Source organism: Cyanistes caeruleus, chromosome Z, assembly GCF_971803275.1.
Source record: "Cyanistes caeruleus chromosome Z, bCyaCae1.hap1.1, whole genome shotgun sequence".
Lineage (NCBI taxonomy): Eukaryota > Metazoa > Chordata > Aves > Passeriformes > Paridae > Cyanistes > Cyanistes caeruleus.
The window spans coordinates 21,962,312-22,083,836 of NC_141732.1; the positions used below are offsets into that span (position 1 = coordinate 21,962,312).

At 43.3% G+C, this 121,525-nt stretch overlaps 5 protein-coding genes, 2 long non-coding RNA genes and 1 pseudogene across 24 annotated transcripts in view; 5 read left to right on the top strand and 3 right to left on the bottom strand.

The window, feature by feature from the left end:
• LOC111941835 (uncharacterized) overlaps nt 1-1,215 on the top strand; it is a 20,229-nt gene extending 19,014 nt beyond the window's left edge. For all 4 annotated transcript variants that reach the window (XM_086868477.1, XM_086868478.1, XM_086868476.1 and 1 more), the window contains exons 32-33: nt 99-258; nt 789-1,215. In XM_086868477.1, the coding sequence (XP_086724603.1) occupies nt 99-258; nt 789-948 (320 nt within the window). In that variant the 3' untranslated portion in view covers nt 949-1,215. The remainder of the gene's footprint in view (nt 1-98; nt 259-788) is intronic.
• Nucleotides 1,216-22,395: 21,180 nt separating this feature from the next.
• LOC147648211 (uncharacterized) lies at nt 22,396-27,198 on the bottom strand (annotated as a pseudogene). The gene has a single exon (XR_015280705.1). The product of XR_015280705.1 is annotated as an uncharacterized LOC147648211 (transcript).
• Nucleotides 27,199-36,313: 9,115 nt separating this feature from the next.
• Nucleotides 36,314-41,939, top strand: LOC111941837 (serine/threonine-protein kinase PAK 3-like). Its single transcript, XM_086868482.1, has 9 exons — nt 36,314-36,436; nt 37,423-37,564; nt 37,965-38,028; nt 38,668-38,716; nt 39,027-39,139; nt 39,400-39,517; nt 40,629-40,825; nt 40,918-41,054; nt 41,312-41,939. Exons 2-7 carry the CDS (start codon nt 37,555-37,557, stop codon nt 40,719-40,721), a joined length of 447 nt encoding a protein of 148 aa, XP_086724608.1. The 5' UTR covers nt 36,314-36,436; nt 37,423-37,554; the 3' UTR covers nt 40,722-40,825; nt 40,918-41,054; nt 41,312-41,939.
• Nucleotides 41,940-48,650: 6,711 nt separating this feature from the next.
• Nucleotides 48,651-58,234, top strand: LOC111941294 (AT-rich interactive domain-containing protein 4B-like). Of its 11 annotated transcripts, none has more exons than XR_002869944.2 (8): nt 48,668-48,795; nt 48,935-49,259; nt 50,357-50,467; nt 51,220-51,309; nt 51,772-51,918; nt 53,973-54,099; nt 57,287-57,338; nt 58,041-58,234. XR_002869944.2 is itself a non-coding variant. In XM_086868480.1 (7 exons), the coding sequence occupies exons 1-7, from the start codon at nt 48,781-48,783 to the stop codon at nt 58,090-58,092; spliced, it is 780 nt and encodes a 259-aa protein (XP_086724606.1). In that variant the 5' UTR covers nt 48,651-48,780; the 3' UTR covers nt 58,093-58,234. The 11 variants fall into 11 exon arrangements, 4 of the variants coding, with proteins under 4 accessions (XP_086724606.1, XP_023800167.2, XP_023800168.2 ...); XR_015280700.1 differs by having other exon boundaries at nt 58,038-58,055; XM_086868480.1 differs by lacking the exon at nt 53,973-54,099 and having other exon boundaries at nt 48,651-48,795; nt 48,935-49,247.
• On the bottom strand, nt 50,278-63,355 carry LSM5 (LSM5 homolog, U6 small nuclear RNA and mRNA degradation associated). Of its 4 annotated transcripts, XR_015280706.1 has the most exons (7): nt 63,219-63,355; nt 62,706-62,801; nt 62,455-62,482; nt 61,748-61,820; nt 57,263-57,406; nt 51,849-51,892; nt 50,278-50,437 (listed from the first exon to the last, which is right to left on the bottom strand). XR_015280706.1 is itself a non-coding variant. In XM_086868483.1 (5 exons), the coding sequence occupies exons 1-5, from the start codon at nt 63,262-63,264 to the stop codon at nt 51,845-51,847; spliced, it is 291 nt and encodes a 96-aa protein (XP_086724609.1). In that variant the 5' UTR covers nt 63,265-63,355. The 4 variants fall into 4 exon arrangements, 2 of the variants coding, with proteins under 2 accessions (XP_086724609.1, XP_086724610.1); XR_015280707.1 differs by lacking the exons at nt 50,278-50,437; nt 51,849-51,892 and adding an exon at nt 53,572-54,363; XM_086868483.1 differs by lacking the exons at nt 50,278-50,437; nt 57,263-57,406 and having other exon boundaries at nt 51,845-51,892.
• Nucleotides 63,342-68,810, top strand: LOC147648212 (uncharacterized). Its single transcript, XR_015280708.1, has 2 exons — nt 63,342-64,190; nt 64,343-68,810. It is a non-coding gene; the product is annotated as an uncharacterized LOC147648212 (long non-coding RNA).
• A 4,886-nt stretch (nt 68,811-73,696) lies between these two features.
• Nucleotides 73,697-84,800, bottom strand: TMED7 (transmembrane p24 trafficking protein 7). The gene is made up of 3 exons (XM_086868486.1): nt 80,982-84,800; nt 78,482-78,727; nt 73,697-76,601 (listed from the first exon to the last, which is right to left on the bottom strand). Exons 1-3 carry the CDS (start codon nt 81,147-81,149, stop codon nt 76,365-76,367), a joined length of 651 nt encoding a protein of 216 aa, XP_086724612.1. The 5' UTR covers nt 81,150-84,800; the 3' UTR covers nt 73,697-76,364.
• Nucleotides 81,897-87,098, top strand: LOC147648213 (uncharacterized). The gene is made up of 2 exons (XR_015280709.1): nt 81,897-81,963; nt 84,794-87,098. It is a non-coding gene; the product is annotated as an uncharacterized LOC147648213 (long non-coding RNA).
• Nucleotides 87,099-121,525: the final 34,427 nt, after the last annotated feature.

Consider the following 121,525-nt stretch of genomic DNA (forward strand, 5'->3'; position numbering starts at 1 on the left):
GGCCCCAGCTCTGGGGGAAACAGAGAACGGCCGGGCCATACCCACCATGCTCAGCAGCGGAGCACGGCACAGGCTCACACTGCCCATTGCTTCCACAGATGCAAGCGGCACAACACGCGTTCCTGATTCCCAAAAGGGCATTGAAAGGGGTTTCTGTCAAGGAACACGCTGTTGGCTAGGGATAACAGTAGGCCTGCTTGCTATGGAGCTTATCTTCTTGTGCTGCTTTGGAATCTGCTATGTCTGCAAGAGAAAACGGTGAGTGTTTTGTTCATCTTTCGCTTAAACAGCTCCTTTGCAAGTCAATTGTAGACAGGAAACATTCTCAGTGAGGCTGCTGTGGACTTGTGGGTACTCAGTGGCTGTCCAAAGAACTCTGCTGAGAGTTCTGCTGCTGCCCAGGGCTTTCATTGGTCTCTTAACTGTGGGGCCTTGTTCTGGGGAGCCCACTCGGGCTGCAGCCAGAGCTGGCTGCCACTGAGGCCACCTGGCCAAGAGCAGCCCTAGGAGCAGCAGGCAGAGGGAAAGCAAGGTAGGGAGGAAGAAGAGAGGGGAAGAGATTGGCCTTGAAAGGCAGACACACTCTGGGGTCCGCTCCTGGCCAGGGACCCTGCCCAGAGCCATCCCCTGCCTGTTGGGGCCTTGAGGGGCAGCTGTCCAGCTGGGCCGAGGTGTGCCAGCAGCTGCAGCTGTGCTGGGGAGCCTTGGCAGCTCTGGGCCCTGCTGGGCAGGAGGGTCCCTGTGTGCCAGTGGCAGCTGGGGGCCTCAGCCGCCTCCTCTATCCACAGGAGCACTTCTGGAAAGCAGCTGAAGGACAGTGGCTGCACTACACACCCGGGCAGCTTGAACAGCTCCTCTTCAGTAATGAGGGCCTGGGCAGTTCTCTCAAGAGCTCTGAGAAGAGGACCCTGGAGCAGCCATTCGAGAGATGAAGGAATTTTCTTATAATCCTGTAGATCTTGTCCCCATGGGTATCCATAAGATGCCTTCAGTCCCACTTTTGATCTTCCTCTGCCCCGGCCTAGCCCATTCCTTAGTTTTTGTAGAGACCCCAGGACCAGCCCAGCACCCTCCAGCCCCAGCTGAGACCTACATGGCCCTTCCTCTGCCCCTGAGCCCCCTGGCCCTTCCCTCTAACCAGCACTGAAGGTGAGGCCATCTGCCAGTGTAGGTGATGGCCCCTTCATCTGTTCCAATAAAGAGATGGAGCTGTTACCCCAGTGTCCGCGTGGTACCGCCAGCAAAGCCCACACAACACCAGCCCTACCCAAGCTCCATGTCCAGGAGCAGCCGGGGCTGACCCCAGTGTGGGCAGGCAGGAGCCAGCGGCAGGGCCCCGAGGACTGGAGGAGCCCATGCTGAGCATCCCTGGCCTGAGGGCACATTTCCTTCAGTGGCATCACCTGGGCCTGGACCTCCTCCACTGGCATGCCCAGGAAAAGAGGGAACCATCAAGAGCATCTCCAGTGATGCAGTCTTACCAGCAATGTCAGCAGGAAAAACAAAGTTTCTCCCTAATTAACACACCCTTGATAGGTCCTAACTGGTGGGCCATCACCAATCCTACACGGTGCTGCACAGGCTCTGCTCCTCTGGGCAAGGGCCAGAAGGGAAAGGCCATGTAGCTGTGGGCCCCAATGGGGCTGATGAACAGCACTGGAGGCACAAGAACCCAGCTGCAACTACACTTGGATTTCCAGGTGAAAACACTCAGTGTAGCTGGACTGGGCTTCCCTCTACGGTATGTAGGAGTTTTGGAGTGCCCCATAACGTGCACGGGAGGCTGTGGTTCTTTGTGGGACACACAGTGATATTTTAGGTTCCCTCCAAGTTATGGAGGGCACTGGGGTTCCCTGTAAGTCATGCAAGGGATCTGGAATCCTGTGTGAGGCGTGCAGGGGGGTTGGGATGTTTCCCAAGGTGTGCAGGCTGATGGGGGTCTCTCCTGAGGTACGTGAGGGGGGATTTGCGTTCTTAGTGCAGTTGTGGAGAGGGCTGTGGGCTCCCATCAGCCTGCTGGTGCTTTGTGTCCCTCCTGCTGCACGCAGTGGGGCTGGAGTCTCTTCTGAGGCACGCAGGGGATGGGGTCCCTCCCGGGGTCCCTCCTGGGGCAGTCCGGCTCGGGGCTGCAGCGGCCCAGGGGCACCCAGGGCCAGCCGCTGTGCCGGGCTGGTGGTGCCGAGGGGTTGAGGTGCCGCTGCACGGGCACGGCTCAGGCGCTGCTGAGCAGCCCGAGACCAGGAACCACGGCCCACACTGCCTCCATCGGAGCTGGGAACACAGACAGCCCCGCCGGCAGAGCGGTGGCACCGGGCCCCAGCCAGCGCCGGGGCGAACGGAGCCGATGCCAGAGGAGCTGTGGGGCCCGCCCGGCTCTCCGGGCCTGTGGGCAGCCCGGGCGGGAGCGGCTCGCTCTGTGCCGCGCTCTCCCTACAGAACAGGGCTCCGAGTGAGCGCCCGGCTCCTGCCGCTGCCTCGGCAATGCTGAGGGGGACTCGGGGCCGCAACGGAACTCGCCAGGGAGAGAAACAGTTCATAGGAGACTTCTTTAGGCCTGTCTAAAGATGAACTGAGAAGCAACTTCAAATCCCAGGCTAAACAGTGTGTTTTAATGTGTGCTGATTCCTGGAAGACGCTTTGTTTGTAACTGCACATCAGGCCCGTGGTGCCGTTCCAGCGAGCACCAACAGCCAGGAAAGAGCTCTGCTGTTTGCAGCGCGGCTGGGACGAGGGAAATGAGTCCACATCCCTACACATGCCCGCTCTGCCTTCAGGGCTGCTATAAATGAGTAGCCGATTTGATGAATACAGAAGAATTTATTCTAGAATGAAAATACAATGGTAAACACCAGAATCAAAAGTCAGATCGGCGCTGAACCGGGCGAACAGCGTCGGGTGGGGCAGGGAGGGGCTTGCGAGCACCGCTTCACCGTGCTGCACAAACCGCCACTGTCCCAGGGGGATTTTATATGTTTTCAGGCCTTTCGGGGGTCCCCTGTAATACACCTCTTGCGGACAAATATTCCTGAGTGCGTATCATTATAATCTTATCGGACAGAGGTTTCCTGGAAATATGCGTCTTGCAGATGAACAGTCATGTTGGCCTTGGTGTATATCACTATAATCTCGTCAGAGGCGGTATCCTGGAAATATTCTGGGATTCTTATCAGACAAGGTTATAACTTCAGCACAAATTTATTCATGCTATGGATCACAGTATCCTCCTCCCTCACCCTTCTTAATTATTTTATGAATTTATGTGTTTTTAGAATATATTTTGATAAAGTTCTTCAATTTCATCATCCGTATTTACAAGACTTAACAACTACTTTTCTCTACTACTAATCAGCATATCAAATTAATTTTTCATAAGATTGGTTATTCTGCTATCTGATTCTTTTTATTTGGATGCTCCATTCTATATCAATGCAAGTGCCTATTGTATCCTGAGTTATGTTTTGACTGCATAGTAGCTTTATGCTACTTGTAAAATATTTTTTTCATGCTTTTTCATGTTATCTGTTAAAATTCATTTTAATCGTGTTTGAGCTTCAAATCTGGCCAGAGCTTCAGCACCTCTGCTCTTTCTATTTTCTTTCAATTCCATTTTTTTAGTTCTGTTGGCTGTTTTCTTGGATTGACCAGATTTCATTGTAGCTAAGTCAGGACCAATGGGCATTGCTGCTATTTGCATGCTTTGGACAACAGAACCGATTAGTGGGATAAAACATGGTATGAGACAAGGCAGAAGTAATAGCCCCATTCTTGAACATAATATTAAAAATCCTATTTTTTTCCACCAAGCTCCCCCTCCAAACAATTGATCCCACCAAGAAGCTTGAAGGATAGATTTCCATTTTTGAACTGCTACATGTGCCACTTTCTTAATTTCTGCTGCAAGGCTTCTTAAGCTTTCTCCATAGTCATCCATTTCTACCTAGCATTTGGATGGATTGAACTTTCTGCCGACTCCCCCTTCTTCTGCTAACAAGTAGTCTAAAGCCATTTGGTTTTGATACACGAATGCTCCCATTTGTGAGTGTTGTTTAGCTAACAACTCAAGAGCATCAGAAGCATGATTTGATATCATTTCTACTGCGGCTTGAAGTCCTATTAGTTGGTTTAATAGGTAAATTGGGGTCCAATATCCCCAGCTTCCATCTTGAGCCCACGTTGCTGGACCGTAGTAAGCTATTGTTCTTTCTGCAGGCCACTCATCTTCTCCCACTTCTGATTCCCTCCTGCTTTTGGAAACTCAAGATTCAGCTCTCTCTTTTCTCTGTCTAGGGTCTCATATAGGGGTGCTCCTAACAGCTTACTTGCAGACTTTGGCAGCACGAAAAAGGAGGGTCCAATCATTTTCAGAGCACAGGATCCTTTCCACCTGTACGGTAATTCACTGTACGCCTTTTCCCACACATCCAGTATATTCTGTTAGGTGCTTTCCCTTGGGCATTTACAGTTTCTGGTTTCTCCCAGTAATTCTTGAAGCCTTTTAAGGCTCGCTAAGGATTAGCTCCAGGGCTTTTGTGCCAACATCATTTGGTCATTCCATTCACTATTTGTCTTTTTCATTTGACTCCAATATCCAGTGGGGGGTTCTGGTTGTCAGACTCTGGTATTACTATTTGAATTTATTGTTAAAGTGAATATACAAGGAGTAAATCCCACTACTTTAGTAGGTCTTTTTCCTTCTCTGCTGATACAAACTCTTCCAATTATTTGGTGATGTAAAACCCACCCTTTGGGTCGTTTTAATGTTTTGGAAATTTGGTGTGATTCCATTTTAGAAGTTGCTCTGGAGCTAAGCTCTCCCCTTTCCCTGGCCATTTCTCAGCTGATTTAAGCCCTCCACAAATCCAAATATTAGGTAATCCTAATTCTGTAGCAATCTCTTGGTTTAGATCCACAAAAAAATTCATGTTTGAGGTGTGTACGTTCCAATTACTATGCTGCTGTTCTAACTGTACATATTGCTCATTTAATGCTTTTAGCTGTACTTGTCCTACTTTTTTTCTTTTCTGCCTCTGACTTCTATTTTTCTAATTCTTGAGCTATTTGTTTCAATTTGTGTTTTGGATCTACTCCTTCTCCATCCCTTTTATCCTCCGAACAGAAAATTTTGCTGTATCCTAAGCAAATTCTGTCATCATTACTGTCAAGAAGATTAGTTATTACGGGTTTGTTGCTGAGAGAAATTATTTTGCCATATTTCCGATTTTCTCCAACCCAATACGTCTTCCCTCACTTAGTGCACATTTTTAGTTGACTGTGATTATGGCATGTCCCACTAACTTGGGAATGTGCCATAAACATTGATTCCATGCTCCCTCAGATCCAGACCGAACAGTTACATTTGTTGTAGGTGAGAACAATAGGCTCTAACCCAGCAGCTTGTTTGTGTAATGCCTGGGTCAGTATTCTCTTACCCTCTGGCACAGATTGCACCTCTGACCACCAATTTTTAGGTGTCACTTTGGGTTACAGTCTTTTTTTGATCTGGCACATTTTATACCGAGTGTGGTTATGCTCACATTCTCCTAGTTTGTTGCCGGTTTAGCAGTCAGAGTGGGTGCGATATGCCAGGGTTTCTATGACCCTTTGTCTTGTCAGGATGTTTTTAAAACACTGCCCACAGTCTTGGGTTGAGCTTTGCTTCTCAACACTAGGGTAACTCTGGGAGAGCAGACTGATAGTTCTGTGCCTTATCAGACTCAGAACCACCAGGGTTCCCCACACAGGTACTCCTCTGCCTCTGCCTATGCCCACAGGGTTGCAGCCTGCAGCCAGGGAGCCCATCTTCTCAGCAGCAGGGGTATCCTTCAGGGCATCCATGGGTGGAACGAGCTGCATATTTTCTCTTAAAGGCATCCCACTCTGATATTTTGACTGCATCAGCATTACAGGGTACTTTGTTTGTTTGCTGACACTCAGTTATAAGCACAAGTGTGCTTTTGACGTCAGTTTACTTCTCACCCCTTCTTGATACAATCTATACCACTCTGGGGAATCTAATTCAAATATGCCCAAGTCAGTAGTGACCACTAATGAATTGCTGGTTATGGAGGGTTCTTCTAGCCAGCACGCTGGACAAAGCCCTTTTGGTTTAAACCCGCGCCTACAGTGTTAAACCCAACTTTCTTGACAATAATAGCACTTCAAATGAACAAAAGGATAACATTCACGCTCTGGTAGCAGACACGTTGTCTTGTCTTCATCAGTCATTAGTATATCGATTCAGCTTTCTCCTCAAACTTCCTGGAGGAGAAGTCACTTTCCATTCAGGTGTTCTCTCTTGGTGTTCAATCTTCTTTACTCGGGAATGACGTGTCCAGCCTTTTTCAGCCGTTTGTACTGCTGTGAATGTGGTTAAAAGCATAAGGAAAGGACCCTCCCAGCGAGGTGTGAGGGAGACTTCTTTCTGACTTTTGATTAACACTTCATCTCCTGCTTGTATTTTATGTATGGCAAACCCCAAAGGAGTGCTTTGCATTATTAACCCTTTTTTTCTCAGTTCCTGTAAATTCTTATTGAGGGCTTTTAAATAAGGCTGCATCTGGTTATCTTCCAGCCTTAGATGTCCTACTGGCATCACCTGCTCATATGGCATTCCATAAAGCATCTCAAAGGGTGACAGTCCCCTCTTGGAGTGTGGCATTGTTCGTATGTTTAACAGAGCTAAGGGGAGGCACTTAACCCATGACATTCTTGTCTCTAGCATCAATTTGGATAGCTGGGCTTTTCATGTTTGCTTCTTCCTTTCCACTCATCCAGAGCTCTGAGAGTGCCACGGGGTGTGGTATTCCCAGCGGATGCCTAAAGCATCTGCCAGTTGTTTAATGATTTTCCAGGTAAAGTGCCTCCCCTGGTCTCAATCAATATGATCTATTATGCCGTACTGTGGTATTATCTCTTCTAACAGTACTTTCCACACTGTTTGAGCGGTGGCTCTGGTACTAGGAAAGGCTTCTACCCAATGTGTTAATTGATCTGCTGTTACTAACAGATATTTATACCTCCCCACTTTGGGTAGTTCAGTAAAATCCATTTGGATTCTTTCAAACGGTCGATATGCTAAAGGGGGTGGCTTCCTAATGGAGTCTGCCACATCCTTGTCTTATTTATCTTCTGACATGTCATACACTCTAACACTTCTTGTTTTGCTAGCTCATAGATTCCTTTACACCCAGAAAACTTCAGAAACTGCTCGGCAAGTGCTTGTGCCCCTCAATGAGTCTGTTGATGGAACCTGCTCAAAACTTTCTTTGTAGAATCTCTAAAGAGCAACTCCCTTCCATCGAGAAGTTTCCATTTGCTTTCTTCCCACTCCCCCCCATCTTTTTCTATTCTTTGGTTTCTTTTGAAGTGGGACAGGAGGCATATTCCTGAAATTCATCTTTTTTAATTTCTGGAATATCTATTGCTAATAGTGCTGCCTTCTTAGTTTCTATACCTGCTGCATTATTGCCTCTAGTCCAAAATTGCATACCCATCTGTTGGCTCTTAACATGGACGACAGAAGTTGCTTCCAGTCCCCTAGTAGCTCCTAGGATTTGTTTTATCAATTAATCCCTGCCCTCAGGTAGTGGTAAAACCACTTTCTTCCCAATATTTTCCAAAGGTCAGGACTATGCCAAAGGCATATTTGGAGCCCGTAAAAATTGTCCCTTTCTTTTCTCTTAACCTCTTCAGTGCTTGTAAAACTGCATACAGTTTGCAAGCTTGTGCTGACCAACTAGCACTTAAGGGTCCTGATTCTAACACTTCTCCTGACATTCCATCTATTATTGCATATCCTGACTTTCTTTCCCCTTCTATGACTCTCCAGGACCAATCTACAAACCACTTTTCTCCTTCTAGTTCTTCCTCTTCTAAATCTGGTCACTGCTTCTTCACAGTTATGATTATATACCTCCAATGGTTCACCAAATAGGAACTGTGCTGGATTTAGGGTGGTAGTTATGCACAATTCCAGGTTAGATGAATGGATTAGTATAGCCTCATATTTTAAAAGCCTAGCATCTGTGAGCCATTTGTCTGCTTTCTGTTATAAAATGCTTCTTACATTGGGGGGTGTATATACTCTTAGTGAGGCTCCAAAGGTGATCTTTTTGGCCTCTTCTACTAATAGTGCCACTGCTACTATTGCTTGTAGGCAAGTGGGCCAGCCTCGGCTTACGGGGTCTAAAAGCTTTGACACATAGCCCAGAGGATTTTTAGTTCTGGCCCAGTCTTGCATTAATACTCCATGAGCAGTATGGTTGTGAACATCTACAGACAGCTGAAACTGCCTCTTTACATCAGGAAGGCTTAATACTGGAGCCGTTATAAGAGCTTCCTTTAATTCTCTAAATCCTCTTCCATCTTGCTCTGTCCATTTTACTCTCTCAGTAGTCAATTTCTCACATAAGAATTTTTCTTTCTCACTATACTTTTCAATCCATTGCCCGCAATACCCAAAAAGTCCTAAGAGTTGTCTAAGTTCTCTTTTTGTCCACGGGGGTGGTAGTGCAACAATTCCAGCTACTCTTTTTCAGGGTCTAATTTCTTTTTCCCCTTTTGTAATCCAGTGCCCTATGTGCTTTACTTCTGGTTCAGTAAACTCTAACTTCCATTTTGATACCTTTAATCCTTTCTTCCCTAAGAAATTGAACAATGCTATTGTGGTTTCCCTTAGTACTTCTTCCTTCTGACCAGCTATTAATAAGTCATCAACATATTTCAAAAGCTTGATTCCTTCTGTTGCCACAAACTGACTTAGTAGCTGCTCCAGTGCTTGTCCAGATAAACTGGGAGAATCGACAAACCCCCGGGGAAGCACTGTCCATCTAAGCTGTTGTTTTCTTTTTGTGTTGGGATCCTCCCATTGAAAAGCAAACTCATTCCGACAATTTTTTCTAATGGACAAGTCTGGAAGGCATCTTTTAGATCTATTACACTATGCCAGGTGTCTTCCAGAGAAATTTGGTTCACAAGGGTGTATGGGTTTGTAACCACTGGAAAGCATGTTTTTGTCCTTTGGTTGACTGCTCTCAGGTCTTGAACTAACCTATAGGTTCCGTCAGTTTTCCGTACTGTAAGATGGGAGTGTTGTGCCTCAACAAGAGTCCCCCTTTTTATTAATTCATCAGTTACAGGTTTGAACCCTTTTCTTCCTTCTGTCAAAATGGGATATTGTTTGACCCTAACTGGGTCTTCTGGCCCTGGAATTTCAATGGAAATAGGTTCTAACTTTTCAACTTCTCCCTGCACGTGCCTGACCTGAGGATTAATTTTACTCTCATCCTCTTGAGTTAGTTTGTACAGGCGTACTACGAGATTTTTTTCTTGTACTGTCAAGTTTATTCCCAGAGCTACAATCAGAACTCTTCCTTATAATCTGCCTCCTCAACTAGCAACATATTTCCTAATCAAATCTTTGCTTCTGACTTTATTTCTACATCTCTAATAACAGGGACCTTAAAGGGTTCTCCTTTTGCCCCTACTACTATCATGGTATCTTTACTGTTTATGCATCCTTTTGGCAATTTCTGGACAGTACTTTGTTCAGCCCACGTATCAATCAGAAAAGATACCTCCTCCTTATGGGGTCCTATTTTTCATTTTATCAAGGGCTCGCGTGGTGGTTTGGTGCCCAAACTAAAGAGCCCCTTTGTAGCGTCTGGTGTGGATGGTAAGGTGACGCTACCTTCCCAAAAGCACCTGCAGAGAGGTCAGAGTCTGGGCAGGCTGCAATCACACACTCACACACACTCACACACACACTCTGACACACCACGGATAGCTTCAGGTCGACAGAGAGGCAGGAAGGGTCTTTGTGTGGAGTTCCAGTGGGGTTCATTTCAAACACACACCAAAGGGGTCCAGGAACAAAGACAGGGAGTAATGGAGAGTCCAGGAATATATGTGGGATTGAGGGGGTGGATCTGAGGGTCAGGGTCCAATAGGAAGAGTGAAAAGTGGTGCATAGCAATGGGATTAAAGGGGCGGAGGATTGCACCAAACTGGGGCCAGCAGGGAAACAGGGAAGGGAGAACTTTCTAGGGAAGAGACATACAAGGTAAAAAGGGGAGGGACAGCCGTATATATATATATATATATTTATATATGGCACTATGGGAAAAGCCTTTGTTATAACTTTAAAACAGGGGAAAACCTTACACTGTGGAGGCGTCCTTCCACACCATAATCGCCTTTAGCTCCAGAGCCTCCACACCCCTCACCACCCCTAGTCTTCTTGAAAGGTCTTCTCATCTTGCCTTCTTTTTCTACAATTCTTTTTTAGATGTCCTTTCTTCTTGCAGTAATAGCATTTGGGACGTGTGTCCTGAGGGCTCTCTGATGTCCCTTTTTGTGGGACAGACTGCTTCTTATGGCTTCCCTGGTTCTCTACTGATCTTACAGGGCTTTGGGGCTGCTCTTGCTTTTGAACCTGTCTAACAGCTGCAACTAACACTTTTGCTTGAACCTTCTGTTTTATTTCCTCCCTCCTTACATACACTTTCTGTGCTTCTCTCAATAATTCCTGTAATCCCCTCTCTTGCCAGTTTTCCAACTTTTCAAGTTTCTTTCCTACATCTTCCCATGTTTTTGCTACAAATTGTGCTTTTAACAGTGCTTCTCCTATTGCAGAATTAGGGTCTACCCCCAAACATATTTGCAAGCTTTTCCATAACCATTCCAACCAATCTGTAGGAGATTTGTCTTTTTTCTGGCATTCTCTGAATACTTTGCTAATGTTCTGTCCTGTGGGAACAGCTTCTCAGACCCCTTGTATTGTCATATCTCTTAAATCTGTCATGTTTCAATGACCCCCTTCTGTCTGAGAATCCCACCCCGGTCTTTGCTTTGGCCACTTTTGATTTGCAGATATCCCTTGTGGATTTCTGCCCTCCCATTCTCGCTTTCCTGCCTGTCTTATCATTTCTCTCTCCTCAGCAGTAAACAATGTTCTTACATTCTGCATATCATTCCACGTGTATATCCTGGGTCCCAGAAACTGGACTGTAACTTTTCTTTAAAAACTCTTTTTTCTGTTTCTCTGTTTCTGCTGCATCTCTTCTGTATTTTTCTGTCTCTTCCTGGATTTCTCAGCCTCCTTTGGACTGAATTCTTTTGGGATTCTCCCTCATGGGGAGCCCTGCTTATCTCACTTCCTATGATTCGAAGAAAACTCCAGAGCTCGTTAGAGTCTTGTTTCTCGTGATTATTAAAAGGTCATCACAAAACTTAACAGATCTCTCCAGGCTGGGTGTACAAGGTTATATGTTTGTAATCTGGTACATTTCTTTCTTCTGATGGCACAACAAGGCCTTGTGGCACACTTCTTGTCTGATGCACAAAATGGGCCCGAAATACGCAGGTCTTTTATCTTTATTCCTATTTTTACCCAATTAACAATAGACACATATTTTATTTTTCTTAATGACCCAATGACCCATGACCTCTGTGCTGCACTGTGGCATTTTCTGTCCAATCCCTTACTACTACCCAAAAACCTCTAGGAAAAGAACACAAAGTGTTGTAGTATGTTTATTCAGTTCTGTTAAAATTGTTATTATTTCGTCTGTTTGGTATGTTCTCCCCCATTTACTGCTTTGGTTGGTTCCATTTGTCTGTTATGTAAACCCCTCCCAGTTTTCCTGAATGTTCCCCGTCAATCACCTTTACCCTGCCCCATCTCCCCATCCATCATCGTAAACCCCACCTCTCCTTCCAGCTCCTTCCATGTATATCATCCTTTCCTTGACTTGTTATTGGTTGTTATGTTATGTTCCCGCCTTCTTTGTATCCCCATTGGTCCCTGATATTGTAACCTCCTCCCCTTACCCCTCCTTCCATGAGCTGCCATTGGACCCTGGACTGTGCCCGCCCCTGAGATAAAACGCAGTGCAACAGAGGTGCTCAGGGCTCTCTTCGGTCTTGATTTCTCCCAGCTCGGAGCCTTGTGCCCATCCCCTCCCCGAATAAACCTGTTCCTGGGAAGTACAGCCAAGTGAGTCTCCTCCTTCCTTTTGCCACCACCCACGACGCCTGGTTTGGCAGAGCCCAGCAGGATTCGGTGCTCCAAAGGTTCTGCAGTGGGATCGCCTTCCCCCTGCAGTTCCCCACTCCTGGTGACTGCCCGTGCCGGAGTGGCACCGTAGAGCTAGCCCGGAGCTCTGGTGCAGCCAAGAGCAGCGTCAATGAAGAAGAAAGAAGAAAGAACAAGAGAGAACAGCCTAAATCCTCCATCTTGTCTCCTGTTCTCCAAACTAACTTTTTCACCCAGTGATTTAAGAAAACTTTCTAACACACTTACACTATTGTCTTTTTCTATCTAACTTTAATATTTGCATGTATCACCATGAAAACACGCTCACCAATTTCATGTTATATGAAATTCAGTGTTTTTCTGGATCTTATAACCAAGTATCAGAAACAAGGGTATACACTCCGGATCTCAGACTCCAACACGGGACTAGCCTGTCTGAAACCCCATGGGTTCATCCATCAGCTTACCCATCTCCTTTTTGAAGGCTTGCACATTCCCAGTGTTAAGGGGGATATTAACATACCTGATAACCCCCGGCTCTGTCAGTACCTTTCTTAATGGGAGAAGGCTACGTCCTTTTTCTTTATCCTTGTCACTCTTGTTATTCTCGCTATTAATTTTTTCTCTTACTTTTCTCCTTGTCCTCCTTGGAGAGGGAGAACAAATAAGCCCAGGGGTGGTCGTTGGTCTCGTGTTTTGTCCAGGCTGAGGTGGGGGTTGGGTCAGCTGAATGATTTGAAGCTGAGGTGCCAGATATGGGGGAGGAAGGTTATTAAGTGAATCCCAGGCCTCATCCTTGGTCTCAGCTGACTTTTTGATCTTAATGGTAAATAACCTAGCTGCTGATCTTATCCATATCTTTGCAAAGTCTCTCTCCTCCTGATCTGAGGGTTCTTTGCTATTTCCGTATGTATTTAGAGCTAGACAGACCCAGCCTTCGAAGGACCCAAACATGGGCCAGATCAAATGGCTTCTAATTTCTCCTCCCACACCCCCCCAGCTTTCATGCAACAATGAATCACCTTCTCTTTAGATTTCCCTGCTTTTGAGGGCCAGTCTTGCCAGTTTTTTAACAAAAACCCCAGTGGGCTATCGGGTGGAATTTCTGGGATTTCTCTCTTCCTTTCTCCTGAGGATGTTTCTTGGAATCCTCTTTGTGTTTTGCTTTTTTTCTGTCCCATTTTTTTAAATGTCTCAGTCTAATTCTCAATCCCTTCCCCCTCTCAATGCCCAGGTCCTGAGCAGGATTCTGAGAAAACAAAAAAACCCCCAACCAAAACCACGCTATTGGGTGGGGTTTGCAATCACTCTGCAATCACTTTAGGTACGCCTTATTCAGTCACACCTACTGATTTTCATTTTGACATGCTCAGTCAGTTCCGTTTCTGTTTTTGCCAATCTCCTCCAGCCACTGGGGATGTCTCGGTTTTAGAAGACAAGGGAGAGCAGGAGCCTCCCTTGGAATGAAAGAATGTAGACCCCCTCTCTCCGAATTATTATAATTCTGAAATCAAGGGACTTTCAGGCAGAGATCTGGGGATAGAAATAACAGTTCTTTACTAGTATAACCAGGCAAACAAACAACAGTAACTACAGTAATAGCAAGAAAACAGAACCAGGGGCCCCGTGACAGCTTTTCTCGGCTGAGACAGGAAGGGATGGAGGAGAGGCTTTGTTTCACAAACCCCCTCGGGCAGGCAGTCCCGGTGCTCCTGCAGGGCTCCGGGAACAGTCGGCAGGAACAGCAAGGATGAGCTGAGATCTTGGGCCGGTGGCTGACGTGTATCAGCAGCTCTGCGGCGGTACCTGGCACTGCCACATGTCCCAGCAGGACAGGGGGTGTGAGGCCACCAACAAAGAGGGAAGAAGGAGAAGCAGCAACAGCTCTGTTATAAATGCAACGGCAAATTAAAGATTAACAAAGATTAATTTATTATAAATTAATAAAGCAACAAACAGTGAGGAAAAAACCACAATAAATGGACAGCGCAGCGCTGGGTGGACAGGGTCTATACGCAAGGTATAGGTGTTCCCAAATCCACGTCTGAGGGTCCCCTGGCCTGGGTTTTTATAGGGATTTTATGTCCCCAGGCTAGAATTCCAACCAGTTTCCATTCACCAAATGTCCCTGATTGTCGGGTGAATGGATTTCCTGGCCTAGAACATTGAGTCAGTAAGTATCCGGGCAGAGTCTCCTCAAATGTAAAGTGAGTCTGTATGTATTTTAACATATTTCATCACAGCGGGATTGAGAGATCCGGGCTGGTGCCGATGGATATCTCAGAGGAGTAGTCTCTTCTTTGTCTTTCTTGATTGAGTTTCTGTAGTATGGGTTTGGCAGGTGTGGTGTTCGATTCTGGCAACGACCGTCCCTTTTGTCTTGCTTGATGGTCTCCGGCCGAAATCGGCCGGGCGTTGCCTTTCTCTGGAGGTAGACTTTTAGGCTGGTTCTTTTGTTTCTGTGATGGCCTGTGTCCTGTCTTTTCCTCCGAGTTGATGAGTCTGCTGAAACCTGTTATCTGGGGGGGGTTCTTTTGCAATTCGTGGTTTTTGGAAAAGGAATTCTATCTCGACCGGGAGGAGAATTCCTTATTCCATACTTACATTTAGTTATAATTATACATACTTTATTTAAACTTCTTATTCCGAATTTTTATTTACCCAATTCTTTATTACAGCTCCATCTGGGTGATGGCAAAATTCCCTTCTCTCCACCGCAACAGTTCCGTTCCCAAAGTGTCCTTCTCCGAAGCTGAAGAAAGCCCGCCAAAACTGTCCCCACCATCTTTTTTTCCTGCTCCCTTCCCCCCTCCCCCTCCCACCTGTCCCAGGCTCAGCCAAACTCTTTGTCTTTTGTCAAGCACCCACTAATTACCCGCAGTGAGGTCGACCCCGTAACTAATGGGTAAAAGTCTACGGGCAAGCCAGAACTAATAAAAAAAAGGACACCTAACCCCCAAAAGGGGACCATCTGGAGGAGTTTGATTGATAATGTTCTCTCTTTATATATTCTCTCCTTCTCTCTCCCCTGGACTTCATGGTCCTAGGCTAAAAAGGGCTTACCTGTCTCCCAAGTTCCGGGAAGTGTATCTTTCCTTTTTAACGCCCCTCACCTTGTGACCGATGCCCAAACTCCTTTCCCCTAAGTTTGGATTTTGTGTACACAATGAACCTCTTCAAAATCCCTTTTCCCTTTCACCGACCTAACCCCTCACAGGATACAGGACCTGTGGTTCATCAGGGGTCCATTCTCACTCTGTGACTATGTCACGTCTCATTCGTACGCTCAGTCACACCTACTCAAGCAGGGGTCTTCTGTTTCCCGCGTGGGTCTCTGTGCACGTAGAATTAGGGGTAGAATATACCACGGTTCTGAGGACCTCTCTTTGGATCCTCTGTGGGCCCCTGGGAGAACTGAGCTCGCTTCTCTCTTTTCCTTATGGCTTCTACTTTAATTCAATATTTGAGTGCAATGGGGTTGTTGGTGTCCCACACTGTCAAGCTGCTAAAATAGCGTGATACCCCACAATTGGAGAGAGAGAGTCACAAAACCCGAAGTTGCATCGCGTTGGCATCACCAATCTGTTCTGAATGAGTAGCCAATTTGATTAATAAAAAAGAGCTTATTCTATGATCAAAATACAGTTGTAAAAAGCCACAAGCAAAAGTCGGACCAGGAACCAGGCAGGACCAGCAATGGGGACCCCAGGGGCTGGGGGAGTCCAAGCTGAATGTGTCTGGCCTGAGGGTAGATTTCCTTCAGTGGCATCTCCTGGGCCTGGACCTCCTCCACTGGCGTGCCCAGGAAAAGAGGATCAAGAGCATCTCCAGGGACACAGCCTAACTGTGGACATGATTTTCTGAACGTGAGAGACATTCAAGCTCTCAGGGGCTGATTGTTGTCAAGGGAAAGTCTTTTGAGAAGTTTTTCTCTCTTAAGGACTGTTTGTGAAAATAAGGTTTGGTTTCCCAAAACAAGACACAGATGTTCTGAGAGTGTTCTTCTCTTGTCCCACTATTAGCATTCAGGAACACATAATCACAAAGTGATTATATGAAGATGCTTTAGTGATGTCGTGGTTTTAAACCAATAACTAAGAAAAGTACTTACTTTTTGCTGTGAGATATGGATTAGAACAAGAGCAAAACAGGCATACAACTTAAAAGGGAAAAAAAAGAAAGTTTACTGACAAACCACAATATTAAGAACACCAGAATAAACTTCCAGAAAAACCTTTCCATCCCCTATCTACCCACTATTCCCTTGTTCACATGACAACAGAGACAAAAACTCTGGAACTTTGATGGTTAAAACAGTCCCAATTCTTGCTAGTCTTTTCACCAGTCTTTATAGAGAAACAGAAGTTTCTTCCTGTTAATTTATGGAGTTTCTCACAAGAAAACTATTTTTGTTATAGTTTTCTATTGCCCTAATGTTAGCTGCTCAGAGCTGCTATTATTAGAGTTCACTCCTCCCATTTTCACATCACTCTGAAGTATGTATGGGCCATGAGTCTAGAGATAGCATTTTTAAGGATAAGTTATTCAAAGGCAAAAAAAGTCTTCTTCATCTGTTTCTGTGAGCTTCACCAGAAAACAGTTTTCTCATTGCCTCTCAAGGCTTCAAATCTCCCAACAGTTTTCTCATGGCCTCTCAAGGCTCTTAATCTCCCAGCACTTCACTATACTATAATTACTCTTTACTCAAATTTACACTTTGAACACTATTCCTCTCTAGATCCTGTATCATGAATTAAAGGAGTTCTTTTCAGGACTTCATTGTCCATCTCCATAGTTTTAACAGAAAGATATTTCAGCTTAATTAAAGCATCTTCTTAATTCTCTACCTTTCCTGAAACTTCTTTTCTTTCCTGTCACTGGTAGTTTATAAAGTCTCTTTTCATGTTGATCTCTCTCTCTCTCTCTCTGGATAAAAAGATTAATCCGCAAGTTTTATCTGGGTAATGAAAGAGTTAACATCTTGCCCAGGCTTTTGTAGATGATTCGGAGATCTCTGCCGAACAGGAGCTGGAGCCGTCTGCGATGGAAAGTTCCTCATGGCTGCTCTGGAACGTGTAGTCACTGCTCCAACCCGCTGCAAGTCCAGGGCCTCTCTCTTTCTTCACTGGGCAGTTTCTAGTGAATTAGTTACAGCAAAACCTGCAGCCGAGCCAGAGATCGGCTCGGCCCAGCCCGGGCCCGAGGAAAACCTTCCCCAGGCCCCGCCATCTCCCGGCCGGGAGACGGGGCAGGCCCGGCCCCATCCCCGCCCGGCCGCATGGCCTGGGCAGGGAATGGGAGGCCTGGAGCTCTGTCACCCTTCACAGCCAGAAAAAGAGAACCCAGAGAGCTCTGCTTTTACATTTTTAAGGTAGGGTTCACAAGTTGATCTCACTTTTCAATGGCCTAAACTGCTGTCAATTCCCAGCAATGACCGATAATTGGTCAGGAGAAAAGACTCCAAGCACTTCCCAGCAACTCCAACTCCCTTAAAGGTAAAGTAACTCCATGACAAGTGAAGAGCTCTGTGTGTTAGGGGTACACATACCCAAATCTGACGTGACTTGGTTTTGAGCTGAACATGTTTTTGCACTCTATGATTATATAACTGACATATTAGTTATTAAACTTACCTTGTGCTATTGTATGCATTGATTTTACGCAAGCATGTTACTGATTCCCAAAAGGGCACTGAAAGGGGTTTCTGTCAGGAATACTCTGTTGGCTAGGGATAACAGCAGGCCTGCTTTCTTTGGAGCTTATCTTCATGTTGTGCTGTTTTGGAATCTGGTAAAGGCATAGACAACCGTGGATGTGAAGGGAAGAGCTGGGAAAAGTACAGCATGTGCTGTACATCAAGGTACAAGCTTTCTGTGTATCAAGGTGTTTCAAACCATGTGGTTTTGGAACACAAATGATTCTGTCAGTGGTAGGAAATTTTTGCTTGGGGCTCTCACTACTTAGGGCTGTCACTGCTTGGGGCTGCAACGGTACATCATCTGAACCATGAAATCAAGAGGTGACTTCAGTGACTTCAAGGACTTCAAGAAACCACTTCAACCCCTTTTCTGCTTGCACTTCCAGTCAACTTCGGACTTCTTGCTCGGCCTTGCATTTCTTTTTACAAAGCTTCCTTCTTAGGCTACTTGTTGGCTAAAAACTATGAAAACAAGATCAGAAGGTTTAATTCTCTGAGCAGACGTTAGGCTTTTGAGAAGCAACCAAGAGGCCAGCCGGAAGAAGCACACTTGCTCTTAGTCATAGCCTTGGGGCCCAGAAGTGGTGTTTGCTTTGCTTTCTTGACATCCTTCTTCCTTCCCAGGCTTTTCCTTGGCCTAGGGAGTTGCAGATGAGTGCATTTGCTGAGCTCCCCTGGCAAGCCTGGAGCAATGCAGCACGCACTGAAAGGATTTCTTTGCCTGCTTTATGACTGAGGGCAATTTCCCAGGCTCCTCTTTTGCATCGGCTGGACACAAGATTGGGTTCCCAGGCACAACGTCAGCAGCAAAGGCAGAGCAGCTGCTATGGTGAGGTCAAGGGAGCGCTGCCACGTCACAGTGCTGTCAGCACGGCATTGTCCCGGTGCGCGCAAGGCCCGCTTGTTCCAGAGCAGCTCTTGCGCTTGTGAGCAAGGAGTTCTCAGCAGACAGCCTGCACCCCAAGAGGAGTCCCGCACAGCACTGCTAAAATGATCGGGCGAGTCTGTGCCGTGGTTTGCACTGTTTTTTCTGTGGCATATTCTGGCTACTACGTGACTAACTTGACGCGTAAGGAAAGCTCACTCCTGGGGGGAACATCTCCTTGCCTTGTGCTTCACTCTGCTCCTTATGCCCATGGAGGGAGCCGCTATATCTGGCAGCAAAATTGCCATTAAGATGCCAGCTTTACTTTGGTGAAGCTCCTGCCAGGGGCATCAGCTGCAAAGGGAGTGTCTGTCCCTGCTGCAGGGTGGAGAGTATTTGCAATGGAAGCTGCTGCGGCCACGCTCTCCCGTGGAGAGAGTGCGTGATAGCGCAGTCTGTCATTTCCTCAGCTTGCTGCTTCAAGCTGCAAATTGCAGACTCAAAGGAGAGATGCTCAGTAGTACCTGTAAAAACTCCGGGCTTCTCTCCAGGGCAGAGGGAAAGCGTCTTTTGCTCCAGCTCCTGCTGTGAGAAGCCTGGGCTGTGTGGCTTGAGCCTTTCTGGTGTGCCAAGAGAGCGATTCCCTTGGCCACCAAGCGCAAACTCCAAAGCAGTTAGGCTTTGCTGCTGAAGCCGGGAGCTGTTCCTGGGCTGCTCCAGCAGAGAGCTGCCACAGCCAAGGGGCCCTTTGGGACTGCTTGGCTGGGCTAGTGTCTTCAGCCAATGCATGGGAATCCCTGCATGCAATTGATGTGAAAAGCTGCTTGTGCTTCTGGGCAGAACAGAAGCTCTAGCTGTTAAAGAACAGCTGGCATTTCCATGCCTCTGTTTCTATTTCTCTCCTGGCAAAAGAGGCCCAAATGTAGACAGAGCCTAGCATGGTGTCCTTGTTGTTCACTTGCTTGCTTGCTTGCTTGCTGTGGGACAGAGCTCTTGCTCCCGATGGGAGGGATGTTGGGGAAGCAAAATGCTCTCTGTTGGGACTGACTTGTCTTGTGGGAGTTGCCAGCACAGGCGCTTCTCTGAGGGCCTCTGCTTCCTTTCCCCTTGCTGGCTGCAGGTCACTTCACCCACGCATGGAGATAAGCCTGTCCTTTGGTGAGCGAGTGGCAAAGGAGCCTCTGACCTTGCTGGCGTGTAAGAATTGTGCAGCGAGCTGCACAATTCAGGGGAGGCTGAAGGAAAGCCCAGCTGCCTGTTGGTGTCAGCGGGAGCAAAGGCAGCACTGGCTCTTTCCTAATTTTCCGGTGAAGAGCCTTTCAAGAGAGGAAAGCCAAGGGTGTGTCTTGGTTCTAGAAGACAGGTGTCTGTTAGGGAGAGCAGGAGCCTCCCTTGGAATGAAAGAATGTAGACCCCCTCCCTCCAAATTATTATAAATTTGAAATCAAGGGTGCTTTCAGGCAGAGATCTGGGGATAGGAGTAACAGTTCTCTTAAAAACGAGATTCACTTAATAAATTATAAAAAGAATTTAATATAAACAAAAGACAATTAGGAGACAAAAGAAATAAAGCAAAGGGTTAAAATGGCCGGGTGCCCTGGTGGGTTACCAGAAACACACCTGGTATCTCAGGAGTGTCCTTTTTATCCCATCCTTGCTGTGAGAGGTTAATGCATATTCAAGCATGTCCGCTCCCTGGTTCCACCTTCTTGGATCATGTTATTTTCTGCTGGTCAGCATAATTTTTGCTGGTTATCGTTATTCTAGCTGGTCAGCATTATTCCGGAGTTTTTGGTTTCCTTTCTGCTGCAGATGGTCACTTGTTGATAAGAGTCCAGGCCCCTTATACTTCCTCAGAGAGCAGATGGGCTTCGTATCTTTCCCCCTTGCCAACGTCCTGGTACCGGCTTTTTGGTAACTGTTTGCTCTCCATTTCCTGCTGCTGATAATAGCCTGTTTTCCACAGCTTGATCCTCCCATGGTCTTGCCTATTGGAGTTATCTTGCCTTCTCCAGATGAGACATATCCTTACCATTCAGAATTCCTATCTAAGCCTGTAACTTGCTAAGAGAAAAGAATATAGTGAAAGCATTGTTGTGAATTCATGTTGTAAATATTGGCTTTTCACAATTATTCTGATAAATACATTATATGCTTTCACTATATTCTTTTCTCTCTTAGCAAGTTATAGGCTTAGATAGGAATTCTGAATGGTAAAGATATGTCTCATCTGGAGAAGGCAAGATAACTCCAACAGACAAGACAATGGGAGGATCAAGCTGTGGAAAACAGGCTATTATCAGCAGCAGGAAATGGAGAGCAAACGGTTACCAAAAAGCCGGTACCAGGACGTTGGCAAGGGGGAAAGATACGAAGCCCATCTGCTCTCTGAGGAAGTATAAGGGGCCTGGACTCTTATGAACAAGTGACCATCTGCAGCAGAAAGGAAACCAAAAACTCCGGAATAATGCTGACCAGCTAGACCAGCAAAAATTATGCTGACCAGCAGAAAATAAAATTGAAAAAACATGATCCAAGAAGGTGGAACCAGGGAGGGGATATGCTTGAATATGCATTAACCTCTCGCAGCAAGGATGGGATAAAAAGGACACTCCTGAAATACCAGGTGTGCTCTTGGCAGCGCACCAAGGCACCCGGCCGTATCTCTTTGCTTTACTTTATGTCTCTTATTGTCTTTATTAAACATTTTTAAAATTTTACAGGAGTGAACTTCGTTTTTTACAGCATATAATATATTTATCAGAATAATTGTGAAAAGCCAATATTTACAACATGAATTCACAACAGTTCTTTACTAGTATAACCAGGCAAACAAACAAACAATAACTACAGCAATAACAAGAAAACAGAACCAGGGGCCCCGTGACAGCTTTTCTCGGCTGAGACAGGAAGGGATGGAGGAGAGGCTTTGTTTCACAAACCCCCTCGGGCAGGCAGTCCCGGTGCTCCTGCAGGGCTCCGAGGAACAGTCGGCAGGAACAGCAAGGATGAGCTGAGATCTTGGGCCGGTGGCTGACGTGTATCAGCAGCTCTGCGGTGGTGCCTGGCACTGCCACACGTCCCGGCAGGACAGGGGGTGTGAGGCCACCAACAAAGAGGGAAGAAGGAGAAGAAGCAGCAGCTCCGTCTGGGTGATGGCAAAATTCCCTTCTCTCCACCGCAGCAGCTCCGTGACCCAGCACACGAACGTCCTTCCCCGAAAACCGAAGAAGAACCAGCCCAAAAACTGTCCCCACCCTCCTTTTCTGCCCCCTTCCCCCCCTGGGCCCGGCCACTCATTGTCCTTTGTCGAGCACCCCTAAGTACCGGTAGTTAGGTTGTCCCAGCACATAATGGGTAAAATTCCCCGGGCAGGCCAGAAGGACAAAACAAAACAAAACAAAAAAAAAAAAAGGATACCTAACCCTCAACACTATCCACCCCAAATTTTTTCCCATACCAAAATGTTACATCAAATATTAAACCTTTAAATTATACACGAACACATACTACTTTAACTATATACATATTGTTATAAATGCAACGGCAAAATATGATTAATATAGACAGCGATTTATTATAAAACAATTTCAATCACAAACGGGAGAAAAAAAACACAATAAAATAGATCAGCGCAGCTCTGGGTGGACAGGGGTCTATACCCAGAGGTACAGATTTACCCAAATCCACACGGAGGGTAGAATGTCCAGGGTTTTTATAGGGGTTTTGTGCCCTGAGGCCACAACTCCGAGCAGTCACTGTTCAACAAAGCGTCTTGATAGTTGGTTGAATGGATTTCCTGGAACCGGCGAACTGAATCAATAGTGGGGCAGAGTCTCCTCATATGTAAAAAGGTCTTGGGTGTTCCTTGATTTCATCTTGGTTTGGGCCATCACAACGGAGTGGTTGGCTCCGGTGTTGGAGCCGAAGAATATCTCGGCTGGGCTTGTTTCTTTGTCCAGCCTGATGGCCCGTGTCCTGCTTATTCTTTTAGGTTGATGGGCGCCGGCTAGGATCGTTATCCCGGTGCTGGCTAGAATTGTTATCTCTAAAATGGATGTTTGCGGCTGGACCTAGGGAGGAATCCTTGGCCACACTATATTTTATATTCTCTCATGTTATTATAACTACAGATATATTTATTTAGGTCTTTACGAATTTTTATTCATAACTATATTTATTACAGTCCCCTGCCAAATACTTCATCACATTAAAAATTCATATTATTTTATTCAATCCTACAGAGGGAGGAGTGTGAGAATAACCACATTCACCTTCCTCCCAGTCTGATATTTTGCTTTCAGGATCTAACTCATCTTCATCTCTGGAGAAACAGAATACTTGGTCAAATTGTAAACATACCGGTCATCATCACTTTTTAACAAATCTAAAATTATTGGTTCATTACTAAAGGAGGCCTTTTCTTCGTGTTTTAAAATTTTACTTTCCTAATATAATTTTCCTTCTATAGTGCACGTTTTTAAGTTTGCTTTATTGTAACATATAGGATTGATTTTGTAATATGCTACAAAGGTGGATTGTCTTTTTCTTCTGATCTAGACGGTTTTATTACATTGACTACAAATTGAAATTTGAGGAATCCCTCCCACTTCTCTCTTGTACCTGAAGTGGGTAGTTTTGATCTTTTATCTTTCAGGAGTTTGAAACTGCCCATCCTTAAAACTTGCCCCTGAGCGGTAACACCAAACCTCCTCCTTTAATTTACAGATATTATACTGAGTGCCGTTGGAAAAACACATCCCCTTTTGCAGTTCTGGAGGACAGTCAATCTTTCGTCCGGTTTCTGTGGCAGTCTGACACTGCTCACACTTCCCCAGGGGACTCTCCCCCAGAGGTACCTCGGGACTCATTCCCTCGGCCAAGCACATGGCTAGGTTCAGGACTATCAGGATTCCCCACCATTGCATCGCTCTGCCTTGCCCTTCGCCCGTATAGGAACATACGGCGGGGATTACCATCTTCTCAGCAGCAGGGACTTTCTTCAGGGGCCCTTGTCCTTAAGGCGTACCTTCTTTTGAAAGTAGCCCACCGAGACGATTTAGTTGGGTCTGTCCTACACGGTACTTTAAACTTTAATTGTTTTTCGGCACTCGATTTCTAAAGCCTTGGCTTTGGAATCTAACGGCCTCTTTACCCTTTTTGGAACAATAGGAACCACTCAGGAGAGTTTAGTTCCAAGGACCCCGCCCGGGTGGCAAGTGTTAAGAAACGGCTAGTCTCCTCCTGTTCTTTCTCTAGACACTTTGTGCACAATCCTTTAGGTTTGTACCCTCTTAAACAGTGGGCTACCCAAATCTGTTTACAACAAGCACACTCGAAGTGGATAAATGGAAAACAATCACAATCAGGATTAATACAACTTATCTGGTCGTTACTTGTCATTTGTGATGACGCCGGAGTTTGATTTTCAGTTCTCCCGGAGGTGTGGTGACTTTCCACTTGGAGGAGTTGTAATCTGTTACTTTTTTTCACTCGAGGTGAGCGTGTCCAGCCCCTTTCTGCAGTCCGGACAGCTGTGTCTGTGGTCAGGAGGACGAGAAACTGTCCTTCCCAGTGAGGGTTGAGGGGGAGCTCCTTCTAAGCTTTGATCAGGACTTTATCCCCAGGCTGTATTTGGTGTATGGCAAATCCCAGTGTTGTGCTTTGGGTAATCAGTCCTTTTTTCCGCAGATTGGTTAACAAAGCCGCTCGTTTTGCCTCTTTGTCTGCCAGGTTGTTACCTCGGGTGTGGAACTGCCATCCCGTTTGGTGTCCTTTTACATGGACAACTGATATTTCTTTCAGTTTTCTGACAGCCTGTAGAATTTGTCGAATGATTTCCCCGTGGATTAACCCTTTTCCTTTTTTATTTATCAGACCTCTTTCTTCCCAAATTTTCCTAAAAGTATGTACTACTCCAAAAGCATACCGTGAATCTGTATAGATGATCCCCCTCTCTCTTTTCAATCCCTGGAGGGCTCTCAGGAGAGCATAAAGCTCGCAAGCTTGTGCAGACCATCTTGCTTTCAGGGGGCCTGATTCCACAATGTCTCCTGATATGCCATTCACTATAGCATATCCTGACTTTCTTTTTCCCTCAACAACTTTCGAGGATCCACTTTTCTCCTCCTTCTAACTCCTGATTTTCTAAATCTGGTCTAACTTTAGTTTGCAATTCTACAGTTTCAATGCAATCGTGTAATAGTTTTTCTGTTGGTTCCTCAATCAGGAACTGCGCCGGATTCTGCGCAGTAGTGGTTCTTAATTCTAAACCAGGCGAGCTGATTAAGATAGCTTCATATTTCAGAAACCTCGAATCGGTTAACCACTTTTCCGCTTTTTGTTGTAAGATATTTCTTACATCATGTGGGGTGTAGACTATCAAGGGAGCTCCGAAAGTTACCTTTTTTGCTTCCCCTACCAATAAAGCCACTGCCACAATTGCTTGCAAACAAGTAGGCCAACCCTGACTAACCGGCTCTAAAATTTTCGAGAGAAACCCTATGGGCTTTCTCTTTTCTGCCCACTCCTGGGTCAGAACTCCTTGTGCTGCTTGTCTATTCACATCCATGAATAACTGAAATTCTTTATTGGTATCCGGTAAAGTTAGTACGGGGGCAGTTATGAGGGCATCTTTTAATTTCTGAAAATTAAATTCATCTTGCTCAGTCCATTTCAACCTGTCAGTGTTTAATCTTTCATACAAAAATTTCACTCTTTCACTGAAACCTTCAATCCATTGTTTGCAATATCCCAAGAGCCCTAAAAATTGCCTAATTTGTCTTTTTGTTTTAGGTGCAGGGAGTGCAAGAATCCCGGCTACCCTCTCAGGGTCTAATTTCTTTTTTCCCTGAGATATCAAATGGCTAAGATATTTTATTTCGGGCTCCGTGAATTGCAGTTTGGATTTTGATACTTTCAACCCCTTTTGTCTCAAAAAGTTTAACAAAGCAATCGTGCTTCTCCTCACTTTTTCTTCAGTTGTTCCAGCTATCAATAGGTCATCAACATACTGCAGGAGCTTTGTCCTGCCCTCAGGAACAAATTGCGTTAGCAGTTATTCCAAAGCCTGCCCGAAAAGGTTCGGGGATTCCACAAAGCCCTGAGGGAAGACTGTCCACCTTAGTTGTTGTTTTCAGTTTGTGTCTGGGTCTTCCCACTGAAAGGCGAAATAATTTCTACTCTTTTCATCCAGAGGGCAAGTATAAAAAGCATTTTTTTAAATCGATTACACTGTACCATACATCTTCAGGTGAGAGCCTGTTCAGTAAAGTGTAAGGATTGGCCACCACCGGGAACCTGGTTCGGGTTCTAGCATTTATGGCTCTGAGGTCCTGAACCAATTGGAAACTGCCATCTGTTTTTCTTACAGCCAGGATGGGGGTGTTATGCTGAGACATACAGGGTTCCAGGGTACCCCCTTTAAGGAGGTCGTCAATTACTTGTTTCAATCCCCTTCTCCCTTCCATTGGGATGGGGTATTGTTTGATCCTTACAGGGTCTTCAGGGTCCTTGATTTCTATTTTAATAGGCTTGATATCTAATTTCCCTATTTCCCCTTTTGAGTGCCACACTCTAGGGTTAATTTCTTCTTCGTCTTTGGGAGTCAGTTTGAATATTTTTATTACTAATTCAGAGTTTTTAACAACGATATTAATTCTTAATGCAACAATCATGGCTCTTCTTAATAAATTATAATCTGCTTCTTCTACAAGCAATAAATTTCCTAAACAAATTTTATTTTCCAATTCTATTTCCACATTCTCTATTACAGATACTTTGAAAGGATCCCCCTTGGCTCCAATTACAAAAACCTTTCCCCTGCTTGTCACACACCCCTCTGGCAATTTTTGCAGAGTACTTCTCTCTGCTCTAGTGTCCACTAAAAAGCTTACCTCCTGCCGCTGGGGACTCACTTTTAATTTTATCAAGGGCTCCTTGGATGTTCTTGTCCCCAAATTAAAGAGCCCCTGACAGCTCTAATCTTCTTGAAAAATATTTTCATCTTTTATTCTTTGCATGCAGTCCCGCTGAATGTGTCTTACCTTCTTACAGTAGTAACATTCGGGAAGCTCTCTCCGCGGGGTAGGGGCTGCCTTGTGAGTGCCTTTCTATTTTCTAGGTAGTGTTTTAAACTTACCTTGTGTTTGTTCTTGCTTTTGGACTTCTTTGACCGCAGCTACCAAAACCTTAGCTGGCAGTCTCTGTTTTTCATCCTCCCTTCTCATATATACCTTTTGAGCTTCCCTCAGAAGCTCCTGGAGGCTTTTATCTTGCCACCCATCAATCTTTTCCAATTTCCTCTTAATGTCTTCCCAGGATTTGGCAACAAATTGTGTTTTTAGTAAGACCTCCCCCACGGGAGAGTTCGGGTCAGTTCCAGAGTAGATCTGAAAACTTCGCCGCAACCTCTCTACCCATTCCGTGGGCGATTCCTCCTTCTCTTGACATTCCCCGAACACTTTACTAATGTTTTGACCTCGGGGAACTGCCTCCTTTATTCTCTGAACAATCATGTTTCTTAAATCCATCATGCTCTGCTTGCCCTCCTTCGTCTGGGCATTCCAGCTCGGGCTCACGCTAGGCCATTTCTGGTCACCTGGTGTCCCCTGTGGACTGCGTCGGTCTCAGTCTCTGATACCAGCTTGCTTAATCATTTCTCTTTCCTCTTGATTAATAAGCGATCTCAGGATGGCCATAAGATCATCGTATGTGTAAATACTACTTCTTAAAAAGTCATCCAGCCTTTCAGCCACACCAAAGGATCATCTAACAATCGCCCCATCTCCTTTTTAAACGCTCGCACATCCCCGGAGTTAAGGGGAACATTCACAAATCTAATCACTCCCGGGGCTGTCGGTACTTCCCTGAGAGGGAACAACCAGTGCTCATTCTCACTACTCTCTCCCCCCTCCTTGCCCATCATTTTTTGCTTTCAAACGAGTTCTACTTGCAGGAGGAGAACTGAGGTTTGTGGGGGTTTTCCCTTTTGTTGATTGTGGGAACTCTGCCGCCACCCAGTTACTGGGAGAGATCCCCCCCGGTATATGGGAGGGTCCTGGTTGTGGCGGCCGGACCGGCAGGGATGGATAGAGCTGTCCCCAGCCTTGTGCCGGAGAAACCTCTGAAGAGACTCCTGTGGCTACAGTGTTTGCAGGCGGGGAAAGGGGAAGGGCTGCCGGCATCGCTGCCGGCACCGAGTCTCCCGCTTGAGACACAAGCATCTCAGTGGGTTGGTCTTGGGGGCCCGAAGGTGCTGAAGGCACCACTTGATCTGGGGAGGAAGGCTCAGCCGGTCCATGATACGGGGGAGGTAAGTGGTCGAGGGGTTCCCAGGATTCAGTTTTCGACTCACGTTTTTTCTTTTTGTTTCATTGGGAACAGCCCTACCCTGGCGCTTAACCAGAGCTTAGCATATTCCCTCTCCTCGGGGTCCGAGGGGTCCTTGTTCTCCACATAGGAGAACAACTTACTACACGTCTATTTTTCAAATGTGCCTAACACTGGCTAAGTAAGGTGATTTCTCAACTCCTGTCCTCCCCAAACTTCTGTAAAATAATGTATTAATTTTTCTTTCGATTTCCCTTTCCTCAGGGGACGATCTTCCCAGTGTTTTAACATCCACCCCAAGGGACTTTCCAGCGGGATGTCTAGTGATCCCTCCTCCGGATCGGAGGGATTTTTCCCTGTGCTCTTTCTTTGTAGCTTACTTTTTCTCTGCTCCATACTTCGCAAATATATAGTTTCTTACCTATCCTCGACTCTTCTGCGAGTCTGTTCCTAGTACTCTGCCCCATGTTTATTAAAAATGTCTTACCTTCTCTATGAGTCCTTTTTATTTCTGCGTTGTATCCGTTCCGCTTTTACCCGAGAAATCAGAGTTCGCTAATACTCACCTCTCAGCTAGCTGAGCTGGGGTCTCTTGTATTTAGCACTCCGATCCTCCTTTGGACCTTTTACCTAGGTCCGTTGGCTGAAAGGGTTTACCAATTCCCGAGCCAAACAGGACGTATTCTTCCCCTTTAGCCCCTTGTGATCAGTCCCCCAAGACGCCCTTTTGTCTCAGGTTTTTACAAGTGTGTAAGAGATAACTTTATCACAACAAATCGCTTCCTTCGCGGCCAGCCAATTCCCTCGCGGGACGATGGAAACGCGACCTTGAAGTCCGCACTCGCTCCGTGATCAGATCACGTCTCACACACTCGCCCGATCACCTTGCTCAACCAGCAGTACTTACAGCTATTTTCCTGCGTGGATGTCTTTGTGCACACAGACGTTTTACGAGCAAAGCAAGCCGCGGCTTCCTGAAGGCTCCGTGCCTTCCCGAGCTCTCTGTTCCGGATCCGTCTCCTTTTTATTGTGGTTTTATCTCAGTCTAAATTTAGTTTGGAAGTCGGAACGAGCTGCGGGGGTTCTCAACTCACCAGGCCGCTGAAATCAGCGGGGGTACCCATCCTGGGCAGTGAGATTCCCCGCAGATTCTCCGATCCGAGTCACGGCACCAAATCTGTTATAAATGCAACGGCAAAATATGATTAATATAGACAGCGATTTATTATAAAACAATTTCAATCACAAACGGGAGAAAAAAAACACAATAAAATAGATCAGCGCAGCGCTGGGTGGACAGGGGTCTATACCCAGAGGTACAGATTTACCCAAATCCACACGGAGGGTAGAATGTCCAGGGTTTTTATAGGGGTTTTGTGCCCTGAAGCCAAAACTCCGAGCAGTCACTGTTCAACAAAGCGTCTTGATAGTTGGTTGAATGGATTTCCTGGAACCGGCGAACTGAATCAATAGACAGTGGGGCAGAGTCTCCTCATATGTAAAAAGGTCTTGGGTGTTCCTTGATTTCATCTTGGTTTGGGCCATCACGACGGAGTGGTTGGCTCCGGTGTTGGAGCCGAAGAATATCTCGGCTGGGCTTGTTTCTTTGTCCAGCCTGATGGCCCGTGTCCTGCTTATTCTTTTAGGTTGATGGGCGCCGGCTAGGATCGTTATCCCGGTGCCGGCTAGAATTGTTATCTCTAAAATGGATGTTTGCGGCTGGACCTAGGGAGGAATCCTTGGCCACACTATATTTTATATTCTCTCATGTTATTATAACTACAGATATATTTATTTAGGTCTTTACGAATTTTTATTCATAACTATATTTATTACAATATGTATATGCAGATACAGATACAAGCACAGTGTCATGGGTAGTTCACCCTAAAACCAGGTCCCCTTGGGGTATGCACCGAGTCTCTCCATCTTTTTGCATCACCCACCAAGTGCAACCTGGTCCTTGAGCAAAGACAACCCCACGGATTGGACTGTCTTTGCTGGAGGCAGAATTAACCCAAACAGTTTTTCCCAGCATACCTCTTATATGTACCACTGGAACCTTATCTCCATCTGTCGCTCTAAAGGGCTCAGATTGGGCAGGGCCTGCTCGGTTAGTGGAACCTCAGGTGTTCACCAACCATGTGGCTTTTGCTAAATTAATTTCCCAGTTCTTGAAAGTTCCCCCACCCAGTGCCTTCAAGCTGGTTTTAAGCAAGCCATTGCACCGTTCAACTTTTCCAGCAGCAGGTGCATGGTAGGGGATATGGTACACCCACTCAGTGCCATGATCCCTAGCCCAGCTGTTTATAAGGTTATTCTTGAAATGAGTCTCATTGTCTGACTCAATCCTCTCAGGGGTACCATGCCTCCAAAGGACCTGCTTTTCAAGTCCCAGGATGGTGTTCCGGGCAGTGGCATGAGGCACAGGGTAGGTTTCCAACCATCCAGTGGTGGCTTCTACCATCGTGAGCACGTAGCGCTTGCCTTGGCGGGTTTGGGGCAGTGTGATGTAGTCAATCTGCCAGGCTTCCCCATATTTATATTTGGACCAACGCCCACCGTACCATAGCGGCTTCAACCGCTTGGCCTGCTTGATCGTGGCACACGTCTCACAGTCATGGATAACCTGAGAAATACTGTCCATGGTTACGTCCACCCCTCGGTCTCGTGCCCGCTTATAGGTGGCATCTCTCCCCTGATGGCCTGAGGCATCATGGGCCCATCGAGCTAGGAACAACTCTCCCTTGTGTTGCCAATCTAAGTCTATCTTTGACACCTCTATCTTTGCAGCCTGATCCACCTGCTCATTGTTTCGATGCTCTTTATTAGCCCTACTCTTGGGGACATGGGCATCTACATGACGGACCCTCACAGACAGTTTCTCTACCCTGGTGGCGACGTCTTTCCACTCATCAGCAGCCCAGATTGGCTTTCCTCTGTGTTGCCAGTTGGCCCTTTTCCACCTTTCCAGACATCCCCACAGAGCATTGGCTACCATCCATGAATCCGTGTAGAGGTAGAGGTAGAGCTTTGGCCACTTCTCTCTTTCAGCAATGTCCAGGGCCAGTTGAACAGCTTTGAGTTCAGCAAGTTGGCTTTATCCACCTTCTCCTTCAGTGGCCTCTGCGACCTGTCGTGTGGGGCTCCATACAGCTGCTTTCCACTTCCGGTTCATCTCTACGACGCGACAGGAACCATCAGTAAACAGAGCATAGCGTGTTTCTTCTGCTGGCAGTTGGTTGTACGGTGGAGCTTCTTCAGCCCGTGTCACTTGTTCCTGTTCCTCTTCATCAGTGAGACCAAAGTTTTCACCTTCTGGCCAGTTTGTAATTATCTCCAAAATCCCAGGGCGATTTGGGTTTCTAATACGGGCGCGCTGCGTGATGAGGGCGATCCACTTGCTCCATGTAGCGTCGGTGGCGTGGTGGGTAGCAGGAACCTTTCCTTTAAACATCCACCCCAGCACTGGCAGTCGGGGTGCCGGGAGGAGTTGTGCTTCTGTGCCAATCACTTCTGAGGTGGCTTGAACTCCTTCATAGGCAGCTAAGATTTCCTTCTCCGTGGGAGTGTAGTTGGCTTCAGACCCTCTGTAGCTTCGGCTCCAGAATCTCAGTGGTCGGCCTCGAGTCTCACCAGACACTTTCTGCCAAAGGCTTCAGGACAAGCCATTGTTCCCGGATGCAGAGTAGAGCACGTTCTTCACATCTGGTCCTGTTCTGACTGGGCCAAGGGCTACTGCATGGGCGATCTCCTGTTTGATCTGAGCAAAGGCTTGTTGTTGTTCAGGGCCCCAGTGGAAATCATTCTTTTTTCGGGTAACCAGGTAGAGAGGGCTCACGATCTGGCTGTACTCAGGAATGTGCATCCTCCAAAAACCTATGGCACCTAGGAAAGCTTGCGTTTCCTTCTTGCTAGTGGGTGGAGACATTACTGTGATCTTATTGATGACCTCAGTGGGAATCTGACGCCGTCCGTCTTGCCACTTTACTCCCAGGAACTGGATCTCTTGAGCAGGTCCTTTGACTTTGTTCTTCTTGATGGCAAAGCTGGCTTGTAGCAGAATCTGGATGATCTTTTCTCCTTTCTCAAATACTTCCACTGCTGTGTTCCCCCACACAATGATGTCATCAATGTACTGCAGATGTTCTGGAGCCTCACCCTTTTCCAGGGCAGCCTGGATCAGTCCATGGCAGATGGTGGGGCTGTGCTTCCACCCCTGGGGCAGTCGGTTCCAGGTGTACTGCACTCCCCTCCACGTGAAGGCAAACTGAGGCTTGCATTCTGCTGCCAGGGGAATGGAGAAAAATGCATTGGCAATATCAATTGTGGCGTACCACTTCACTGCCTTGGACTCCAGCTCGTACTGGAGCTCCAACATATTCGGCACAGCAGCGCTCAGAGGTGGAGTCACTTCATTCAATGCACGATAGTCCACAGTCAGTCTCCATTCTCTGTCAGACTTGCGCACAGGCCAGATGGGGCTGTTGAAGGGTGAGTGGGTTTTGCTGACCACCCCTTGGCTCTCCAGCTCTCGGATCATCTTGTGGATGGGGATCACAGCATCTCAATTTGTCCTATACTGCCGGCGGTGCACTGTCGAGGTGGCAATTGGTACTCGCTTTTCTTCCACTTTCAGGAGTCCTACTGCAGATGGGTTCTCTGATAGTCCAGGCAAGGTGTTCAATTGCTTAATGTCTTCTGCCTCCACAGCAGCTATTCCAAAAGCCCACCTGAGTCCCTTTGGATCTTTGTAATAGCCATTTCTAAGGAAGTCCATGCCCAGAATACACAGGGCCTTGGGGCCAGTCACAATGGGATGTTTCTGCCACTCCTTCCCAGTCAGGCTCACCTCAGCTTCCAACAGAGTCAATTGCTGCGGTCCCCCCGTCACTCCAGCAATGGAAACAGGTTCTGCCCCCACATGTCCTGATGGCATTAGGGTACACTGTGCACCAGTATCAACTAAAGCTTCGTATTTCTGTGGCTCTGATGTGCCAGGCCATCGGATCCACCCCGTCCAAAAGACCCGGTTTTCCCGTGCCTCTTCCTGGCTAGAGGCAGGGCCCCTCTAGCACTGGTCATCCTCTCCTCCTTGGGCATACATGCTAGAGGTTCCTTCAAGGGGATCATCCTCTTTTCTGTAATATCTGGCAGATTGGTCACGGGAGGTTGAGGCTACCTTCACTTTAGTGCAACCTTTCTGGTTACTGGTTCCCTGCCTGAGTTGACGCACTCGTGCTGCCAGGGCAGAAGTGGGTTTCCCATCCCACTTTCCCATGTCTTCCCCATGGTCACGTAGAAAGAACCACAGCTCAGTTCGTGAGGTGTACCCTCTCTCTCTAGCTGGGGGACGTGGGGCTTGGAGTTTTGGGCTTGTGACCCGCACTGGTGCCATATGGGAACCGCTCTTCCTCATCTCTTCCCTCATTTCCCTCATCTCCTCTTTGAGTTCCTTAATCACAGCAGAAATCTTAGCCTGATGTGGGCCATGGACCATACTGGCGAAATGTCTAAGCCTGGTGGTGACAGAACCCACCATCTCTCGGCTGTTATCAGCATTAATCGTTGCAATATAGGTGGTGTAGTCACGTGGCCCTAGATTTGCCAGACTCCACAACATCTGCCCAGTGCACCTGACTTTGTCGGGGTCATTATCATGCTGTCCACCCCTCCCAAAAAGGACCTCTAACATCGCCACTTCTCTCAGCTGTTGGATTTTTTCTTCAATGGTTTTCCAGCCTCTTCTACAATAGTGCTCTTCCATTCTCTCTCTGTGGACAAATCTCTCTCTTACACTCATCAAAAGCCGCTCCCAGAGGGAAAGGGGCCCTTGCTCCCTGACGAATATCTGATTCACACCTGAGTCCTGGGTCAAGGGTCCCACATTCCTTGCCTCACCACCATCCAGCTGCACGCCTGTACCCATAAGGTCCCAGACCCGAAGTAACCAGGTTGTATAAGGCTCAAGCCCCCACCTCACAATGTCTTTTTGTAACTTACGGAGACTGTCATATGTTGGAGACTCAGTGATGATTTCAACTTCTGGCTCCCCTGTGGGTTGTGTGGACCCTCCTTTCTTATCCTTATCAACAGGGTGTTGTGGTTTCATCTTAGACTTCCTCATTTCCACAGGAGCAACAGCTGCTGGCTGTGACTGCCCTTGTGGTTAAGCTGGAACCTGGACGGTTGTAACGTCTGTGGGTTCCACTGCAGCACCATCAGACTCTCTCTCTTTGAGGCAGGGGGAGGGTTTCCCAGCAGCTGAGGAAATGCATCCCTTTAGCATCTCACGTATCTCCTTGACCAGAACCCCCACCCACTCTGGATGGTTCATTTCTGAGGTGGGCTGTGGGGCAGGGGCAGGCTCTGGTGCAGCACCCCCTGTCTCTGGGGCTGTGCCAGGCTCTGGTGCAGCACCCCCTGTCTCTGGGGCTGTGCCAGGCTCTGGGGCAGCACCCCCTGTCTCTGGGGCTGTGCCAGGCTCTGGGGCAGCATTCCCTGTCTCTGGGGCTGTGCCAGGCTCTGGGGCAGCACTCCCTGTCTCTGGGGCTGTGCCAGGCTCTGGGGCAGCACTCCCTGTCTCTGGGGCTGTGCCAGGCTCTGGGGGCAGCACTCCCTGTCTCTGGGGCTGTGTGAGGCTCTGGGGCAGCACTCCCTGTTTCTGGAGCTGTGCCAGGCTCTGGGGTAGCACTCCCTGTCTCTGGGGCTGTGCCAGGCTCTGGGGCAGCATTCCCTGTCTCTGGGGCTGTGCCAGGCTCTGGGGCAGCACTCCCTGTTTCTGGGGCTGTGCCAGGCTCTGGGGCAGCACTCCCTGTCTCTTTCCCTTTGTCTCTGAAGGCTAAGTAGAACAGGCCTATCAGCAACACCAGCCACTGTATGATGTCATTAGCATTCAGAGAAGATTTTAACCCTTCGAAAACTGGCTGGGTAGGCCCAAGGAACTGGGTGAAAGGTTGGGAGAAAATTTCCCCAACTGTCTTTTTCTCCCAGTAGGTACCATTATTAAAGTAACCCAAAAACCATCCAGTTAGTGTGTGACAGCTCTGAATCCATGAGCCCGCCGTCCAGAGGACGTTAAACATCCATGAATTCCTCACCTTATCAATCCACAAAACAAGCTGGATAATAGCCACAGTAGCCTTAGTTATAGGACCCATATTTAGGTAAGGTACAGAAAATGGGAGAAATATAGATGTGACCACATGCCCCGCGACCCTGGGTAAGCTCAACTGCATGGTTCTACCTAACAAGGTTTCTAAATCCAGCACACAAAAGTTAGGTTATTTAAGAACTGTTATTCCTTTTATGCCCTTTTCTCTCAGTACCCCACGGATGGGCGCCAAAATCTGTCTTGGTTCTAGAAGACAGGTGTCTGTTAGGGAGAGCAGGAGCCTCCCTTGGGATGAAAGAATGTAGATCCCCTCTCTCCGAATTATTATAAATTTGAAATCAAGGGGGCTTTCAGGCAGAGATCTGGGGATAGGAGTAACAGTTCTTTACTAGTATAACCAGGCAAACAAACAAACAAACAAGCAATAACAAGAAGACAGAACCAGGGACTCCGTGACAGCTTTCTCGGCTGAGACAGGAAGGGATGGAGGAGAGGCTGTTTCACAAACCCCCTCGGGCAGGCAGTCCCGGTGCTCCTGCAGGTCTCTGAGGAACAGTCAGCTGGAACAGCAGGGATGAGCTGGGATCTTGGGCCGGTGGCTGACGTGTATCAGCAGCTCTGCGGCGGTGCCTGGCACTGCCACACGTCCCGGCAGGACAGGGGGTGTGAGGCCACCAACAAAGAGGGAAGGAGAAGCAGCAGCAGCTCCATCTGGGTGATGGCGAAATTCCCTTCTCTCCACCGCAGCAGCTCCGTGACCCAGCACACGAACGTCCTTCCCCGAAAACCGAAGAAGAACCAGCCCAAAAACTGTCCCCACCCTCCTTTTCTGCCCCCTTCCCCCTCTGGGCCCGGCCATTCATTGTCCTTTGTCGAGCATCCCTAAGTACCGGTAGTTAGGTTGTCCCAGCACATAATGGGTAAAAATTCCCCGGGCAGGCCAGAAGGACAAAACAAAACAAAACAAAACAAAACAAAACAAAACAAAACAAAACAAAACAAAAAAACAAAAAAAAAAAGGACACCTAACCCTCAACAGGGTGGCAGCCCAAAAGGTGCCTCACTGATTCTAGCCAGGATGGAAGATGAAATGCGCGGCAAGATGGAGGAGCACCCAATTCAGCCATCTCAGTAGGGTTTTGATGGCTCAGAATGCCACTTGTATCAAAGTCTAGCATTTCCCCTTAGTCCAGGTGCTTTAGGCAGCTCAAGAGCAAGCAGCTCCTGAAGGATTGGCTGCTGCCAGTGTGTCTCACTGCTGTCTGTCTGCAGGGCTCAACGGCAGGGTCGGCACCTCCTCTGGCTCCCTCTCTTGGTGAGGAAGAGGCTGAAGAGGAGCAAGACCACATCAAGCCCCCAGCTGCTGTCCCTCCACAGCCCAAACAGGCAGAGCCAGTAAGTGGCACCAGCGGTTGGCACTGCCTTTGGTGCAGGGCCAAGCTTCAAGTGGCACATCACCCAGGCCTTGGTGCTCATGGCTGAAGATGCTGGGGGCTTGCCACGACGTTCGTGTTGCTCCAGCCAAGCCGGGGACCCCTGCCTAATGGCTTCTGAGCTTTGACTTTTAAGCAGCACTTGGCTGGGATGCTGAGAGGCCCTGAGCATGTCTCTCAGGATCAGAGCAGGGGCAGTGTGAAACGATTGCCAGTGTAGAAGTGAGCCCCTTGGTGCCCGGTGTCAGTGCAGGCTGCCGCTGGTCAGCGGACAGAGCGGTCCAAAGACACACTTGACAGCCTTGAGGGATACTTGGGAGGCCCTGGCCCCTTGCAGGGAGCTGGCCCTCTGCGCGGTGTAAGGAGCTTCAGGCACAGCATAGGCTGTGCTTCAATTGCATGTGGTCAGAGCAGAGTGTGGTGAGGAGAATCCGCACCAACGCAGCTCCGCACTGTAAAGGCCGGCTGGGTGTCGGGAGGGCAGGAAGGCAGCTGCCAAGGGCTGCTCCCTAAAGCCTGAAATGCAGAGGGGAAATGAGTGAAACAGATGACAAGAGGGACATGCTGCGGGCATCTGATCAGACATCTGCACGCTAGCTCCTGGTTGATTTCATTGCCCAGGAGAAGGCAGGAGGAGCAAAGCACCAAGGCTCTGGGACCCTGCTCCCACCTCCTTCTGGCTCTTTGCAACTGTGTCAATACCATGTGGCAGCGGTCTAGCAGAAGAGCTGATAAAATGTAGCGTGGATCTCACCAAGACCTGCTGTACCAGAGCAGCCCTTGGCCTTTTCTCATTGCCTTGGAGTAGGGGACATCCAAAGCCCCCCAGCTGAAGAGGCCTGGCGCTGGCTGACAGCGCCTGCCTGAGGCCTTGCTTTTGCCGTGCGCTCTGCAGGGCATCTGGGCCTGCCAGCCAGCCTTCTGACGGGCCACCTTTTCTTGTCACAGCTGGACACACGCTCTGAAATCCAAGGTGCCGCTGGAGCAGCAGGGCCTGAGGCAGCCGGTGCTCCCACAGCTGCTGGCACTGGGTCCGGCAGCCTCGCCCAGCCGGCCAAGATGAGAGAGGAGTAGAGGCTGATGAGACTGAGTACGTCTGCTGTATTTCTGGGGGACTAGAGCAGAGCGCAAGTCGCGCGTCTTGGTGCAGGCTGGGCCACGAGTTCCTCCCGGGTCTCGTGTCTCAGAGGCCCTTAGGCCTCTCTGCACAACCTGCTGCTGTTCATCCAGGCAGCGAGAGAGTGCTCGGTGCGTTCCTGCTGCCTCTGAGGGCAGCTGGGATTGGCTTGCCTCTGCCTGGGCTGCCTTCTGCGGCAAAGACAGAAGCAGGGATTGCTTCTGCTTGAGCAGAAGGCTGGCACTTAGCAAGTGGCTAGGCCCCAGGGAGCTCTCAAGCTGCCGACTGGCAGAGGGGTGGTGGCATTTTGGATGGTCTGGGAAGCGGCGTCTCTGCTTGCGAGTGAGTGCCTTGCACTGCTTCTGTCTTTCAGGAAGCGTTGTGAGCCCGGGTGAGCCAGGGAGGAAATACACAGCCCTTGAAGAACTTGGACGAGGGTAAGCAGGACATCTGCTCCTTGTACAGCAGCGTAGGCCACGTCTTTCACTGGTGCCATATCCAGCGCCAAGTCAGGCAAACTCCAAACATGGTCCCCCTCTGGCTTTTCCTCTTGACACCTCTCAGGACTGCTGAGTCAAGAGCAAGCAGATGGCATCATCAGAGACAACTTGGTGCTGGCAGTGTCTTGCTTGTGGCAAGGAGCAAGAGCTGGAGGATCTCCTGGCCCTGCAAGCTTTATGGGCCACCAGAGCACCTTGCTGAACAAGAACTGCCAGATAACAGCTCTCAAAGACATTGTTTCCAAAGCTAGTCTTGTCCACTTTATACACCCAGCCACGCACCCACCCAGACACACAGGCTTAAGAGCCCCACTTTTTTGTGTGTTTGGTTCAGAAGCAAGTGCACATGTGCCTTGGAGATTTGCAGCAGCCCCTGGTCTTCATGTTGGACCCGAGTGTTCTCTTGGACAGCCTGCATGGCAAAGGGTGGCTGGGCTGATGTGCTCTTGGCTGAAGAGACTCTGCAACCAGGCTCTTTGGAAAGAGTGCAGCAGGCAGCCTGGGGAGATCTCCTGCCTAGGCTCTCTTTCAGTGCCAGGGACTAAAGAGTTTTTTCTGCTGCTCTTTTCTTTCTAGGGGCTTTGGAGCTGTTTATAGAGCCCTGGATGCCAGCACAGGGAAACAGGTAAAGATTCAGCAGCCCCCGCGGGTTTTGCAGCTCAAGAGCGCTTCCCCTGCTGCTGGAGACCGTGGCTGGAGCTTTGGCCGGCCGCTCCATCTCTGCAGCAGAGGCTGCTCGTCTGCAGCACAGACTGGGCTCAGTGTGCAGAATGCATTTGGGACAGGCTTTGGTGCTTCTCTGAAGCTTTGCTGTCCAGTAACAAGGCAGTTTGGCAGAGCTCGGCTGCGTGGTCGCACAAGCACTGGCTCCGTGTTCCTTGTGATCTGCTGCAAGGAGCGACTTGTCAAGTGAACAGTCTTCTATGTCCTTTTAGGTGGCCATCAAGAAAATGACGCTGCAAGAGGAGGATTCCGAGGAGCTGGCTGTCAATGAAATCCTGGCCATGAGGGACAACAGGAATCCCAATATTGTTACCTACTTAGACAGGTTGGGGCGTTGGCATGTCAGCGTTCCTTCAGATAGTGCAAGGCAGAAATGACCAACCCCTTTGGTCAGCGGCAGAAAGCGGAGCTGTTTGTGCTTTCTCTACTCATGTCCAGCACAGGGGAGGAGGTTTCACTTGGTGTGCAAGAATCTCTTCCGGCATATGTAGCTTGGAGAGCAGTGGCAAAAGCCTGGCTCAGGCCCTCGGGTGACTGAGCTGTACCCGTTGCTGTCTCTCCATGCCGTACTTTTTCTTCTTGCAGCTACCTGGTCGATGAGGATCTCTGGCTGGTGATGGAATTCATGGACAGAGGCACGCTGTTCGATGTACTCAGGGCAGCGTACCTGGAGGAAGAACAGATAGGCGCTGTCTGTCGGGAGGTGAGGGATGGCGCCTGTGCCGGCCCTGGCCTGCACAGGATGGTCCTTGCCAGCGGGTGGGGAAGAAGAGCAGAGGTTTCTTGCTCACTCCTTTGTTTTGGTGCTGCTGTCACGGCACCAGGAGAAGAGTGAGCATCTGAAGGGAACTGCCTGCCGTTGTCCCCGCACTTGCCCAGGCTCTCGTACTCCTACATGGCGTCTGTCCTCTGACGCTCGCGCTTGCTCCCTCGCTTGCTTTCACTTGTTTCCTCTTGGAACCTCTGCCTCTCCCCGTTTGCCTGGAGCGTGTCTGTCTGTCCTGCACCCCTTGCTGCTCCAAGGCAGCGTGCTGCTGGCAGAATTTCTAGCTGAAGGGATGAGCTTCAAAGGATAGCACTGCAGCCCAGATGGCACTGGATTCTGCAACAGCTCTATTGTGCTGCTTCCTCCTCTGCTGCCGCAGCTCTGCCAATAAAATCTTTGCCATGCCGCTGGCCAGCCAAAGGTCCCGCACTTTCTAACGAAGGCGGGAGGGGCTCTCTGAAGCTCAGATGCCTTTGCTTCAGAAGACAGAAAATACTTCTAAGGGTGCTGAAGCAGCAAGCTCTTCCTCTTGCCAACAGCATGATGCTGCACTTGCAAATTCCCTGAGAAAGGTGTCAATCTCCTCGAGCCCTTTCCTTTCTTGTGGCATGAAATTGGGTGGCCTGAACATTTCCCCTTGCCTTCCTCCTTTCTCTCTCAGTGCCTGCAAGGACTGCATTTCCTTCATTCCCGCTGAGTCATTCACAGAGACATCAAAAGTGGCAACATTCTTATGGGCACGGACGGATCGGTCAAATTGGGTGGGTATGGCTGGTCAGGCGCAGCGTAGCCAGCATGTGCTGTGGGGCTGCTTTTGGGGTGACTGCCAGTCGCCCAGAAGCGCTGCTTGGCCAGGGCAGGCATGCTGAGGGAGGTTCTGAAGTGAAGTTTCTTATTTCCCCGGCTGCAGCCGCGTGGAAGCAGAGCACCGCAGCTTTGCCAGCCAGGACAAAGATTGAGCATGGCCTCGTCAGGCTTGGAGTGGGCAATGCTCGTGGCTGGTTTGCCAGCGGTCGCTGTCCTTGACAGGCTTTGTCTTTCTCCTCAGCTGACTTTGGTCTCTGTGCTCGGCTCAGCCCTGAGTGCAGCAGGTGCGACTCCAGCGTCGGCACTCCCAGCTGGATGGCGCCAGAAGTCGTGAGAGGAGAAGCCTACGGCCCCAAAGTGGACATCTGATCCCTGGGGATCACGGGGCTGGAGATGGTGGAAGGGGAAGCTCCTTACCAGAGGGAGCCCAAGTTCAGGGTAAGGTGCAGCTTCCCAAGGGGGCTCTGTGTGGAGAGAGCTGTTGTGGCTAGGAAAGGAGCAGCTTGAGCGTCCCCTTGCCTTTCTCGTAGGTTTTGGACTGATCGAAAGGAACGGGCCCCCAAAACTGCAAAACCCCAGGCACCACTCGGCTCTCCTGCGCGACTTTCTGCGCTGCTGCCTGCAGGCAGACGAAGACAGGCGCTGGTCTGCCCAGGAGCTCCTGCAGGTAAGCAAAAGGGAAGTGGCAAGAAGCCCTGTGAGCTGAGGACAGCCGCATGAAGGGATGAAGGGGACTGTGGGCCACGTGGGCCTGGGTGAGCCAGGTGAGCGGCGCAGGAAGGTGCAGGGGCAGAGGGTGCTCTGGGTCCTCCTGGTGCATCTTTCTGGTAGCCCAGCAATCCTGCTGGAGTGCCAGAGGCTGAAGAGGAATCTGTGATCTTGGAAAGTAAGGCTCCCTTTCTTTTTTGTTTTTTCTCTGGGCAGCATCCGTTTGTGACCTCAGGCCAGCCCGCCTCCAGCCTGGCTGCTCTCATCGTCTCAGCCAAGCAAGTGCAGGAAGACTGGAGGGGAGAGGCTTGCGCCTGAGGAAGCCTTTGTGCCACGCCAGCTCCGAGGAGTGCAAAGGGGATGGATGGTGTTTAGGCAGAGAGTCAGCCATCCATTAAGTTTTTTAAGGAGGTGTTCACTTGATAGGAAGTTTATGTTCTATTAATTTTGTCCATTTAGGTGCTTTCAGTTTATACCTCTGTTTTATTTTTTTTTCTCAAATGCGTAATTTATAATTTTAGCGAAAATAGGGATTGACTTTTTAGGGCTATAGATTTTAGAAAACTTTGATAGTGGAGGATCGTTTCCCTTGGAATAGAGTGTTATTAATATAGGAATCTCTGAGCTTTGTTTTCTAGAAGTGGATGAAGTTTCATAGTTATATATAAACTGCGAGAGGAAAAGCTGCTATGCCGTGGAACTGGGTCATACCTGTGCCACAAGCAGTCAGCATGAAGAGATCACTTGGAGGACAGAATGATGAAGATGTAGAATTAGTTAGAGGATAGTTTGTTTCATAACTTTATTTCAACCGGCCTTGCAATAAAACTTTTTAATACCCAGATTGTTGGGAGACTCCCTTCCTTGCCATGCTGTAGCTGAGCTGGACAGTCCCTGTCAGAGGCCCAAAAAATAGGCTGAGGTTAAGAGCTTTGCTTACCTGAACTGGGAAATGGCCATGGGCTGGTGAGAGATACTCCCAGGTTATGTACATCAGGTAATGAGCTCACATTCAGGACAATACCACAGGAGGCAGATGTGCAGTCCTTCTTGGCAGCCTCTTGTCCTGAAGATGTGAGGGTGATCTGCAGGAATGACTATTTTGTTCCCACTCTCCTCTCAATGTCACCTGTGGGATGTAATGGCATTCTCATAGTGACATCCGGCCCGTCCACCCTGCTCCTCATTTCCTCCCTTTTCATCCCAGACACTCTCCAGGGACCCTCTGGGCCAACCTAATGCCCTAGAGGTGTGTGCTGCCACCAAGGCCTATGGCATAGTTCCCACTCTGCTGCATCCTTGGCTTCTTCCCACACCTGGGCCCAGCTGCTGTTGCCGGGTGTTGGATAGCACACAATGTGTCACACCTATCAGTGACCAGTTTGACAGAGGAGGTCATCAAACAGGTCCCCACTACTCACAGCCCACCCCCCAGCACTTTCCCCACCAAGCTGTGACTCCATTTTGTTGTAATGCAGTTAGGAAAAATGGTATGACCCAAAGAATGTACCCCCGAAAATGTAGACTTGTAAGTTCTTTCCCTTATCTAGTTCCCCAGTTCCCCTTATTGGTTGTGTAAATTCCCTCACACCCCTTACCCTTGCCTTGAAAAAGAGCTGTCTATTGATACCTCCCCCTCTTTCCCTCCTGCCATCTCACCCCAAAGGATCCCAAGAAATAAAACTGCAACTGCTATCTCAGCAAAGGGAAAGAGCCTCGTTTTTAGGGCCTCGTCTGGCAAGCTAAAACTACCTCCCCAGCCTCCCTGCCCACTGCGGGGTGGACAGTGGTAACAGAGGGGCTGGGGACACAGTTATAATAGCACCATTTTGACTCCATCTGCTGAGACACCCATAGCAAGGGACTGCTTATGGACTGGATGCTCCTTGAGTGGTGCCCACAGGCCAAATTTCCACACCTCCCTTAACCTCCTCTTACCTCTAAGGCTGTCTCAGCCTTCTAGACACAATTTTTCTTAATCTAATGGCTTTTTGTGCTTAACTTAATGTAAGCAGGGGTAAATGCTTTTGATTGTCTTTATTCTAGAATTAATAGAAATAAGTTGTAGTACTCCAATATTTTGGTATTTAAAATTTGAAGCAACTGAAAAAAGTAGAGAAGCTTTCTGTGTAGCTTTTAAGTTAATTTTCAAGTCTCTTTCCTCTTCATGCAGTTTCAATGTATCTGTTGATTGCCCTTGGCTGTCATCTTTTAAACTTCATCACTTGTCTATAGATCCATAAAAAAAGCTGTAAACCCAATGCCAATTCATGGTACTTTGTATTTTTCCTCTTCTGGAAAGGCTGAAGGCTTGTGATCTTCTTCTGTCAGCTAGACTTGGATTCCCATCCTGGCTCTGGCTCACAGCAGGATAAACATAATTTATTAACTGCTAATAAGATCTGCTAGCAAAGGTCACAGTTAGACCTAAGCATGATGTTTCTCTTCCTCCCCTGAATACACATCTTTGTGTCTAGGCCTGGTGATTTCCAGGAGCACCTAAGCCACTGCCAAAGAGAAAAGTCACACTATTGCTGGTTTTGGCATTGATTTTTTGTAGGATTTTGATCCGTATATACAGTGATTTACAAGAACTGTATCTTTGATATGAAGTGCCTTCAGGGATCATTTCTAAGCATAATGAGCAATGAAGTCCAGATACTAATGAGTCATGGTTGTTTTTGTAATTTCTCTCTCCTTGCCTCCTTTGGGCTGAATTCTCTATGGATAAAACTTTTCCTCTAGTCTCTCAGCCTCCTTTGGGCTGAATTCCTCTGGGATCCTCCCTCGTGGGGAGTTCCACTTATCTCAGTCCTTATGATTCGATGAAAACTCCCGAGCTCGTTAGAATCGTGTTTCTCATGTTTATTAACAGGTGATCACAAAACTTGACAGATCTCTCTAGGCTGGTTACAAGGTTAATTTTTGCAATTTGGCACATTTCTTTCTTCTGATGGTACAAACAAGGCCTTGTGGCACACTTCCTGTCTGATGCACAAAATGGCCCCGAACTACGCAGTTCTTTTATCTTTATTCCTATTTTTACCCAATTAACAATAGACACATATATTATTTTTCTTAATGACCCAATGACCCATCACCTCTGTGATGCACTGCGGCATTTTCTATCCAATCACCTACTATTACCCAAAAACCTCTAGGAGAAGAACATGAAGAAGAAAGAAGGGACAAGGGACAGCACCCTAAATCCTCCATCTTGTCTCCTGTTCTCTAAACTAACTTTTTCACCCAGTGATTTAAAAAACTTTCTAATCTACACACTTACATTTTTAGCTTTTTCTATCTAACTTCAACATTTGTTTTCATGTTTTACCATGAAAACATGCTCATGAATTTCATATTATATGAAATTCAGTGTTTTTCTAGATCTTATAACTAAGTATCAGAAACAAGGGCACACACTCTGTATTCCAGACTCCAACATCTGCCCCTCTCTTAAAAAAAAAAAAAAAAAAAAAAAATCAACCCAAAGCTTTTCTTTGATTACTTTTCAAGAAGGGCTGTTTTTCCTTCACTCATGCCCTATGCACTAACAACAGAACTGCTGCTCTGTTCCACAGAGCACTCTGCCTCCAGTTTTGAACATCAGTTAACTAACCACTCAAAGCTAGAGAAATAGATCTAGGTTGCTTACTTAATCAGTAGCTTAATTTGTCTAATTGCTCTAAAGTTTCTGCTGAAGCTACTTGAATTGAAAGCTGAGTTGTTACAGATCTCTATCTGAAATTTCTTGAGTCAAACTCTTCACAATCAGGTGTAACTAAGATTGATAGAAGGTTACACTAAGATGTTGCCTCTTTGTATAGAGCATGATTTGGATTAACATTCATTATCTCATCTTCATTCTGTTTTAACACAGAAAAATTGAATATTATACAAAAATCTGTTTTCACTGAGATAAGGTATACTTTCTTTTGAGTTAACTAAAAGAAGTGATGCAGGTGAAATTGCATCACAAAGTGATCAACAAAATGATACAGCTCAAGGGTGATACCTGATTCACCTTCATATTCAAGAATTTTATCCCTCGTGCAAGATTCTGAATTTTGACACAGTTCACACCATGCTTTAACAAATGAGGCTTTACAATATCGATTTTCCCACTGTTTCACATGAAACCCAAAGTTCATTGCTCTTGCATGTTGGATCCAAGTTGTTCAGCTGTCAACTGTGGTCTTGATACAGTTCACATCTGCATGCTCTTCTGCTCTTTGGGCTCTGTTTGTCTCTGCAGCTGATGAGTTTCCATGTTCTTCGCTAGGAAGTTACTTTTGCTTTGAACCTGTGAATACACAAACATACACATTCCTCCAAATTATTAATTGAAATAGATTTTTAATCTTCTTGCTTTTAAACTTTTGACCAGAACCAAAGAATTCTCTCTCCATGCAATTTTTTAACCTCCAACAATATAACAAACTGCTCACTCTGCTTTCTGAAGTAACACAAGCTTCCCGGTGTTCAGTTTTCCCTCACATTCCTCCCTCGTCCCCCCACATTCTCTGAAGGGACAGGGATAGGGGTACCACGCCGCTGGGGAATTTTTTGGGTTTCCTGCGCTTTCAGAAAGGGCAGTTCATCTCCCCACATTCCCGGGGCTCTTATCTCTTTAAACCTCATATTTATATTTTCCCCCATATCCTGGGTTTAAACAATCTCTCTTTAGAAATACTCAATCCCATTATCTAGACTGTATACAGTTTATCAGACCTGTTGGCTATCTTCAGATTACTGACCAGCAGAATCCAATGTTCCGAGTCCAGGGCCCTTGGAATTTCAGAATGTGATAGCAGATGTTTTTCTCCAGACAGATTTCTTTCAGGAACTGGTTTCTGTGATCCTGCAGGTGTTGATTGAAGCTTCTGTGAGTTTTTGTCTCCTCACACGGGGCACCATTTGTAATTTTCTCTCTCCTTGCCTCCTTTGGGCTGAATTCTCTATGGATAAAACTTTTCCTCTAGTCTCTCAGCCTCCTTTGGGCTGAATTCCTCTGGGATCCTCCCTCGTGGGGAGTTCCACTTATCTCAGTCCTTATGATTCGATGAAAACTCCCGAGCTCGTTAGAATCGTGTTTCTCATGTTTATTAACAGGTGATCACAAAACTTGACAGATCTCTCTAGGCTGGTTACAAGGTTAATTTTTGCAATCTGGTACATTTCTTTCTTCTGATGGTACAAACAAGGCCTTGTGGCACACTTCGTGTCTGATGCACAAAATGGCCCCGAAATACGCAGTTCTTTTATCTTTATTCCTATTTTTACCCAATTAACAGTAGACACGTATTTTATTTTTCTTAATGACCCAATGACCCATCACCTCCGTGATGCACTGCGGCGTTTTCTATCCAATCACTTACTATTACCCAAAAACATCTAGGAGAAGAACATGAAGAAGAAAGAAGGGACAAGGGACAGCACCCTAAATCCTCCATCTTGTCTCCTGTTCTCTAAACTAACTTTTTCACCCAGTGATTTAAAAAACTTTCTAATCTACACACTTACATTTTTAGCTTTTTCTATCTAACTTCAACATTTGTTTTCATGTTTTACCATGAAAACATGCTCATGAATTTCATATTATATGAAATTCAGTGTTTTTCTAGATCTTATAACTAAGTATCAGAAACAAGGGCACACACTCTGTATTCCAGACTCCAACATTTTAACTCTGTAACATTGTGGTACAATATCACAAAACATGTTATTTTTGAGTGCTTCAGGCATTCAAAACTTAGGCATATTCTTGTCAACACTTCTCTTTCTGCCCTTCAGAAAGCAGCATGTCCAAATACTAATTTCTTTCCCAGTTTGGTGAAGCTTTACCAATATACAAGTTTTGTACTTTATAGTCAGCCACTGAAATAAGAAAGGAACACATGCAATGAAATTTGAAGTTCTGAAGAGTAGTGTATGTTGGGGTGGGTAAAGGGGGAAGAAGAGAAATTATTTTAAAATAAATTAAATTAAGAACGGAGCCCTCATCTAATATTCCATTATTTGGATATGAGACTAACTCTCCTCCTTTCTTTGCTTACAGCCAAAAAAATAGTTTGATCCTTTCATGTTATGAGCTACACAGCAGAATACTGGAATTTTTCAGTGAATTTGCCAAGGCTTGCTACTTCCTTGAGGTGTCTTGTCTTCCTAAAAATGGGATACCTTTGCTAGGATAAATCTAGTAGCTGGAAAAGTACTCTTTCTTCCTTGCTTTTCATCTAGAAATTCTGTGGAGGATTTACAAGGCAATCTCTAAGAATGTACCTCTTTGCTTTTAGATTGAACAGGCCCAGCCTTAGATCATAAGATGCCTATTGTTATTATCTTGGTGCTTAGGGAGTAGTGTTTGATTTGTATCATTCAGATATAAAGTGGAAGCCTTGAACTGAAAAAGGATTTAAAAGTCTCTGTGCAAAGTAAGTGACTCGAAAGTTAGTGACTCCATGTGGGTTAGTCACCCCAAATTCCCACTTTGCAGACACTCAGGTTCAGAAGTGTTTTTTTATTACTTAGTCATATTTTATCTAGTTGTAAGAATTTATCTTATTGTTAAATTTTTACAGTATATTTACAAAGTAAATCTGCTAGAGATCCACATGAATTTTCATTTGGGTAGTGTGTTTTGCCTGTGACCCTACTGTTCAATGCTGACTGGAAAAACCGCACCTTTGCTCTTACCTGTCCGTGTAGAAAACCTTTTATCATCTGTGTTCCGAGAAAATGGAGAATTGAACCTTAGCTGAAACTTAGCAAATTGAAAAGTACACAAATGACTTCTTTATTGAAATCCAAATTCCATTTTATATGGCTCCTATTATATGGCTTTTCTTCTTTTCCCTAGTAATTTCTCTTACAAATGTCATAATTTGCTGCTAAAAGCCAAAAATGTATACGATTTACTTTTTTGTTTATGTATGATGGATAAAGGCAGACCAAGGGAAAGTACCAAAACTTAGAATAAAAGAAAATAAAGGTAGTTTCACTGCCTTTTTTGCTCTTGTTACCCCAACTTTGGCTTGGTACATTCTTAAGTATGGCCCATTCTGTTCCCTTTTGATTGACGTATGAATTCATGACAGGAAAAGTGACTTCCCAGCCTTTAAAAAATGAAAACTTTTCCCATAAAGATTTTGGGGTTTTCACTTTTTTCTTCTTTTTTTTTCTTTTTTTTTTCCTTTTTTTTTTTCTTTTTTCAATTAAATTAATAGAAAACAGATGAGAAGAATCCATTTCATCCATGTCGGAAGCCAACTTGATGGGGTGAAATCTGGGATATAGCTCTGCTGATTCTGGAGAGCAAACAGGACTCATGTGAATCCGTATAATTTTATTTCAGAGGAATTCTTTTTAAAAAAATTTTTTTTAAATTTTTTTTTTTTAACTGACATTGAGGCATAGGTTAGCTTCCTTCAGCAGTGGGCTGCAAGGAAGAATTTCCTTCTGCCACAGGAGTCAGTGCTCCTGCTGCCCCATGTTCTCGCCCTCCTTCCCTCTGGAACCTCAGTGCCAAGGAACAGCCCAACGGCCCAACGGCCACAAACTGCCCAACTGCCCAACGGCTGCCGGGCTGTGCCTGTCACCCCACGGCTTCTACAGCACCGGCTGTGCTTGCTTCACATTTGTTTTGGTGTTAGCAAAGGTTCTGTCTTCAGGAGAAAGCTCCCAGTATGGACTGTAGGAAGGTACTTGTAGTCTTTTAAATGAAGAGGAGAGCTTTCCTCTACACATCAAATGTTTAACATAATTGTAAGCGCTGTAATTTTAGGATTGCAATCTTGTAATTGCTCAAATGAGGAGGGTTTTTTGTATTCTTTCACCTAGAATAAAACTGACAGTGAGAAGGAAGAGGAGTTTTTAGCCCAAAATACTCCTTCAACTCCTGAGTCACCTTCCACTGTAGCTGAAGCAGAGTACAGTAACCATCAATCCGCTGTCACTGTCTCTGGGAGTTTGACACCAAATCAAGAAGAGATACAAAGCATCACAAGTGAAACAGATGGCACAGCAGAGATACAGAATACTGCAGGGCAGATGCAAGTTCTCAAATCTGAGCGAAATATTTCTTCGAAAGATTTTGATGCCAGTGTCACCTCCAGTAGTGGTAATCAATCAGAGCCAGAGCATGCTGAAAATGGTAAAGGAAAGGGTAAAAAGAGTTGTCTTCAACTTAAACAAGTCTCCTTTTACCATTGTGGATGAATCTTCATTCTGCTATAGTTTTGCTGCTGGGAAGTGAATTTTTGTAGGAAATAGTAGCCTACTGTCTAATGCATAGAAATGGTATAATCATGTAGTGAATAAAATACAACTGCCAGGTAGTTTCTTGACCTTTTGTTAGGAATTGTGATGGTTTCAATCAGGAAAAAAGTAAAAAAGAATGATGTTCATACTGGACCTGACAAGAAAGGCCCAAAACAAGTTGTAATACATTGTGTAAGAAATACTTATTGTAGCAAGATTAAAGCATTTTGAGTGCCCTGCTTACAAATAGAAGATGCTGTTTCTATTATTCTATAAAACTTGATTCTCTGTAAGCTATTTAATTTGAAGGAGGAAGCACCAGTTACTGCATGTTTGGGCAACCATTGCCCCTTGTGAAGTTAATGTTCTGAAAAATGGAAGTTAAGCTGATATCAAACATTGACCTTCTTAGCTGGGCTTCACATTCAGATGTGATTTTGAGATTCATCCTGAGACCACCAGAGAACAGAGGATAATAAACACAGCCAACAATTGTGCACATGATGTCAGTGTATTGCTGCCTGCTTTTTAACTGTTGACAGGGCTGCATCCAAAAGCTTTTTTGTGAATGTGACTGGGTCTTTTGCAGTTCATCAAAAATACAGCTGCTTTCACTGTGCTGCAGTGTCTAAAAAATTTTTAACTCTGAGGAAGGTAATATGTGTCTGACTATATTCCTGAAATGACAGAATTGTTTTTTTCATTGCAACAGACTTCAGTTAAACAATTAATTGAATTTTCTCAAAATGCCCTTAAAGTGTGTTACTATTATCATTCATCTGGAAGTGTTTTAAAGAATGCAACAAAACGTGTTTCCTTCAACAAAGGTGAGAGTTTGGAAGAGGTCAATGGGCAGGCCTCAACAAATGTATCTCTGTTGCTTTGTTAATCACAGATGTACATACTTGGAGAAAAAGCACACAGAACTGAAGGCTTTTTTATTTGTTGTTGTTGTTATTTCTGTTTCTTTCTACTTTTTGGGATATTTTTCCTCCTTTATAGTGTTTAGAGGCCAAAAAAATCTTCAAGATGCTCACGGAAGAGACAGCTCCTCCAAAAAGCAGAAAACAAGCCTCAAAACATCTGTGAACATGAAAAAGAAGAATAAAATTAGTAAGTACAGCAGCTCAATGTGAAATAAAATGTGTGAAAGTGCCATTTGTTTGAAAATAATATTTAAAAAGGTGAACAGGAGCTAGGATGTAATAATCAGTCTTGCAAAGTCTTTTAAAGACTATATAGCTCCGTAACTAGAAAGATGTAGATAATTTTGGCACCTACATGAACACATTACAGTGCCTCTTTGCCTTATTTTCTGATGCAGGCAATTTATTTATGGCTGTGATTCTAAAGCAGTAAGTGTACTGCTGTCGTGATCCAGTTGGAGATTAGAGTGGACTGTGGCTATACGAACCCTGAGCAGCTGGATCGTATTCAAGAATCTCCTTCCAGGAAGTGTGTCCCTACCCTACCTCCTTATGCTCATGCAAACACGCTTCCAGTTAAATGCTTGCCAGTTTTCGGGATGGATTGTGGAGCCACAGTCTGCTACTTTTATCAGCCTTCTAGGTCTGTAGGACTTTGGTTCCCATAAATCTGCAGAACAGATCCGAGTCTACGTGCACAACAACTAACTGGCCGGTGTTTCCAGTGCAAGGTTTCCCTTTCCCAGCATGCCAGAATTAGAGGGGCCCCATTACAGACCTGGTTTGTGGGCCTGTACCTGTGCACCTGTGGTGCAGAGAGCTGTGTACCAAGCTGCTACAACAGGATGGATTCTGTCATATTAGAGTGAGACAGCTCCTGGTAAGCTTTGGGTTGGGTGGGAAAGTTGCATTGTTTTGTAACAATCTACCTTCCCACAGGAAAATGTGGGCAAAGTGAAGAGAGGGAATCTGATCTAAAAGAACGCGACAATCGTTTGCCCAAAGGTTGCAAATGGAGTTTTCAGGAGTGTAAGTATCGTCTTTGAAACATGCCTCCTGTGGTCTTGCTATATACTATTGGAAGCCTATTGGAATTTTCTGGTTTTGAGGGTTTTACCCCTCTAAAATCACTCCATCCTCAGTTTGCTTAATTTTGTCATATATCCCAATAGTTCTTCCTTGTTGTTTTAGTCCTTGTTCTCTGCTTCTGTTCAGCCTCTTAGATTATTAATTTTTATTAATTTTTGAATCTCCCCCTTCCATTTTACCTTCTTGAACTAGGACTTGTTCAGTATTTCTTGTAAGAAGAGGTTTCACTATGTTTGTGTCAGTCAAGATAGTGATAATACACAGCACCTGCCGTTCCTCAGCTTTGCTGCCTGCTACATCAAAGCACATCACTAAGATTTGAGTACCTCCCCCTTCACTAAAATTCAGAAGGCTTGAGAAATGCTGCAGTGCAATAATTAAAATAAATTGTTTAAATTGCAGCTGACTTGCAAAATTTGAGTAGCACCGAGCGCATAACAATTCTCCAAGCAAAATTGCAGGAAATTCGGAAACGTTACCTGTCGTTGAAAGCTGAGTTGGCTGCCATTGACCGGACAAAGCGCTTAAAGAAAAAAAAAGAGCAGGAAAGTAAGTGCTAGGAACCAAAATCTGCTTTTAGAGGGCTAAATTGGATGTCATGTTACTAAGGTTTTAACAAGAGTTGGGTAATCTTTAGGGAGAATAGTGCTGTTAAGAGTGTGTTTATACTTGTTTGTTTTTTTCTGAAAACACTGGATACAGGTATTTTATGACCTTTAGAAATCCAGATCAGATATCCAATGATGATGTAAGGGGAAAAACAGAAACAAGGCAGTCAGTCTAGTTGATTCAGTTAAGGGAGAACTATTTTATACAGGAAAAAATAAACAGAAAATAAAATTTTCTAAACAGTGAACAAAGTGTGGTTATTAATAACTTCTAACTTTTTGTCAAGTTATAGATAGATTTCCTGTAGCATTACCTCTGTGCCTACTTAGTCCTTTCCACTTAGGATTAGGGATTGATTTCAAAAGTGTAAGGGAGACAATAAATAAAATGTCTCATTTTGCTGAAGCTGCCACATGTATTGCTGCAGGAAATGTTCTAGTGTGCCTTCTGTTGAAAGGATCGTTTTCTCTATATCTTGTTCATGCATGCATATAAGAATTCACTGAGCACAGGAAAAAGGACTCAAATCACAGTAAGATTTCATGGCTGCAGCCATTGCAAGGGAACTGCAGTGGCTACATGGTTGCCAGAGGAGGTACAGATTCAGTGGTGGGACAAGGTCCTACCTGTGCCCACTCCCAGAGGAAAAAAAGAGAACAGCTGACTTGCTGGTGGGTCAGGAATGAGCTCTGGTGTCCTCTGACAGGGCCCTTGACCTGCATGGTTGGTCAGCCAGGGCTCCAAGGGGCAGCAGTATCAAGAAAATAGTGAAAAGAGTCTTGCTTTTTTTTTTTTTTTTTTTTTTTTCCATTACTAGGTGTTAAATGCTGAAGTCAGTATATATGTCCTAACTTTAGCCAGGACAAGGTTAATCTTTAGTAGTAGCCTATTCCACACCACCTCACATCACTTCCAGGAGCAGGGGAATGGGATTCTGTTGGGGAGAGAAGGAGTTCTTCCGGTCAAGAAAATGTGGTGGAGGGAGCTGTCTAATATTTTCTATTATCTGGGGTTTTTTTCTGTGTGAATAGTTTCTTTTCTTATACCCTCTGACACTAGTACTGTTGCTGTTACATTTGGATTTGTATCTCATTGCTCTTTCAAGTAAGTTGTTCTTATCTTAACCAATGGTGTTTACCTCTCGTGCCTCCAATTCTCGTCTCCAGCATGCTGCAGCAAGATGGGGCAGCAAGAGAGAGCAGTGTGTAGTTTGGTAAAGTCTCACTGGGGGCACTGAACAGGGGAGCACATTCCTAAACCACAGCACCCTTATCTGTCTTCAGGGCTTGAAAGGTTGATATAATAACAGATCTGCCCCATGTGACCTGGAAACAATTTGATCTAAGCATTTGTTGTATTAGGTATAGAGTCACTGGTCACAATGCTGCTGGGTCTGCTCATGTGGATGCACTACCTAACCCCCTGGTGGGCTGACCCTGACTGGATGCCAGATACCCCCCAAAGCCTCATCCCCTCTGCAGCTAGACAAGGGAGAGAAAATGTAACAAAGGGTTCATGAGCTAAGGACCAGGAGAGATCGATTCTGGTGATCCTGAGATCACCAAATACTGTCACAGACACAACCAGCTAGAATTAGGGATATTAATCAAATTTATTACAAACAAAATCAGAGAATGATAACAAGAAATAAAATAAAAAACACCTTCCCCTCACTTCTCCCTCCTTCCCAGCTCTACGTCCTCTCCTCCAGGGAGACAGGGGATGGACAGTCAGTTCATTGTGTGTTTCTGCTGCTGCTCAGGAAGAGGAATCCTTCTCCTACTCCAGCATGGAGTTCCTCCCACAGGAGACAGTTCTCTATGAACTTCTCCAATGTGAGTCTATCCCATGAGCAACAGTTCTTCACAAACTGCTGCAACAGGGATCACTCTTCCACAGTGTTCTTCAAGAAATGACTGCTCCAGCATGGGTCCCCCCAAAGGGTGATAAGTCCTACCGGAAACCTGCACCAGCATGGGCTCTTCTCTCCATAGGTCCACAGGACCCTGCTTCAGGACATCCCCGTTTCGGGACAGAAGCCTTCTTCAGGACATGACTCCCATGAATTCATAGCCTCTTCTCAGCATTCACCCCAGAGTTGCTCTCCTCCACAGACTGCAGGTGGATCTCAGCTCCCCTTCTCCTTCCCCACTAACCTTGGTGTCTGCAGAGTTGTTCGTCTCAAATACTCTGCTCTTCTCTGGCCACAGTTACATCCGTGCAATAATTTTTTTTTCCTTTCTTCTTAAAATTCTCTGTTGTCACAGAGGCATTACCATCATTTCTGATTGGCCCAGCCTTGGCAGTGACTCTGCCAGACAGTGAGTGAGGAAGGTTCCAGCAGGCTCTCACAGAAGACATTCCTGTAGCCGCCAGCACCAATACCTGGCCAACAGAAACTCAGTATGTTTCTATACATGCACTGTGTGCCCATCATGATTCTCTTTTTCAGAGCATGGAGAGGGATCAGGATTGCTCTGTTGCACTGTGTGGTATCATGACATGATAATACCAGGGCTCATTTTGGATGTGTATTCAGTTTTGACCTCCAACCTTAACTAAGGTGCTACCCTTGGGAGTCCAATTAAAAGTATCCAGTCTATGGGGAGAAAAGAGGAGGATGATTTTCCCCAGCCTTTCACCCCCTTCCCCCCGCTCAGACCTATTATAACAGCTTTTAAGAATTTTGAATTCCTTTTAGATGTTAAGGAAAGCATGTTCCTGTTGCTAGGTCTGCCAGTGCAGTGCACACCATATTTAGAGCCAACAGAGATTTCTAGAGTTATTCAGAGATCTGCCCTGAAGCAGGATAGTAATGAGTGGTATGGAACGTAGGATATGAGCCAGGAGGACTGCTCCAATGGTTTTGCAGTTCACCCATCAACAACTACAGGAACCTGTTAAAATGATGAAATGTGTCAAAGAAAAATGCTGTAGTAGCTCCAGAGAGGCATGAACTTACGCAACATGTTCTGTCCTGGCTACTGTTTACTGGACGCTGCTCAATAGTAGACATCACCTCCAGGGGAGGAGAAAGAAAGCAGACCAACAGGCACCATGGCCACTCAAACTGCTGCTGAGCCAGAGGAACAACCCCTGACAGTAGCAGTCATGCCCACAGAGAAAAAGAAATCCAGCATGTAGTCAGTTCATTTCATGAGGGATGAAGTGGAAGCAGAGCCCTCAAAACAGAAGAGGCAGGGCCTGAGTACACCTGGAACCAGATGCCCCAGGGGTGGAAACAGCCACATTATTTGCCACTGGCTGATCCAGACTAGAAAATGGAGAGGCTGCAGAACGCTTGCAGTACATCAATGATATTGTATGGGGCAATGCAGCAAAGGAAGTTTTCGAGGAAGAGGAGAAAATAACCAAGATCCACCTGAAGGCCAGTTTTGCCATAAAGCAAAACAAACTCAAAGGACCTGCCCAGGAAATTCAGCTTTTAGAAGCAAAATGCCAAGTGGGATGTCATCAGATTCCAGTGGATGTGGTCAACAAACAAGCAGCTATGTCCCCACCAACCAGCAAGAAGCAAGCACAGATTTTCCTAGACACTGTGGGTTTCTGGAGGATACATGTTACAGATTATGGTCAGATTGTATACCCTCTCTTTATCATGTGATGTGGAAGAAGAATATTTTCATGTGGGGTCCTGAACAACAATAAGATTTTTAATTAACTGAACAGGAGATCTTCATGCAGTAACCTTTGGGCTGGTCAGGATAGGAGCACGTGTGAAAAATTTGCTTTATAGCACAGATGGGCACAATGGTCCTTCCTGGAGTCTGGCAAAAAATACCCAGGAAGACTTCAGGATGACCAGTGGGGTTCCAGACTCAGAGATACAAGAGATCAAATGCCTGTTACACCCCACCTGAAAAAGAGATTCTGACAGCTTATGGAGGATTTTGAGCTGCTTTGGAAGTGATGGGCACCAAAGCACAGCTCCTGCTGGCACTGCTGGTGCTGGGTTAGATGTTCAAAGGGAAAGTCCTTCCCACACATCAGGCCACTGATGCTACCTGGAGTAAGTGAGTCGTGCTGATCACATAGTGAGCTCAAATAGGAAATACCAATCACCCAGGGATCTTAGAAATCAAGGAAGTCAAACATTTTGGACAATCATCAGAGGAGGATGACGAAAAGGTGACATGCTGAGGAGGTCCCACCATATAGTCAGCTACCAGAAAGAGGAAAGTCACGTGCCCTCATCATTGACTGTTCCTGCCATATCATGGGGATAAATAAAATATGGGAAGCTGCTATATGGAGTACTACATGGTGAGCTGCATAAGCTATTCAGGGCAAGGTGGATTAAATCAATATGCGGAGCTGAAAGCCATCCAGATGGCTTTAGATATTACTAAACAAGAGAAATGGCCAGCACCCTATCTGTACACTCTGTATGCTCCGTAAGGGGTGGCTGGATCAATGGAAAAAGATCAACTAGCAGCACAGAGGTAAACCCATCTGAGCTGCTGTAGTCTGACAAGACACCACTGCCTGGATAGAAAAGCTGGCTGTAAAAGCACATCATGTGGATCCACCCATACCCAGGACTTGGGTGACTGAAGAACATCACAACAATGGACAGGTGGATTGGACTGCCAAGATTAAAACTTGGATCTGGTCTGGCAAAAAAGGAGTGAATTATTTCTGGCTCATTGGCCCTATGATGCTTCAAGTCACCAGGGAAGAGATGCAACAATATAGATGGGCTTGTGACTTGACCATGGAGTGGACTTAAGCATGGGCACTATTTCCCAGATTATTCTTAACTTTGAAACATGCACTGCAATAAAGCAGGGCAAGTAAAGCCTCTGTAGCACGGGGAACAGTGGTCAAAATATGGGGAGGCTTGGCTAGTTAGACTGCAGTCCCACAAACCTGCCAAGGCAAGTGCTATGTGCTGACAGTGGTGGAACCAACCAATGGATGGCTGGAGATGTGCCCTATGCCCCAACACCATCTTGGACCTTGAAAAGAAAGCCCTGTGGTAACATGGAACCCCAGAAAGAGCTGAGTCAGACAATAGCATTAGTTTCAAAAATAGTTTCCTGGGCCAGAGAGCACAGTATTGAGTAGGTATCCTATTCCTTACCATGCATTAGCCTCTGGCAAATTTGAACAGTACACTGGACTGTCAAAAACTGCACAGAGTTTGGGAGAGTCTCAGTGGGGGTACTGAACCAGGGAGTAACATTCCTAAATCATGACAATATAGCAATGCATGGAATGAATGGAAAAACATTTTAACTGCTTATTTATAAATCCTTATAACCTGTGTTTTCCTCTTCCTGTGCAGGGGCTGCTGCCATGTCAAGTTCTTCACCAAACGGAATGCCAGGAGAATGCAGGTGACAGCAGGACTGGCCAAATCACTTTGCACTTAATGGCTGCTGAAGGCCAATCTTTTTAATCAGTACTGAAAACAGAATATGAAGATCCATTAAAAGAAGCATGCTAAACCAACCAACCACCCAACAAAAGACTGAATAATGTTTACAGGTTTGAATTAGATTTAAAAAGGTTACTCTGGGTTTTGAGAACCCATTAATTGGAATAAAACTACAGTACATTGCCATTTTTTCTATAAAACATCTATTTTAAAATTTTGATTAAATACATTATAAAAAAAGAAAGAAAACAGCTAACAAATTCTATTAAGTATTGATGTATGAAGATCATATTCAATCTGCTTGAAGTATTTCTTCATAATGGATTAAACAGGTATATTTTTGTGTTTTCTTGTAACTGTTTTCCTATTAGCGCAACAAATACTTAATTCTTATTTTGAGCTTCTAGAAGAAGGCTTCAAGAGAATGTGAGCTTATAAAAGCTTATAGAAAATAGCCATGAAATATATATTAGGTTCTGCAGAAAATGGAGAGTTATGAAATATATTGCACAAATGTAAGTAAGGACCTCTGAAATAAAATGGCATAGTTTTTTTTTTCTAACAGTTTAATTAACCAACCCTAGTGACTTCAAGAAAATGACATCAAGCTGCAGCATCTGTTGATAAGTGATTAATTCAAATCCATTCTCTCTTTCAGCAGAAAGCAAAAGTGTGGCCCAGCTTTAATGCAGCACCAGTCAAAACAAAGCTGAATTTTGATTCCTGTTCACTATAGCAGTTTGAAAATGTCAAAGCAAGCTCCTGAAAATATTTGCTGACTCTTTGTATTGACTGCCTCAAGGTCAGATTCATTGGAGTTGAAACTGGAATAAATCTTCTAGTGTTCTCTGCTTACATTTTGTCTGACTGTAGTTCAGTTGACCAAAATAATGTTACAACTGCAAAACATTGCTGATGAGACTGCTAAATTACAATTATATGCTTTGGAAGCACTGACTGTGTTAAGAATTTGCAGTGACCTGGGACTGACAGGACTCATTTTAATAATTTCAATGAGGTTACTCAGAGGATATTTATACCCAAACCAAAATGAGCAAGCATACTGAAAGACTAGGCAGAAGGGAACTTTCTCCATCCTAAGGCAGACAGCCAGTTAGTAGAACTAAAGATCACTGCAACCAGTACTATCCTGAAGAAAAACAGAAAGCTAAACAAACATAAATCTGAATAGAACCAGCACTGTGCATGGCCTAACCACAAAATTATTTTAACCTGACAACTATCTTGCTCTAAACTTAAAGCCTCATTCAATTTTCCATCTTTTTTAAGCTTAAGGTTATTATTTTAAATGACCTACAAGTGGTGGCACCCTGAATAGCATACTGGAGAATGCTAGTATCCACAGCAGGACAGTGTAGTATAATTAAGCACTTGGATTTCTATGGAAAGAAGAACAAAAACCACTACTTACTTAATGAATGGATAAACTTACTAGCTGCACTTCCAAAGCAACAGGCTACAGGATAATGAATGCAAAGCAAACCAGACCCACTGGGAATACATTATATTCTCAGCTGAGAGTGAAAAAATGTTTCATCTTTAAAAGGATTGTGTTTACACACACAGTCTTCAGAGGAATCTCTGCAGACCCCTGAGTCAAGAACTGTCTTCAGAAAACTTAAGTCTTAGCACTCCTTCTGCAGTGAGTGGAACAAAACACAGCCAATCAAGCAAGAACTGAGGCAGTATCAAGTTGTTTGGGTTTTTTCAAGGCAACAAATTCCTGAGAGAACAAGATGTTTGTGCTGTCAAAGTAAAAGCTGCTTTCGAGTCAAGATCTACTCTTCTCTCAGAAGCATGACTGTTTTCAAAACACTGAGTGAAGTAGAAATCAAGTGCCTATACTGGAACAAAACCAAAATTTTATTTAACAATATCTCAACACAGTAGTGCTGCCCTGACTAGAAATCTTTGAATTTCTTGTGAAAAGACTCGTTATTTCTAGGAAAGTAAGGCAATCACACACAGATGATGCTTCAATCAAATCTAAGTTTCAAAAAATGTACATTTTCAAAATATATGTATTAAACAAAGCTGGAGGAAGAAATGGAGACAGAAAGGAAAAAAAACACATTCAGGGAGTAAATAGTATAGATTGGCAGGACACAACCTGAACACTGCAATCACAGATGATGTATTCAGAACACATGAGCCAGTAGCTGCACACTCCCTGTAGAGAGGAGGGACTCCCTCTCCCTTTTAACAAACAGCAAGAGGTTCTCACTGCTTTGTGAGCTCACACCCAGCTAGCAGAAGGCAGCTCTTCTGTCAGATTAAGCAAGGCAGAAAGATCAGCATAGCAGCTTCCTTGCAGAATCTTGCTCTTGAGCCCCTTTCTTCTCGTGATGGGAAGGCAAAGCACATCCTGTCCACGTGAGCCCATGCTGCACCCTGCTTGTCTACAGTGACAGCAGGCACCTGTGATTCCTCTCCAAAGACACTGACAAATATAAGCCAGGGGAGAGGTGTACTATGGAAGCATAAGCTGCACTGGGAGCATGGCATCAGAACAAAACAGCAATTCCTTACATAAATTACCCTACAATAGTAACTTGCAGCATCTGTCACACTCTTATATCACAGAACAGATGAAGACAGAAACTCGTGTTTACTCTAAAATGGGTGTTCCAAACGGTGCAAGCAGCCACAGACAGCCACAGACACAATTTGAGTATACACAGCATCATCAAGTGGTGGAAGCAGAGTCACCACTGACACCAGCGAGTTTTAACACCAGCCTTGGGGATTTTTACCCCCAGAACATGAAATAGGTTTGGTCTGTCCTTACTTGCCAAATGCCATTACAGGGTCTCTGCTGTAAGGAAGCCCAGCAAAATGGTCCACAAGAGTTGAACCTGAAGGCCACCAGAACCAAAGGCTGCTGAGCATCAAAGAGATGCACCCAGTCTGAAGGGCTTTCAGAACTAAGCCACATGGTTTCAAGTGACACAGCCTTTGAACAAAGCATCCAGCTCAGTATCTGCCTGTATGCCAAAGCACAGCAACATCCTGGCTCATGACTTGTGTCTTATATAGACTTGGGCCAGAAACAAATGCAACAGATGTAGGAAAAATGAAGACTGATGGCAACTGAAACACAACTGTCATTTTTCTACTCTTTCAAGTAGTTATAAAATTATCTAACTTGTGCACTTACATAACAGAACACAGTAACCAACAAAGAAGAAGCCTTTTATTCAGAAGAGGTTTACATGTCTTTACAAAAAAGTAATGATTTCAACTTAAAAAGTCAACGTTACCACCAGCCCCTTTCTTAAAGAGTTGTCTTTTGTAAAATGTCAAGTATGTAAGCAAAGCAAACGAATGATCCACACCCAAACACACTTCCACCCCAAAATCTGTATTTAGATTTTGCATATATATACACGTATGAATATCGTGTCTTCATACTTCAGGTCCTTCTCCTCCAGGAACCAGCTATGAAGGAGTAAGAGATTTTTGCATTAGTGCAATGGAGTTCAGCTTTACAAACCCATGCATGACAGCTATTGCTTTACAACAAACATTTTAGGACATGGACCACAAAAGTGGCTAGACCACAAAGGACTCTCCCAACAGAGGAAGTTATTGCCAGAGACACACAAACCAAAAAGGCAGCAGGGAGTAAATCAGCATAACATCTCCTTGTGAAGGAAGCAAAGAACCAAAGAGAAAAAGAAATACAAAAGGAAAAGCGTAAGGGAAAAAAAAAAGGATTAACTACTCCTTTTACTGATATCTTCGTCCTAATCAGCTGAATATTTCTGAAGAGAAAGAGCTTCACTGGATTCGGGATCAAAATAAGAAAAAGTCTAAAGCATGGAATTCCTGATGTGGGAAGACATGTCTACAAAAGAAATGTGAGACCTAATGCAGAAATGTATCTATGTCTTGCTGAAAAACCAGGCTCTTCTTCAAGGGCAACACACCACCAGCTTGACTGGATGGCAGGAATTTCACCCCATGCAAGGATTCAGAACATATGCTGTCCTCTCAACATGCAGAACAATAGCCAAAGCAGAAAAAGGCTAACCAATGAACACAGGATGGCACCTGCTCAGGCACACATTGCAGAGGTGCAAGATAGGTAAAACAACACAATGGAGACAATTTCTCATTCATACACAGCCAACTTAGACACAAATCTTCCTACTTGGGCCTTTCTACGAAATTAGGAATGCCCTTGTGTTGGAAGGCCAGGCTTTGTGGCCAGCTATGCAGACAAGCTACTTGAAACTTCCTGATGCAACAAAACTGTGAGGAAAGCTCAGCTTAAAGGAGTTGAATACAATCACCAATCGATTTACAGGCACAGAAAGTCAACACATGCAGCCTTTGATGACTCACCATAGTTATGTTATTTCCATTGAGCAGAATCTGGTCCAGCTTTGTGATTCTTCTGCCCTCAGGTGTGATCTCACTGAAGGAGCATTAGAAACAGTAAGTAAGAACACAGAACCAGGGAATAAAGACTCCAGTTTTGTCCAGTTTTTTGTTAGTTGAAGAACCAACAGAAATCTCTGTATTAAGGTGACCATTGCTGGAACTAACACATAAATCAGCCACACTGCAGCATGATCCTGATAAATGGAGCACCTAGGTACAGAAAGCTAAGTGGCATCTAAAAAGGTCTCTTCTGCTCAGTACATGGAGATGTATATTCACCCTCTAAAGCTGGGCAATTTCTTGAATATGACATATCAACATCAACATGTTATGACAAAGTCAAAATATTTGTTACCTTGTTGAATTGTTGCCTAAGTCTTAAAGAAGTGTAAAAACAAATTAAGTCCTGGAACTTTTGCCACACAACCCATGCAAAATTAAGACTACAAATAGGATTCCCATACAAGCATAAACCATACTGTATGGCATGGCCATCCTGAACAGATCACCTTCTACAGTTTTTTTTCCTACAGTTAAGTCCAAGGTTAAACTAGTCAGCTGGCAAGTATTCAAAAAATGTAAAAACATTTTGCTAGCAGACCTTACACACTATTTTGCCTCAGTAAACCAAACATTAAATAGCAACAAAAGGCAGAAAACATACTTACAATTCCGTAACGTCTTCCAGCACCATATCTGAAAATCCAGTATCAAGGAAAATAAAGCCCAGATTTTAAAACAAGAGTATTTAATGCTATTTTAATTTTATACCAGAAAGTGATTTTACCTATAAGTTGAAAACATAAAAATACAACAAGATTCATAGAAAAGGGTTCTATTCAGTGAACTCAAAACTCTCAACAGCTATAAATTACTTAGAGCATAAAGCAGACTGCTTTACACTTCCATCAAAGGATACTGACAAAGTCATCAAATCCTAGAAGTGTCCCGACAATTTCTTTGTCGCTCTTCATCACGATGTGAATGCGTGAACCGATGCACTTGTCCACAAGTTCTGTAGATAAACAGAAAAGCATACATTCTACAAAGCAAGTCTTTCCTGCTTTACAGTTTCGTTGCGTTTATTCACAGAGAGACACATTCCATAGACTCTTAAGCACTCCCCCTCCGTTCTCCCACACAAACTAGCCCGCCCCCGACACCCTTACCCCCACCGGCCTCCCTCAGACACTCGCACAGCCCCACACCCCACCTCAGCCCCCAGACCCCCATCCCTTTTCCCCTGGCCCCAGAGCCGACATCCTCCCGGGCCGCGCGCGGGCCGCGCCGCCTGACGCCAGCCGCCCTCGCGCTTCCCGCCAGGCGCCGGCGCGGCCCGGCCCACAGAGGGGCGCGCAGCCGCCGCAGCCCCCGGAGAGGGACCCCGGGCCGGGCCCCGAGTATGGGGCCCTGGGAGCACCCCCATCGTTACCGAGCGGCAGGAGCTGGGACGGGTTAGATACCGCGCTGGCCGCCATGTCGGCACCGGACCTGGCCAATGGCCGCCGCCACCGCCCACAGCCGGGAAGGGCCGGGCCGGCGGCCGCCCCGCCCCGGCCCGCCCCGAGCCCCGAGCGGCGGCTGTACCGATGTGCCCCCGTGTCGGAGCAGCGCCCCGTGTGGGTGCGCTGGAGCGGCTCAGCTGTTGCAGCATCACGGAAGCAGTCAAGTTGGAAAAGATCTCTGAGATCACCGAGACCAACCTGTGAACGAATCCCACCATGTCAACCAAAACGTTGCAATGAGTGCCACATCCCGTCTTTCCTTAAACAACTCCTGGGACACTGACTTAGCCACCTCTTTGGGCAGCTTTTCTATGAAGAAATTCCGTCTAATGTCCAACGTAAGCCTCCCCAGCACAGCCTGAAGCTGTTCTCTCATCCTGCCACTTGCTACCTGGGACGAAGAGACCAACCCCTGCCTGTCTACAACCTGCTTTCGGCCAGTTGTAGAGAGTGATAAGTCCCCCAAGTTTCCTCTTCCTGACACTAAACAACCCCAGTTTCCTCAGCAGCTCCTCAGAGGATTTGAGCTCCAGACCTTTCATCAGCTCTGTTGACCTTCTCTGGACTCACTCCAGCACCTCAATATCCTTGCAGAGAGGGGCCTGTTGCCAGATGAAGAATTGTTTGCACCTGGTGGGTTAATACAATGCTTATTCTTTAAAAAACATTGACCTGTGGAATTGCACAATGCTTATTCTGCAGGAAGAAAAATTGGAAAGCAACCAGCCCAGTTGTGCCAACTTTGCCAGTTCACTAGGGTGTCACCTATGACCACCAAGGATCACCAAAGAGACCCCCAGGAAAGAAGAGCACATGGAGAGAGGGGAGGGAGCATATGTTAATGACTTCAGAGAAATTATTCTCATATCTATGTTTCTTCTAGGAAAACCTATCAACATGTAAGTAAAATACAGTATATTTCTCTGTACTCAGCATGGATGAGATTTTGGATGAGATATCCCGTCAAGCATCCAGCTGAAGAAGGAATGCTGGCTTCTTAATGCTACATTTATGTTAAGGAGTTTTTATTTTTTCTGATTTTTGGTAACAGGCCCACAGCTGCACACAGGACTCGAGGTGTGGCCTCACCAGTGCTGAGCACAGGGGGACAATGCCTGGTACTGCTGGCCCTGCTGTTTTATGTGCAGATTGTCATTCCCCACATTTGTCCACTGACTCACTAGAGGTGGCTGTGTGGAAGGTTTTCGAAGCCTTTCAGTAACTTCATCCCACCACCATTTCCAGCTGGCTTCATCTGTGCCCAGTGGCCACTGAGAGCAGAGAAAACCCTCTGGGCCTCCTGGGTGTGGGGAGTGATGCCTTGGGGCCAGTTATAATACTGCCCCAAGAGCTGCCCATGGGGGTTGCCCATGGCACTACCCAGCATCACAGAAGCCCCCTGCTCAGAGAAGGAGGTGCTCACTGGAACTGTGGACACTGGGCTCACTGGTACTCATCCTCTCTCCACCTGCTCCTGTCCTGCTGGGCACAGGCACTGGATGGCATCACAGGAGTTGTGAATCACAGTGGGAATGGGCCATGAAGGCCCAGGCAGCATTCCTGTGGGAGCAGAAGAGCACTTAGTGGACATGATGAGCATTCTGCTGCCACTGTGGGAAGCACGAGGGCATTGGCTAGAGCTTTGCAGAGGAGAGGGAGGGCACTGACTTATTCCTTGCCATGTCAACAAGGTAACACACTGAATCCAACTGATCCTTCATATCCCAGCTCTTGAGATAGCCACTGTTCTTTGAAGAATTTATGACCCTGGAGCATCTCATCTAGGTGTTGCACAAAGCCTGCTGCCTTTGTCCCCAGCAGCTGGCTGTTATTTAATTTCCCAAACACAGATACCCAGGTCTAGTAACGCAATTTTCTGACAGCATCAAGTTGCACCTTGCTGTTCTTTGTGCCCTTTGATCCTCCAAGGTGCACTGCAATCCTTGCTCTCTTACCTAGGAAACTTGGATAGCCTGGGGAGGGCATAAGTTTCAGAGGACTGCTACTGCCCTGCAACTCTTCTGAAGGTGTCTGCATTTCTCTGAGCTGCTGCCATTTGGAGAGCTCTCCAACTGAGAAAACAAATACCTTCTCTGCACAAGCAGCAGATTCTTGTCCCATAGCCACTGGTAGAAAACTGTCCCCTGTGAAGTAGTCCCAACTCCTACAATGCTGACCTTTGGGGGATCTCTGCCTTCCTGAATGCCTAAGTGTGCCATCTGGGGAAAGCTTGTGTGGTCTGAGCTTGTGTAGTTCTCCTAATTTACCTTCTGTTGTCCTCTCCCTTCAGCTCCGCACCTTAGCTCGTGTGAACAGCCACAGCATTTTCCCTGTTTGTGGTTCCCAGTGCTGCTCAATTACTGTCCTTTACTTCTATCTGGGTCTGGGAAAGATCTGGCCTTGCAGCTGCTACACTTTCTATACTTACCTGTGTTCTTCATCTGCCCAGCCACTCTGCGCGGAACTGCCAGACTGACCTATTCGCTGTCCTTCTCTGCTGTCTAGAATGACACTAAAGGCTTTCTCTTTAGGCTACTGACATGCAAACACATCATCTTTTGAGTTCCAAATGCAGCACAAGAATCTTCACAACAGAAGTCTTTAAGCCCTTCCACAGGGCAGGCAAAACTACAGCAAGGGCACGGTAGTTTTGAAACCCGCAAACCAATTTCTATGTATCCACTTACTCTGAGGGGAAAGGGCAAGGGAACACATGTGGAACTCAAAGTCAGAGCTACATAAAAGCTATGGAATCCTGTCTTTACTCCATTTACTCTGGAGCACAGAAAGTATTATTTATTGGTCTAGAAAGTGTAGAGATGTGCTCAAAGTACCCAGCTACTCAGCTTCAGGAGTTTGCTGTCATGCTGTGTTGTCTCAAAGACCTGGATGCATGAGCCATCTAGCAACAGTTTTTGTCCTTAAGAGTTTCTCAATGTTGACAGAAAAATTATCAGATCACTCTTTGCAACCACTTGCTGTCCTGCAATACAAATACTAGAGACCAAAGATTGGATGTTTCTTTCACAACAAACCTACAAGCAGTTTTTGGAAATGAAGATGTGAAGGAAAATCCTGACAGCCAGTCAGCCAAATCAGCCAAACTGGAAGGTCGACATACTGAAAATAAATCTTCTAAATCAATGGGTTTTTTTGAGGAGCTGGAATTAATGACCAGCCGCCTGCTCTGCCTTAAGGCATCCCTGGGGTGCAGCACTACCCTCAGACAGGTTGTCCAGTGCTGTCTTCTGTCCTTTAGATGGTGTTTCAGCCTCTACAACTACAGCTCAAGGCTAGAGCTAGACACTCTGCAACAGTTTTGAACCATCATCAATAACCACAGCCTAAAAGATACTCCACATTCCTGCAGGCACTGGCAAAGTGCTGGGAAGCAAACTGCTGCACATCCCTTCTCCCTTTTCCCTGGCCTCCATGTGCCTTCACTCCCACTTCCCAGTGATTTAATCCATGATACCAGCCATGCAGGCCTGGGTGGTTTGAAAGCATAAACAAGAATAAGACTGAGGGTAATTAAGTTTCACAAAATGGGTAGGAAGGTTGCCGTGCTGTCCTGGAATTTGGAAGTTGAGATGGAATTGAGACAGTCTTGCTCCATAGCCTGACTCAAGTATTGCCTTGGAGTTATTTCCACAGGCTTAATGAGGAGCTTGAGACAGAAGGATTTGCCCTCCTCAGATCCACTGCCTAGTCTGCAGAATGGGAAAAAAGAACTTTTCTTGCTCCAAATCCACATAAAAGGATCTGCAGTATATCATATGGAGAGGAAATACCCATTCAAATGCACCTGTTTCTTCTGCTCATCTTGTACCGCTATCTGGGTGTCCACATCACTTGGCTGATTCAAAGATTATGAAGGGCTCTGAGGGATAGCCACAAAAAGTTTGAAAGTATGGAGGTGCCAGTCTGTGTGCAGAGCTGTGCTGGGTTTGTTATTTCCAGCACAGTGTCTGTGATCTAACTGAGCAAATTTGGGTGTGCAATGGCTCTGGGTCTTTCAGAATTTCATTCTTTCAGCTTTATTTTCCATCACTGACCTTTGCTTCAGATCTGCTAAAGGTTTTCCAGTGGACTACTGTCTGGGGAATCTTCATTGAGACTTGTGAGCTTGTATATTAATGACAGGCCATTTGCTTGCTATTGAGTCCTGAAGGCTGTAGTGGCTGGATGTTCTTTGAGTTCTTCTTGCATAAATGCTCATTTCATGGCTGATGCATCTGAAGGAGGTATGATTTAATGATCCAAATGGTTCCTTTTTTTATCCTGCCACATTCCTGTGCATTCAATGGAAGTGGATGGTTCCGTGTGTCATGAAATGCGCAGATCTCTTGAGGAGGGAGTAGTGCCCCAGGAGGAGAAGGCACATCCAGCTGGCTTAAGTGCCAGGCTAGCCCCACTCTCCCAGAGCTTTTGTTACGACTTCAGAGCTACTTTCAGTCTAAGCTTATTGGGGATTTAGGCTGATCAGTATCCACCACAGGTATAACAAAGATGACCGGGTTTATCATTATTATCACTATTTGAATGTGCTAAAAGCCCATCAGAGCTTTCCCTTTCCAAACATCCAAAGGCAGTGAGAATGTAAAGTAACAGTTGGTATTCACCAAGCAGGGATCTCCTGTTTGGTCTGTCAGTAAATGGAAATGACAGGCAGAAATATAGTTTCTGCAGTGATTTCACATATTGAAACATTACAGCAAGACACTACAAGATTGTCATTTCTGAATATCTTGCAATGCAGAACCTTCACCCAGGGACACTGTTTTTCTTCATGCATTAGTAAAGTAGATGACTTACCAATGCAGCTATTAACATTTCCTGCCCTAAATCAGTCATCCTTCCCTGCATGTAGTTTTACCTGTATGACTGCCACAAGTTCAATATTTCTATTTAACTTTTGATACTTAATGGGATTCTTTTACCATGAGCTGATGTCAGGATTTATGGTGAGAAAGTTCAGTCCTACAGAGATGAGCTGAAGGTAGGCAGCAACATTTGTGTCTTGGCATTAATGAAGTGTATTAATGTACACTTGCATACAAGTGCCATTTGTCCTATTTCTTTATTGCTATGCATTCAGTGTACTTCCAAGAAAGTGCTTCAGTAAAATCACTGCTTCCAATCAAGAGCTCAGAAGCAATCCTAGTTTATAGCAGTCCTGCTTCCACACAAAGTCATGAGAAAATATTATGAGAGGAAATAGATATCCTGAGCCCAGCCCTACAGGGTGATACGGATTCCCAGGGCACCCACAAGTGTTTTCCCCTGCTGTTGATTGCACTGCTTGCAGGACTCTGAACTGCCAGCAGCTCAACTTTCAACTCTTGGGGTTTTAGGGTAAAAGTAAGAGGAAGTTTTTGGGTTTGAGTATTCTTGCAGGAAAGTATAGTAACCTGGAGGAAAGAAGTGTTTCAGAAATCTTGTCATGTGCTGTGTTCCAGTGTATTGTAAATCATAACCATCTTTAACTGAAATTAAACTGCAGTATTTACACCAAGAAATGTCATATATTTTACCTAAAAGCATTATGTTCCAATGCTTTTTCAAGATCTTAGTTGAATTTTGAAATTCAAGTGATTTTGTTCTAAGGTGAGACTTGCAAGAGGGTGAAAATTCCATTTGCTACACAATTCCATGTAATGAAGTGTAACTCCCTAGTGGCTTGACCTAAGGATTTGTGCAAGTCATGAAATAAGGGCTCATTTTCTGCTCTGTGAATTTTTCGATTCTGGTGGCTTTTGTTCCAGAGGAGATCAAGTGTAGTGTGGTAACAAGTGAGGTCTTTAATGTCTTAGGCATCTCTGTGAGTGAAACGGACACGCAGAACGCGTGGGCAGTTGACTGTCTTAAGTCAGTTCACAACAAGCACTGACACAGAAATGCAGAGTAACTGTGGGTTTGTATCAGTGCATTAAAAAAAAAAAAAAAAAGCTGGTTTTAGGCAAGGCAGAGTATTTCACAGGTGACAGCACCTCCTGGTTGTTACCATTCTGTATTCTTCCCATTCCCTCCGGTCTCTGTTTTGGAAGACAGGTGTCTGCTAGGGAGGGCAGAAGCCTCCCCTGGAATGAAAATGTAGACCACCTCCCTCCGAATTATTATAATTCTGAAATCAAGGGGCTCTCAGGCAGAGGATGGTGAGATCTTGGGCCGGTGGCTGACGTGTATCAGCAGCTCTGCGGCGGTACCTGGCACTGCCACATGTCCCGGCAGGACAGGGGGTGTGAGGCCACCAACAAAGAGGGAAGAAGGAGAAGCAGCAACAGCTCCGTCTGGGTGATGGCAAAATTCCTTTCTCCACACCACAACAGCTCCGCTCCCAAAATGTCTTTCTCCGAAGCTGAAGAAAGCCTGCCAAACTGTCCCCACCCTCCTTTTTTCCTGCTCCCTTCCTGCCCTGGGCCCAGCCAAACTCTGTGTTTTCTCCAGCACCCACCAAGTACCCACAGTCAAGTTTCCCCGCAACTAATGGGTAAAAATTCCACAGGCGAGCCAGAACTAAAAGGAGGACACCTAACCCCCAACACCCCATTTGTAGCAACCACCCGTTCTTCCAACTTTCCACCACCCTGCCCACTGTGGCCAAACCCTCCTTCTCTTACAAAGCACACAGTCAAAGCTATATGCTGTTATACCCTTTGGCACATGTTCTTTCTAAGTTTCCTCAGGGTAATTTTCATTGAATTCCTCATTATGTATGTTATGGGTGGATGGTGAGGTTATTGGCTCTCACAAATGATTTTGTGTGTTAAAGAGGTTTAAAGTTCTTTCAATATTCCTGAATACTGTTATATGAATATTGTTGAACAGTTGTTGTAGTTTGGCTTTGGTCCCCTTTTTGTTCTCCCTTCAGTCCTCTCTTCTCCCATCCCCGTTGCCACCAGACAGCTCTGGTCAGTGTAGTCAGAGACATGGGACGTGCCCCCTGCGGGACTCAGCCAGGGACGGGTGAAGCGTGCCACTGGGGACCTTGGCATGCCAACACCTCACCTCCAGCCACCTCTGAGGAGCTCTCCATCAATGGACAATGGAGGAGGGTCAACTGGCAGGCTTCAGGAGAGTATATGTAAGGAAAATAGATACCCTCCATATTTTATATATATATATATATATATATATATATAGTATTATATTATATATGTTATATATTCCCTCCATATTATATATATATCCATATATATACCCAAGTATATAAGGAAAATACTAAAATATGTATTACTGCTCATAAATATTCATGTGTATCTGATGTAATTCCCAGGTGTTTAAAAGGCAGAGCTGCCATTTTGTGAACGAGTCCCTGGCACTGAGCCATGCTCCCAGCACTGCCCCTTGTGCTTTGTGTATTTTTATTTAGTTCTCAAAAAAACTTTTATAACTCATTCCTGCTTGAGCACTTGATAACGTGTGTGCCAGTATGTATTAGGAAGAGTTGATTGTGGTGTGGTTTCCAGCTGCTATTTGCAGATTATGCTGTGAACCTGTACTGGGGGCAGCAGCCACCAAAGGCCACCAACATACCTGGAGAGGGAGCACCTCTTGTCCATAGGGAGCAATCTAGGCACTTCTTAATCCTCACAAACCCAGCACATGGGCTTCTTTCTCCACTTTGTCCCATCTGTCCTCTCCCTTTTTTCTATCCTTTTATTACTCCCTAACTCCTCCTCCTCCTTTCCTTTCTCTTTTCTGCCCATCTTACTCTCTCTTTCTGGCCCTGTTGAGTTACTTTCTTAAGTTACTTTCACTAACACCTAGTGGTACTGTGTTCTCCAAACACCAGAGCAAAGGACAGTGCTGTGCCAAAAAAGCTCGTCTCATATCACTGTTAGCCTTCCCAACCCCTTTATTCTCATGTTTGATTTTTTTCCAGGAAGAAGATGCTTCTCTTTGGCTTTTCATATCCTGCATATAAAATATATCAATATACTTTATTTTTTGCTTGTTTATAAAAATATTCATTTACAGCTAAGGCTGAATAAATCGGCTGTCCTTGGTGCCAGGAAAATCCCTGTACATAAATTTAGGAAACAATGTGCAAGATATGCACAGAAACCATCCCTAACAAAATGGTTCTTGCTAAAGCTGGGAATACTCCATCAAGCAGAGGCCTCTCAAATATGCAACTGGTAACAGACCATGCACTGTCACACGTGTCTGCAGGAGGTTACTGCATCCTGCTTGTGAAAACTCACCAAAAAATACATTCAGCTATGGAATGTGCACCTGAACAGTGCAGGCTGTTGAAGGGATGCGATCCTGCTGTACTCCCTCTCACATGCTGTATTCTGAGTCTCTCACAATGAGATTCAGATCACGAAAAGGTGGAAGTTCTGTTCATTGGCCTCTACTGATAACCAAACACACAATGATCAGCAGTGAAATTAAGGAACTTGGTGTTCCTGTCAGGATTAGTTTCTGTACTCCAGTAAAACCACAGTTCAGGTGACTCATTTAAGGACTTTTCATCCTGGAACAGGAGGCTGGCAACAAAACTACAGCATAACCCATGCCACTCCCTTTCCTGTTAGTTCACCAGCAAAACAGCTTGTAATAAGAAACATAAAACATGGACACACAAGGCAGTCCTTGTTTAAAAATGTGTTTAAACATTAAAATGCTTAAAAATGTGTTGCACACAACAGATGCTTACCAGGCGTCTCACACATGTATGCTGGTTCTCGTCAGCAGGTGAGGGAGAAGTTATGAGTGAGTCAAATCAATCTGCTTTAGAACAATAGAAGTGTTGCAAAGTAAAACCACCTTATGTTTACATAACATCTTGCCTTGTGGAGTGCAACACGAACTTTTTAATACAAATAATGAACCTTTTGAGAGCTGTTACTGATGCCTTAAGAGGCTACCTGGAAGAGAAGCTGGACAGAGTTAAAGGAATAAAATAGATATTAATTAAAAGGCCTTCAAAGGATGCACCTTGGGCAGTACAAGAGCCCAGCCTGGGCTCTGCCCAAGATAGACCCAAATGGAGGCAAGGCAGATGACCAGTCACAAGTTTTCACACTTTTATAAGTTTTGGTCCATTTACATATTTGGGTTAATTCCCCAATTACAGCTTCAGGTTATAAAGTCCCATCATCCCAGACTGATCTCCTCAATTTGCTGTTGTTTATACTTTCTGGGCCTGAAGCTGCAACAGTGTCCTTGGTTCTCAGGCTGGAAAAGGATTGTTTTGTCTGGCTACCCTGTGAAGGGAACTTGCTAACACTTTATATAAAGCTCAGAGTCACACACTAAGGCAGTACAGAATCTGAAAAATATGAAAGCTAAAACTTCAGGCATCGTTACTGTGAAGAGTTTTTATTAAGCTAATCTGAATTACCACTTTTCTTCACTTCAACTTGATTGAAATCAGTAGCACCCTGTGTGCACATAGCACAACCTTGCTTTTCTGGAACTTCATTCTACAAGTCAAGGGAAAGCATGTGAAAGACTTTTCATCCATCTAATTTAGGGCCCGAATTAAACTCTTAGTTTCATCTCACCCCTGAAGGAGGTGGTTATGGTATCACTGCTGCCCTTGTGCACTCTGGTAGCCTGGCAGTTCAGGAATTGTTTAAATTTGTGGTAGTCCAGAGCACATTTCTACTCCCTCCTTGATAGAAACCTTCGTCATCATCATACATGTCACTTGATCCACTGACTCATCTTTTCACTTTGTCTAATTTTTTTTTTTTTGGTAGGACTTTCAGCAGAAAAGCACTTCAGACCACAAGTTACTTTAAAATCCTGGGTGCCATGCACCTAAAAAAAGCCCCAGACAACTACTTGGCCCTAACAGTAACTTGAAAGAGAACTTACCCATACTTCTAGATAAAAACTTTACTTAATCTAACTGTTGTACAAATAGTCTTGAAATTTTTTGATTATATAGCAACTGACTTAGCAAGAAGACTAATTCTGAAAGGTGGCCACACAAAACAGTGATGTCTACTATATGTTCTTTAAACTTAAACAACACAATATAAAGTACCTCAAATCACACATTCAGTTACTACTTATCTGAAGTTCTTATCTTGTAATTGGACAATGCTAACTGAGGCACCTTTCCAGCTCCCCCCATAATTTTGTATCTACAGAATTAATGTGAAAAGATGAAGTAGTTCCCAAATAACTCCTGGCATCTGCAATTAAATGCTTTGAATTCTACTTCAACATGAAGAGATTTATGAATATGACTGCCTGCATTACAGATGTACTGAGCAAAGTGCCAGTAACCACAATACCTTGCTTAGTATAGCTGAAGGCAGGATGTCAGGAGGCAGTTTAACTGTAAGATATTAAAACACAAGCTGACTATTCAAACGATGATTCAAAGCTTTTTTATAGAATCATGTTCCCCAATCCCATATGCAAACAAAACAATCAGACCACATTCATATATTAATTTTTTTATTTTCCCATACAATATTCACAGGGTCTGCTTTTTGTCTTATTCAAACTAAATTTTCCCTCCCCCCATGCCCTCAAACTAAAGAACCAACATTTCAGGACACAAAAAGAAGTCTTGTAAACATTAAACATCCAACGCATAGCTGAAACCCAGAGCATGTAGCAATTAAAAACACAGTTATATCCCCTTTAACGCAGGGTGTTTTCTTGTGTATCACACCATTAACCAAACTGTTCATACACTGAAAAGGTGCAGCTTCAACCAAAGGTCACAATGCACTGCTTCACCCACTGCGTGTTAGCATGTGTTTTATTATATCCTATTCGGTCAGTTAAAAACTATATACAGCTACGTTTAAATGTGTGTTTGTGCCATGTTTTTAACAACACAAAAATAAAGGCATTTTTAAGCTGTTGCTGCATATTATGCAGCAGGATGCCAGAGCACTGGTTCAGACACCTAACTTTAATGGAAAAGTCAAGTCCACTAAACCTCTGTAGTGGGAGTAATATTGAATGGAACAGTCCACTTCACACATTCAAACATTATGAAAGAATAAAGAGACATGTATGCAATAGCTGATCATCATCAGTTTCATAGCACTATTTACCAATTTTGCCAGCACACAGAACAAATCAGTGGAAAAAAACCCCAACACAATTTAAGCCTTAAAACAAATGCCTTTGTTGTGATTAAAGCTATATAACTAATATTCAAACTCCAGAAATAATGAACACTAGCAAAAGGAAATCATGTTTTTGTTTGACACTTGCACCCAAATTGTACCTCTTGCTTCATTATTGTGTGCAATGCAGCACAAAATTACTAGACATCAGTTGCTGAAACACAAGAAGGAAGCACAGAGGTTCAACCAAGAATGTTGTGTGCAGGCACAGATTTGTATCACAAAACAAGTGCAGACTTTTGTTTTCTCCTGTTAGTGGGTCTAACTATTTCTGAGGAACCCGCAACCCAAAACAGTACTGCAGTATTCAAAATTCAGTACAGGACAGCAAAACTTTACATCTTGAATTTTACTTAAAAGGTTTTTAATACCTCCATGACCTTCTGAACAATCTCTGAGCTGTCTGATGTTTTCCTTCAGTTTCCAAAAGAGCAGTCATTCAGTTCCAAACAGAGTAGGGGCATTTTTATATTTTTCAACCAAGACATGATTTTAAAATCAGGTCATCTTAGATCAATTCTTCAGACTGCTCAAGTGTCACCTGAACATGTAATTTCAAATTTTTGCTAGAAATACTACAGGCAGATAATAAGGGTGTAGCACTCTTTCTTTACTTGCCAAGAACTTGTATAAGAAGCATCTTTTCATTTAGCTAATAATACAAATTCTTCAGTATAGCTCATTTTGTGTGCATTTAAGAATTGGTCAGCCTACTTTTTTTTTTTTTTTCCCCCAAAGCCATCTGAAGGAGTTTAGCATTACTATGACCAGCTCAGTTCAAGCTATGGGCATGTACATACATTTACTACTTTCCACAGCCAAATAAAACAGAATTTTACAATACATAAGCTACTAAAGTCATGAGCAGAGAAAACAATGGAACTCTAATAACTCTACAAAAAGATAACCTGAAATTTTCAAAACATTTCCTGACCACAAACAAAACAGAGTGGCAATTAGATGCACAAGGCTGTCATGTCTCAGTGCACCACACAGAGGAATATTTACAGCACTTGTGCAATGCAGTATCAATATCAAATTGCCCTCTTTCTAGGAAAACAATTTAGTAAAACGCTGTGTACGTGCCTAACACATAATATAACCTCATCCAGTGCTGGTGCTGTGCTGCTTAACAACCAATCTACCTCTGGTCTTAAATCCAAAAAACAGCAGCAGCAGCAGCAGATGCAAGTACTGCACAGGTTCAATGACAAAGTTAGAAAACTTCCTACTCTACTGCATGTATTTTTACATAAACTTGGAAATTTGGATTTTTTTTCTGTATGCAGAAGTGGATTTCCTGAGTAGTCTCAGCTTACAATTTCTTCAGTAAAACAAACATTGCAAAAGAGAAAATGTATTTATTTTAATACAGAAGAATGTATGTTTAAGCAATCATAATAAAGTATAAAATTCAAAGATGAAGACTTTCCAGGCTGATAAAGAATGTGCACCACAATGTAGTGCCAAGCTCTCAACAATTTTAGAAATAAGCAAAGGGTACTGCATTTTTTTAAAAGAGCAAATCAAAACAATGCACTAGAGTTAATCACATTTTCTTTTTTATAATTCAAGATATTCAGCCTGAAAATGAATTGAGATTTTCATAGATATCTCTCAGACACTAGACTGTTGGGTTATTTTAAAGTGTTACACTGCAGATGACTAACTGTACTGGTAAAAATCAAACTTGGTGGTTTGGGTTAGTATCAGTAGAAATAAAGAGAGACTAGACATTGCCAGATATTTTAATATAGGAATTGAAACACTTAAGTTCCAAAGGATCCTTAAAAATATTTCAGATTATGTGTCCCTTTCATAACTTTTTGGGTCTGTTTTGTTATTTTTAAGAGATGAGGAGTATACGCATTTGAATGTTGCATATATTCAGACCTCTGTACCTACAGTTAATTGGAGAACCGCTAATCTTAATGAGTAACGCACCTCAAGCACTGCCGCTACTGGTTACGAGCCAACGCGCGTTGTCGTGGTTCTTTTATCTGAGAAGAAGCTTTTAAGGAGAAATACCTGCCCGATACTAACAACAAGAAGAATGATTGCTTCCCCTATTGACCAGTAGGCCACCCTTGTGTTTAAATCCTCTGCTCTGCTGCGGCCCTGCGCCTCCCTCAAGCGGAAGTGAGTCTGGTAGTCGATGACAGACTTCAAAGCTTCGTGAATTGAAACACACGCAGACTCCATCTGGGGAAACAAACAAATACACAACACGGAACTAAGAACTCTTCTAGTGGTTTTGTGCTTTGATATTTGAAATGAGGAGTCGTGTAACTTTGCAAGCTAAAAATTAACTCAGACCAATGTTAGAAATAGTGTAAGTACAGTAAAACGTAACTTATACTGATGAAACTTTACACACAAAAATGTGATGCTGTTAAATACAGAAGCAGATAAAACTACAGAACTAATAAAAAGCAATGAGCTCTGAGAATTAATGAAAAAATTCCAAATTCATACTTGGATTTAAAACAAACCTCAGAAATACTTTTAAATGTCAGTCATCCTCCAGCTATTAATTCCACAGGAAAACAAGCAGTTGCTTATAATACTAAGATACACACAGCATATATTAAATGCTTCTGTTTCACAGATGTGACATTCTTCATTGATTAATTCTCACTCTAGTTGTACAGTGTGCATTCTGTTGTCTCTTAGTCATGTGTACAAGAAGTAGTTAGAGAAGAGACAATTGTTATTCTTCAGCACTCCTGAGCTCTCAATACCATACACATATAAAAATACTTACCAACTTGACCAGTTTAATAGTTTTTAATTTTTAAAAAAGTAGTATTGGTTTTCCAAGCCCTATATAATTTTTAATATAAACTTCTTGCAGTTTCAATTTATATGCTGTAAGTAAAAGTACTCATTGTGTTTTGACCACTGAAAGGTTAGTCAATAGATCTTCAAAAGACTTATTTTTTTATTTCCCATAATTCAGGTTTCTCTTTAATGGCTTAAAATGAGTATTTCCTGAAGATCGAACAGCACAAATTATTATAAAGGAAATGTTTAATGCCCTTACAGGGCTGCTCTCAGTCACTTATCTCTGTGTCTAATCATATTTTCGAGTCAATGACTTTCAAGATAAGTGTCTGAACAAGCCTAAGATAATATTCTTGACAAAATTCAGGATGACTTTTTCCAAACTAAGTTTTCCTATTGATAAATTGTAAGAACAGCCTCATCTGCAAAAGGGATTTAAACACAAGGTCATTCCAGTTTTAGGGTTTTACCTTTACCTGTTCTCATGAAAGGCTGCCCGAATTTGGTCATGCCATAAGCCTGACCAGAACTGCAAAAAGAACCTCCTTACCAAAGAAGCAAGGAAAAGAAATTAAGAGATATAGTATCACGAATCTGAACTCAAAATAAAGCACAGCAGGAATTAATCTTCCAAAGGAAGTTTTAAGGTATTTAGATTGTGTAGAGGTGGTACAAAGCTGTAAAATACTGAAAATACAATAACAACCAGTGCTCTGACACTTTGTAGACATATAAAGACTAAATATCTAGATAAATACAGCTGACTTTATTAATTTATTTTGCTAGAATTTCATTCTCCATTTTAAAAATAATAGTTACATGAGTCCTCCTCCTAAAAAAAGACTCTATTGCTTTAAATATAGAAATAATACCTAGAGTTTCTCCAGAGCTTGGAAATCTTTTAAACCCTATTCCACCAATATCTAGTTTATGAAATCCACATGTCAAGACTCAGTACTGTGTCACTAAACAGACGTTCCTTGAGAGTCTTCGTAAAAATCCCAACCAAACAAAAAACAATGAAAAAAAAAACCCCAGAAACCAACCAAACAACAAAACCCTAAACAGTGGCCTTAAGTTTCTGTCCTCATTTCTTCTTAACCGTTGGTGATTCCTTCTCAGCACTGTTTTTTGTTCTACAAATCTTATCTTTACAAAGAAAGCCTATTTGTCTCAATTTAAAGTATTTTAGAAGTTTAAATTCATTTATTTTCAAAAGTGATGTAGATAACTAAAGCAGCTGAACTTCAAGAAAAATGGCCTTCACCTAACAACTTTTGTAAAACACAACGTTTTACCTGGGTAAGTGCAGTTACTCTGTTCTCACTAGGAAACAGTGGTGGATCTTCTCCAACCTGGAAGTCGAAGTACACGGTTTTGTGTGTGAAAGTAGAGAACTCATTGCTGAAGCAGAACTTGTATGTTCCATTTCTGGATGCAGTAAACGTGAAGCTATCATATTGCTTCTTCATCTCTTTGTACAGTACAATGCCATCGGGATCTTCCAACCTACAGTCAACATCATAATGACCTCCAGTGATCACCTGGAAACAAAGATCAAGAAATAGTATTTTTAAAAAACATGGACATTTATATATTTCTGCTAAGAAGTATGGTCTGGCAGGTGGGACTGCAAAGCTTTTTGCCTTAACAGGTCTTTTAAAGGGTAATGCATTCATTTGAGAATCTTTCAAAGCAAGTCTACAAAATTAATTTCCCATGAACAAGACACAGAAAATAATTTAAAATGCTTTAGGTTCAGCATATGTCAACCATATTTTCAAACCCTTAGGAGAGCAATTTTAGTTACTTTGTTATTACTAACTGTACAACACCAAAGGCTACAGTAGGTGAAACTTCATGGTACAGCTAAGACACAACTGACAATGAGCCTGACATTTACTGTACACTCAAATCCTCTGTGGAATTCATTCATCCAGCTGAGACTGCTAACATGCAGCAAGACACTTCCTTCCTGCTTAACTGCCCTACTATATCAGCTGCATTAGGCTGCAGGAATGGTGTTTGACCAGTAGAACAGGAATTTCAATCTGTCCAGTTTTCCTGTCTGCTTCTGCCAACAAAGCAATGCTCTGGGGGACCAGCCGCCTCCCTCCTGCAGTTAGACACAGGAGTTCTTCCAAAAACCAGCACACCTGGACTATGCCTGCAACTGACTCAAAACTTCACTATTGTCCCAATGGGGTTTTTGAGGTTTTGATTACTGTTGGTTGATTACCTAGATTCTCCAGAAAGACTGATCAAGAGTTTAGGTTCACAGCTTGGTATTCTGATGACTCTAACCATGGCAGTTTTATATTTTATCCTTGCTGCAAACTTTTTACTTTTAAGATAAAGCATGCTGAAGGAGGAAGAGGCTTATTTCTCATGTGTGCAGAAATCAGTGAAATATTTTAGTATCTGTGTATCTGCACTTCAGTCTACATGGCATTTTTAAATGCTCCTCAGTTTACCAAAGTACCAGGTTATTAAAATGATCATATTAGTGGTACAACTGAAATAACATATTGGAGCAGCAGCTCCTCCACAAAGGCAAAGTTTTAGAAGTATCTAGTTGGCAAGCAATAACACAGCTCTTCATTTTTGAAATATAAACTACAATTTGATAAGAATGTGCTTTTTACCAATTACATGGAAGTTACTTGCATTCAGTTGTGTAGGCACTCTGAAAATACTGGTTTACATAGAGGTAGTAAAGATTGGCCAGAGCTTTAAAGTTTCCCTAAGATACCTAGCCACGGAACTTGCTTGCAACTCCTGTTGCCCCTTGAGACATACTGCCACAGGACATTCAGACAGCACTTCAGGCTGCCAGTGGCTAGTTAAATCCAGACATTTCTTTTAGCAGTGCTAATCCTGTTCTGGTCACCAATAAAAGTGGCAACAGCAGGCTTATCTGTCCAGTGATACCCATTTCAAAACTTCAGGGGAAAGTCCTGCACAGAAAAGACTGTATGGAAGAAACAGTCACAGACAAGAAATGTTTGAGTAGGGAAAAAGATATCCAAGACCTAGACCACATAGGACAGAGTAACAAGGACTGGTATTTGGCAGCAACACCCCACATACTTGAGATGGGACAGCAACTGAGAAACTAGAAAGTGCAGGACTTCAGCAAGAAAAGTCAGCCCATAAAAATTATGCAATCCTTTCAAAAGCCCCCAAAGATAACTGTGATTTTTGTCATCGGGGATGACTTTTCTCTTATGCTGCTATTATACTACCTGTGACTTCCTCTACTAAAGTGACAGACTGAAAGGTTCCAGCCCTGCTGATGCACTCAGAGGCACCAAAACAGCGATGCTGTACCGCATCCTTCTCCTATCACACTTCCACTGTTTAGCATGTAACCCAAATCTGAACTGTCTCTGAAGTAGAAAGCTAGCTCTTAAGATGTGTTCATCCTGTCGACGCTTCACGAACCACAAGGAAATGCACCTCGTTGGTCAAGTATGCTTTAGATATTCTCTCCGCTGTTCAGGCGAGGCACTACATGGCAGCGACCAGGGTACCGACACTGCCAGTTTTCAGGGCCAACCCTGTGTCTCACTCAGCCCTGCACTAAATGGCAGCTTCCCAGAGTTTTCCTTAGTCAAGCTGGAAACCTCTCATTGGATCCAGCCGCTGCTCCCTTGCCAGGCCTACTCCCAGATACTCCCTCCAGGAAGGGAGCCGAGCGAGAGCCCCCCCCCCCCCCCGGCAGCGGCCTGGGCTCGGCGATCGGGGCCGCGGCCCAGCGCGGCGCCGCGCCCGGGGCGGCTCCACCCGCCGGGGTACCTGGAACTCGAGAGTGCACTTAGTGCCCTGGGCGATCTCCTCGTAGAAGCACTGCTTGGCGTTGTCTGGCAGCTCGAACGTGATCTCGGAGGCCCGCGCCACGCAGGCCGCCAGCGCCCAGAGCAGCAGCAAGGGCAGCAGCGGCCCCCGAGAGCCCCGCGGCGGCATCGCCCGGCGCAGAGGGAGGTGAGGAAGGTGCGGAGGAGCTCGGGGCTCGGCGCGGCGGGGCTCGGGGCGGCGGGCGGGACGCGGCGTGGCCGAGGGCACGAGCGGCCGCACCCGGAAGCGCCCGCGCGGCGGCAGCGCCTTCCCGGAGCGCTTCCGGGACGTGTGTCCGGCGGGGAAGGGGCGGGGAAAGGGTGGCCACCGCCTCGGCCTTTTCCCCTTCGTGTCGAGGCGGCAGGCTGCGCCACCGTGGCTCGCCGGTTGGGTTTCTTGAGGGTCTCGCTAGGCCCTCGAGCTGGAAATGGCGGATCCTGGGGCCGAGCCCACGCAAAGAGCGCCCTCTGAGAATCAGGACGCACAAGGAGGAGTCTGGAGAGTTCTGCTGCGCGGATCCTTGAACGTTCATTGCAGAGAATTAATAATGAGATTAATTAATAAACAGAGATGTAAAACAGGGATTAAAGTGCTCACGCTGAGTGTCGACTTTCAAGTCCCACTCCAGTCAGTCGTGGAGTCGTAGAATGTTAGAAGTTGGAAAAGATGTTAAAGATCACTGAGTCCCAACCCACCTGCCATAGGCAGAGACGCTTCCCGCTAGATCGGGTTGCTCAGAGGCCCATCCAGCCTGGCCTTGAACACTCACATGTTTGGAGTATCCCCAGCCTCCCCAGGCAACCTGTTCCAGTGTCTCGCCACCCTCCCTGTGAAGAACTACTTCTTTACATCTAACCTAGGTTTCCCCTCTTTTCAGTTAGCACTCATTATTTGCTGTCCTACCACTACGGATCCTGATGATGAGTCCCTCTCCAGCTTCCCTGTAAGTCCCCTTCATATACTGCAAGGTTGCTATGAGGTCTGCACACAGCCTTTGCTTCTCTAGCCCAAACACTCTCAGCCTTTCTCAGTAATTTTTACATATTAAAAAATAATAATAAAAAAAATTCCTCCATTCTTGCTTATTAAGTTCTGTGGCAAATCAGGCAGAGTAGGAAAAGGAAAACTCAGCTCAAACCTCCCAGGCAGGAGTATGAGCTTGTGAGAGTAGGTCTAGTAAGCTATTTTACTCCTCCAGAAGAGGGGCTGAACTTGCGTGAAGTACCTCTGCCGAAAAAGGCACCACACTGGGGAGCTGCTGCATAATCCTCTAGCCTTGAAGAGAACTCTTGTGCTAACTTGTGAAATGTATGGTTTTCATCCTCACCACTGAGTAAGAAACCCGGGCATCAGTTTGAGGACTTCGGATTTCACAGGGCAGAGGTACCCAAAATTTGTATGTAGAAGGCTCTGATAGATTTGCAGGTGTGGATTATAGTGACACGGCAGATACTTTACCAAGTACCCACTTTACAGCTGAGGCAGACATTATCCATTTACGATTAATCCTCAGATGTTTCCTTTTTTTCACTTAAACACTCTTTTTCTTTTAGATGGCATTTAAGTGTTGGCTGATAGCTGAAACGGTTATATATCAAAAGCAGGTTATATATCTGGACCAAATGATGCAGCTCCAGTCATTTTATTTAAATCAGTGACCACAGACTTTTAGGAACTGTATCAACTAATCACCTTCTCCTTCATGTGGCAAGAAATACATTTCAGGAGGACTTCCTCTGTGATTTTTCACATCAGTTGAAGAGATCATGTACAGTTTACAGTTTCCTAGTTCATTCTTTCCAGCCGTTTTCTTAAAGTTGCACTGCATGGGCCAAATGAAGCTTACCTAAGAAATGATGATTGGAAACCTACCAGCAAATAATCAAACAACAGCCCAGAAGGGGAAAGATACAGAGCAGGCAAGAAAGGAACCTGGTGGAACCTGCAGAATAAGCAAAAAACCCATATGATGTTCGAATCCCCAAAATAAATCAGGGAAAGCAGATGAGATTACATCCTTTTCTTTTTGGATTGGGATCAGAGATTATAAAACATCGGAGTGAAAAAGGCAAATTGCATCCAAGAAGTTCTCAAGCCTGGCCCCCTTAAGCCTGGTAACTCCTCATTACACCACTGCATAGCATTAGCTCCTCTCTGTGGTGTGCTTGCAACTCATCTGGTGTAGGTTTGTTAAGGACTAATTGTTTTATATACGTATAAGCAATCATGACAGTAATTGAGAACTAGCTGCTAGCACTATGAACTGCTTATGAATTTCAGTAATTCTTTTGCAGCTTGAAACTGAAATAAGTTCAATAAATATAATAGTAAGTCCAAGAAATAAGTTTTAGAGAGAGTCATATGAAGAGTTTTCTTTTCTTACTGGACAGTCTGTTTAAACAGGTTGAGACTTGGTTTTAGGTGCTTTCAGCATAGGCCTTGCTGAGAAAAATCTTTATAGTTTTTTTCTCTATTATGACAGAATATTTGCAAGCAGAAGTCTGTATTACAACTTCCCACATACCAGCATTCATAGGTACATGACTATTCATGTGAAAAGTCAAAGACTAGGAAAATAAAGCAGGAGGTCGTTTTATTTTTACGTTTGTTTGGTCTGTAAGTGTATGTTGCTGCTTTCTCTATGTGGAAAATTAAAATTAACATAGAGAAGTATTTCTTGTGAAGACAGTTAAAATACGCTCTCCTGAAGTCTGATAATGAATGATAGTTGCACAAGCAGTTCTCATTCCTTCAGAAATACATGGAAGCCACTGCAGAAAGAACAAAGAAAGCTGAAAAACACAGGATATTCAGGTCTTAGTGTTTCTTCTCTGCTTAGTAGCTGAACCAAATTTCTAATATTTTCTCCTGAGGTAGTTACAGACCTTTACCCATGTAATAGGTTGTAGATATGGATGCAATTGCAGACTTACAAAATAAGATCTTAGGACTAAAATAACATTTCCTGTTATTTAAACAGTGAAAGAAAAAAAAACCCTATTCTTCACCTTTACAGTCCTTTACTATCTTTCCAGAAATCTATTTGTGTGTAGCAGTTTAAAAAATCCACTTTGTCATTTTAATTTAATTCTCATTTAAAGCATATTCCACAGTACGCTCTATCTTGCTAATCAAACTACCTAAAATGGTAATGTTTCCCCATTTTAAGTACCTCTCCTTTAAAAGCCTTTACTGTGGGCTTGCTTTGGCAGATTTTATATAAATAATAGATCTTGATGTCAAGATAATTCCTCTTTACTTCCCAGTATAGTGCTTAATTTTGGATTGGCTAAAATTACTAAAATAAACCAGACAGGCTAAAATACAGATTGATCTTTCTTTTCACTGGCCTTCCTACTTTAAAAAGCAGCATCGAATAACTCTGGCACCTGCAAAAAACACTTGAAGTGCAGTCAAGTATACTAACACATTTTCATCACACCATTTTGGTATGATTTGTGCAAAGTCATGCTGTGGAGGAAAAATTCACTGGACCTTAAAACTGCTTGAATTTATCCTTTTTTTCAAGGTTCAGTGCATTTTCTAACCTCTGTTCTCATGTTTCCAAAACTGAGAGAACAAGAAATGAGCTTGTTAGAGTCAAAAAAGTCAGGGCACTACTGTCTGTGCTTGTGTTAATTGGTTATATAAAAGCCCAAACACCTTCTACCAGAATACACTGAGAAAGTAACAAATTCTAATAAAGGATTTAGATGAAAAGCAAAATTAGGGGCACCTAAAATTAAGCATTTTCTGTCTTTCTGCAAGTACAGCTTCACAGAGGAACAGGCTGAGAGCTGCTGTAGTGCAAGGAGTTGGAAGAAGGGAGAATATCGGGAAAGATGTAACCCCTCTTACCAACTATAATACCTGACCTGCACTCTGGCAGAGTTCTGAGTTATTGACAGGAAGAGTTTGTGAACCTATGTTTGTATAAACACAGTCCTTTGATTTTCAACATCATTTAAAAATATGTTTGTACACAAGAAAGTTGAATGGATTAGAAATTGTTTCAAGATGTCCGTTCCATGGTGGTTTATTATTTGTTTGGTTGTTTGTTTCTTTTCAAACAGGGCAGAGAACTCAGCATGATTGCAAATGTCAGAAAAAGTACTTACGGGTCCAAGGTGAGACCTGTGAAAGACAAAGACCTGCTTCTCTTTCTGTGACACACAAGAGGGAGCTCTTGGTCACCTCAATTTACATAGAACCATTTCAGCTTGGAATGGTTGGGGTTGGAAGGCATGTTTAAAGGTCATCTAGTCCATGCCCCTACAATGAACAGGGACATCTTCAGTTAAACCAGGCTGCTCAGAGCCCCATCTGACCTGACCCTGAGTGTTTCTCAGGCTGAGGCATTTACCGCCTCTCTGGGCAAGCTGTGCCAGTGTTTTGACCACCCAACATTTGGTAAAAATCTTCTTCCTTAAATACAGTCTAAACCTACCCTCTTTCAGTTTAAAATAATTATTCCTTTAGTTCCCTCTTCTCAGTTCCTGTTCAAAATATATTCAGTACCTAAGGTTTTTGTCCTCTGAAACTAACTCTTTCAATTCGGTGATAAATGGATATCAGAAAGCCAAAAATATTAATGCAAATAGTAGCAATCTTGGCCAAACATAATGTAGGCATAGCTCAACAGAATGAAATATCTAGCACCTACGCCTTGTTCAGGTTTACAGTTCAGCAGTGAAAGCTATACATCCATATATATACCAGGAGTACATGCAATTAACCTATAGAGGTCTCCAGCAATGAGGCTTACAATCATCTGTCTTCTGAGCAGGGAGGGAGCTGCAAAAGCTGTTCCATGGAAAATGAGGAAATGTTACCCCATGGGAAATGCCTGACATTTCTCTCTTCTGGCATCCGTGGCAGATGTGACCCACGCTCAGCAATCTCTGGCTGAGACATTAACATGAACATTAACAGTTCCCAGTCTTCTCCAGAGACAGGTGCTTTCCTCCCCAGCCCTGTTACCCAGCATGTAGTGCTAGGGTACGACAGTAGGACCATCTCCAATTATTTTCATTTCATTAGGGCTTGGCGTGCTCAGGATTTGTAAAAGATCAATTCCTGTTAGTCCAAATCTGGATTTCAGTGGACAGTGTAAAGGGGAGGGATCTGGGGAAGGGCTGAAAATCCCAGGAAGAGAGAGACAATGAAAGAGGAACACCAAAGGATTCCCAGGCCAGATTTTGACCACAGCATTTTAAGATTCCTTCCCAAAGAACTCCTCCCAGTGGCTCATCTTTTGTTTTGTTTTGTTGGGGTTTTTTTCCCAGTCATGGCTGAATTTTGATAATCTTGTTGCACTTTACCAAATGAAAGAAAGACTTGTGTTTCCGTGTGTGTTTTTATTCACTTAAATTTCGGGTACTTATAACACATTATAAAACATTTGTGCTGATTTTGTCTGGGATGGAGTAAATTTTCTTCACAGTAGCTAGTATGGAGCTGGGTTTTGGACTTGTACTGTAAACTGTGTTTGATAACTCGGGATGCTTTCCTTGGTGAGCAGTCTTTATGCAAAGCCAAGGACTTTTCTGCTCCTCACCCCACCCCAGCATCAAGTGGGCTGGGATTCACAAGGAGCTAAGAAGGGGACACAGCTGGGACAGCTGACCTCCACTGACCAAAGGCACATTCTATACCTTGTGACATCATGCTCAGCATATGAAGTTGAGGGAAGACAAAGAAGGTGGAAAAGAGGGAGGTTCAGAGAGATGGCATATGTATTCTCCAGTCACTGTTATGCATGATGAAGTGTGGCTTTCCTGGAGATGGCTGAGCAGCTGTGGCTGTCCATGGGAAGGAGTAAATTATTTGTTGTGACAGCTAACAGCTGGCCTGAAAGCCTCACAGTCATAGGTGATCCTTACCATAACTTGACCAGCCTATGTCATCAAGGGGAAGAAGTGAACATCTTTTTGAAGAAGGCACTGAGGAACCCAGAGATTCAAATTCAAATAGCAGATTCCAGCCAATCCTTGATGAGCACTGGAATCAAATGCACGATTTTTTGAAAATGCTACAAAAAGGAGCTGCACTCAATAAAATTCTGTATTGCTGTATAAACCTTAGTGTGTTGAGTCGTGTCCATCTCAGCTGCGACAAGTAGTGATCCCAGCATGATCAGTAATAGCCAGGACTTGGGGAGGGCAGCAGGAGACAGAACCCCAGCCAGGAGAGCTGCTGGCAGCAGGGATTGCTGCAAAGGTCCGGGCCTTGTAAATAGAAGTCGCTGGAGACATGGGAACCTAAGTCCTGACAGAGGAAAAAGCCATAGTACAGATATGTATCCTCTTTTTATATAAACTGGGGATAAAATATGATGAACAGGCTCTTGCAAGCCTTGCTGTCATGGTGCAAGAGCCATGAACTGGACACAACCATGGAAGACACTTAATGTCCAAACATGGGAGTGGGCTGGTCAGCTGCTATTTGAATCAGCCTCTGGAGGCAACAAAGCAGCTAAAGACATTTTAATGACCTGGCAGCTGGTTGGAGTGCTGCAGCCTTCCTGGAGAAGGTTCCTTAAAAGGACGTCCTAGATGCACAAGCACATCTGCTGCTGCTGAGTGATTTCAGCTCTTTTGTGAAATGGTGGGTGATGTGGAAGAAAAGAGATGAAGCCTTCGTATGGCGTTCCTTGGGGGGCTTTATTCAGCTTCTTCCTTGGAGGGACCCAGGGACAAAAAAACAGGGAGTCAGAGGAAAGAGGGGTTTATATAGGAAAGACAGGGGGCGGGGTGGAACATCAGGGGTAATCATTTGAGGGCTCAGGGGCACAGAAAAGGGGAAGGGCCAATGGAGTATAAACAGTTTGCAAACAGAAGAAAGGCATGTTGGGGGTAACCTTTCTGCTCCCCACAACTGAAGGCTACTAGTGAGGGTTTCTCCCTGAAGGGGAGTGTGGCAAACTGGAGCCTAAAGGCTTTCTCTCCAGGGGACAGTGGTTGTATTGCTGGGTGGCTTACTGGCCTGCACAGTGTTGGACTGCTTAAAGCAGATCGGAGCTGAGCGGAGTTCAAGAGCTGCTGCTGAGGTGCCATGGGCACTACCCACTGGAATGTCCAGTGAGGACGGAGAGCAGGGGTAGCAAGGGGAATAGAGGCCGCTCCAGGAGGACAGGTGAGAAGCCAAAGGGGGAGCAGCTGTTTTCCGAGCTCCCCAGTCCTGCAGCACTGTCTTACTGTGCTGCTGGAGACCCCCACTGCCGGCTTCAGGTGCACCTTTGTTCCGTGCAGGTTTGCCTGCACTATGACCACCCGAGCCATTACTTTGTTCCATGCCCTCTATCACCATAAATCCACTTGGTCCACCCCTGCCTATGGCTGATTGAACAGCCACTGCTTGCACACCCACTTACATCTTTAGCGCGCAAGCGGAGCCCAAAAACTGGATGGTGCCCGCGTGGGTGCAAGTGCCCGACATACAAGCAGACACAGAACTAATCACAAAATTAGGATGCATTGAGGAAATCTCCTTTGGTGAGATCTTCAAAAGAATTGATAGTCAGACATGCTTTGAATGGCAGTTTACGTGTGAACATTACACCATGAAAAAACACGTGACAGCATTTTTAACTTATACAGCTGTTCAGTGTTTCAAACGTAATTATTCTTCCTTACCACTTATAAACTGAAATTGAACTTGATATCAAAACAGTTTATGGACCACATAATTAATCCTTTGTCCTTAAATATCTGTACTTCATTAGCTTTAATACTCCAAGCTCAAATCCATTGTACTGGCAATCACAAAATCCTGTATTGCCATCTGCAAACTAGGCAGGTTTCAAATGCCACTTGTCCAGATGTACAAGTTGTCATTTATCTGAGTAAATCTGCTCCTTGAAAAATCTTGGCAATCTTACGCTTATGCCAGAAAAAGTAGTGACTGTGAACAGGAATTTTCAATAATGTTTACTATAACCTATTCTCTTAACTAAATTCACAATGTATTTGCCACAACTTTATAATCTTTCCAGTACATCCCGCAGTTGCTGCTATGTCATTTATAAATTAATTCACTGATCCTCAACTATTGTATGACAAATTATCAGTATCTGTCTTGTAATGATGGAGTCCAAATGAGTTAAATTCTGTTATATCTGAAATTTTTGAAAGGGCACTCTCAACTTTGAATCTAGTCATTGAAGAAAATGTGCACTTAGAGATCTCTGGTGGTTACTCTTAACTTCCACTGACTTTTGTAATTAATGCTTTCTTCCTGTTGATATGCCAGGAATACTCATATTTAAGAGTAATAGTGCCTACAGAGATTCTGTCCTTAAGGTAGCCACAAATTGAATCAAAATTTTGTTTTTGCCATAGCTTAATAAATACATTGTTGTCCAGACAAAATAATTTAGCTTATAATTGATAATGTCCCTCTGAAATATCATAGGCAGGGAGTTGTAATTTGTGTTTGTCTGTATACCAAACTACTGTCTCTTGACAAAATTAATGTGTTTTCATACAACATTGGGGGATTTCATGGCACAGATTTTTTTACTCTTTACCTTCAGACAAACTTGCAGAAATGTTGTTTACTTGCCTTTACCACTAACTCTTGTGTGCCATAACTAAACTTGTGTGACACACAGATGAGAATATACAGTGAAGGCAGTCTTTACATGGCAAGAAGATCATTAATAGAAGTATGAAATAAATTAAACAGATGGCAAGAAGATCATTATGCAATAATTCAAACAGGTGGTTCCACTCAACAGAGTGAACTTCATGCAGTAGTTCTAGCTTTAAATATTTTTACACAAGAAGCAATTAATATGACCAGTGATTCTGAATATAACATAGAAGAATCTAGCCATGAGATATTATTTGATATTACTTATATGCATTCCTTTGATTACTTGTAAGTTGTTCCTGTTAAGAAACTTTCTCAGCAGATATTAATAGAGGTTTGTTTGTAAGGTATGTTAGGGAAATCATTCCAGTCAAGGTCTTGGCTCTGGCCAAGCGCTGGCCCTGGCAGGCAGGGGAAGTGTGCCATCAAACCCAGGCATTCCTGTCCTAAAAATGAAATCAAGTCACTTTGACTTGTAGATTTGGTCTCATGAAGCTGGACCCTCTTTTCAAGGTAAACTTGGATGCCTTTGTCAGGAAAGGCTCTCCAAGTCCTTGCTATGAAATGGGGTTCCCCAGCTATGGCAGAGGCAGGGTGATGGTAAAACTTTTAGGCAATTGTAAATATTACCTTGTTGATTTTTGTTCAGTACTGTTTGTTGTTTATTAGATGTCTTGTTTTATTATTCATAATGAGGAAGGTGCATGTTGTATTGGAAATTCTCCTAAATTTAATAAATTGAAATATATTCCTATCATAGTTTTTAAAACAAAGAAGGGGGAGTGTGGGAATGGTATATACCCCCTACAAAAGCCTTGGATGTTCTTAAAATTTTCAGTCACGTTCAACATGACCTAACAAACTGACATATATTGGATATGAAATGTTATCAACAATTGTATGACAATTTACCTATAACTTCAAGAGTCAAACACTTTAAAGACATGACTAGCAGAAAGACATGTAATTTTTAGTTATACAACCAGACATGACCTGTGAGATCAAGTTGAGAAAAGGCAGCAAAATAATACCTCTCACAGTTTTTGAATTTATTTGTTGTAACAAAGGTAAATGAAACTTCTTTGATTTGAGTAATCCAGCCATAGATGTAAATAGTGTGTGGCATACCACCCTGCAAAACTGTGCCTTTTTTGATAGGTCTTGGACATGATTGTAAAAATTTTGATGGTGTGTGGGATAGACCACAGCCATATAGGCTGGTAAGGTTAGGCTTGTTCAATTGGGTGAATAACATCATTAGAACTGGGCTTATCATTTGTGCATAAATTTTTCCCTCATTGTGCTGTATTTGTTATCCTTTCTGCAAGGGGCCCCACAGAGGGGAAAGCACAATTTTTGTAGTTTAAAAACAAAAAGGGGAAACTCCGATAGCTAACAGCTGGCTGGAACCCCCATGGTCATAGGTAATCCTGACCATAACTCAATCAGCCCATGCTGTTAAGGGAAAGAAGTAAACATGTCTTTGAAGAAGGCACTGAGGAGCTGAGAGATTCAAATTCAAACAACAGATGTCATCCAATCCCCAATGAGTATGAACGCATCCATGACCATTGGGTCATTTTTGCCAATTGGCTAAATTGAATGCATGATTTTTTTGAAAACCCTATAAAAAAAAGCTGTACTCAATAAAATTTGCAATTGTTGTATGAACCTTGGTGGGGTGACTCACATCCATCTCCACTACTACACCTTATTTCTCTTTGCGTGCATGTGTGGCTTTTACTTTGCCTATTAAACTGTTTTTATCTCAAGCCACGAGTTTTCTCATTTTTACCCTTTTGATTCTGTCCTTTATCCCACTAGGGTAATGAGTGAGCAGCTGTGTGGGGCTGAGCTGCCAGCTGGGGTTAAACCATGATAATACTTAATAACTTACTATCTTTACAACTATACATAATTGACCTAATAAAATACATTATTCTCCCTACAGAAACTGTTTGAAGGTATTGGTATTGGAACCAATATCATGGCTTCATAACAGTGGACACATTTTAAAAGACCAAAACAAATAATGATTCTCTGTATTTTATGTATTACTCCTTAAAAATGGGCAGGCAAGGGAAATGAAGAGGACCTGTTGCCTTCTATGTCAATGGAAACTTGGAATGCATGGCATTCTGCCTGGGCATGGATGATGGGCCAGGCTTAAAGGAATGTCAGGAACAGGGGACATGAGTCATCTATAGGTAGGTCGGAACTACCACATGTTCACAAGCCCTGGTCCTCAGGGACTGGGACTTCAGTCCTGGGGGACTTCAACCACCCTATTATCTGCTGGAAGGACAGTACAGCAGGGCATTAAGCAACCCAGGAGTTTCCTGGAATGCCTCAATGGCAATTTCCTTCTCCAAGTGATAGAGAAAACAACAAGGAGAGGTGCTGTGCTGGACCTTGCACAGCAAGGAGGGGCTGGTGTGGGATGTGCTTAAGGACAGCTTGGGCTGGGCTGCAGTGACCATGAAATGGTGGTGTTTGCGATTCTTAGGGCAGTGAGGAAGGGCAAAGCAAGCCCTGGACCTCAGAGGAGCTGTCTTGACCCTGAAAGATCTGCTTGGTAGAGTGCCTTGGGGTAAAGCCCTGGAGGGAAGAGGACCCCAGGAAAGCTGGTTAATGTTCAAGGATCATCTCCTTCAGGCTAAGGAGTAGCCAAACAAAGAGGAAGGCAGGTAAAAACATTAGGAGGTGTGCTTGGATGAACTGGACAGATTCAAACACCTAAAGGAAGCCCACATGGGCTTGGAGCAAGGACAAGTAGCCTAGGAGAAATATGGGGAGATTGAAGATCCAGGGATTAGATTAAGAAAACTAAATCAGTGATAGACTGATTTTTTAAATCTGACCAGGGGCATCAAGGGCAGCAAGAAAAGCTTCTATAGGTACACTGCTGAAAACAAAGAAGACTTAGAAGATTAAGAAAAATGTGAGGTCTTTCAGGATGGGTATAGGAGACTTGGTTACTCAGGGTATGGAAAATCCTGAGGTACTCAGCGACTTTTTTGCCTATTTCTTCATCAGTAAGTTCTCCAGTCACACCACCCAAATTGCAGAAGGTGAAGGCAAGGATGGAGAGAACGAAGGACTGCCTGCTGTAGGTCAAGTTCAAGAATATCTAAGAAACCTGAAGGTGCACATGTGAAGTGGGATCCAGTAAGATTCTTGTGTGGGTCCTGGATGAACTGGTGAAGGAAGAATCTTAGTCACTATCCATCGTACTTTACAAGTCATGGTAGTCCAGTGAATTTCCCACTGACTGGAAAAGGGGAAACATAATCTGTATTTTTAAAAAGAGAAATAAGGAAGGAAGATACAGGGAGCTACAGAACAGTCAATCATTTCAGTGCCTGGCAAAAACACGAAGCTAACTTTCTGGTAACTAAAGTACATGGAAAATACAGAGATGATCGGTGACAAACTTCACTAAAGGCAAATCGTGCCTGACAAATTTGGTGGCCTTCTATGACAGAATTACAGAGGTAGTGGATGAGAGAAGAGTGAGTGGCCTCATCTACCTGACTTGTGCAAAGCATTTGACTCTGTCCCACACAATATCCTTATATTTAAACTGGAGAGACATGGATTTGACATCTAGACCACTCAAAGGATAAGGAGATGATTGGATGGTCTCACTCAGAGAGTTCCAGTCAACAGCGCAATGTCCAGGTAGAGACCATTGACAAACGATGTTTTTCAGGGAACCTTGAGACCAGCACTATTTAATGTTTTTGTTGGTGACAAGAGACAGTGGGATTGAGAGCACCCTCAGCAAGTTTGCTGATGACACCAGGCTGTGTGGAGCAGCTGACAGAGTTGAGGGAAGGGATGCCATCCAGGGGGACCTAGATAGACTGGAGAAGTTGGATCATGTGAACATCATGAAGGCCAAGTGTAATATCCCGTACCTGTATCAGTGCAGTCCCAAGTACAAGTACTGTCTGGGTAGGGAATGAATTGAGAGTAGCCCTGGGGTGAAGGTCTTGGGGTGTTTTTGGTGGGCAAGAATCTGGACATGACCCAGCAATGTGCAATTGCAGCCTAGAAAACCAACCTTAACCTAACCTTAACCCTCAGCCTGGAGAAGAGAAGGCTCCAAGACAATTTTCTAACGGCCATCCAGTATCTGAGGAGTCCTGCAAGAGAGCTGGAGAGAGAGAAAAAGGACAAGTTGTGATGGGACAAGAAGGAATGCCTTTGAACTGAGATGAGTTTGTTTAGATTGGATATTGGGAAGAAATTCTTTACTGTGAGGGCAGTGAAATACTAAAACAGATTTCCTAGAGAAGCTGTGGATTCCCCAGACCTGGAAGTCCTTGGGGCTAGGTTGGATGGGACTTGAGGAATGTTTTGAGGATGGTGCTTATTGGAAGGATTTTCTTCACATGGCAGGAAGACTAATACAAGATGATCTTTAATAGTCTTTCCAGCTGAAACCATTCTATAATTCAGTTTTTCTTTTCTTTAATATGGATAAATGGTTCTTCCCCATTCATAGTGATTCTGGCAAAATAATCAGGTCCACAGTGGATCAGTTGCAGTTTTGTTTTCTGGCTTTTTTCACTTATCCTGTATGCTTTCCTGCTTTTAAGATATTTGAGATGTTGGTACGTTCATGTATTCTTAGAGAAAATAGAAGCATTTCAAGAAGCAATATATTGTCAAAGTGTTTAAAAAGTAGGAGCTCAAGCCTGGATGTGACAATTTGTAACAAATTAAGTCCAGGCAAAAGTCATCCATTAAATTATTTCAGGATAAAGACCCCATGTAGCAGTGTGGAGAGAGAGAGAGGAAGAAGCAGAGGAAAAAGGATTTCTTGAGATGGAATGAGGATGGGGAAAACAGAATTAAGGGGGAAAAACAAACATCTTAGGTGTGATTAAAAATAATAACAAAAAAGCTGTTACCCAGGAGCTTGTAGCTGTTAAAAAACTGCCTTTTGCAGAAAAAGATAGTGAGGTGAATGTGCATTTTGGGACTTACAGTTAGATGAAGAAACATGGGAACTAATTAAAGGCCTCACTCCTCTCTTTTTAGCTGGAGAAGAAGTAAGTGAAAGATCTGTAAAGTGTATATTGCAGCAAAAGGTACATACAATTTTTATATGTTTCACCAAAGCATTCAACAAAAATAGCTGTCAGGTAAAGGCTGGCTAGGGATGCTTTGAGCTTGGGTGAGAGGTGATGACAACTTTTAACAGACAGACAGGAGTAGTTGTCTACTATTGTCACTAATAAAATGAAAGAGAGATACTCCTTCAACAATTACACAAAATGCTCTGTGAACATTGTGCTGGTATGAGTGCACCCAAAAATTCTATTGCTAAAGAGTGTCTCAGTTTGTAGACTTGTGCAAAGACATAGCAGATACTGAATTCTGGAAGTCATGCCAAGAGAAGTGGAAAAGGATTAGTAAAACCCATGGAACTATTTGGCCTCTTGCATGTCCACAAAAAGATGAGGAACATGCTGACTATTTGAGAGCACAGAGCAGCCTTGGATTTCACATGATGAAATTATGGCTGTGACACAAAATGAGCTGTTGAATCATGTGTTCCTTTATCAGAAAAAAAAATATTTAGTGTGCAAGCACCATTTTTTTCACACAATTGTACAGGGAAAGAAAGAGGAATTAATTAATTTGTAGGTAAGAAGTTAAAGAGTGCAGTATGCCTCCCTGCTTTGTTCTGCAATCTGCCCAGATAAAGAAATAGAGGTATAGAAATCTAAGAATAATTTCATCTGCATCTAAATCTAAAGCCTAATTTCATGTAAACTTCAAGGACTATGCTAGCGCAAGGCTGATAATGAAAATCCTCTGCCCAGAACGCAGTTTTTCAGAAAATGGTTCTCTGTACCACCAGAGATTGACTCTGACTGGAAGTCTCTAAAAGACCCACCAAAAACCCAACACAACCTTTATACACAGGCACAGAAAGCTTTCTCAGTGCAGATTGCTCGACAGAGTTTGGGCTGGAAGCCTAAGTCAAAACTGAACAAAAGCCAGTCTCCTTAAGAAGATTTCACTTCCAGCGGCCTCTGTTGTACAATGACAAAGCTCTCACAGCCACATGTGGCATAGCAGGAAGAGAATCCAGGAGGAAACTTGGCTTCATACCTATTGCAGCCTTAATGATCCTTTTTGAACTGACTTCAGCTGTCAGTCATGTGGAAGACAACCACCTGTGGGGAAACACAAAACCAGCTCGTATTAGAGGTGATATTACAACCAGCATCTGCTGCTCATCTGCCACTCTGTTAGGAGAAAGCAGTAATGTAAGTCCTGTCATAAAATCTGATAAATGGGATGAATGAGGACATCCACCAGGCAACAGGGGGAAATATTTTTTTGAAAGAAAGAAAGAACAAGCATGATGCCAGGCCTTTATGGATTGATTGTTGTTGCTGTTGTTCTTTACTGGATCCTGGGCACAGGAAAATAGTAATGCTGATGGACAATAAAGCCTGCTCCCTTTCTCTGTCTCTTAAGGCTTTTATTCCAACCTCATATTTTCTGTTTCCACTTCCTGGAATTTCTTGGGTTATCATTTCATCTAGCCCTTCTAAAGATATTTTCAAATTATTTGCATAAGTAGTCCACCTAAATTTGTGTAGTTTATTATTTGTCTCTATAAGGCATACTGCCTGGCCCGCAGGATCTATTGCATTCATGTAAGAGAGGTAGCAATCACTGGATGGATAGATAACCAGGTTTTATATCAGTATGGACTATGAAACCAGAGAGATCTCCATGCTGTATTTTGAATTACATATTGAAATGTTTGAAGGTGGCTGGTAGTTCATCACAGACATGGAAAGATGGTGTCCTTATGCCCGTCCGCAAAATTACACATATACCCAGAGCTGCCTTCAAAAGATGTTTCTAGTGACTTGATTCTTTTGCAATATACTTTGTGTCCCAGATGCTTACAGGTTCTTTCAGTGCAAAAGGTTAATTTGCTTTGTTAGCAAAAGTGGTAAAAAGATAACCTAGCAAACCTAGTCTGGTGTGATAGAGGCATTTTAAAGTGGAGAGGGGTGAGTTCTAAAGTGGCTGTGGTAGGGAGGCAGACCAAGAAAACAATGGTTTGCTTCAAAAGTTAGATTTTCTTATGGGCTGAAGAAGGGTTAGGATACTATAGAAGATGACTGAGAAGCAATCTATGAAATGAAAGCCAGTTTCCTAGGACATGTTTTTATTCTAAAGTTCTAAGTGCTTGTAAAATCATCTTGGTGCCAAGAACATTAGTTGTTTGTTTTTCAGCATCTTTACACTAGTTAGGATACTGTGACACATTTTCAGTACAAAAATAAGGTAGACTGAAAGCTCTCTATGTTGTAACAAGTACAGAAATAAAAAACAAGATCTCATTTAATATCATAGTATGGTTTTAATTTGATTAATATCTTGTCATGGTTCAGGCAGGATTTTGGCAACATTTTTTCTACATTAGATGAAACTTGAAAGCTGACATCAGGAAGTCATGACATCATAACAGCAAGAAAAATGAAATATTTCAAGAAATTCAGAGGCTTCATTTAGAATACCGCTTCCATTTTTGAAAGTCACATGTGGCAGCATTTTAATTCCAGAGGACTTTGCAATGGTTAAACTATATACTTAACTATAGTTAGGTTATATACTAGGTATTGACTATATAATTAACTATAGTTACATTGCAAAATACTGATGTTGGTATTAAAGAACTTTGTAGAAAAAGCTGTAAGGAGGTTGCAATGAACCCAGGCATTTTTTTTCCTGTAATTTAGATGCTTATAGTATATATTATGATAATTTTTCTGGGTTGGAATTTATGTCTCTGGGTTGATATTATTATTAATTGGTGAGGACTTTAAATTGTAGGGCTGTACCTGCAAAAATGATAGCAATCATCATTACTGCAGTCTGCAGGTCTGGACACTAATACATGTGGTTCTGGTTACAGAACTGGTGGAATCTTTAATTCATGGATACCTTTTGCATTTGTACATTTTTAATACACTAGATGCTGAAAAAAGGGAGAGAACATGAAAACAAAAAACCTCTGTTTCCCTCCTGGAACAAGCATGTTAAATATGCATATATTGCATTCTTGAAACAGCTTTGAGCTTGGACAACCAATAAAGTCGTGATACTTTTAAGTCTTAATAATACTTAAATATTAATAATACTTTTAAATATTTTAAGTATTAATAATAGTAAGTCTAAAATTAGAGAGAGAACTTTATGAAATTACTCCCCCCCCCATATATACGTGCTTTTCCTTTTCAAAGGTGTTGATATCTCTCTATAGATTGTCACTGGTTGTTGATAATTTTTTATTTTCTGTGTGTGGCAGAGGACATACATGCCTTTCTTCCTTGTGCTGACATTCAGAATATTAGCCATAACTTGAGGGGAAGAGTAATCCAGCATGGCAGTCCTCAACAAGGCTTTTCTATTTCATCACTGTTACATAGAGAATAGAAGAAAATCTGTAGTCTTGAAATCATCTCTCCAAGAAAATTAAGAAATGCAAACAGGGAGAACAAACTTTTTTTTTTTCTCTATAAATAACTAATTCTTTCACTGTGAGGTCAGCTACCCGCAGTCTAAAAGGATCTTGAGCGACCTAAATTTTACCATGGATCAATATATGATACCTCTAATGCAACAAACTGATTATCTGTGTGCCTGCAGAGGTCACCCAAATGAAGGCATCACAATCCCTCTTGCTTCTTCAAAAGGGCACGAAAGTTACAACTCAGCGCATTTCTTAGAGCGTAAACAGGTGAGCTAGATAGTGTGTCATTTCAGACAAGAACTACTGCACTGGACATAATATGTTCAGCTGGAGGCTAGTGGCATCTCAGAAGTGAAGGTTTCTCTATCATGCATTCATATCAGCAGGGTTTTAATTGCACATTTATACAATAACTAGTTTGCCGCACTGATTAAAATAGGAAGCATATATGCAGTTATATAACGGGATATTTGTGGTTGCAATTGCTAAGTCATTTCCATCTGTGCCAGACTGAGCAGGTTTATGCTTGCTGTGCAAAATGGAAATATGAATGAAAGATGGAGAAAGTAGTCAGAAATTGTGAGTTTGGGTAAAAAAGGATCCTTCATATCTACATAACTTCATAACATAAAACTAAGTGACCCATAGCAGTGATTTTATATGCTGGTATGGTTCAAGAAGGTCTGTCTCTTAAATTGTGTTATAATCCACCAGTACATGTACTTCTAATCTGAAGAAGGTATTCCCCCTGCTTCAATTACAAAAAGAGAGAAAGAACCAGTGTCCCACTGGACAACAGAAATCTTTAGTGCATCTAGAAAAGAGGATGATTATTTACTTTGGTGGGGAAGCAACAAAGGTCACTTATTCCAAGGCTCACTCACACAAATCAGTTTTTTCTGAGAAGAGTCGCATTTCTGAAGAAGATAGATTTGAATATGTTAGGTTAATATTTACATTCCTGAGCATTCAGGTACTCATCCAACATATCAAGAGCAAGGTCTCCAGGGGTTAGTTGCTCATTTTCCTGGTATGATGCTCTTCTGTCCTGCTGATATGGCTTTTGCAATTGTTGTTGTATACCTAGAAAAAGCAGGTTTCTTTCAAAAATTTAAAAACCTTGTTCTGCTTTCCTGTTTTTGGTTTGTTTTGGGTTTTTTTAAAGACCCATTTAGGCAGATTAACTAAAAATGTTTCTTCACAAGAAGCAATAATACTGAAAATAGAGCATGCAGGTTTTCTCATATCGCATAGTTTGAAAAACTCAGGCATAAACCATTGATTATCAATGGAGTAATCAAAAATATTAATTTCTGATTGCTGTGTGATGTGTGGCATCTAATTGCATCTTGCACCCTGTTTAAAAAACCAACCAAACCAAACAGTGATTCAACAAGCTGTTAGTGAAATCTGGGCCACAAAGGAAGACCAGATTTTATGCCTAAATACCCAGTGGACACAATGTCTGTAGGTGTACACTGCAGTGACAAAGCAGTAGATACAGCACTGAAGGGATGGATTGGAGCACAACACTGAGACTCAGGTTAGTTAAGATTCTTAAGCTGCTAGCCAATCAAAGTCAAAGAAAACAGTTTTGAGGTGCTTTAGATTACACTGTTTGCCTTCTCTTTAAGGAAATACACAAGTAATACATAAGTAAAATTAAAGAGAGCTTTTCCTTTCTTTTTCTTGCTTCTCAGTCCTGAAAGTGAGGAAGACTAGATCTTCGTGTCCTAGAATAGCTGACTTGAAGGAAGCTGAAAGTTTGCTTCTAAATTAGTTTTAAGTCCTCATTATTTCACTTTAGAAATGAAGAATTTATTCACTTTTTGAGTCCTGGGCACGAAGGACAAAGGAAATAGTGACTCCCTAATAGAGAAGTGCAAAAATTGATTTTGGGAGAGACAAATAACCTTTGTTAGGTTATTTAAAATGTTGGAAGTGGAGAGTTTGTTTGTTTGGATAACTGTTAATTGTCTTCAATACCAAATTGTCATAAGAAAAATCTTAGAGGGGACACAAACTTATTTATATTGTGTTTCTGCACAGGGATACCCTTTTATCTCTGAGTAATTGCTGATTGAGCTGCAGTGTTCACTGTTTATATATTACACTTTTCAGGGTGATATAATAAGCGTCCTTCCATTCCCCCTTAAAACCTCTCCAATTAATTAATCCAAAACAATTAATTTGCTGGCCCTTTCTGCAAAGGATCCATATGGATCCAATGTCCATTGCCTTATAGGCCTCTGTGTGTACCTAATATGTCCACACAGAAACACCCTTCCAAATCACTGGTGATCTGGACAGCAGCCATTTTTCCCAGCTGAAATGCTGCAGTCTGTTTCCAGTGAAATTCTGGGCTCTTGCACACAAGGCATGCATTTGTGCTGATTAAGAACCCTTTTTAAATCAGCAGGGTGTACAAGCATATTTGACTCAAATATAGAAGCATGTATTGGTTTATACTCAGTAAAGTTTGATCTGGCAATAGCAGTTAATAGGTGGAGCTACAGCAATGCATAATGTTTGTGGATCCCAATTTACTTTTGGCCTCTGAAGCAGAATGCTAAAAGTGGGTAGGAATTTCTTCACTGGCACTTAACAGAGCACTGAGTTCTTAAGAGTGAGAGGTGCACTATTTCTGCTAATGACATTGCTTCTTCATTGGCTTTCCCTTGCTAGCCTGACACAAATAGGCTTCTAAATTATCATTATGCCATATGTTACTGCAAAATAGGAAACATACATTGCTGCCATGAGACAAAACTCTAGCTACAAGCTGTAGGAGTTTCTGTGAGATGTACTCAGAAAAGGAGAGCCCTGCTCTTGTTCAAGAGCATGAAATTTTCAGGGTTTGTTCATTTTAGTGTGTGGATAGAGCCAAAAGAGGCAGTGATTAAAAAGAGTATGTATATATTTTACATATTCTTTTAGGATGTGCCTGCCATCCTAAGAGTTGGAAATAGTCAAAATACTGTGTTTTGTCCAATGAACTGCTGAAAAGATAATAGATTTTTTAATGACCATTAACTTGGAATCAGTTCAATGATGTAGTTATAATCCTCAAAATTACTGATCAACCCTTTTCACCTAGTCAGCTGTTTGCTGTAACATGAAATGAGGAAACAGTTTCTTGGATGAGATAAACAACTTGTTATCATTGCAAAATTGAAGTGTGCAATGCAAGCAAAATAGCTTTTTGCATTTTGTTTTTAGCAGTTACCTTACTGTTTAACTCCATCTGTCTGATCCTCTATTCCCGCTCTGTTACCTTAAAGAATTAAACCATTTATCCTTCCAGCCCAACTATTTTATTTTATTTTTTTTTTAACATTTGCCTTATTCACAGCTGTTAGAAGAAATTTAAGTGTAGAGATTGGTTTACTTAGGTATTTTGGCTAACAAAGGTCAAGAGTTATAAATGTGTGAATCATTAATTGTAGTGTGTGTGCCTTTTATTGTATTGCTGAGAATTGCACAGGAGAACAGAGGTTAAATACTTCCCCACAGGCTGCAAATGAGTTTTCCCCCCATTGCCGGTCTTAACTCTGCACTGGTATAAGGAGACATCTGCTCAGTTTTATTGGTTGCTTCTGATGGCCACTTGGACATCTACCAAGAAATAATGTTACATCGAGTTTTCTGTGATTGCGCCCTTGCTTTTCCCAGAGAACAGAGCCTCATAATAAAGTGCCATAATATCACATATTGGCAGGGTGTCAGTCTGCTGTTTTGTCAGGTGCTTTGATACATGTACACATTTATATGAGAAAAGGACTTTGGGCAGACCTGGGAGATCGCGGCATCACTCATGTGACTGATTCTAAAGCATTTAACACTGTTCAGGGGGAACATTTCTGAGCTTAAAGTGAAGTTTGTGACTTATTAGTTGCCAATTGGTGTCCCAAAAGTATGCTTGCAAATTATGGGTCAAACGTCTTGCTGTATCAGTATAGTACCTTCTGAGGGCAGACATTGTGACCAGGGATCAGGGACAGATCCTAGCTGGTGTGGCCTGTGGCTTTTTAAATTGCAGTGGTCAGTCACTGGGTGTATTCATACAGTGTTACTGAGGGTCAATGCTCTGCACTGACAGAGCAGTATTGCACTTAACATACTCCGTTTCTGAGTGGAAGTCTGGATGTGTTTGGGGCTCTGAGACAGAGAAGTCTGTCTCCATCACTCATGTCTGTGGAGCTTAGACTGAGGCAGCCTCTCAGTGGGGCTTTGGGGGTTGGCTCAGTGTGGCTGAATGGTGAGTGTGGACCAAAGAGCAGGCTTGAATAGAGCTGAGGTGATACTGCTGAGATATACAGAGCATGCAACACTTGAAGCATGTGCTTCCCATTGCAGAAGAGGGACATACATTGACAACTTCTCCTGAAGAGGAATATTTTAGTATACAAGACAGTTTCTTACCAGCCTCAACATTGGAAGTCAAAGAAAACTTGGAAAAGCAAGTAGTGAAAGCTTGAAGAAGAGGAAAAGATTGCAAATATCTACCTTTGTAAAAGAACGTGTAAAAGCCAGTAGCGAGAGCAGTGCTCTGTTTTGGCATCCAAATGCATCTAGCAACCTTTGACTCTATGCCAGCTCAGCAGTGGGTGTGAAACTCTTGGCAGTCTGCCTTGACTTCACAGCATTTTTAGGTCTGGAGACAGAAAGTGCAGAGAGAGAGGGAGTGCAGAGACCTGAGTATTGAGATGATTTTGTAAATCTTGTTTGTTTCTCATTTCCATTGACAAGAAATTATTGATGCCTTTGGGGGCAATGGAGGATCTAGCTCACAAAGCTTAGGTTGGCAAAGCAAATGACATCCCCCATTTCTTTAGAAATGGTACTTGCAAGTGTTAATCTGTGTTTTGTTCTTCCTTTAAACAAGCAAACAAAAATATTTCTGGCCAAGGAAAGCTTCAGTAAGTGAAAATCACATCAGCTTAAAATGCCAAACTTCTTTGTCAAGAGCCAGTAGTTTTTTTAACATCTCTTTGCCCAGAATTATCAGAGCTGCATAGAATATCTGGAAACAAATGGCCACAGCTTCTGAAAGATTAAAATTATAAGAACGTTTCTAGTATAGTTAGTGCTTGCACAACAAATACACTACATTAAATTATTTAACCAGACCCTTTAAATAAAGCAATTTTAGATGAAAGGGGTGATTTTCCGAAACAGTGGAATGATTTTCTTTTTGCTTGTAGCTGTGAATTTCTCCAGGTCAGAATAATTTTTATGTTTGTATTTATGTAATGAATTCAGAAGTCCTCTCACTAATCTTTCGGAGTTTCAATTAACGGGTGCATTAGGATCTTTGAGACTCTGATTAACTATGGATTTTACTCGGAGTTCTTTTGCCCATCTGCTGTTTAAGGCAGCACTCCTCCTCTGTGTGGGAGAAGAGGGAGGGTGGGTTGTACTTAGCATCATCGCTGACACAGGCCTTGGCAGCAGAAAGCCCTGTCAGGCAAAGAGGGTGATCTAGAAGCAGCAGGGTTAGCAGATGCAAAGCCTGCCAATCTCGAGGAAGCAATGCATTAAAGGATTCCAGCAGCCCTTCACTTCTTTGCTCCTATTACCATACAGTTGTGTACACTGTGACTTCTGTGCCTACAGTACCAGTTTCTACTGCCATCACCTTCCCCTGTGGGCAGCACAACCCACAGATCTGCTATTTTGGTTATTCCACCATCCCTTTGGGAACTTCGATGCCAAGTGCTATTTGGCATAGTCAACTACTATTGACTGTGCTACTTCAAAACAAAGATCCCAGAGGCAGATATTGTGTAAATTCTTACAGTCATTGCTGGGAGCAGTAGTATGTCCCATAGTCTGCCAATACACATGCCTGTTTATTCCCATGCTGGCTTGCAGAAGAAGCAAGAGCAGGAGATTTCTGTACATTGGCGAATCCTATATAGCCTGTTTTGTACTATTCACACTTTTTTGTTCTCCTGCCTGTCTTGAATAGAATTAACAAATGGGGTTTTTACTTTAAGCTCCAGTGAACTTTACTAAGATACTCAGAAACTGCGTCAGAAGTTTTAAACAGTCTTTTTCACTAATGGTTCACTTGGCACCACAATTTCTTGTCTTAACAGAGGCACTGACACTTTGTGGATGACAGTTCTTGCTCTGTATCACCATCAGAGTGTGTGACATATTAACTTTAAAGCAACGAAGAGGTTTTATTTGCTGAAAAGAGATCTCTTTAAATATTGACCTCTTTAAACATTAAACATTATAGACAAACATCCCAGAATTGATGATGCAGGGATTGCAAAATAAATTACTGTTTAAACCATGGAATGTGCAACATGACAGTTCGGTGCAGCTGTCAGGGCCAACTCCGGCTACCCTCTGGAAAATGCTCTTACCAACTGATATTGGGCCTAACAGTGGTTTCAGACTTATTCCAGGAAGCATTATTGTCAAATAAGCATTCTGATTAATTGCTTTAATGACTTCAAATCAATCTCTTATTGTCTGCCTTCCGATTTGAGAAGTTATTGCTTTGTGAAAAAATAAAGTGATGGTGGTCATTTGGCCACATCAAAAATGAAAGTATGTAACTCAAGACATATGAAACTTCATAGCTTAGTAATTTTCTCTCCAGATAAAAATGTATTGGTCAGTTCTTTGAAAATTCCAAACACTCTGACATTTGTATTGCCTCAGTGAGCTTGCCCAGCTCCAGTTTCAAGTTGAGTCAAGCACCTTGCCTGAAGAAGGGAGCACAAATTCAAAGGCATTACCACTCCCTCTGAATCTTTCAGCTAGATTTGTATCCTTTTCACTACACTTCAAAAGTAAGAAACAGCTGTTCTCTGGAAAGCCTCAGAAGAGTGGAAACAATTCTATACACCAGGTATGTTTTACTTCAGCTCAGAAACAATCCTTCTGCAAGCAAGCTTACCTTTAATCCAGTAGGAAGACTTTCAACAAAGGAAGAATTTGCAAGACCATCCACAGACTGCACTTACTGCAGTATGGAAAACTGATGGCTTATCTTCAGGACAGAGTGATAAACCATCCTTCTACACTGCATTGTAGGGGAGACCAGAAACATAGCTCTGAAGAAAACCTCACAATTTTTCTCACCTGCCATGCTGCAGAGAGGTCTCAAAGCGTATCACCTGGATTACCTGCAGGTAGCTCCAACCTCGAAAATGTGCACTTGGACTGCTTCAGCCACTAATGAGCAACAGAATCAGAGCAGGATCAATCTAAAGTAAAACCTACTGAAAGTAATGTATTGTGGAATACCATTGAATTGTTTTGCTTTAGAGATCCACTCCTACCGTGTTATCCTACTTGTAAATGCATGCATAACCCAAACAATCTTCTGATATATAATTGATTACCATTTCAGCTGCAGTATCACCTTTGGTAAGTGTTGACTAATTCATAAATACACTAATAAATGGGGAAAAAAAACCCAACAAAGCAAATCAAAATAAATGGTCTCTGATTCAAAACTAGAGTGTAATTTCTGTCTTAAGTGTTTTCTTCTGTTACTTCAAAGCTTCAGATGGAAACACTGGGCTTCTAGCCACAGGCATGATTACAGCTCAGATGACTTAGGTCACTGTTACTTCACTGACTTCAGCGGACAAAATAACTACACATCCTAGATAAAGATCTAGAAAAAATGTATTTTGCCATAAACACTGACTGCAAATTCAAAATGTAAGTGTAGGTTTTTAATTAGCATGATAAGAATATTACATCAGGATAAAGAAAAAGATTCACTCCTCTATTTTCTGCTCTTCATTCCAAGCCACCATTTTTACTACATTAACAAGGGCAGGCTGGAAGTAACACTGGTGCCATGAGAAACATGAGATTCATGCAACATACCTTTACAGAATGGGATCTAAAGCCCTGCAATTTAGGCTTCCCTTTGGATGCTAAATGTTTCTGTATGTATCTCTCCATCTGACTACATGCATATATTCTCAGGCAGCATTTGGAAATTATTTCTACCTCAAAGTTTACATTTTTCTCTTCCTATTTAAGCTAACCTGCATTGATCTGCTTTAAATTAAGACCATGTGTTATATCTCAAAATTTTGAGAAGGTTTACACCAGCCTACATTCTAGCTATCAGTATTCTCCTCAGCAGAAGCTGCAGGCTAGTTCTCCACTGAAATATTCACCTGTGTCTTAGGTTTCCGGAAGATTGTAATTATTATGCTTTAAAATAATCCACTTGGAAGAACCTGGAAAAATCTCTTTCTGGAGAAGAGATCCCTCTGTGGCAGCTGCAGTCACTTAGATGTGTTCCACATTCCCCATTTGTCAAAGACCCTAGAGTTTCTATCCATCATTTCCAGTGCTGCTGGCTTGGCATGTCAGGGAATCATCCCCTTCCCTTCCCCCTTCCCTTCCCTCTTCCCTTCCCTTCCCCCTTCCCCCTTTCCCATCGAATTGAGGATCTCATACCAAGTGCATCTAGAGGTAGGCAACTGGGCTGCTCTAATATAAATGATGTTGACCATAAATAAACTGGAATTTTACCAAGACTACTTAAATTTAAAATCTAGGAGGAAGGTTACAGTCGGCTGAGCTGGTCTTGACTGATCTACAGATAAAATTGACACAGGTTAAATCAGCTGTAAATCTGAGCAATGGCTATCCAGAGCAAGCTGTTGATCTAATTATAGGTAGCTGCTGAAAACATAACAATTCTATAATTCAATTCTATTCTATAATACAATTATTTTGCTCTTGCAAAGGGTATTTGCTCATAGGCAAGAGATACACCTCCAAAAAAAATACCCTCCAAATTGTTGCATGTGAGTATGAAGCTATTTATCCTGTAAAGAAAACCTAAAACAATTAAAATCTAAAACAATTAAACCTAAAAAACCACAATTTTCTGGCAAAGAACTAGGACACAAAGTCTTTGGTTTAATTTTGTTGGGAAAATTTTGACTCCTGGCAGCTTCTGAGCAGACTGAGCAGTGGTGCTGCTTTTGAGTCTGCTAAGTATTACATAGTTATTAATAATATTGCTGATATCCCTGGTGAAAGTTAAAATCCAAGACAACTGAGAATAAAAGCAGTAGATAAATTGGCAGCTTTGGCCTATGTGTCCTTTTATCTAAACAAGTCTGAATATTCAGTTTTGCAAGTGTGATTGTGCAACTCAAGATAACTGTTCCACTTCTGTCCCAAGGCTCTTCAATTAGTCACTGCCTGCAATATTTTCTGCAATACCTGTCCTTGACACTATCCAACAGAGATGATTTTAAACTTATGTGTATGAAAAATGTATTCTTTGTGAGTGTGAAGCTCTTCTTTTCCTACTGCCTCTTAAAACATTGCCTTTCTTTCTTTGCCTCCATCTCCACTCTCTGCACTTCACACTCAGAAAGGCTTTGCTAACTGCTCCAGTGCAGCCACTCATGCAGAACAAGCAAAACATCTCAGAAGCTGGGCAGCATTTCACTTCAATGGTTCAAATCATGCCTGCATTTAAAGTCAGAGATGCGCTTATGTAACTTAATTGAAGTAGAACATTACACAAAAAAATACTTTATCTAAGCCTGTCTTATCTAATGCTTACTGCTGGTGCTACCAAGGAGTCATCCTAAGTCTGTGACACCAAGAACATTCAGAATTTAAAAAGGAAACAGCACAAACTGAAATCCTTATCCTTCTGGGTAAGGAAATCACTCAGCCTGGGGATTTATTTGGCAGGACTTAGAATGTGTCAAATCTGACTGAAGATCTGGAAACTCAGTGTCTTGCTAATGCTTTTAGCATTAGCTAAAAGATAAAATCAGCTAAAAGACTCGAGATAAATACAATGATGACAGCAAGTGCTTTGTGATTGTGACTAAAAATGCAACCAACAAACTGACACATCTAAGAAATGCATTTCTAAGACACACACAGCTGCACTGCTGAACTACCTGACGGTCAAATCTCGGAACACAAGCTTTCCTCCACCTGACAAAGGCCATTCAATTTTTAAGACTTTATATGGGCAGCTTTCTAGCTGCCAAAGGTTGTTGAAGCATTTCAGTTTTGTTTTTCGCACATTGTCAAAAGATTTTTTGTTTTGGCTTGTGTGCTTTCAAAAGCAGAACAGAAATACTGACAAAGGCACTATTCATGTCTGTATTTAACTGCTGATTGACAACTCTTTTTCTGCATGCTGGTGGAAGCTGCTGAGTTAGAGCTTTGGCTGGAAGGAGCCGACAGTGAAATTGAACACCTCTTCCTCAGTCCCAAATAACTGCAAATCTAAAGGGTCTTTTGTTGAAATATTATTGAGTTTCAGAAAGCCAGGCAAGAAAGAAAAATATTTTTTTGCAAGTTCAGTTCTGACCCCTGAACTCAGGGTGGATATTTCTACCATCCTCATCGGCATGCCGTCTAACAAAGAAATGTTAGTTTCTGTTAGGTGTTTTGTTTCCTCCCACATGATTTCAATGAAAGAAGAACAAAGTTAAAAGTGCCCCATGTTCCTATGTTTAAAAACTCTATGGCAGAAATAAAGAAATGTTGAAGAGATGATACTTGTTAAGTAATGAGACCTTTTTTTCTATACAAGGAATAATAAAAAAGCAAGCAAACAAACAAACAAACAAAAACCACCAAAGAAAATAGGCATATATTTTAGGTTTTACATCTTCTAAGAAAAAGTTATTTCACATTTTTAAGCGTATTTACACGTAATTGTCTACCAGAAGAAATGGTGCAAAGTTTCCGTGAAGCAGCTGCTACTTCTACCTTTTTTAGTATTCTGAGCTTTCATTTTTAAATTTCTTCTTTAAAAAGGGGAGCCTTGAGAGGGCTCTGGGGGAATCTCATTGCTTTTTTCAACTCCCCTGAAGGAGGTTGTGGTGAGGCAGGGGCCCATGGCTGCTGTGGTGCCTGCAGCGAGAGGACAAGAGGAAATGGCCTGAAGCTGAGACAAGGGAGATTCAGATCAGTTACTAGAAAAAGTTTTTTTGCTGTTAGGGTAGTCATGCATTGGAATGGGATGTGCCAGGGAGGTGGTGGAGTCACCATCCCTGGAGGTGTTCAAGAGGCGTTTGGATCTGGCATTGGTTGATGTGGTTTAGGGGTTTAGGGCAGTGATGGGTTCATGGTTGGACTTGAAGGTCTCTCCCAGTCTTGATTATTCTATGAAAACCCTTACCTGGGTATTGCAGGGCAAACATGCTGGACTTTGTCTTTCAAATACATGGAAACAACTGGGCATTTACATGGGCCAAAACATATAGAAGTGTTTCCCTTTCAGAGCTGGACTTTTTGAATGCACATGTAGAAATTGAGGCAGAGCTAGCCCTAATATTCACCATATAATAGTATACCAGGAATAAAGGGTCTATGGCTACATTAACATTTGAATTGTCACTCTGGTATGAGACCATTTATCTAATTTAATGTTTCCGAATATCTCACATGTTAAATAAATGTGAAATAATTGACTTCATAGAAATATCAAGATGATTACTTTTCAAAAGAGAAAAAGAGAGTGAAAAAAGAGGGAAGCGGCAAAAAAGAGAGTAGTAAGCTACTCATAAATGTACATGTCCAATCCAGCATTAGAGCAAAAAGTTGTGTCACAGTTTGTTCTCTGGGTGCCCAATAGTTTCGCCACATTCTTCAGTGTGTAAGTTCTGAAAGAGCCCACCTTTTTATCAAGAATTTGTACCTTCAGGTGCTCCTCCATTACTTGACACAGAACGGGTCTTACCTTTCACATTCTTTTAAACTTTTAAGCCATAAGAGAGAATATGACTGATAGTCTGGCCAAAAAGCCTTACATCATTCTGTTCTCAGAATCTGTGCTAATTAAGGAGGTGTTTCCTCAGAGTTCTTTAGTAAACCTGCCGGTGTCAACCTCTCAGCAGAGACACCAATGGATCTCCTCACAGCCTAAATATCAAGCTTTCAGCACTAACTGCTATTTGTAGTGTTCCATAGGCTTTATCATGACCTTAAACCCTACATTTCTCCAAAAATTATTTCAGTTCTTAAAAAAAACTCAAAACAAAACAATTATCATTTTCAGACTTCTTATGAACAAGATTTTAGGAGCAGAGTGGGAGAAGAAGAGAACTTTGAATAAAGATTTGGACAGCAATTTTGTCTTCCAGTTTTAAACTCTTTCTTTCAAAAACTTAAACCAACTAATCTTATAAAGGAGAACTGTTTTAAATGCTTTCAGAGGAAAATCAGGGAAGTGATCCTACAAAACAACAATGAGAACTTTGCTTGAAGGTATGCAGCCATCACTGTGGTAGGGCCTGCACAAGTAGTATGCCAAGACCAAAAGAAGAAACCAATCCTACAAAACTAAAAATTCAGAAAGAAAATTTCCCCACATATGGAAAAGGAAGCCTCTACCTCCTTAAATGATGATGCCATACAATCCTCGCTTTCTACTATACATGCACCTAAGTCTTGTACATACATATTTAAATACTTACATGTAAGCACCAACATTCTTTCAAAATCAACTTTCTCCATGTTGTTTTTTTTTTAATTCAGGTGATTTCAAAACTTGTCTTCGAGGTTTCAAAAGGAAAGGGCAGCTCTAACATCAGAAGCACATTGCAAAATTCAGTTAAAGAGCCTTAAAAATTCATAGTAAATTGAACAAAATATCTCCAGAAATGCATACCATTTTATCAGTCCAATGTGGACTGTGTAACTAGCTCTAGGAGTATTTTACATAACCCTGTTTCTGTGGTGCTTTCAGCCCAGCAGTAACTGTGGTCATGTGAGTATGGACGTCTCAGAAGTTCATCCAAACCCTCATAGTCTCTTTTTGCCAGTGAATGTGATTCCCTTCTTCCTCATGTCTGTCCCAGTTCTGCTTCTAGAATTACTTAAAAAGCTGATCAGGTTACCATTCTGGACAGCTATTTTCACCTGCATTATGGGAGACATAGACACACAATGGGTAGGCACAAACCACAGCTGATCTGAACTACTCTGATTTGTTTTTATGTATATCTATACTCTTCCATGCACATTATTAAATGTTACTTCAAGGAGCAAAACTTGAGTGGAAAAATACTTTGGTGCTCTATCCAGGAGCAGTGAGTGGAGGTCCTCAGAACACCACAACCTCTGGGAACTTTGAGCAAATCATTCTTCTTTGCCTGGGGTTTTTATCTCAGCAACTGTGTAGAATCCTTTTTTTCCCCTTTTTCTGGTTTTATCTTCAGACAATGTAGGCTCTCAGTACGGGAAATTTCTTGCTGTGCCTTTGTCTGGAACCAGAACGAGAAAACACTGTCTCACCTTCAACTTTCTGTGCACTCTGTTGGAATGACACTAAAATAAATGCTAAAAAAAAGAAAAATCTAGCCAGCTCTGTTTAGGCCATTCAAACTAACATCACTTTTATCTGTTTTCAGCTTTCTGGTTCCATTGAACTAAATGTCAGTTTTAAATATGTTGTTGTTACATTAGTTTAACAGTTCCTGTATAAACAGAACTAAGTACCATCTAAACAGCTAAACCACTTTTTTTGACTTGGTGCCTGACTGGGGAGAATTTCCAATAAGAGCTGACGTAATACTTCTGTTTGTGAAATGGACAGTGTCACCCGTGTCATCCCTGGGCTGCATTGCAAAGGCATATCTTTGTGTCAACAAGTGCTGTGACCTGTCTTCATCATTGATGCTGAAGTACTGGAGGTCTGGGAGAACTGCAGTTAGCAAAGGTAGAAGTTAGCTCTGTGATTTCAGGTGGGGTCAGATAATGGGAACAAACTTGCTTTAGACAAGCAAATGTAAACAAGTTTCAAATAGGCAATGTTTTTACATAACATCTGTCTCCAGAGAAAAGCAAAACCTAATACACATTCTGGCCAAAGGGCAAATACTGAGCCTTGGCTGCATATGCCTAATTTTCATTGTAATCAGCAGGAACTCTGTGTATATCAAAGGTCTAAACTGAACCCCAACTTCAGCTCAGATCAATATAATCATGTGATTTTATCAGCTCCACCTAAGTGTAATAAAGTAGAATTTAAGCTATCACATCACTGACTAATATATTTCATGTTTAAGCAAAGGTACAGAACTTTAAATTATTGGCAGTCCAAGAAAATGAAAATAAGTGTAAACCAAACTAATACCTTGAAGTACAAGATGTAAAACCCCGGACATTTATTGAAGCATAGTTTAAACATTCTGTGCACAAGAGAGTACATCTGGAGGAATAAAATATACTCTAAGAAACCAGACATTAAAGCTGCAGAAGGAGAAGAAACTCATGGATGGACTTAAGTCAAACATGTCACCTCAGCTGCAGTGTATAAGTTTAAAGAACAACAAGCAATCTGATAAATGCCACTGAGAACTGGACATTTGCAGTTAATCCAAGAAAAAAGAACAAAACCAGTTCTTCAGCCCTTTTTCCACTGACAGGGGGAGTATTTTCCCTTTTGGGGTTCCTACTGGCTTGAATTAGTTTTGCACCATCTACTTTCTCTGCGCCCACCATGACATGAGACTACGACGAGTCTTCTCCTTCCAGAACATCAGTTTTCATTCTGTGCTCTGTCTTGGCTGTCCCTCAGGAATATGACTGTACGAGGTGCAGTCTGACATGTAGTGTGAGTTAAATCCCCAGGCACTCTGTTCTTAGCAATGCATGTTATGAGGTTGAGGGCACTTCTAACTCTGTTCCAGCAGAGGCAACACAGGACACCTGCTCAAGCTCTGGTCAAAGTTGTCTGCATTCTTTGAAGGCAGATAGACATGAATTAAATTTAATTTTTTAAATAGTAACTCCAATCTCACATGTACAATCTGTACACACAGATTCAGATACAGTTCTTGGGAGCTGGTTGGTTTATATACACATAGATACAGTTGGTTGCACATAAGCACCTGTCCTTAACTGGCACATCTCTCACCTTAATTACCTTTATAGTTAAAAACCCTTCCTTTGCCAAAGAAATCTTGATCAACCTTTTGGAACACATTATTTGATTTATATTCTTAGAACAGGAAAACATCCCCCTCAGAGCCCTCCCAATTTGTTTTTCTGTATATATTAAGTTTAGCTAAGTTTATATGTTTAGAAAGTAGAAATTCAGTAGAGCCAGGGAAACTGTTAAATAAATCTGAAGTGTGTGCATGCTATGACACCATTTTTAAATTGCTGCCTTCCCAAGTGGCAGTAGAGATCATGTATTACAGTGTGACTATGTATATATTGTCTATTTTAAACTGTATTATGATTTAAAACATTTTACTACAAAAGTAGAGAAGCACTCAGATCTTAAACAAACCAGTTTTAGAGTAGAAGCCAATTCTAATTGTAATGAAGTGTCTTCCAGCTGCTACTGTGCAGTATTCCAGTCTTTTCCTGTTGGCTGCTAGGATTTATGTTACACTTAGCCTTGAGGTGTTCTGGCAATGCAGGGCCTGGTTCCCCTTCTCTGCTCCATCATGCTGGCAGTAGTGTGATGATACATCAGCAACATGGCACAGCATGTCTATCAGGGCTCTCCCAGAAGGTGCTGAGCATTTTCTTTGCACAGACAGCAGATCTGGCTCTTGAATTCCTTCTTCTTGCTTCCCTTGGCAATGTAAGACCTTTGAGAGTTTAGTCTTAAGAACTAAAAAGACTCCTGAGAGGATATGGCATATTGTGGTGACTTTTTACTCTGAAATTACAATTTCTTTGTTACCTCAATATCCTCCTCCTTCAGTGCCCTAATTGTAACCTCAATTTTCTATCTATTTGAGTTAATGGAAGGAATTTGACTTAATGCAAGCAAGTACGAGGTGACTAAGGAAACAGAATCCTCTACTGTGCCTCTGTGTTAGCCTTGGTATAAGCAGCACTGACTAGGAGAAAGAGGCAAGACAGAGAACCCTGTCAATTTGATACATTTGATACATTGGCAAGTTTAATCCCTGTAAAAAAAATATAATTTCAAAATGTTTGGAAACAGCATGGTAGAAGAGTAATGAAAAACCTATATATCTTCCACACTGAATGTGCTGCTTTGCCAATCCATTTAAACATCCCACACTTGCTTTCTTAGAGCTTCACCACAAAATCAAATTCCCTCTCATGGCTACAGCCATGAAAACATGAAAATGTGAAAATACGCTTAGAAAATATCATTAAGACAGGAGGAGGTAGAAGGTGAGAGGGGAAAGAAAATAGCATAGAAAGTCATGAAGAAAAAAGAGTAGAAACAAGATGGCAAGGGGGTGGGGAGGAAAAGGAGGGAGTAAGACCAGATTTTAAGCTGACAGTATATTTCTGCATACCCAAGAAAATGAAAAATAAGTTACAAACCACATCAAGAGTGCACTTGAAAATGCCTGGCTTACTTTCCCTGCTTTTACCCCACAGAGTTATTACTGATCAGCATCCAGCAAAGAAGACCCCCCCGCCTCCGTCTTAACTGGAGAGGACCTACAAACATAACAAAAAATACAGCTGCAGGCTGACTGGTGTTCTCCAGTCTGAAGTAATGGTAGTAACAGGAGTAAAGCAGAGTGGAAAAAGTAGTATCTAATCAGAACTGTAAGGGGAAAAAATGTGTCTGTGTGGAAAAAGGTAATTTCTAAGTTGAAAACTAACCAGGAAACAGGCTTGAAATAGTGGAAAACAGTAAACAAATTCCTGTGAGATGAACTAACATTGTGCCCTGCAATGAAAAGTAATTGGAAAGTAAAGAAAACAAGTGGTTTTGAGCCAGAACATAACAAAAACCGACACAGAGTCTCAGATCCCAGATAGCCCACACACTTCTGGTGCTAGACACCTCTTGGAAGAACAGTCTGTCTCCTGTTTGACTCAGGAGAGTTCACAGGAATTTTTAAATCATGGTTGTCTCTCCTAAGGGGATCTAAGAGATAAAAAGAACATCGCTGAATTGATGCTGCCCTTTCCAAATGCACAGCCTCAAAAACTCTCCATAACATCACTAGGACAGAGAGAGATCAACACCATTGCATCCAGTTCTACTTCTTTGGGGATCAATAGTTAAATTCAAAGCTTAATATAAAAGCACTTCTATGAAAAGCTTCTCTGAACTTTGACATTGTCTTACTTTGCAAATTTCCTGTCAACCCCATTTTACTTTCTTTTCTTCAGGGTGATATTGCTTTTCTATGAAAGAATCCCACCTCCATCAAGAAATTTCCTGTAAACCAGTGGGTTGCCATCTTAGACAAATTTCTTCTGAGGTTTGATCCTATGCACTCATTATCTCCATGCAGGAAGACATTGTATCTGCCTAAAACTTGTCCTTCTTTCTTAATTGTGCTAGCTGATCTAATGACTGCTGTGATACAAATCAGTGTTTTATTTTTTTATGGGTCTCTGGAACATTATTCTTACTAATTTATGATTTATAAAAGTCAGGTACAAGGTCCGCCCTATCACAAAACACCCCCCTCCCATTATGATTATCTGTAAGTCAATTACCTTCCTTGTGCCTCATCTGGAAATGTGATGCCAGGGGATGAGTCCATGGAAACTGGAAGAGCCAGTGGTAACACGAGAGGTTACATGGGAAGACAGTTAGCTGGTGAGATCCTGTGCCAACACAGAGGTAGCTAGTGCAGACTCTGTTCTCTAGGAGAGATGCCAACAAAGCTGCAGCAACCCAAAAACATTTGAGAGCCCAGTTACCCTAGAACCATGCTCCAGTGGGTATGATGCAACAGATCTCTACCATTCAGCAAAAGAGAATTAGTTGAGATATACCCATGATTCATTCAAATTAGATGGCAATACCGTCTCCTGTAACCCATGTCCCTATCCTAGCAGGCAAGGCCATGTACTTTTACCCCTAAAAGGAACTTAATGTCCTTATTAGACAAAAACAAATGTCTTCTTAGCACTCCTAATGTTTGGTGTAAACTATTTGCATCACAATAACGTGAGTAGTTACAACACTGAGAAATCAGCGCGGCTTTTAACTGCTAAGTCATTGCCCTTTCATAAATCAGCAATTCCAGATCTCTTCTAAGGATACAGTCTCAGCAAAGACCTCAAGGGAATCTTGCATGTAGAGATCTTACATGCTCCCATGAAGCAAAGACTGTGACTTGATTGAAGACTTCTACAAAATATTCTTTTGAGATCTAATTTATGTAGACAGCTCTGGTCTTAGAACCTCATAATTTATTGTCAGTAGAACTGCTTGATCCACAGCCGTCATCTTTCCTTCTTTTCTGCGTGGTCCGTCATCCAGGGCCATTCAAATTCTCTTTATTTAAGTGTGGGATAATTTCCATGAACCCAGAGTGTGTCATAGTACGTAGGAATACCTGTGTGCTAACTTAATGTGCTGTCACTTTTTATTAGTGTCATGAAGCTGCTTTCAAGCAGCTGTATTTATTTAACAATGTGGTCAGGACATCTGTGTAGAGGGTTAAAGCAACCACTAGTAGCTCCAAATCCTTGTGTTGATGAGTGTACCTGGTACAACACCAAATGTTTCTTTCTTCCCATCCTAAATACAAAGGAGATTTACAGTTCAGCAGGTTGCTTCACTATTTTTTGAGTGTGACCTTACAGGCACACTTTCCACCTTGCACCGAGAGCATCTGCATGTATTCATAGGTCTTCATGAACTCTGGTGATTTATTCCTCTGCAATAAATCTGGTATTAACTTCAGTGGACCTGCAAAGGTGCAGGCTCCAGTGGCTCAGAAGCATCTTCAACCTACGAATAGGCTCCAGCCTTTGAAACATATACGTTCAGATGGATAGCTGAAAGTAACAACTGAGGGACCTGTCCATTTCAAATCACTGGTGAATCTTGGTCCTGACTGCTCCTCACTGAACTGTGCAAATACCTTCACACAGCTAATCCCAGTCAAGCTGCAGTTGATGGCAGAGCCTGGGTTTTGGAATCTCTCTGGTTTGTGGTATAGCTGGCTTTCAACAGGGGTTGTAAATACAAGCTAGTGGCAGTGTGAAAATCCAGTTATTTGCAGTTGCTTCATTATTTTCAAGTGACAGTGAGATATCCCTTAAAGAGCAACACTTGCTTCAGAGAAATGCTTTATTATTAAAGTAAGCATTTAATCTTACAGTGGCTCCATGACTCACCCTTCTGGTTGGGATCCTCTTAACTAGCTGTTCTGCAGTTGAAAATAAGGGAATTCCAAAGGCAAGTAAATATTTGGTCTTTTTTTTTTTTTAGAACTAGCTGGTTTCCAAACCCCCACCTTTATTTTAGTATGAGTCTATGAAAAGAATTTTCCATTTGTTTTGTATAATTTCCAGCTCTGTGGAAAAGACCTGCACAAGTGTTTGGGAGTTTTTGATTATGAAAGTTGCTTTTATTGAATGTTAAGGCTGTGACTTCAGAGTCAAGAACTGCTACAAAATACCTACCATTATTATTTCTTTTTGAAAAGGGCTTTCTCTACAAAGATGCATTTGATATTTCTAGGTCCTATTTTCAAATTTAGTCTTTCAATGGAAGGGCAGGGTAACTGAATGATACATCATAGAATCATAGAATGGCCTGGGTTGAAAGGGACCTTAGAGATCATCTTGTTCTAACCCCCTTGCCATGGGCAGGGACACATCCACTCAACCAGGTTTTTCAAATCCCTGTCCAACCTGGCCTTGAACACTAACAGGTTTGGGGCATCCACAGCTTCTCTGGGCAGCCTGTGCCAGAGCCTCACCACCCTTGCAGTAAAGAATTTCTTCCTGACATCTAATCTAAAGTTTTCCCTTGCAGCTTGGAGCCATTGTCCTGTCACCACAGTTCCTGATGAAGAGTCTCTCTTCAGCTTCTCTGTAGGCCCCCTTCAGATACTGAAGGTTGCTTTGAGGTCTGCACACAACTGTCCCTTCTCCAGCTGAAAAGACCTAACTTCCTTAGCCTGGCTTCATAGAGGGCACAGCTGCTCTATAAGAGCAAGTCCTTATACTTTAGCTCTCCATGAAAGATGATACTTCTTTAGGCAGCAACAGGCAGAAGGATTAGCTAAATTAATTGAAAACTAGCACAGAGTTTGCAACATTTTTGTAGAGCTATCTGCCCTGTCTGACAAGAGGCCACCAATTTCTCTGGGCTCGTTTCCCTTCTAGTTATAGAACTTCATATTACTTGCCTGCTACAGACTTGATACTCTAGGAATAAAAACCTTCAGGAGCTCAGATGCTGAAGCAGTTGAGGCTATAGAGGTTACTTTAGGCAAAATTTAATTCATTTTGTGCACAACAGTCTAATTCTCTCTAATTCATACTCTAATGCTTATTACATGCTTCTGTGAGTCAGGAATGGAGCAAGAGTTATCACATTGCATATAAAAAGGGAAAAATAATTTACATTTTTGTACTTTATGTGATCATTTTCATGAAGAACCTTGAGGTTGTGTTCGTACCTGGTTTCACAGTTTTTACAATTGGGATATTGCAGTGCTTTGCAAAATGCCCTGAACACTGTTAGCAAAAATTCCAAGTTTGGAAGTCTTAAAATTACTTAAGCTGTTTTTTTCAAGTGCTTTGTGCCAAAAGAGCAGGGGCCAGAATTCAGATTATGAGCCTTAACACAGGGTTTTCATTTTTGCAAGATATCAGAACCCCAAAATAGGTAGAGCAAATTAAAGGACCTTCTTAATCTCTATCTACATTGAAATGCAGCAACAAAAAGAAGTCCAAAAGCAGAGATGTGTGCTATTTGTTTTCACTGATGCAATGATGTAGGAAGAAGCTTTTCCTCTCATACTTGTCTGTTGTCTGAAGACTCTAATTCTGAATACTCCTGGTGGACATGAAACCATAAATGGGTGTTAAATGGTTGATTGTTTTCTCAAGCAGCACCTCTTCACTCATAAGTGAACCATGTTCATGGAGGGTCATAGTTTGAAATCTCAGGTAATACAAGTAACCAGAAATAAATACTCAATCCTAGTAATGGCTGTTTCAATCAGTGTAAAACATTTTTGTTTGGTTGACAACAGCACAATTATTCCAGCCTCGATTGGACAAAGCTCTAGCCCAAGAAGATGACAAGGTTTCCTCCAGCATCTGGGTTTAAACAGGACCATTTTGCACATTTCCTATGAAGAAGACTTTTACAAGTGCATGTTTTCTCCCTATGAATATTCTTGGTAAATATTCTCATCTAAGCAATCTTAGGCTCTTTCAAAGCCCTACCTATGACAGAGGAATAAATACATGCCACAGGTCTGGGTGCCTCCAGTAGGTTTTTCCAATATTCCAGTGAAAGGTTCAAACCATGTGCTCCATAAGCATATATAACCAGATCTCAGCATGAACTAGGTCTTTGCAGTAGCAACAGACCCTCAGCATTTACAGAGTAGTTCACTAATGTCCAGAACTGTTTCTGTCCCTCAGAAATGCCTGTCCTTATGCTTAGGCACCTTCAGGACCATCCACCGAGCGAGTGATCAACAGGTTTCTGCACCTGGTTTCACGAACTCGCACAGCAGTTTAGCAGTTCTCCTAATGGAAAAGCTGTATACCTTCCTGCAGATTGAAACAAGGGAAGAAGCATTTTTCAGCAACCAAATTTGATCAGAGTGCTCCTAGTTAATAGGGGATATTTTGCTGGGGCAAAATTTCAGCTAGGGGGAGAAGGGGAGGTTTCTTTCTCTGACTGTGGCTCTCAGAGCTTCCCAAGACAATGACTTAAAATGAAAATCAAACACTTTGCATTGACAATGTGATTTTGTAAGACAAAAAAAAAAAAGGTAAAAAAGGCAAATGAAAAAAGAAAACCAGGAGATCCTGAGGATCTGATTCTGAATACTGGGTGGGAGTAGAGAACAAGATGTAGCTGTATTTTGCAGCAGAAATTTTGCTTTCTGGTCAGGCAATATATTTTTCTCATGGTAGCTTTGTGATTCATGTGATTCATGGATCTCAGGGAAATTGGCCAGATAAGGGTAGCATGTGCCACACAATCCTCTTATGCTGTTTCTGTAATCATTGTGAATTAAAGAAGTAGGTTAATGATGTTTCATCTCCTAAGAAATACATTAATTCACACTTATCCATCATATTTTAAAATGTTCTTCATCACCACAGGTCAACCAAACAGCTGAACTAAACCTGGGAGAAAGCACAGGGGCCTGAAACAACACAACAGGCATTAAAAATAAACCGAATCAGGAGTCGATGAACAGCATATACACTTCATCTTTGTGGTTCAGGAAAGAATTTTTTCCTGGGAAGTGAAGTGCAAATAGAGTTGGTTTTAACATTATGTGTTCCTCTCAGCCTGCAATGAGAGAGTAAAGAGGTACACCTTCAATGTCAAGAAGGTAAGTTTTAAGAGAGATATATATCTCTCTATATATCTATATCTATATCTATATATGTATAAATAATGTACTTACCTTTCTGTACCAAAGGTTTCTAGTGAATTAGTAAAAGCAAAGGGGAGACAGATCTGGAAAAGGCATAAGATGTTTTCATTTCTTGTCAAAAAAACCCTCAAATGTTTTTTGTGTGGCATGCACAAAAGATCAATTAGGTCAGAAGAGTTTGTGTATCCCTATTTTGGAGGTCATTCCATTTCATCCCTGAAAATATATGCTGTAGTCTTAAGCATCACAGGGTTCAAAGATTTCAGGTAAAATTATTGATTTAGTTGCATAAGAGCTACAAATGTCAGAACTAGTCTTGAAAATCTGCACAGTTAATCCATGGGGGTTTTGCTTCCTTTACCAGACATGGTGAAAGAAATTACTCTCCATTCACAGAACATAAGACTGACATTTAAGGACAGTGAAATCTTTCATGAGCTAAACTGGCAAGAGCAGAGTATATGGTATGGTTGAAAAGCACTGAGCTTCTGCTTGATTTGTTCTGTTTGTCTCTGCAAACAGTCACTGTAGGCAGGTCACCTCTTTTACCCTTGAGAAGGCTATATTCTTGCAACACAGCTTTCTCTCAGTCATGAGAGCAGTGTGAAAAAATAACTACAGGGACTAGCTAGTGAATAGCACATCTTGTGTCTTTGTGGTTTAAGGAAAAAAATGGTAATGAAAGAAGGATTATGTATAGGGTGACTTTTGGTTCTGTGTTCCTCTATACATCAACAATGGACAATGATGGACAATGTTCAAACATCAAGAGACTCAAGGCTTAAATAGCAAAACAATTGATTTGTGTTTGCCAAGATTTAACTCTAGGGGCAAGTATCCACAAGAACATCAAGAGTCTCTTTAGGTAGCAAGGGACCCTTGTTGAGCAATAATTTCTGCTAGAGGCATTTGAGGCAAAAGAGCTGCTCACTTGCTGGTTATGCATAACAGGTCTATAGTCTCAGTTTATCTAGCCCTTGTCAGCCACAGCCAAATAAACTGAGATGGCCTTTCCATTCCTGGAGAGCCCTCATTGGCATCTTTGCCCTTGCATATGGCATATGCCTTCCCAGTGACTCTTTGCTATA

Excerpts from the sequence above, each read along its gene's own strand:
- LSM5 (XM_086868483.1), bottom strand. The coding sequence starts at position 63,264 with ATGGCGGCCAGCGCGGTATCTAACCCGTCCCAGCTCCTGCCGCTCG. Across the intron at positions 62,802-63,218 it reads GTCCCAGCTCCTGCCGCTCG|AACTTGTGGACAAGTGCATC; the intron begins GTAACGATGGGG and ends GTTTATCTACAG. Across the intron at positions 61,821-62,454 it reads CTGGAAGACGTTACGGAATT|TGAGATCACACCTGAGGGCA; the intron begins GTAAGTATGTTT and ends ATGCTCCTTCAG.
- LOC111941837 (XM_086868482.1), top strand. Across the intron at positions 38,717-39,026 it reads ATGCCAGCACAGGGAAACAG|GTGGCCATCAAGAAAATGAC; the intron begins GTAAAGATTCAG and ends ATGTCCTTTTAG. Across the intron at positions 39,140-39,399 it reads ATTGTTACCTACTTAGACAG|CTACCTGGTCGATGAGGATC; the intron begins GTTGGGGCGTTG and ends TTCTTCTTGCAG.
- TMED7 (XM_086868486.1), bottom strand. The coding sequence starts at position 81,149 with ATGCCGCCGCGGGGCTCTCGGGGGCCGCTGCTGCCCTTGCTGCTGCTC. Across the intron at positions 78,728-80,981 it reads AGTGCACTCTCGAGTTCCAG|GTGATCACTGGAGGTCATTA; the intron begins GTACCCCGGCGG and ends CTTTGTTTCCAG. Across the intron at positions 76,602-78,481 it reads GAGTAACTGCACTTACCCAG|ATGGAGTCTGCGTGTGTTTC; the intron begins GTAAAACGTTGT and ends TTGTTTCCCCAG.
- LOC111941294 (XM_023944399.2), top strand. Across the intron at positions 50,468-51,219 it reads GAAAAAGAAGAATAAAATTA|GAAAATGTGGGCAAAGTGAA; the intron begins GTAAGTACAGCA and ends ACCTTCCCACAG. Across the intron at positions 51,310-51,771 it reads CAAATGGAGTTTTCAGGAGT|CTGACTTGCAAAATTTGAGT; the intron begins GTAAGTATCGTC and ends TTTAAATTGCAG.